This window comes from Lycorma delicatula, chromosome 1 (assembly GCF_047948215.1).
Source record: "Lycorma delicatula isolate Av1 chromosome 1, ASM4794821v1, whole genome shotgun sequence".
Taxonomy (NCBI): Eukaryota; Metazoa; Arthropoda; class Insecta; order Hemiptera; family Fulgoridae; genus Lycorma; species Lycorma delicatula.
The window spans coordinates 286876953-287004481 of NC_134455.1; the positions used below are offsets into that span (position 1 = coordinate 286876953).

At 33.9% G+C, this 127529-nt stretch overlaps 2 protein-coding genes across 5 annotated transcripts; one reads left to right on the plus strand and one right to left on the minus strand.

The window, feature by feature from the left end:
• Positions 1 to 239: 239 nt before the first annotated feature.
• On the minus strand, positions 240 to 53598 carry HtrA2 (HTRA2-related serine protease). 3 transcript variants are annotated; one of them, XM_075378931.1, is made up of 8 exons: positions 53023 to 53598; positions 39946 to 40069; positions 35375 to 35464; positions 30024 to 30218; positions 21421 to 21562; positions 19527 to 19695; positions 4283 to 4376; positions 240 to 2951 (listed from the first exon to the last, which is right to left on the minus strand). In XM_075378931.1, the coding sequence occupies exons 1-8, from the start codon at positions 53415 to 53417 to the stop codon at positions 2937 to 2939; spliced, it is 1224 nt and encodes a 407-aa protein (XP_075235046.1). In that variant the 5' UTR covers positions 53418 to 53598; the 3' UTR covers positions 240 to 2936. The 3 variants fall into 3 exon arrangements, with proteins under 3 accessions (XP_075235046.1, XP_075235038.1, XP_075235032.1); XM_075378923.1 differs by having other exon boundaries at positions 246 to 2951; positions 4160 to 4376; XM_075378917.1 differs by lacking the exon at positions 240 to 2951 and having other exon boundaries at positions 4037 to 4376; positions 53023 to 53597.
• Positions 53599 to 65262: 11664 nt separating this feature from the next.
• On the plus strand, positions 65263 to 95992 carry LOC142332488 (uncharacterized). 2 transcript variants are annotated; one of them, XM_075378941.1, is made up of 5 exons: positions 65263 to 65715; positions 68393 to 68501; positions 78980 to 79100; positions 85241 to 85487; positions 95472 to 95992. In XM_075378941.1, exons 1-5 carry the CDS (start codon positions 65486 to 65488, stop codon positions 95632 to 95634), a joined length of 870 nt encoding a protein of 289 aa, XP_075235056.1. In that variant the 5' UTR covers positions 65263 to 65485; the 3' UTR covers positions 95635 to 95992. The 2 variants fall into 2 exon arrangements, with proteins under 2 accessions (XP_075235056.1, XP_075235061.1); XM_075378946.1 differs by having other exon boundaries at positions 65287 to 65715; positions 85241 to 85463.
• Positions 95993 to 127529: the final 31537 nt, after the last annotated feature.

Here is a 127529-nt window from a genome sequence, read left to right on the forward strand (position 1 = left end):
CATTTTGTGATATGATTATCATTCTAAATATTAACTATCTTTTCCATGGAATTATGCTGTGCTACATTATTTATTGAATAAAGCTAATGTCATTCCTTATGATTTAGATTTAACCATTATCAATAATAATATTCAAGAGCTTATGAGTTTTTATTTAAAGAAAATGCTCAACCTTTCATTTTTTTAATTGTGAAATCACCAACAATAATCTTTGCATACAATAAATGACATTACAAAAATTACTCTCTATTTGTAAACAGTAAAGGTAAAATATACATAAAGTACCTTATGTTACACAAATAATTGACTATTAAGATATATCCTGTGATAGAGTGGATAATTGATTTTCTATTGTCTAAAGAAAAAGGAAATTGCAGAGATGGGCATAAAATCACGTTAAAATGCACTAACCATTTACAAAACATCAATGCATATCTTTATTATCCAGTTAAATTATTATATAATCTGTGTTAATAAGTTATGATGGCTGTTCAAAAAGAATCATTTGTTTTACATTTTCACATTTAGCTCTTGGCCCCTATTGTTATTCAACCATGAATTTTTTCCAACATTGATAAATTATTAATAAAATAAGTTTTCTAACTCTTAATTACTATTTATTTTAGACATTTTTAAAACATTGGTTTTTAATAAACTAAATTTGTGACCAGTTTCATTAGTTGCAGGTGATGTTTAGCTTCTAGCCCAAAATCTATGACTTAAACTCTGCACCTAGGAAAACCATATGTATATTTAAAAATATTTCACAGCTGTAAGTTTCAGTCTAAACTTACTTGGATTCAAAAGACGTAGAGATTCATAAATATCACAAGAAGAGACGTGAAATAACTCTCAACACGAAAAATGGTTTTAATTCAATGAAAAATTGGTTCACATCTATCTGTTATAAATTTCAATAAAATAATATATTTACAATGAGATTTACAAACTGAAGGTTTGAAGTTTAGCTTAACCAATTTTAAGACATGCTTCAGGGAACTTGGGTGGGTATTAAAACCACTTGATACTCCTTAACACATATGAAACATAAAAGGCTGGAGTCAAACGGTTATAAAATCTGAAGTAAAATAAACTTGTATTTTAAACTAAACCACAAGAATTGAAAAAATGAAGTAATTACTGAACTAAAGAGAAATATATATCTTATTTAATAGCTGATAAGACAAATGATATAATAATTAGTTATGATTTTGGATAAAATTGATTAGAATTACAGGGTTCACAAAATTGACAGAGATAGGAGAGTATGTTTTAAAGTTAAAATTAAAATACCAATCATTTTCAGAATAAATGCTCCAATCTACCACTTAGCAGAATAGCTATTAAAAGAATTTAATAAATTACATTAAACACTAATTTTTAACATCAATTGCAACCAACCTAATAATAATTCAAAAAGGTGAGCTTTTATAGTTTGGTGACATTTTTTTTGTGATTACTGTATTAACTTGAAATTGTAATCAAGGAAATGATAAGAGATTTTGAAACATTGGTTGATCATCTAACCTGTTGATCCATGTAAAAAAGTGTAGAGTATATAATGTTAACATAACAGGTTTGTACATTTAATAAACTGCTTTACAACTCATTAAAAATTTTTATAAATAAATTGGTAGAACATTATTTTACATGGGTTTGGTTGGGAAAACTAGATAATTTTGCTGCTGTTCATATTTCTCATCAAATTCACAATTTAAAAAAAAATTGACCAAATCATAAAACTTTCAGATTAATTGTTAAAGATAATAAAATCACTTTTATTAAACATATATCACAAATGATTCATTAAATCCTATGTATTTAGTTTCAATAAAATAATTTTCAGAGGAAACAGTGTAGTTGGAAGCTTTACAAGGAAAAATTAATTTTTACTACAAACACTACTAAGGATAAAAATATCTTTAAAATCTTATGTTAACTTTACTAGAACTAAATGTAGGAAATTGGTCTCTAGATCTTCAATAATGCTAAACAAAGCCAAACCTAAGGACATAATTGATTTATAAGGCCAATAATTGCAATATAGGATTCATAGGACTAACTAAAAAGAACTAATTAAACTGTAATAAAAGAACATTTTCCTGTTATAAATTTAGAAGTTCTGAAAAATTGACTGTAGCTTAATTTAGAAAGTGGTTACAGAATTAGTTAATTTGAAAAAAAAAGTTTTAAAACATTTTGTGTTAAACAGAAATTACAGAGTTTATAAACTTACTTTAATATCAATAAAAGAGAATCTGATTGTTGCTTTGAAACAATGGTTTTTGAAATTATCAGATGGTAAAGGGAAGCAGTTTACCATCTTACTCTTGACTATGGTAAATATAATTATTACAAACTGTTGCATATATTCTCTAGATTTGTCATTTATTTTATAAAATTTCTAATGAAAAATTCATTCCTTCACACTACTTATTGATGAAAAATGAGGATGCATATGTTGATGATGTCTTACAAATGCTGATCTATCTTAAATCTACACACCAACTAAAATTAGTGAAATCGTATATTGTCTCCATTAGACAAGATATAAGTAGTTACATGAAAAAAGGGTGGCAACTTCAGACAAAGGCCTGAAAGAAAAGATAAACTAGTTTTAATGAAACCAAAGAGCCATGCTTGTTCTTGTGGTTTATTTCTGAAAATAAGGAATATTACTAAAGAATAAATCATATGTAATAATTTAAGTAAGGAGTAATTGATACAGAAATCTATTTACAAGAAACTAATACCATCCTCTTATCTTCTTTTACGGTTTACTGATCTATTTGTTAAAATCAACTTAAGTAAAATTTTTCATTTAGAAAACAGAGGTTAATTTAGACATCAACATCTGCAGACCAATTTAAGTTTTTGCGAATCATGATACCCAAAAATTTAGTGTGCTCAACTTCCTCTAACAATGAAACAGAAGGTTATCCTGTAGGAATCTGTAACAATTTCAAATTAGTGTTTAGATGAAGTTCAAGAGAGAAAGAATTATATAAATTATTTTAAGTTCATAAAGAAATCATTTTCAAGTAACAGCATAACATAATATATATAATTCATAATCATACAATAAACATGGCATACTAATATAATTAAACTGATAATACTTCAGTTTTTATTTCTTACATTTCAGTTTCTTTTCATACATTTGGGGTATTATATTAGTTCCAAATTACCTAATTAAATTTTTAACAAAAATAAGTTTATTATTATCATATCTATTTATTTTAATTCTTGTAGTTTATTTTTTTATAAAAGATAAAGTAAATTGATTACATTTTTATTAAGTGTGATTAATACACAAAGTTCACTTCAGTTTGGTTAAATGTTCAAGGTTTCATGTTATCTCAAGGTTCAATTCAAACACCAGCATGCAATAAAGTGAAATGACCAAACATTTACATCTGAATTAAACTTTTATCTATCATTTATTTAGAAAAAACTAACACAATTCCACCTACCATTTCTTATAAGAGACCCGAACGATTTTAGAAAAAAAAAAGAAAAAAGTAGATTATGAACATCATGAATCAAAACAAACATTTTCTTTTTTTCTTAACTGGTCAAATGAGTTAGGAGGTATGAAATATGGATAGATCATCTGTACTTCAATTGAATATAATCAATATTTATTTAATATAACTAGAAATAAAATAATGTATTGAATACAGTACATCTTCATAAGTCTTTCAAAAAATAATTAAGTAAAGTTAATATATTATACCAAATTTATTGAAATAATGAAATATCTGCAACAAACTTCTATAATGAAAAGTCATGAGAGAATCATAAATAAACTTAGCATGAAACCCAATTAAATGACTGCAATAACATAATTACTAAAAATTACTAACACTTACTGGAATGAATTGCTAACAAATTTTATGAAATTAATATGGGGAAGCTACATAAACAGCAAATGAAGGCTTTACAATGAAAATCAAAGAACTGAATATATATAATTCAAGAATAAATTGAAAAAATAAAATTACTCAGTGAAGTGTAATTCATTATTTGTGGGTACTAACACCATGAACTAATAAATAAATAAATAAATAACAAAACAGATTTTTGAGTATTACATATAATTATGTTCTTTTTTTTGTTTTTGACAGCTTATATCAAGTTATAACAAACAACAACAGACCTGCATCTTCTAAAAAAATAACTCAAACAAAAAGATATTTGATTTTTAATTTATTTCTTCAGGTGTTATTGATAAATGTAATCGTTTATATCCTCGAACTACAGTCATGTTCAGAACACTCACAGAATTATTTTCCAATAACTGATAAACTGAATTTGCATTTTGAATAGGTGTATCATTAATATGTGTCACAATGTCACCTGGTTGTAAACCTCCTCTGAAAAAAAAAAAATTAAAATCATGCATACAGTTTCAAAGGGTATAAATTTAATAGTGACTAAAATAAAAAAATATTCAAATTATAAATAATTTTTAACAATCTTTGATTACACTGGACAACAAAATTTCATTTGTTGTTTGTTATAAGTGTTAATAGCTGAGTCTAATAATATTTTTTGATGCTGATTTCAAAGATGTCAGTGATTTCTATCTATCAGACACAGTTTTTTTTGTTGTTGTAATTAGCATTTTTTATTGTAAGAAAAATGCATTGTGGCAGTAGTATAACAATATTATGTGTGCAATTTCTACAAGCCTAAAATCTGCTTCTTTTTGATTTTTTGATGAAGTTTGCTGTAAGTACATCAGTCTTGAGATTCCAGCAGTAATCAGCCAGCATTTTTGGATTCTATTTTCCATAGTAGCATGTTTCCACGGTGGATATTTCTAGGTGAAAGCGCTCTCCACGTTTGAAATTCACAGTTCCTAGGTTGGTAAGGAAAAACACCAGATGAGATTCTAAGAAGTAGATCTTTAGTAACATATTACAGAAAAGAGCTTTATAGATTTTAAGAAGCTTAGTTATAACTTCTTAGTAGTTATCTGCCCTATGATTTCCAAGGATGTTATTTCCAACCTTTTTAATTCTTTGTAGTTATTACGTTATGATTTCTAGGGAAATTATTTACAATATTTTTAAAAGATTTCTAGCAGCAACATCACTGTCTTTAAATTTTACATCATTCATTACTTTTCTTATTTGTGGGCCAACACATATACTTTCCTTTATCTTATCATCTTATATTAAGGAACTTGTGTTTTAGAAAGTGAAATCCAGTCCCATTATGATCCATTGCTTTAATGACATTTTTCATTAAATCTAGCTTAATGTGTGTGTAGTGGCAGAAGGTAAAGTTTTTCAGGATTTACTACTGCTAGATTCACAATGTTCTTTTATCCCATAATATTTTTTTTATTTTTGGACACTCTTTTTTAACATAATGATTTTTCCTATCTCACTGTTGCACTTGCACAAGAAGCAAAATTTAGTAAAGTTGAGTTGAAAAACCAAGTACCAGTGCTGTCACTTTCAGGTCCACAAATATGTTACAAATGTTTTTAATACTGATGAGCTACAGGAACTGATTGGATATTATATCCCACGTGAAGGACTGCTTTCAAACTATGCTTTGAAGAGTCTATAAAACAATGCCATTCATCCAGATGTGTATATGTCCCAAAGCTTCTAGTAAAAATTTAACATCTTTACTGTAAATTAAGTTCTCATACTGGAAGAAGAAGCATTCAAATTCACACAACCTGTCACATAAAGTACTTATTTTAATACTGTGTTATAAAAGATTCCATCCTTTTAAGACATGATGCAAAAATGTCTGCTTGATTCTTGGATAAATTTAGATCATGTACGAGATCATCACCTAATTTACATCCAAGATATATATATATATATATATATAAATCATATAATTTTTTTTTTTATAAATGTAGTTATATTTCTCCACTGAGACATTAATGTTGTTATCTCACCGCAAGTGTAACAGAAATTGTTGCAACAATTTCTGTTACACTGATGGTTGATGCAACTGCATTGCATTCTTATTAAAAGGTTCACTGTAATACATTCATAAACACATACTACAAAATTTTAAATATATTAATACACACTGACTTTACAGGGAAAAATCAAACCACAAATTCATAGAAAAAGTAGCTGAACCACTAAATGTTACACACACTTGACTGTTGTTAAGAGTCTTTTAGCCAGCACAGTACACTATTTACTGTTTACAGTATTACATCCAGCCACCACCAAAACAAAACTCATACAAAAACTGTTTTGTGAACTGTTTTCATCAAAACAAAAATCATATAAGCTGCATAATGGGTGAATGTGATAACATTTTATAAAAATATGATGAATCACGTGTGTATCATTTGAAATTGTTTTAATTACTATGTAAATTATAATAATACTTATTTTTCATGGCTATTTATCAACTTAAATAAATTATAGTTTATTTTGCAACTTAATAGCTACAATAAAAAATATGTTGTACTTGCATTCTTCATGCAGATGTACTTGCTGGAAAATAGGAAAGGCAGATACAAAAAAAATCTGAGGCCAACAGGGAAATTCTGACTTTATATTCAGAATCAGAATCAAAAAATACAAAATATTCAGCGAATATTGACCATGTAACAAAATCATTGTTGATCAGTGTTACAAATAATAACAGTCTTCAAACTCGTTGAAGACTTTTTTTAATTTAATAAATTAAATAATAAATTAATAATTTTTAATTTAATAAATTGCAATATACTTGGGTACAGTCTTATTTGAAGTATGTATTTCAAATTGAAGTAGTAAGTTTAAATTGCAATAACAACTAAAATTCAGTTCAAACAAATTTTGATTACTCAATAACTCTAGGATATTTTCATATAGTATTACAAATAGAATTCTGTTCTCTTTTTGGTTTGTATTATATTAGCTTTAATTCTCATTTGAAAATAAAAAGGCACATTTTAATCAGAAAAATTTTTACATGCAGATGCATATCTTAATGTTACATTTTTACTTCCTTGTACGAAGTAAAGGAAGTATTGTAATTGTGAGAAATTTCGGTTTTCAGATTTCAAGGAAATATCCATTTTGACCATCCCTGAATCCATTTTGACTAGTTTCTGTGTGATGTCTGTACATACGTACGTATATACATATGTATCTTGCATAACTTAAAAAATGATTACCCATAGGATGTTGAAATTTTGGATTAGGACCATTGTAACATCTAGTTGTGCACCATCCCTTTTGATTGCTATCAATATAACCAAAAGTGTCCAAAAAAGCCCAAAATCCAAAAAAAAAATTGATTTTGGACTTTTTCTTAACTGCAGTAATAAGCCCTCATTGATAGCTTTACAACGATATATGGTGGTTCTTATTTTCACTGGTTCCAAAGTTACAGTCAAGTAAAATCTTAATGAAATATTTGTATCTTAGGGGAAGGGGTACATCGGTTTGAATCAGATTTCATCTACTTTTTTTTTTTTTTAATTTAAGTATATTGATTTATTAATAATTATTAACCTCTCATTGTAAAAAGCTTTTTACGATGAATAATAATTCAATAATAACAACAAAAAAAATATGAGAAGTTTTTAATGAAAAAAATTTTATATACTTTTCATTTTTTTTAAATGTGTAAATGTAATTTAATAGGCATACAAGAAAGTCATGTTGTCCAAATTAGATTTTTTCATATGTAATATATACATAGAATGTGATAACCAAAGCATTTCAAAATATGACACTATAATAGTAGCTGAAAATTAAACACAAATATGGACAAGGTAATATGGACAAAACAATTAGACTAAAGAATGTTCAATGGCTTTAATGAGAATGGAAAGTTGCTTATAGAATAAAATCATGATTTAAAAATAATATAATAAATATTGTCAAAAAGCAGCAATTGCATTAGAGAATAGTATCTAAGGGATGAAATTCAAGGTTGAAATTTTATTGAAAAAATCAGAATTCTTTGTCTTTATTGTTTGTACAAACTAGGAGCTACTATAGCTAGGGCTAAACAGTTGAAATAAATTGGAAAACAAGAAATATTCAAAACTCATTCAGTAAAATTTACTCAAAATCTAAAATTATATATCTATTTTGATGTCTAAACAATCATCACACTAAGGAAGTAGAATATTTAAGAAAAAAAGTTATATAAATAAATGAGAAAAATAAAAAATAGTATATAAAACATTGTAATTGACAAACAGTAGTAATAAAAGAATATAAAACTACTACTTTTAAAAATATTTTTAGAATAAGAGAATAAAAAATATAAATAACTGCTATCATTTTGGAAATAAACATTTTGCTTAAAACATCTAAATCCAGAAACCACTTGTATAGACTACAACAATCTTTATACAAACACCTCAAAGACTTAACACATGCTTCTTACATAGAATGAATATAAGTAAAATACACGTAATATCTGAAGGATAGAGATAGCATCATGAACCTTAAACCAATCAAAAAAATATTCCTCCCATAATCAAAATTTAAATTTAAGTTTGAAAACTGATTTCTCTAATACCCTATATTTATAACAAGCCAGATGCTCCTTTATTCTAAATCAACCTTTTTATTTAGTTAGTCTTACATATACTAAATTGCAATTATTGTCTACAAATCAATTTTTAAATGCCTGTTCTTCAGATGAATTTTTATCTTTAGCATTTCTCAAGTCAACGGGAAATTTCTTAGATACAGCTGTAATATCAAAGTTGTGCTTTTTAATATATTTTTTTGATGTGGATGCTGATGATTGGCATTTATTTATAGTCTCATTAAAACAAACATTAAAGGCAGCATTGTTGTATAATTCAAGTAAACTTTCATTCATATTGGTAGCTCAGGCAATAAGAATGAAGGAAATATAGGAAATCCATTAATTTTGAAAGATACTAAGTAAGATGAACAATTATGGCAAATCTATAGTGACCCATATATTATTGTGCTTCTTCTTGGTCAATGGGGTGGTTTTAAAAAATACTGTTGTTTTACGCTAATGGGACAGTCATATAAATATTTATTATATATACTATTATATAAAGAGGAAGAGGGTTTTTGTTTGTTCAGGATAAACAAAAAACTACTTGAATAATTGCTATCAAATTTTTATCCACGTTTCTTGACATAATTGAGGTTTTTAAATATTTCATCTCGAAAAAAAAATTTAGTAGTACAGATTTGCAGGTTGAAGCACAAACTTTAATGAATTGTGAGCTACGAGTGTCTATCATTGTGTGAACTGGGTTTGAACTGTGCTGTGAATATCTAAAAACCAATTTCTAGATTGTTTTGAAATTCTGAGTTTCAATCTCGGCTATAATAAATGAGATATTCAGTAGATCTGGGCTTGCCACAGTTAGTGTATGTGTGACTGGCTGCACCTGCCTCCGGTTACTTGACTTAAAAACATAAAATAAAAAGATTAACTGCTACAGGAAATTAAGTAACCATATAGCACAGGCAAAGCTGCTACAGAGAGCTAGTATATTATAAAAGAAATTAAATCCTACAAAACTAACAGCATCAAAAAAATTCAAAGACATTGTTCAAAGTTTTCTTGAAAACAAATAAATTGAAAATAGTGATGTTAATAGAGAAACTCACAAAAATTTAGGCTGAAGAATATCAATGAAAATTCATTTTTACATTCTCAGTTTTTTATTTCTTGACTTCTTTACTTCAAGGGAAGATGTTTTGTAACTCAAAAACTAAGCATTAATTCTATACATACCTGCTTTGTTATAAATCTTTTGTAATAATTTTATTATTATTAATTACTGTATTTAATTTTTTTACTATTTGCTCATGCTACTATTTTATAAGATGAATGTTCGATGTGATGAAAGTGTGAGAACTCAAAAACTTCCTGTATTTATACAAAGTTTTTTTATTATTTTAATCTGAGGAATGTGCTGTAAATTTAAGGAGGCATCTCCTGAACACTTAGCATATTTATTTATTTTATTTATGTATTACAGGTTACAGAGTAACTTGATGTTGGCATGATGTTTACAGTACTCTGCAGAAATGCCAAGGCATCAATGCAGTCTTGAGTGTAATTGTATATGTACCGGTAATGTGCAGTCTGGAACAGATTCAGGCCAACCAGTCCTGAAATGTGTGGTTAATTGAAATCCAACCACCAAAGAACAATGGTATCCACAGTCTAGCATTCAAATCCATATAAAAGCTACTGCCTTTACAAGGACTGAAACCTTAGAACTTATAACTTCAAAAATCAGCTGATTTTGTGATTGAGTTTAACCATATTACCAACCCAGCAGGTTATACACTAGGGTTATTTTTTTTCAAGGTTCGTTGGTTGCGAAATAAAAACCTGCGCAAAAATCATAAGAACCTTTGCGCATATGTGTTGTGCAGCGTCTCTAGTTTGGCCTTCAATCACGTCACGTCACCTCATTTAGTTCTGAACACGCAGCTAGCAAGTAAACACGTCTACAAACAATAGCATCTCCTGCCAAGTGTGAAGTGCGTGTGGTAATTCAATTTCTTCAGGCTGAGGGTGTAATGCAGCTGAAATTCATCGATGAATAAGTAATGTGTACGGTGAAACTTCAATGAGTGACAGCAAAATGCGACAATGGTGCAGGAACTTTAAAGCAGGACGTACAAATGTTCATGATGCAGGCGGTCAAGGCATGAAGCGAGTGTCAACTCCGGAATGGAGTTCTCTTGGTGGAATTCATGGTACGTGGCACAACCATCACTGCAGCCTCATTCTGTGTGACTCTTCAACGTCTATGAAGGGCAATTCAGAATAAGCGTAGAGGAATGTTGTCATCAGGCATTGTCTTTCTCCATCACAATGCTTGGCCGCACACTGCAGCTGTAACAAAGAAGCTCCTGCAGCGTTTTCGTTGGGAAGTGTTTGATCACCCACCATACAACCTGGACTTGGCTCCATCTGATTTTCACCTCTTTGCTCACATGAAACGCTGGCTAGGAGGGCAACATTTTGGCACACCGAGCTGCAGACCAGCATAGAAACATGGCTGAAAACACAGGTGGCTCCGTTCTATGACGAGGGTATTGGAAAATTGGTACCATGCTACGACAAATGTCTAAATCAGAGTGGCGACTATGTAGGGAAATAGCGTAACTATGTAAGTACTAGTTACAAATAGAAAATTTTTTATTTTCACTGTGGTTTTAATTTCATAACTGATCGGACCTTGAAAAAAAATAACCCTCGCATATTGAAGATCATGATATCCCAAAACACTTAGAGCATAGTGTTGTAATTTTTAAAACAATTTATGAGAATGACAACAGGTAATATGAACATAATTAAGAGCTAAATTCAGAAAATTAATTAAAAACTGTTACCACATATATGCCTAACCTTATATTGGCAAACGGCAATGGTAGCTGCTCAGATGTCAGCAGGAACACAGTATACATACACACTGGTACAAGCAAAACTCCTGCCTCGCACATGGCTGGATGACCGTGCAGTTCTTTCACCATAGCAGTGCTGTGGCCTCCACCACTCTCAGGCTCCAATAAAAGAGCGCGCACAAGAGTGAATTTTTAATTCATCGTCGATCACCACTTGGAGAAGACCAAAAAAAAGAAGAAGATGGAAGAAGACAGGCTCTCCTACAAGCTCAATTGTTTTAGAAACTTTGATACTCTCTTAATTTAAACATTCATTCCATCATACTTTGGACAGATTCAACTATAGTACTATATTGGTTAAATTCACCGGCAATACTTGGCAGACATTTGTTAGCAACAGGGTAGCTCAAATTCACGAGCTAATTAATGAGTGTTTGGAAACATGTGCGCTCTAATCCTGCGGATTTAATATCAAGGTCTACAAAGCCAGAAATACTTATCACTTCTTCACTGTGATGGCATGGACCACACTGATTGACCGAAACGAAAGATGACTGGCCAGAGGCTCTTCAGACAATTTCAATCAATCCAGAATTAGAAGAACGAAAAAAGAATGTTCTTGCAACAGTAACAACTATGCAAACTCCCAATTTATTTGAAAAATTTTTATCTTGGTCTAAACTTTTACACATCACTGCTTTATGTCACCACTTTATACACAATTGCAAAAATTCTAAATTCAGAATAATTGGCCATCTCAATGCTAAGGATTTAAGAAAAGCTGAATTAGTGTGGATTAAACATGCACAAAGGGCATTTGCTGAAGATTTTAAGAATATTCAAAGTGGCAACGTAGTGACCAATAAAATCAAATCTTTAAATCCATTCATTGATATTATGATATTCTGCGTGTAGGAGGAACATTAAAATATGCTCTAATTGACTCGAATTACAAAAATCCCATTCTACTTCCTTATGATCATATTGTCACTAAACTAATATTTATTGAAACACACATCAAATACCTTACATGCTGGACCACAAGCTCTTCTTTTGACAATAAGAACTAAATACTGGCCTCTTTAACAGAAAAATCTTAGCACGTTCGACCGTGAGACACAGTTTTAAATGCTTTCGAGTTTCTCCAGAGCCAATTCAACATTTTATGGGAGACTTACGACAGAGTTCAACCATCACATCCATTTCAAAACTGCAGAGTTGATTTTTGTGAACCATTTTATTACCGAAAAATGTCACTACACCAATGCCACGGCTTACGCAGCATTATTTATATGCACGACAAGTAAAGCTATACATATTGAATTAGTTTCTGATTTAACAACGAAGAAGTTTTTAGAAGCTCTTCAACATTTGCTTGCATGCCATGGTGCCGTAAGAAACATTTTTTCTGACAATGCTATGAATTTCATTGGTGCCAAAAATGAACTGTTAGAACTCAAAAATCTTTTATTATCTGACAATCATCAATAGCAATTTCACAAACACTGCGCTTCAGCCGAATTACTTGATATTTCATATCTCTGAGGTCACCACATTTTGGTGGTCTTTGGGAGGCCAGGGTAAAATCGGTTAAAAATCACCTTCAGCGAGTGTTAGGAAAACAAATTATAATGTATGATGAATTAGAAACACTTTTTTGTAAAAACTGAAGTCTGTGTAAACTCACTGAAAGCCCTATCCACAGATCCCAATGATCTCAACCCACTCACTCTTGCTCACTTTATCACTGGTCAACAACTCACTTCATTTCCTGTTCCTGACATGACTAACATAAATATTAATAGACTAGACTACTGGCAAAGATTCAAAAACCTAATCAAAACTTTTGGCGATGCTTTTAACAAATACTTATCTACATTACAAGAGTGTAAAAAATGGCAGAAGAATTTTAAACCTCCGAAGGTTTAAAATTCTTAACAATTATTGGTCATTAACGATTATTGGTCATTATGATCATCAAGGAAGATTTCAGGCCTCCACTGCACTGGATTATGGGACGTATAGAAGAAATTCACTGCGATGCTGATGGTATACCTCAAGTAGCCACCATATGAACTTCCAAGGGACTGTGCAAAACTTTGCTGAAAGTCTGTTTTCTACCTGAGGATTGAAGTCTATGTCTTCAAGGGAGGCCCAGTAGTGCAAGCATGCAGTTGTTCTCCGTAGCTTAAATGTTATGAACCCAGACTTTATACACTAAACTTATATACAATGATTTTAATAAGTCTTTTTGTGTTAATTAAATCTTTATTAAACTTAAATGCTTAATTATTTACTTCAACTAAATTTTTCGTGTGAGTCTTATCTCACCTTGCAATATCTACAACACAAGGGGTTCTTAATTTACTCCCTGATCACTTTTCCATTTATTTGTTCCATTTTATTTCATTACTGAATTTTTTTATGGTATTGCTACTGTTGATAAGTAAACAGATTCAATTTATGGTATTTTACTGAGATTTTTCTAATAACAATTACAATATCTATATAATTTTATTTTAATGCATATTTGTGTTGAGATATGAAATCTATCATCTAAAGTAAAAACTACAAATTAAAATGTTGAGCTGAAAAATTAGGGGTCATTGACCTCTTAATTTCTATAAAATAAACCTAATTTCTAATATAATGCATTTTCAAATTAATTTATTTTTATTTATTTAATTAATTTTTATGAGATACGCCTTTGGAAACTGCTTCCTTTTTTCACTCACCCTTAATGACAAAGTATGTAAAATACTTACAATTTTATTACGTGTGTCAAAGTTTCTTTGGACAGGTTGTACTCTGCGCTTTTCCTTCTATGTTCTCTATAGGGTTCATCTCAGTGTAACATCCAGCAATATTCTGCCATCATCATAGTAGTCCATTTTCCTTGATTTATTTCCTGTCCTGATGAAATCTCTCACTCATCTATTCGCTAACAGCACCCTGATTTTCAGGAAAATAGTCCACATGTGAATTTAAGGAGTGAACCTTCAAGCTCATAGAACAGCCTAAATTTTTGTACTTCTACAGCATGTTCTCAATGATTGATTTGAAGTTCGGATCCTTCTTATTCTTATTCGTACCTTGGTTACTATGATCCTTGGTTACTACATCTTTAAATTCTCCCCAAGAGACTTCCATTTCCATTCTTTTCTGCAATTTTCATTTGTTTCTCAAACTTACAATCTTTGAGAAGATTTCTAATGTCAAGACCAGTAAAGACATCCTTTTTTATTTTGGCAGTTGATAAGATTGGAAATTTGTCACTTAAGTATTTAAAACATTTATTTTCTTTTGATAAGGCTTTGACAAACTGCTTCATCAAGCCTAACTTGACATGCATAGGTGGAAGAAGAACTTTATTTGGATCTATGAGAGCTTTTCGGAACACATTTTTGGTTACAGGTTCTATTTAAGGTCTTTTTGGCCAATCTTTATCAATTGATTTTCTCTTTCTCTGCTATACCATTCACACAAAAAATAAGAAAACTTTGGGTATATTCCTTGCTGTCCTAGGAGCATCAATATTATTTTGAAATCGCCACACATAATCCACTTATGATTGTCATATTTAATTTTATTAAGAATGAATTCCAAATTATCATAACCCTCTTTTAAGTGGACAGAATGTCCGACGAATATTGATGAATACGTATTTCCATTGTGAAGAAGGACACCTTTATGGCTTCTTTTGGAGTCTATGAACTTTGGAGTCTCCAATCAGTACTTTCATACAGAATGTAAAATCGAGCCAAAAGTCCACATACATCAGTGCAGAAGACTAATTCTCCATTACCTGAAGAATATGAAAGAAAATCCTTTTCTCTGTACTTGAACCAGGAAAATGAGATGCCAGCTGCTAGCAGGTTCTTCTCTTTAAGAGTCAAACCAAGCAATTCTGAATTTTCTTTGGTCAGATGTAAGTCTCAAATCAAATCATTTAGTTCAGATTATGAATAAAGTTCTGGTGCACAGCTATCTCCCTGTTCATACTCCTCTATGTTATCTTCATTTAAATCACTTATGGAACCGTCTATTTCAAGTAAATTTTCTGGTGGAATCGGTACTGGTATGTCTGAACCATAAGAAACTAGGCATAAAGCAGATGGCATAATTGGATAGATGATTCTTTTTTTATTCTTCAAATTGAAACTGTGAACCAGTCAACAAGAGTAACAATCATTGGTGTGATTTCATGGCTCTCACCATACCAATGGAACTCCAAATCTGAATGCTTCTTGTTCACCCTTTGACCACCGTCTAAGTCCTTCAACACATGTGTAGCAAACATAGTGGAGTGCCCAAGTTTTGTCTTGATCTCCAATTTTCACTCCGAAATACATGAGGTACACTTGTTGAATGAAACTTATTGTATTTCTTTTTTCCCTTTCCACCATTAACTCATCACAAATATAGCAAAAAAAATCTGCAGAATTTTTCCAGCTTCTTGAAGCCATTTTGATAAGAGAAGGTTTGCTTTATGGCCTGAAAATATATTTTCCATGGACAAAAACACATTTGATCATGGATGACAGAAAACAACTCAATTTACACAAGCTTGAAACATCCCAACCTCATAGGGGGAAGACACTTTGCGACGTTACCAGTCGCCACACCCCCCTCCGTTCTGAGCCCTGTGAGGCTTTACCGAAAGTCATCTTTAGACTCTCCGGTAATTGCATGCTGTGTGATTACATCTCACAGCACTCTTGAAACAGCACTGATAGTAACTGCATAGTGCATGAGTGGCGTGGATAGTTGCCAATAAACATTTACATCTTGTTTCTTGTAACAACCTGTCGGCCAAGCTCTCCCACCGTCTCTCTTCAACCCAACCCCCCTTCCATCCAATTCAGATCACTCAACTATTTAGCAATAAGAATGTATGGTATAAGCCAAAAAAGTGAGTATATTATATTAATTTTTATAAAAAAAAAAAACAATTTATGTCTATTTAATAGTATCACATTTTCACAATTTTTCAACTTTTTGCAAATTTTGAAGTTTGCAATTTGTGAAAAATCCTGACATGATAGAAAAAAACGAAGGTTATGTTCGGATTCAGCGCTAAAAAATACATATGAATCAATTATCAAAAGTTAACAAAACATTCCACAACCCAAATTTTGCAGGCTTGTGTTAAGAAATTTTTATAAGCAAGCTATTAAATATATTTAACACAAGTGTGGCTTAGCATAGTATCTCACTCCAATAATAAAAAGGGAGCAATTTCTGTAAATAAGATCAAGAACCTATTATTCAGTTTACCATTATAAACATACTTATTCTCTCCAAATTCAGATTAGCTACAAACAGACGTCTAAACACACTTTTCAGAACTTTTGTTAAAAATTTAATAAACAAATTAGCTCGTAATTTTTTTTATTTTCCCTAACTACTTTAAAATTGTCAGGGAATAAGCTCAAGACATTTAAGTATTGTATGTACATGGTTTAATCAATACCAGTGCTGGGAGCAGAAACGCCAATGTATTTCATTCAAACACTTTTAAATCATCTTGTACTACAATACAAAAAAAATAAAAATTTGCTATATAACAGAAATCTTGGTCACAAAACCACTTATTACACACCTTAATCACGAACATTAGTCATTCTACCATTTACTGATGTAAGCACTCATAATTACAAATGCTGACAAAATTATAAGAACTGTTAACATTTGTAAAATGTTCAATGCTAAATAATATAATTTCAGCAACCACTATCATACAGACTGTCAAAAAACACAAAATCATTATAAAGCTCTTAAATTTTAATTTTTTTATACGCTTCTTTAGTAATTTTGACAAATATATTTACAAAATGCCTTATTTTTATAATAGTCTTCAAAGTAGTATTAGTCAGGTTTTTCCTCCAACATGCTTGGGGAATCTCTACTATGAGTAAAACTGATCATTTCTTGGCCTACTTAAGCTTTTAACTTAATCAAATTATAATCGTATTTTAAAAATTTCTTTGAGTTAATTTACAATTTTAATTTTTATAATTAACTTAATATGTGATAAATGAAGTAATCCGACTCTGTCATCTGCACCATTGACTTCTACATTTTTAAGAAAAATATGATTAATATGTTGTCAGATTGATGTCATCACTCTAGTAAGAATTTTAATTTTACAAATGAAGTCCATCTCCATTATTAAGAGGGTGGGTACTACAACAATTCTTCACAGATGAATATGCAGTACTCCATTGGTCAGGTGTTATGAGCCACTGAGCCTGATACACAACACGTTTCATAAGCATCTACTCACTCACAATATTGTGAGCACTGCTTACTGATATGTGTAGAGTTCTCCTTACTGCCACATACCAATATGATGATCTTCTTGAATGATGAACACATTGTGTTCACAATAACATTGTTAATCAACGTGCTCCTTGGTCAACCTATAGACTAATAGACTAACATTCATGACAAGAAAAATTCAGGTACCACATTTTAGTCTTTTTTGATCAACAAGAGCTATTTTTTATTTTTAAGTAAGGTCCGATTGACTGTAGCTATGTAAATTTTGTGCAGCTGTCAAAACACACATGTGCCCTGGTTCCTGGTATGCCTCGTACAAATGCACATGACATTTGTAGTCATAGCATCATTATGTAGATTTTTACTGTTTAGCTGAAATGTTTCAAATAATTGAGCAGCTCGCTGATTGTGAAATACGGCTTGTGATTTGATTTTTGGCTGACCTTCTGTAAACACAATTTGGTGTGCAAAGTTGTCACAAAACTTTGTGAATACTGGCATTTCATGATTTTCACTTTGTCACTGATATTCCCACAAGTTTCAAGGTCAGTGCTATACAAAAAACTGTGCTTACAATGGGTTCCTAAGCAGCTTTCTGGAGTACACCAAAAAAGGAGAATGGCTATGTTTTCAGTGAGGAAGGAGATGAATGTTTGTCACATTGTCACAGGGGATAAGATATGGGTTTCTTAAATCAAGCATCAAAGTGGCAGTCAATGGAATGGCGACATACATCTCCAGTCAAAGTGAAAACCAAACAATGTCAACAAGTTAAGATTATGGCAACTGTATTTTGGGATATATATGATATCTTATTAGTCAATTTTATGCCCAAAGGGAAAACAATAAACTCAGCTGCGTATTGTGAGACCTTGATGAAAATTCAGTGTGCTATACTGAATAAACGACATGGCCTAATGTCATCTGGAATTTTGTTGCTGCATAACAATGCACAACCACATTCTGCAGCTAAAACTCTAGAGTTAATCAGATCTAGGATGGGAGCAAAAAGACCATCCACTGTATAGCTCGGACCTTGCGCCAAGTGATTACCAATTGTTCTACTACCTGAAGGAGTTTCTTAGCAGTCAGGGGCTTGACACCGATGAAGAAGTGAAAACAATGGTTGATGACTGGTTGTCTTCATAGGCAGCTGATTTCTATGAGGTGGGCATAAACAATTTAGTAAAACGCTAGGATAAATGTTTAAACAAACAAGGTAACTATGTAGAAAAGTAGCATAAAATGTAAAGAGTGAAATAAAAAAACTTAAACACAAACAATCTGAATGTAGTGCATCTTTTCAAAAAATTTGTGTTATATTATTCCTTCCCTAAAAGTATCACAATTTCATTAAAGCTTATAATAAAATCACATATGAGTACTGGACAAGTCAATGAACTGCATTCCTTACACCTGATGAATCTACAATCCTAAAAATGAGTGTGAAGTAGCAACTGCTGAAGCCTCATATAATAGGAACAAAACTAAATATTGCTGGGTATAGCTTTCTTTGGATTACTGGACAAGTAACATGCTGTTTTATTAAGTGATGGCTAATGATCACAGAAGGTGATGTCAATTTGCAGTCTGTGAGTGAACACAGCATTAATGAATTGGCTATTTTCACGTAAAATTCACTCTGTGCACTAAATAAGTCCACATAATTCTAATTAATACTATTAGTGTTTTTATATAAAACAATTAGTTTCTTCATCCAATTGCCTGAACTGCAGATCACTTTTAAATAAGAAGTAACAAAGTATATTTAAGCATTTATTCTTAAAACTTCCAAGCCATCTATTCTTTCAATTCGCAAATGTTACTTCAAGTACTTAAATTTTTAATTAACAAAGTATCTTTCTCTGACAAGAAGAGCAAACAAAAAATACTTACAAATGAGCTGGTGATCCAAGAGCAACTTTCCAGACAAGTACTCCAAAAGTAACATCACTTGGGATGGTCCTGTTTCGCATTTGAAGTTCTCTAATAATATCAGAATTTAATGACAACATAGTTATGCCCATGTATTTCTTCGGTGCCCCTTGAGGTTGTATCATTTTATCTGTACCAAGTAAACAAGCAAATAGATCAGTTGTTGAAACAACACACTACATCAGGATTAAACATTTGCAACTCTAACACTTTTTTAACAATTAAAAAAAAACTATTTTAGTAGTTATGATTCAATCCCATAAAAATAAATAATTAACTCTAAATATATATTTCAAATAATTCTAAAAACATTAATACTAAAGCAAACATATATAATTTGGACAATTAGATTAACATTTATGACAAAAAAAAAATCAAGAAGGCACATTTTAGTATTTTTTGAACTTTTTTGATCTAGAATGATGCTAACAAATAAAAACCAAAATCAAAACGATTATTACATTTTGTTTACAGCATTAAAATAAAAGTTAAGAATAAAAAACAAAAATTAAATTTTCAACAAAAAGAAATTAAAACATAAAATACTTTGCTTCAGAAAATTATCAAAATAGTTTCATGAAATCAAACACACAAATATTACAAGATCCATTTAGAAACAGCGAAGTGACTAAACATTTTTGCTGTGGTTATTCAAGTATGTTTACCAATTTAAATCAGAAAGCAACAGATGGTATCAGAATACCACTGGTATATATTATCCTGTGCTTTTAAAATCATTTAAAGCAATTTTACTGTCTACCAAATGCTAAAATAAATTGTAATTTTTTTTTTTTTAGATATGAGGAAAAATGTGGTTCTGACTTACACTCATTACCAGATACATTATTAAATCTATAGTGACAATGGTTTTTTATTTTATTTATAACAACCTTTGATGTGCTAAAATGTATTTTAACAAGGAAAATGACAAATAAGAATAATTTTCAATGTTAAATGAAATAATTGCAGAACCATGCCAGAAATAAAAATTGGGCTGATATACAAGCTAGCATGGCTGGGAAATTTAAGAGACATAACTGTTTGTAATAATGACCATTTGATATGTACTATCAACTTAAAAGTTCTTAGACGATTTGCAATTTCACCATTTTATTTAGATTTGTTAACAGATTTCAAGAGTTATTCTCTTATGATATTGTGACAATAATATTCTACAATTTTTTTCTATTCAAGTTGCACCTCTTATGAAATTAGTGTCCAATTATTAACATCCATGAGTATCCATTAATAAATTATTATATGAATATTGTAATTATTTCTTGGTCAGATCCTACTTTTCCTAGTGATGCTCATTTTCCTAAAATAAAAAAAAACATTTTTATGTAATGTAATATTTTTAATGACAACCAGAAATATCAAGACAAGGGTTTTTAGATTTTCATTGGTTCACACAAGTTAGAAAGTTAACATCATTTCACAGAGTACATGTGAATACAGAGTACATAGTGAACATAGTGGGGGGCTAGTATTGTCATAAATTAACACAATACTCTCAGTAAACAAGCACTGTCACTTGTTCTGGACTGCACCGGTGCTACTTTTTCTGCATTTTGCAATAATCACTTGATTGTGCACCCTCGAGAATAAAGGTTGACAAGTAAAACTTCTCTTTTGTTCCAAAACACTGTGCACATGATACTCCAAGTAGAAAAATCTGGCTTGCATTTTGTCTTTGTGGGCATCTAAGTGTAATCCATTCCAGATTGTTACATTTTCATTTCATTTCAATACATTTTGTTTTCATATATTTTTTATAAGTATTTCATTTATTGGTAACTATAAGAAAAGTTATTTCATATTTTAAGAAAACTTACCTAGAAAATATACTACCCACCTGATAAAGAAGATGTTCTTTTGAGGAAATCCTTAGCATAATCAATAGGAATTGCAAATGAGATTCCGGCAGTTACTTTCATTGAATTGATACCAATTGCTTCTCCATCTAGATTAACTAATGGTCCTCCAGAGTTACCAAACTGGACAATTTAATCAACATTGACAAAATGTGAGTAAATAACTTCAACATGATGAGAAATACACTCAACTGGAGCATGTTCTACACTCCAGATGAGTGTTTGAAATTAGAATTGAAAGTATCAGAATTTATAATCCTTCACAACATTATCTGCTTTTGATCTTAGAATTTTTATTTAATTTATTTTTAAATAATTTAGGGGGAAATCCTTGAAATTCTCATGTATAATAATTTTTACAAAGTTAATTAAAAAATAAATGAACAAAGTAATGGATAAAATTGCCAAGACACACCAACAAATAAAAACCCGGGAGCCAAGTATGTCAGCCACAACTCTACAAGCAGGAAAATAATTAATTTTTTATTTATATTAATCTACTTCATATCATTGCAAATGTTACTATGAAAACTTGTGTCTAAACAAGACTTCAAACATAATATATTTTCAGTTTTACTAAAAAAAATTATTTTGTAATTAATAAATCTCTTAGCTCTAAGTTTTAGTTTATAAAAAATTAATCAAGTACCTGTTATCAGTTTCAAAATGAAATAAATAGAATTTCTAAATAGGTATTTTTACTATTTTTTGTTTCAAATAGTTTAAAAATTATGCACACTTTTCAAAAATGTTAATAATAAATAAGATGTATATTCAAAAAGTATATGACCAATTTTTTTCTCAAAAAGTGTTTGAATGTGAGGTAAAACTTGTAGAGCACAATACTAATATCTAATGCACATGTTTGCATTTTTTTTTTTTTTGTAACCTCATAGATCAGTTAAGTCCAACAGCGACAGTGTCCATTAATGTAATAGGTGGTTAATGCATTTTTATTTTACGCATAACGATGGAATATATAGAACAACATTACTGCATGAAGTTCTTCCAAAAGCTTGGTGACATATAAAGTGAAACAATTCATATGATTAACAGGCTTTTGGGAACAAAGCTATGAAGCTACACCAAATAAAAAGTGAAAAGTGTACACTTCCCCATCCTCCTGAGTGACGAGCCCAGGCTTGCAGCGATTTCAAGTCATTGTTTAAGAAAGGCGACAGGAATATTTGCTCTAACTACCTGGGAATATGCTTACTGAGTAGTGTTTATAAGGTATACCAGGATAATTAATAGCAGATTGACTAAAATTAGTGGCACTATTTTGTTAGATGAGCAGCAGGGTTTTTGGAAAAGGCAGTCATACATTGATGCTGTCCTTATCCTTAAACAAGTTATTGTAAAGAGATTGGAATTTAATTGCGACACACACACATAGCTTTCTTCAATCTAGAGAAAGCATTTGATAGGAGATCGCCTTGAAGTATATTGGAGAGGTTTCTCTTTTCATCTACTGAGTAATTAAAAATTTATATTAAAAAATAAAGATAGAGAATCTTGGAGAGCTGCATCAAACCACTCAAATGACTAAACACAAAAAGAAAATACTAGTATCTATATTGACACAAGTAGGAAATTAATTCCCAAGATTAACAGTTAGACAAGGGTATAATATGTTGCTGACACTTTTTAATATATACATCAATGATCTAGTGAGAAGTTGAAAACAATGTGTAGATTCAGGAATTCAAATGGAAATGGATAGGTATATAAATATTTTAATGTTTGCTGATGATCAAGTAATAATTCAATGTTCAGAAGATCAGATGCTAATGTCAGTTTATGAATATAACAATCTGGCTAAAGCATACAATCTTAAAATCTTAACAAATAAAACTAACATTTTAGTTCATAGAGGAAAACATATATGTTCTTAGATTGAACTGGAGAGTACAATTTTTTAATAACTTAGTCACTTTAACTATTTGGGCTGTGAAATTACAATAGTTGGGGACCCCGATATAGAAAAGAAGTTAAATATCTATCAAGGCACATGCGGTATAATTAGATGGTATTTTAAAAAGCGAATGCAAGTGTTTATATAATGTTATGGCACGTCCAGTTTTGTTAAATGGAAGTGACGTATGGGTCAAAACTAAGCAAGAAAAAAGCTGTATAAAAACGGTAGAAATGAAATTTTTTAAAGCAGTGAACAGTGTAAACCATTTGGATCATATTTTAAATAGCAACATTAGGGCAAAGTTCCAAGTGGATGGAATGACAGAAACAGTGAGGAAATATAAACAGAACTGGTTAGAGCATACCAAGAGGTTGGAAGACAATAGGCTCCCCTGAAGAGCACTGAACTATCGTCGAGAGGCTAGATGAGATTAGAACTGGCCCAGAAAAGGATGAGTAGAAAACATTGTTGATGCAAGAACCAGATTTGAATCTGAATACATGATAGCTGAAAAAGAAGAAGAATGAGATTCATTTTGAGGTTGCACAGAACATGCTGGAGTGAGCCAATAATGATCCAAACTTCTTAAAGGCCATGAACTTGTGATGAATCATTTTTTTTTGCTACTAACAGCAATACACACCAGAGGGCAAAACTACTATCTGGAGGTTCTGTATCATTTTCATGTACAGTTCAACAAAAGAGGCCAGACATGTGGAAATCAGGTAAATGGCAGTGGTATCACAATAATGCATCCACTCATTTATCATGGACAATCTACATTTCTTAGTTAAGAACAGAATTTCTTAGTTACACCATGCTCTTGCTCACCAGACATGATTCCTACTGATTTCTAATTGTTTCCCGAGCTGAAGTTGCCACTAAAATCAGGCTGATGTGACAGTTGGGAGGTCATAACAACAAATGCTACAGCACAGTTGCTATCCATTCCAAAACAGGATTATGAAATATGTTTCCAGCAATGTAAAGACTGCTGGAAACATAAGGGAAATACAACGAAAACCACAACGGAATCACATGGGGAAACCACTAGTAGTAAGCTATTTTTTTATTTATTGTTTTTTTTTATTGCCTATGGTGAGAAATAGAACCTTTTAAATCTTTTAAATAGACCTCACACATAAATTTTTTTTAATAATTTTCCAATGCCTAATGACAAATACAGATGACTGTAAAAGAACAACAGTTCTTGGTAAAATCATTCATGAACACTTAAGTTACAAAGATTTATGTATGCCCAGTACCATCTGCAGTAATCAAAGATAGTAAAAAATGTAAATGAGATCATGGTGGAATTTTTAGATGCTATGTATGAAGGGTGACAAATTCCTTGTTTTAACAGCTACTGTTGCTGAAGCATGGGTCTTGTAGACCACTGTAAAAAAAAGCATAAGAAACATGAGTGGCAGCCTAATCCACAGACAATAAAACCGGCTGACATGAAGGTGATAGGTAGGTAGGCCCAAATTTTGAACTTTTTCTTAACTGTAGTAATAAGCCCTCATTGAGATATTTTCAAAATATATCATAAGTGGTACTTATTTTCATTGGTTCCAGAGTTATAGACAAATAAAATTTTAATAAATGAAATATTTGGATCTTACAAGGGGAAGGCACATTGGTTCAAATCGAACTTCATTTCTGTTTTTTTTTTTTTTTAATTTAAACATATTGATTTATTAATAATTATTAACCTCTGATTGTAAAAAAAATTACAATAAATAATAATTCAATAAAAAAAAAAAAATGAAAAATATCATAAGTTATTAATGAAAAAAAAAAATGTTATGTTCTTTTCATTTAAAAAAAAAAAAATGGGCATAAGTAATTCAATAGGGATACAAGCAAGTCATGTGGTGTCCACATCAGATTTTCCTTTTTAAATTTTATTATGCAGTAACTGAATTATTTCAATTATGATTAAGGATGTGGGTTCCCGTAAAAGTACTTTCATGGTAAAATTAACGTAAGAAATGTTTTTACTAAGTGGTTTGATTTAATAGAATTTAAATATAATTTAACAGTACAAAGGAATAATATCAATTTCAAAAGGATTAATTTCAGTAAAATTACATACATATTAAAAGTTAGAGTGGGAATTTGTAAATTTTACAAATAAATTATAGTGGGAATATCATAACACTGTATCCTACCTTGAATATTCCAACTACCTAGAAAAAATATCCTTAACATTTTCATTACTTTTACTAAAACTAAAAACATAAATCACTAAAACTAAAAATATAATAAGAGAACTGAAACTAGTAAAGCATGGATCTGACTGATCTTCCTGAATAAGGAGAGGGCAAGGTTATTTCTTGCAATAAGGATTTGGTTATCAGGAGGGAATTTCTAGAGGCTTCCAAAAACTGCTGGTAGCCTCAGATGATACGAACAACTGCAGATGGACTTAAATGCTAGTCAGAAGATATAGAAAGAATGGTGTAAGAGACCTTTTAAGGATCATCAAGAAGAGAGAGATGGCCTAATGTATCACCTACAGATCATCAAGAAGAGAATCATTACAAACAAGTCAGATGAGTCTCTAAATGAGCAAGATGCTGTGCAAGTCAATTGATGAATTTTATTTTTTTCAAGTCACTTGCAACCTTTATGTCTTTCACTCAGTTTCTTTTATTATAGTTTTGTTTATGTGGTTTTGATTTCAAATCTAGATACAGCTTTTTATGGCATACCTAACTATAAACAAGACTGATTCATGTAGTATTACAGACATTTTCTGAGCACATTCTACAGGCGAAAATAATGAAAAAATATCATGTAAACATGGATTTGGAAATGCTCTGTTAGCGACTTGGTGGCCAGGAGTATGGTCCACCATGGCCAATCCACTGCTCTGGAAATTTTTCATTTAAGTATGTTGATAAGGCACACCATCATGCTGAAAGTACATATGGTATCTTGACGCTAGTGCAACTTCTTCTCATAGCAGCTGCAACTGCTCCTTAAGAAATTCCAAGTAAATGTCGGAATTTAGATGTCCTGGGAGAATGAATGGTTCAATTAGCTGATTATAAACTAGATCACACCACATATTGACTAAATTGGCTAAACACATATTGGCTAAATTGATGCTGGAAATTTGTTCAACTGTCATGTGTGGATTGACTTCTAGCAAGTGCGTTTGTTACAAAGGCTGTTATCCTGAGTAAACTGAGCCTTGTCAGTAAATAAAATGAAACTGTACAATCAGTAGTTCATATTCAACCAATTGCGATATTGAAAAATCAAGAGGAAGATCTCTTGGTTGAAGATTTTAAACTTGTTAATTATGGTAAGAATACAGCTTGTTGTTACAAAGTGTCTTCCACACCATAGAATGGGAAATTCCAAACCGCCAGGAAATATGTCATGTAATAACACCCAAACTAGGCTGAAGAGCTTCAATAATGGTTTAATCAATATTGGCATCATGAGCAAAATGATCATGACAAGTAAAAATGCTGGAATGTGTACTTGTTTCTTGTAGCATATGGAACTTTTCACTAACTGTTTTAAAATTTATAACTCTGCGGTTAGGAAAATGTTTGATACTCTGCAGCAGCAGAAGCTGCATTTCCATCACATATCCCAAACATACCATGTCAGCGTATTCCTCAGTTAAATAACACAGGTATTGTTACAGTATGACCCCAATTTAAACAAACACACACACTTAATTAATTATTTAATTACACTTCACTGTACTGGTAACAATTCACAGCAGTAACCCAGAACATGTAATGCACTGATGACACAACATAAAATAAATTGTAGGCTAGCTGATTTCTGTTACTAATTTATGAGATCATAATTTGTAAAATTTTTCAATTTGACAATGAATTCGAGGAAGATACAAAAACTTTATTGTCTGAATAACATGACCATCGGCTAATAGTTTTTGAATTGGAAGGTGAGCTGCACAGTGTCTATAGGGGGAATGTCCCTGTTCAGCAGGGGTGCCTCCTGCTCAGGCGAATGGATTGGCCTAGGTTTTCAAATAATCTTGCGGCCAGGATCTGATTTTTGCTGAGTCTGAACGAGTCCCTGTTAGACGACCTAGCAGAGAATATTTCTTCTGCAGTAGTTGAAGATGCTGAGCATTCGGTCCCCAGAGGCATGGGTCGAGAGAGAGTAGCTGGTTGGTGGACTTGGAACTTGACCGCGATGAAGTGGACAGTGGGCTGGCTCAGAAGAGCCGGAACATGAGGATGATCCCGATCAGCATGCAGCAGACTATTGTTGGAACAGGACAGAGTATTTACATATGGTTAGGTCTTCTTTCCTGGCGCTCTTTTTGTGAAAGAGCAGGGAAACAAAGACCCATGGTGTGATGTTTATTGAGTACTTGGTCATAACAGGAAAAGACATTCTGTTGGCTCTCTCGACCCAGGATGAAGTTTTTTTAGACAAAGATTGTGTCCTCACTCTTCTGATGAACGATCTGCTTCCAGATGATACAGAGGTCGGTGAAACCTCTTATCATTGATATGTAGGTTTTCGTTCTGAGAATTTGTCTTCTGAGATTACTGAGGCGGAAGTCCGCCAAAGTAATTTTTAGTCTGGCAAGGAATAAAGGCCCTGAATATGATACTATCACAGTGAAGCTCCTAGTTTGCATGTTGCCAGTGATTCTTGATCCCCTGACTAGGGTTTTTAATAGGTTATTTTGCTGGACATTTGCTTTTTGATGTACGTTTTTCAGCATGTTCAAAACGTGGCGAGTTGAAATTGTTCTTTAAAGGAGCTGCGAGCAATTTGGTGGGTTTCCCCCAATCTGCACACAACTCAATTCCTCTCAGGACATTGCATTTTCAGGAATAGTTTGGCTAGGTTTGGTTTGGTTGATTTGGGCTTGTACCCGGATTGTAGAGTTGATGATACTGTGGACCATGTCCTTTATGTTTGTTCCTGGTACAAGGCTGAACGTACCAGAGTTGTTAGGGAACTCAAGAGTGTGGATTTCTTTTTTGATCTGCGAGTCAACTGGAAGACTCGCAGAGAATGGACTATTGTGGCTCGCTTCCTCCATTTCCTCGCTCTGAGCAGGATGGCTGAAGGGGTATAGTAGTGTAACACCTTGAGTGGCTAGGGACCGCCTGAGCAGTTGATTGGCTGAAGGTAGGTGTGTTGGCATCGAGCCACGGTTAGATTGAATTTGTGGTGGTTATTTGTTGACTGTTTGCTGTCGGCAGAACGGCAAATGCACTGTTGAGGTATGGGTTACCATGCAGCCGTGAGGTGTAGTGCCATTTTCACGAGGGCAGTTTTGGATGAGCAAACATCATTGTCAGTGGGATGGTGACTGTGTTGCCAAGGGTATGGACCCCATGCATCCATGAGGTGTAGCAGCATCTTGACGATGATAGAAAGCAAGTAAATGTCACACAAAACTCTGCGATGGAGCTGAGTGGAAGTAGGAGGTCTGTCCACCTCTCCCTTGTAGACCAGACCAAAGTCCGCAAATTAACATAAGTCTGGGGTGTGAACTAAGTATGTAGTTCAATAAGGGAATTAGGACTAAATTTCGTCTTTGCAAACAACATCTTTGGTGGTATGTTGTTTTTAACAAACAACATGTCTCGAATCTATGAGACATTTACAATAAAGTGGCTCACTGAAAGTAGAACTATGCGTGGGGTTTGTGCTTCCATGAACTTGGTTAGCTAGTTCAGAGGACAACAAAGTAGGACATTCAAGATGTTCAGACGAGGCCTACAACAAAGACAAAAGCTGAGTTTAAGAATCACCAATGTAAATGTCTACCAAGGCATTAACATTGGTGGCATCCCAACAAGGCCTGGCTTATTATTGTGAGATGTAAAAAATTAGAGGCGAAAGACGACTCCTGTTGAAGCCCATCAGGGCTAGCAATAGTGGGGGGGGGGTGACTTGGTGTTCACAAGGTGGATCTTCCCCTATGAGGTTGGGATGTATGAATAACATTAGGACTATTTTTCCTATTTTATTTTTATCTTTAATACAACACTAGTTTTTGTATCATTGCACTTTGTAAGAAAACAAACATGTTTTGTATGTGTAATCACTTTGTTTTTTTTTTGGTAAGAGTTAGAAATAAAATCAAATTTCTTGAACTTGTATTTGTTTTCTTATTAAGCAATTTTATATTAATATTCTCAGAATTACATTTTCTACAAGTTTTGATAATAAATTTTATGCATTTATTAATCATTTAACTAGGTTTTTGTATTACAATCGTAGAAAAACATGTTTTTTAGACAATAAACTTCTCTATTTTACACAGGATATTATGAAAACTACAGCATATATGGTCTTGGAACCTTTTTTATTCATTTTTTCAGGTCAAAAATATCAAAGTTACTCTTTTTATGTTCTAAGAATTACCATATAAATTCATTTACCCTTAGTAAACAAATCAGGAAAAAATTCTACTCCAGGTATAACTAAAGAATAAAAGAATTTCCAGACCCATGTTTAAACGAACTTTTCATTTTCACTTGTAAAACCATATCCTGAAATCCTTTCCTTTCTTCATAAGGCACTCAGAATTTATTGATTGCACAAACAAGAATTTCTAAAAATGAATATTTTTATTGTTATACAAAACTGTAATCGGTACTCTGTAACTTACAGTAATCTGCCTATATAGAAGTAGTTACATACGGTAATAGCAGCATCAGTCTGGATATAATCCATGGTTGATCCACGAAGACCGAGTTCTGGTGCTGTACGATGAACTGTGCTTACAACTCCTGTTGTAACAGTATTAGCAAGTGTAAGTGGGCTACCAATAGCTATGACCCACTCACCAGGACGAAGTGCTTGTGAAGAACCTAACTTCATGACAGGAAGCCTAGACTGAAATTTTTTTAATATTAATTCTAATGCAAAAAAATGATCAATTTCATTGAAAACAATAGTTAATATCTAAAACTAATGTGTGATAAAAAAAATCTAAAAAAAAATAATTCCATTACATAATTTTATACTCAGAAAATAAGAAACAACACCACACTGTAAAAATTTGTTAGAAAAAAATTATGTTTTTTATTTATTTCGTTTATTTATTCTATAAAGAGTCAACCATACCTTAATGAATAGATACACCTTGATTTTTCAAAAATAGCAATGACAGATCTCTTCTGGAAAATCATTTACCTATATATAAAGATGTAATAAAAATCAGGATAAAAGCACATCATTCTTCCATTTTTTTGTTTCTGAGAAACACATACTTACCCATGAATAAAAGAATTTTAATGATAGCATATAAAGCATATAGAATTATCTGATAAACTCTGATGTCTTATTAGAAAAAAGTAATAGTCCTATTAATGAATAGTTGAGCTTACTTTTTAACAGGCAATTCATAAAGTTTCCCTTGGCAAACACTAAATAGTGGTGTGATTGCGTTCATAACTGTCAACTGCCATGAATCCACAGACAAAAGCTCAATGTGTGTGAGTGGTTTGTTGAAAAAAAAGCAGATACACAAGTTCAATGCAATTTTAGAACTCAGAATTTTATAACTTAGAGCCACCCTCTAGAACAACTAATTCATTCATAGTATGATAAGTTTAAAGAAACTGGCAAAGTTGAACATACGAAGGGGGTGGAGGCAGGCCTAGAGTATCAGACAAAACAATGAAGATCATTTGTCAGTCTTTTTGTTGCAGCTCTAGGAAGTCAACTTAGAGTGTAGTGTGCGAATTCAAATTTCTGCCATCTAGGCTATCATTCACAATGTTTTGAAGAAATGAATAAAATTGTGTCCTTATAAATTACAAATATTGCAGCACATTATACCATAAGATCACACTGCTAGAAAGGAATTTGTTGTGGAAGTAATTGAAAGAATCTAAGTAATTGAAAGTAATCTCAATTTGGTGCCTTGAATAATTTTATGTTATGATAACAACCATTGCCAATTAACAAAATTGAATGAGGTAGAAGGCTTAGTATTTTTGTTTCTTACATTTTTGTAAATCTAGGCACCATGTTCTTCTCTTATTCTCCTTGCTTGTGAAAAAAATTAAAAATCATAAGTGCATTTGAAAATCACTACAGTACTCCTGGTATGCACCAATAACAGTTTCGATTCTTTGGGTACAGGTTTTTTTATAGCCATTAATATCATCAGTCCAACCATAACATTTCATATGTATTACATGAATGAATGACTCATCTGAAAAAAACAATTAGTCTTCCTTCTTGTCTGTAAACTTTCATTTTTTTTTTTTTTTAAATAATGTACTTGATTGAAATGTATATTGTGTTTTTCTACTAATGCATTTCTATTGTTTTCAGTCTTCTTTCATCTAAAGCCTTTGCTCAGAATTTTCTACAAAGTTTCATGTATGCAATTTATCTGCAGATTTGGGTATTCTGTTTATACAACCATTAATAATTTATTTAATATTGGCAATGTTCCTTGTCATATATAAAAATTGTATACAATATTTCTCAACGGACATATTTGAAAGTTATTAACGTTAACTTTTGTCTTCATTTTTTTTTAGATTTTCCAGGCATACTGATATTTTTGTTTTCTTCCAGTTTATTTGATTCTTTTATAGCAGATCAAGTGGGCAGACATGCTGCAAAGGTCAACTATACAAGCTTAAATTCTAAACATAACATTTCTGGATTTGGTGTAATAACTTTATTATAAACATTTATTATTTATTTATTATACATTTCTTTAATTCCTTAAATCCATTCCTCATTCTAATCTGCGGTTAGATCTTGGCTGAGGTAATACGAAAATAGATATGAATGAGAAGGTAGTATAAAAAATCACCAACTGCTTTTTCATCACTGACGAGCATTGAAAAGTATTGTTTATAAGATGTAGAAATGAACAATGTAAATTACACTTCTTGCAATCTATGATGTCATGTAGCGTTACACTATTCTCTCCACTGAATTATCAGCTATGCCAATGCTACTTCAGGTACACAGATAAAACTATGCACAAATATGTTAATGAGTAGTACTTAATGGCAATGCCAAAAACTTAATTAAAAAAAAGGATTGTATCATTGTTATTACTATTATTTAATGCACAAAATAATAATAACAATAATTTATTCATTTATGTTTCATTGTGCAGTTTTCTAATTCTAGCATGATATACCAGATTGCAGAGAACACTTTAAATGAGGCATTTTCTTTTTATAATGTTGACATTTTATTTGGGAGCCAAGAGTTTTCCACATACCATGCTTAAGTAATGAAATTAAGTAAAAATTAACAAACAGTATTGGTTTACAAAGCCATATTCTAAAGGTTGATTTATTCTAAAAACACATGAAAAAATGTGAATAAAAACAATCTCAAAGCTATCTTTGAGAAAGCTATTTTGAACACACCCGAACTTAAACAAGTGTTAATACAGCTCTTACATAGCGGCCTTAATTGCTATAGGTGCTCTAAGAAAATATACTGTCTGTTGTAATGGGTTGAGCTTTCTGCTGATTCAGATTCTCTCAACAATCCAATTCAACTTTTTTAATGGATCTTCCTTTAATCCACTAAAATGTCCTTCAAAAATAAATTTGACTGATATTCCACGAATAATGGTACATACTTTAATGGTATAGCTCTTCATTCTTCTTCCTTTTTATTTAGTGTGATGATGTCTTTTTACATAAAATAGTCTCCATTCAGTTTCTGAATAGCAACTACTTCAGAGGATTCACAAAAATACATGATTCATGTCATTCCTCAAATAAGAGTATGGAATCATAAAAAATTTAAACATAATAGATTAAATAAATTAAAATAAGAAATTTAGATTCAGTAGATATTTGTCAGCTAAGGTGGAAAGAAAATCAGGACTTTGACCAGAAAGAAGTAGTGAACAGAAAATCAGATAATGGAAATGCAGGCAACGGAATAAGACCGAAAATATTAATAAGAATATAAGACAAAAGGTGTGCTAATGCAAACACCAAAGTGAGAGAATTATTCTTCTCACAACAGTTTCAGTACTTAAACAATTGAGAGTACTTCAACAAAAGAACAAGAAAAAGAGTGTCCTAGCTCTTCAAGAGCTGGAAATTATACACAAACAAAGATCAACTAATCAAACATGTAAAAGGTGATGAAAATTTAACAACGATGAGATTGTAATACTCGAATTGAGGAAGGATAGAAAAAGTGTAGTTGAGAGATTCTGATTTTAATCAAACAAATGAAAGGCTATTTAATGGTTTGGCAGATATTTTGAAACAAAATTTTACAATGTAAAAATTTTCAAAGTTAAAATTTTAAGAAACCATATCTACAAGTTTACATTGATGATTCAGTATAAAATGAATCAATAAATCTGAATGAGTATTAATTATGGTGGGAGAGAAGACCAACAGTCTTCATTTACAAAGATAATATTCTGAAATGTATAAAAAGAAAAACACAGATAAGCATTTAAAAAATACATGACTCAAAAATCGAAACTAAATGTTCTAGAAAATGTACATAAGCTTTTTTGACAACATACTTATAAAAAAATTGATGTCTAATTAAGTATTACATTGCATAGGTGTGCAATGAATCTTGAAGCTTAACTATGACAGTTAGTATGGTGCCTGTTATCCAAGATGAAAACATTCAGTTTAGTTTTCACGCAAAGAAGCAAATTGTTTTCATGTAAATACACTTATTGTTTTATGTTACTTGATGGAAATATGAATTACTTTTAAATATTTTCTAATTCTGCTATTTATATTTCATAAATGATTATGAAAGTACTTTGTCATAAAAAGAGATGTTATGGTATATTTTTAAATGTTATAAAAATGTAGGCCCATTTATTATAATTTACAGAAAAACTCTAAACAATAAATTAACTAACATTATAATTGTCTGACATATAAAATATTTTGTAATCTATTGTGATGTTATTCATCATAAAAATAAACAGGGACAAATTAGGTATTATAACTCAGGAAATACGTCACCTTTCTTAGAATCATATCAAGAAACAATATTGTAGTGTTTTTTATGTGCTCATAGTTTTCAAATACACAGGCCAATGTAAAAAAAATAATTACTCATAAGCCTACATTATTGAATGTTTGAGTATAATCCAATTAAATAGTTGTCGTGTATTTGCTGATCTGTATTCTATTAAATATAAATATTACACTCCTATGCTTCGACAATAATTTTCCCATTTTAAATTCCTTCTATCGGATTTCATATCAATACTTTCTACAACAGCAGCATAGATACTGATGTTGCTATCAAGTACTACCTATAATAAAAACAAATAAAAAAATAAAACAAACCACTGACACCTCTGTGACTGACATAAACATTCCAAATTATTTACAACATCTCTACTCAATAAATATTCAATCTCTTCCAAAATAAATCCTGTAACAATTTCAAAATATTGGCAGTATGCACTTTTGATAATATGGTTTTGTCAGTTTATAAATTATAATAAGCTTTCTTAATATTTTTCTTCAGAACTTTTTAATATTATTCTTTTAAATGAAGTACATCTAGATGAGAAAAACTAGTTATTTTTTATATATTATGCAATTAAATATTAACAAAACAACCACATCCAAGTAAGTTCTGTATATTTACATTCCCATTATTACATGAATATATAATTTGTGATTTACAAAAAACAAAAAAATGCCCAAACTCAATAATTATAATCAATTTTTATATAAATAATTTATCAAGCATTATGAAGTAATGAACATAATAATATTGTTAACACTATAAATATTGTTAACATGATGACTTAAAAAAAAAATATACTAAAAGATATCTACTATTTCTGAGTAGGCTTAGTAGCCTGTCACAATTAGTAAACAACTAATAAAAAGAGAAACTGAAATAAATCAGTCATTTAAAAGCTTCACTAATACCAGCACTGTCATGCAAGGTGGAATACTCTACTCGGTGAAATGAAATCAATGACCTTTGAAGGAAAAATAATAAGAGCAATATTACAAACTATAAATACATCTACATACATAAAAGTAAAACTTTACCTTAGTTTTAATCCTAATAGTTGCAAGATCAGATTTCATATCAATGCTTTCTACAACAGCAGGATAGATAGAGCCATCATACAGTTTTACCTATAACAAAAATTTGAAAAAATCAAACAAATCATAGTGATCATAACATAACCATTCCAAAGATGGTCTTACATTTATTTCTATTGTGATATTTTGAATTAGTCTATTTGATAAGCATCATAAAATGCTATTTAAACTTAATGAAAAATAATTTTAAAAAGATTTTATACATAAAGTAAAAATGCTTCCAGAAAATTGTTTTCAGACCTATGATGCAGTTTTACAATCGTCTTCCATTGCTGGAAGCACGCACGTCATCAACGATAATCCCTGTTAAGGGGTGACACTGGTATCTTCTCTTAGCAGATCTAATCTTGCGCGCAGCACACTAAGGTTAGAGCAACACCACTTTTCCCAGGTTTCCGCCTGCGTTTAACAGATGGCTCCCTGTAAGCATTATGACGCTTATGACGCCTCCAAGCACTCTCTGATTAGTGGACTGGCCACTACCTAAGGGTCCATCCATTAGCCGAGGCTGTCATAGGACCCTATTGCAGCCAGTCTTGATGGCCCGGTCGAAGTGTTCAGCTATCAATTCCACCTCTTCCCTGTGCTCCATACGCCATTCCAACCCTTGCAAGGCAGCTGCGCACTCGCGCGGCAGCCGTCCTCATCCAGGCTCCTTAGGTTATAGCAACCCAAATCTGGAGCTCTTAGACCACCTCTGCAAACGATCTCATAGGTTATAAGCCTATGATCACTCACACTGGACTCAAGCCAGACAGTCCAACTACTTGTATTTCGTAGCAAGTCACCCATCACCAAAGTGATGTCGATGTAACTTTCTCCCAGTTCAGAAGAGAAAGTTGGCGGTTGTTCTGCATCATTAATCAAGCAGAGATTCCTGGCTTAAATGAACTGTTCGAGACCAGCGCCTCTGAGTCAGTGAGTGGTGAATCCCAGGCAGGAGACTTGGCGTTAGCGTCCAGAGCAACCACTCTGATACCCAGGAGACCGTCCAGAATCCTGCCCAACTTCGCCAGCCAGTCAACAATATTCCATCCCAGCTGGAAGTATCCAAACACCAGTAAGACATCGAGCATACCCCTCGTGATTCGCACAACGGTGAATTGCTCATCAGACCAATGGGACATCCAGAAGACACCCAATGAATCTGATCCAACCATGATCATGGAGCAGCCGTCCCCCACGAGAATGAATAACATCCACCCCACGGAAGTTGACCACCCTATCCCTGACTGTGTACGGATCCCGGACCAAGAGGACCTCGAGGTTGTACTCCTCAAGGAGCCTCATGGCTTCACTGGTGGCCGCCCACAAATGATGCAGGTTTAACTGCCCCAGGTGCAAGAGTTCGACATGGTGGAGTCTGTCCTCAGCTTGTCCCAATTCAGGCATTTGTCCCATAACCTGTATTTTTTATACCTCTTGCCTGAGCAATCTCATATGCCCTATACCGCCTACCCCCAACCCAGTGTCCATCATTGCTGCCTTTTATCACAAGACAGGCGGCGCAGACTTGGCAGGGTAACTGGCTGCCCTGTGCATGGGAAGAGCACAGTGACCACACATCTCCGACTGCTCTCTGCATCGAAGAGAGGTATGACCAAAGCCCTGAAACTTGAAGCATCAGGCGACTTCTATATGGTTGACAACCCTACATGAGATCCACCCGAAAAATATTTGCAAAAAAAGACCATGTTATTTCTTTCCCCCGTTCCCAACATTATAAATACACAAACTAACAATCCAGAATCCTAATATATTAGTAAAACTACACAAGTCAAAAACGGCAATGGTTCCCCAATTATTTCCTTGCTTTAACTATGTTATATAATCTGTAAGTTACTGTAAAGTTACTTACTTCAGGATGAACGATATACTCTACTACCATTTTCTGAATGTGTTCTACCAGACATGGCGTAATGTTTAATATTCCTAATTGAAAGGTACAGTAAGCTCTCAAACTGCCTACTACCATTTTATAAGCAAAGCTTAACCATATATTGACTTAAATAATCATGTAACTTGCTAACTGAAATGATACTTTGTAGTGTGGTACTGTACTTGGTCCACTCTGGCAATTGTTGGCCATGGCTTCAATATTTTATTAATAGTTAGATTTCATAGTTTATTGTTCCCAACAAATTTACAGTATAGTACTACACTGTAACTGTATTATGATATACTGATTACTATTACTATTACTTTTATAAATTTAATTCTTAAATTTGTTTTCACAATTATTTTTTGTTCATCACTAGTAATTTTTTACGGGAAATATATTTTATTTCAATAAATATCCCATGTAGAATCATAAATGTGGATCCGTAGTAACACAGTATTAAATGAGACATGTACAAAAAATTTCAACCTTGGTTGCTTGTACATGGAATTGAAATTGTAAAACAGAAGAATTTACCTATGCTGCAGTCTTATGTAGCTACACATTAGAAACCTATTGGTTTGTTGGCACAATTTTCTTCAGCTACTTCGAAGGTCAGTTTTCTTTTTTTCTCAATGATCTGGCTAATTTCATCATTTCTTTTGCAGCTACATCTGCTTTTGTGATGCACTACTTATCAATATATTTTAACGTATTGAAAGTGCTCCAGCCAATTTTTATTCCTAAATGTTCAAGCACTTTTATTTGATCAATATTTTAACATTGCATGTAACAGCAGCATCATGAACACTTAACTGCAAAGTTTCAAAACCAACAAACATATTTTTAGGGATTCTTGACTAAAGTACAAAATTAAATGACTTGTTTGTTTACATTCTGTGATATTCCATGTAAATTCTTTGCTAGTAACTCAGGACTGGTGAAATCCTGATGAATTGGTTTGATGGCATCTCTGCATCATTGCTTCTGGAATAGAGGTTTTTGTTTAAATTTCTCTACAGTACCTTCTTTTGTGCTTTTCGATACTTGCACCAGTTATCAGACAAAGACCGTGCACAGGTTTTTCGTCCCTTAATACTCTATGAAAATAAGTAGCCCACACTGCCTTTTTCATAGGCTGTAGGTGATGTGTCATAACGCTGATTGCTTTTACATAGTAGTTGTGTAGCTGATCTATTACTTACTGTCTTTGTCAACCGCCCTCTACTTTTTATTGTTTTATCATCTGAAAGTTTTTTGTTTCCAAGAACTTGTTTTAAATTTCAAAGGCACATACCCAGGGTATGGTTTAAACATTCCAGTATAGCAATTTCAAACCCACCGGGTTGGTCTAGTGGTGAACGCGTCTTCCCAAATCAGCTGATTTGGAAGTCGAGAGTTCCAGCGTTCAAGTCCTAGTAAAGCCAGTTATTTTTACATGGATTTGAATACTAGATCGCGGATACCGATGTTCTTTGGTGGTTGGGTTTCAATTAACCACACATCTCAGGAACGGTCGAACTGAGAATGTACAAGACTACACTTCATTTACACTCATACATATCATCCTCATTCATCCTCTGAAGTATTACCTGAACGGTAGTTACCGGAGGCTAAACAGGAAAGAAAGAAAAGTATAGCAATTTCAAAAAACCCATCGAGTTGGTCTAGTGGTGAACGCGTCTTCCCAAATCAACTGATTTGGAAGTCGAGAGTTCCAGCGTTTAAGTCCTAGTAAGGCCAGTTATTTTTACACGGATTTGAATACTAGATCGTGGATACCAGTGCTCTTTGTTGGTTGGGTTTCAATTTTACCACACATCTCAGCAATGGTCGAACTGAGAATATGTGGTTGATTGAAACCCAACAACCAAAGAACACTGGCATCCACAATCTAGTACTCAAATCAGCTGATTTGGGAAGATGTGTTCACCACTAGACCAACCTGGTGGGTTAACTACTAAATACTAATTACTCATAACAGCACCAATATGTACAACATATAACCACTACCTAGTTCAGAGTGTTCTGTTCCCTAGGATGTATTTCCAACTAGTTCTAGATGAACTAGTTAGTGAGAAAATTGAAATTTACAAAGTTGAAAAATATCAAAATAAATAATCAGACAGAACATTTTTAAATTTAACAAAAATAGTTCTAAAAATCATATGGATGTGAAAAATACATCAAATTAAAAAGGAAATTTCAAATTTTAATTAACGCTAAAAAAACAAAAAAATGCATGTCTGATAAATCTTTTTGGTCTAATCTCTCATTATGGTGCATCACTAACACAGTTATCTTATACATCTATATATATAAAAATTCAATGACACTACAGTATTCCCTACTAGCATAAGCAAGATTTTGTTATTAGCCCTTATGGTAAACATACAGCAAATTCCCTACTTAAATCAAGCTGAACAATTTGTTTTTACTTCATAAAAAGACAGCAAGTAATAATTATGTCAAATTTGCAGCAACATTTAAGTGCAGTACCATAAAAAAAAAAATATTTAAATCAGTAACATAGTAAGTAAATTAATAAGTTCATAATTTACCACTTCTAGTAAATGAATAAAATCTAAACACACACACACACACACACATACTAACAATATTAATTTCAACATACCATTACATTTGAAGAACGTCGTGTCTCAACTACATGTGCATTTGTCAGAATTAACCCATCAGCACTGACTATAAAACCAGAACCATTAGATAAAGTAACCGGTTTTCCAGTAAAGAAATCTGTTCTGAAAATTAATGTTAATGAAATACCAAAATAATTTTTAAATAATCTACTTTACTACAAGAAATAGAAATTAAATTATTTGATAATATTAAATTATCTACCACACATTATTTTCTGAAAGTAACAAAAGCACATATGAAGTGTCCACATAGAAAACAATTTTTTTAATTAGTTGCCATTATTGCTCTGTTAGATTGGTAGCATTATAATTTCCTATTTGTCATCTGTTTATGTTAAGGTTGTGTGATACTCCATGTTTAATTATCCAAAAAACTACACAGTGTTATTGAGAAAATGCAATACAAGTTTTGCAAATTGGAGGTTACATGGAAAGTAGTTCACAAAGTACGAAGGTACATCAATTATCTGCAATTTAGGTATATTTTTGTTTATGTTGGTAGTACTGTTGTGTTGCATAGTTGACACATGCATGGTTTAATTGTTGTTATGTCTATGCAGGTTTGATGCTGCTAGGTTAGTTCCAATATCGCTGCCTTGCTGTTAACCACGACTGCTCTGATTTCTGTTTGCACCAAAGAAGAGCAATGTTCAGTGATCTGTTTTTTGTGGTCGGATGGTGTATCAGGGGCTGAAATTCATCGAAGACTTTCGTTACAGTACAGGAACAGTCTGTTGCCGCAACAGAGTGTCTACGAATGGATTCAAAAATTAAAAAATGGTCGCACAAGTATTAGGCACGACGAAGGAGTCTGACGACCATTTACTGCCCACAAATGAGGAAAATATTGAGCATGCACATGACATGGTTTTCTTAGACAGACGAGTAATTATTGATGAAGTGGCACATTTTCTGCAAATTAGTCACGATTCTGCCTACGAAATCATCCATAACAGACTTGGGTTTCAAAAAGTCTGTGCAAGATGGGTCCCATAAGTCCCATAACAAATCACACAGTTGCATAAGCAAATACAATTGGACATCTGCCAAAAACATTTGGATCGCTATGGTAACGAACAGGACATCTTCTTAGACAGAATCATCACTGGTGACGAAACATGGACCATCATTATGAACCGGAGTGTAAACGGCAAAGTATGGAATGGAAACATCCAAATTTGCCCTGCAAAAAAAAGTTCTCAAGATCCAACCATCCGCAGGAAAGCTGATGCTTACGGTTTTTTGGGACTCACAAGGCCCAGGCACTGGAATATTATGAGGAAAGGGGCACAACAATAAACAGTACGCAAACGCAAGCAAACGCCAAGGACTGCTGTCAAAAGGTATTGTGTTGTTGCATGACAATGCCCGTCCACATACTGCTGACCACACTTCTGAAACGCTACAGAAATTCAATTTTGAAGTACTGGCTCATCCTCCATATAGTCCTAATCTTGCTCCTTCTGACTACCACTTGTTTGGTTCACTCAAAGAGGCATTAAGGGGCTATCGATTTACCTCAGACAAAACGGTGAAAGAAGCTGTGCATTACTGGCTTGCAGCTCAACTGAAAACCTTCTATGAGGGCATCAGGAAGCTTGTGCAACGACGGACCAAGTGCGTTGAAATGCAAGGGGATTATGTTGAAAAATGATGTACATGGAAGTTTCCTATTTGTATTGTAATAAAATTTATAACTACATTGCAGATAATAATTGAATTACCATCATACATGACATTTTTAAACGCAAAGTTCACTAAATCAGTCAACTATTCAGAGACTAAAGTAAATAAACTTAATCAAAGACATTAAAGTAACTAAGGAATCACTGTAGGAGAAAGTGTCAATGTAAGTCCAAGGAAATCGATTCAGTGTGGTTCACAACAACTGGTTGTACCAAACAGCAAACTCTTAAACACCTGTCATCTGAATGCCTCTACAGAATTCAACTGATGCAAGAATTTAAGTCAACATTCTATTTGAAGAGCTGAAAATTTATCAACTGGATGCTAAAAACTAAGAAGTGAACAGCAATTTTTAGAAGAAACCCATTTTTAGTGATGAGGTACACTTTTAACAAATATCTTTTAAATAGGTTTGTTTACATTGTTTATTTGGGAAATTGTTGATTTGTGGTACAGTGAACCCTGGAGTGATTAATGAGAAGCCTCACTATCATCCTCAATGAGCTACTGTCTGGTGTGAATCCTAGGTAGGCAAAGAGATGGGCCAAATATTTTTTTTGGAAATTCAGGCCAGATATGAACGAAAAATAAATGGTGAGCTAACATGTCAATGAAAATTTAATAATAGTTGGAGATTGGAATGCAAGCATTGGAAAAGGCAAGGAAGGAAATATAGTGGGTGAATACGGGCTGGGCAAAAGGAATGAAAGAGGGGACCGACTTACAGAGTTTTGCACGAAGTATAATTTAGTAATTGCCAACACCCAATTTAAAAATCATAATAGAAGAATATACACTTGGAAAAAGCCAGGCGATACTGCAAGGTATCAGATAGATTATATCATGGTTAAGCAAAGATTTAGAAATCAACTCGTTGACTGCAAAACTTACCCTGGAGCAGACATTGATAGCGACCATAATTTGGTGATAATGAAATGTAGATTAGGGTTTAAAAACCTGAAGAAAAGGTGTCAGATGAATCGGTGGAATTTAGAGAAGCTTGTGGAAGAGGAGGTAAAGAAGATTTTTGAGGAGGGCATCGCAAGAGGTCTGAGTAAAAAAGATAAGGTAGAAAATGTAGAAGAAGAATGGGAGAATGTTAAAAAGGAAATTATTAAATCAGCAGAAGCTAACTTAGGCGGAACAAAGAGAACTAGTAGAAAACCTTGGGTTTCAGACGATATATTGCAGCTGATGGATGAACGTAGAAAATATAAGAATGCTAGTGATGAAGAAAGTAAAAGGAAATACCGACAATTAAGAAATGCTATAAACAGGAAAGTGTTCAAAAGTGGAAAGAGAAATGAACATTGGTAAAATAGACGGAACATACAGGAAAGTTAAGGAAAATTTTGGGGTACATAAATTAAAATCTAATAATGTGTTAAACAAAGATGGTACACCAATATATAAAACGAAAGGTAAAGTCAATAGAACAAAGCATTTTGGAGATTTCAGGATCCCTGATTATCCCGTCTACTGGAGTTTCACTAGGTGCTATTATTGACGTGCTACAGAGAAGAGTCACTGATATGAAAGGCAAGAAGAGAGTTCTTCAGGTGTCTTCCTTGGAGGAGGAAAGAATCACAGCTGTGGGGCTAAAGGAACTAACAAATTAGCTGGGATTAACGCTGTTAGCATTGAAACAAAACATAGGCCCGGGGTTGGCCAGTTTGTAATACAGCATGAGAAGGAGCTAGATGAAATATATAAGGGGCTGAAGCTTTTAACTGAGTGTTTCTCGCCGTTGGAACTTATAGCAAAGGCTACGCAAACTGAACCATGCAAAGAGCCAGACATCAGTGGGGTCTTAGCGGGTGAACTGTCAGATGCTAGGCTGTTGGACCATCTTCCGCTCAGGTGGCCAACTGAGCGGAAATTCTAAACTCTTATTGCAGTGAAGGGCAAGACAGAAGTGAGTAAGGATACCTGTCATTTCATCGAATTAGCCAGCAGGCAGAGGGCTGATGGAGACAAATACCCAACAACAAAGTTTAGACCGGGAGACGTTGTACGTGATGTCTCGTTACTAATGGACGATGAAATTGATACACTACAGAAGAGTAAATTCAAGATTTATTATAATACGGTTGATGATGATCGTGAGGCACTGAACAAGATTTTGAAGGCAGTGAGGCGCGTCTTGCGAAGTTCCCGAACTCAGTATTTTTGTTGCCAGGAGGTGCGTTTGGCGTACTAGTGAGGAAGATTCTGGTGTATCTCTTTATGAAGAACGCAGAGCCGGTATCTGTCGTTGTCCCTGTCGAGGTGCGTGGCAGGTCAAGGCCGAGGTCCGCATCGGCCAGGAGAGCGACATCTCCGGTCGAAGACAGTCGTGTTGTTGTCAGAGCTCAGGGTAGACCGTACGCGGATCTGCTCAAGACTATGAAGTCCGCGGTTTCGAGGGAAGAAGCCGGAGAGGTGTTTTCGCTGAGAAAGGGAAGTAACGAGGAACTTCAGGTGCGGAAAAGGCTGAACAATTTACCACCACCCTTTGCGACAAAGCAGCAGATCTCCAAGTCGATTTGTGATCTCGTGGAGGTAAACGGGTGGTGGTCCACATAAGGGACACCACTGAACAAGAGGTGAACGAGGCCATAGTAAACGTTGTCGGCAAGCATGAACAATTCTGAATAACATATTTCAGACAGGCGCATGGAGATACTCGAAACGTGACTTCAAATAGGGCAGCTAACAAGTTGGTTAAGGACAGAATAAGGATCGGGTGGGTTCATTGTCGGGCTTATATAAGAGAAGACAACGACCGGTGTTACAGATGCTGGGGCTCTGGACACAGAAGCTCAGTCTCGTGGACCCAATAGACTAGACTTACGCTACAACTGTGGCGGAGAAGAACATATCAGGAAGTGCAGGGAGTCCAAACTGTTTGGACGGTGGAAAAGATGATCACCGCACCGGAGGCACAATGTGTGGATCCGTTGGCAATATTTACGCTCCTCTTAGCAAATACCAACCGAAGTATACTTTCCCGTGATTTAGTGGGAGAGAGAGCGACATGTGTGCCGACGTGTCAGGAGATGTAGCCATGTTAAACATAAGCGACAGACTGGGTTGACAATTGTTCCACAGAAGGCGCGGGATGATTGCTGCTGAGTTGACGAGTACTGTGCTGATTGGGACGTACATCAGCACCAATTGTGATCTGGAGTACGAGAACTACATTGGACGACTACAAGATATAAAAGTTAGACCTCCAAAAAAATGAAATTAGTAGGCGATCTTAATTGTAAAGCCGTGATAGCTAGTAGTAATTACACTAATCGCAGGAGTGAAATGCTAACCGAACTTATGCAAGCTACTGCTCTCTATTGTTTGAATAACAACATCCCGACATATGAGGCCAGGGCTCATACATCGGTATTGGACCTCACTATCTTAGATGGAAGATGTGATCAAAACAGGTGCAGATAGAGAGTCCTTACTGAAGAGACCGCGAGCGATAACCAAGCTACACTGCTGGAAGTGACAACTCGTTTAGTACAGTAGGAAGACAGAGGCCACAACGTATTAAGCATGGAAAGATCGTGACAGTCGTTGCTAATGTCGCTAATAAGATCGAGATGGGAAGCAGTTTAACGCCTGAGGTTCTTCAAGATTTAATTATATGAGAAATCTCACAACTTCTAAAGGATAACAGAGCAAAAAAACAGGTATATTGGTGGGCGGATAAAATCGCTGAATTGCGACAGAACCTACAGCGGTTACGAAGCCGGAAGTAACGCTTACGAACGGAGGCAAAACTTGAAGCGACGGAGATTTCAGCCTTAGAGATTATTTATGACTGGATGCAAGAGAACGGACTGGAGCTGTCGCCACAAAAAATGTGTATATACGACGCTTACGGGACGGAGAATAATAAATCCAATAGATTTTAGAGTGGATGGGCAACCGCTTCAATTTAAACTGAATATCAAATATATGGATATAAATACAGATCACGCTTGTAAATTTAGTCAGATTTAGTCCAAATCTGCAGAAGAGCTGAAAATTGAAGGCCCTAAATTTGCTGGCTACAACACAGAGAGCTCTGCGATGATAGCGAGATGTAATCAGTTAGAGGGTCTAAAGACGACCTTCGGTAAAGCCCCTCAGGGCTCGGAACGGAGGGGGTGGTGTAGCGAACGATAACGTCACAAGGTGGTGTCTTCCTCCTACTGGATTGGGAGAGCTCCGCGAGCATCAAAGTCTACGGTCATGACCCGGATATATTCTATCATCTGCTTGCCTGTCAAAACAGAGCCGCTTGGCAGGCTGTTCTCAGGGTTTGCTTCCGACTTGTTGGAAGTTAGCTTTGGTGAGGGTGCTCTTAAACTCAGGAAAGGATTCGAGTGAGGTCAGCAGTTATCGATCTATCAGTCTCTTGCCGGTAATTGGTAAGTTTCTTGAAAGGCTGGTTGTGAAACAGCTCTGGGAAAACATTGAGGTGAACTGTTTTCTAAATCGAAGCCAGTATGGCTTCACGAAAGGGGGTTGGCACCGAGGATTGCATCTTAAATGCACTTGCCGAGGTGGAAAGCGCCGACTGTAAATATATTTTTTCAATTTTTATAGACATGGAAGCAGCATTTCCTTCCTTGTGTTGGAGTTCTGTCCTCTACGAGTTGGAACGGAGCAATGTTCCTGTAGCCTTGCAGGCCGTAATACGTGACTATTTGTCTAACCGTACGGCTCTGTTTAAGGTTGCGCAACTAATTGTGGAAAAATACATCACCACGGGAAGCCCGCAGGGTTCCGTTCTCGGTCCCTTACTTTGGAAGTTGCTGGTATTCAGCGGACTTCTGGGACTGACATTTCCAGAAGGGGTGTCACAGCCCAGGCTTTCGCCGATGACTGTCTCCTGTTAGTTCGTGGTAATTCACGACCACAACTAGAAGACCCTCACAGGGCTGGATGGAGATGCAAAATTTAAAGATTTCTGCAGCCAAAACGAAGTGTACGCTTCTCAAGGGTAAAGACAAATTATCGTACAGTCGTAACCCCCATATTAAGCATAAAGACTGTATAATTAGCCGAGTTAAAGTGCATAAGTACTTAGGTATTTTGTTTGATGAGAAGTTGCTGTTTTAGCAACCACATTAGGCAAGTAGCAGCGGACGCCGTCTCTGTGATGCACAAGCTTAGGAGGATTGCTCGGAAGGATTACGGGCTGTTCATTTGTATATGGTGTACTAAAGTGTCTTCGAAAGTCACTTATGCTCCTCTTACACTGCGTCTCTTTGGGCGCATGGATTGAAAATAAATCGAGCACTTATTCAAAATTTAAGGAGTGCCCAGCGCAGAGCCTTAATCGTATGCACTGGTGTGTTTAAAACATCCTCCTACGAGGCTACCACCGCATTAGAAAGGCTCTCCTAATCGATTTAGTGGTGAAAGTTCGGGCGGCCATATGGATATTGCGATGAGGCAGGGAGGCCGAGGTATTTGGAATGCGGTTTCGATCTGGGCTTGTACCAGAGCGGAACAGTGATCGCAAAACACCGGTTCTAAATTTCGAACAGTTGCCCAACTCCCGCCTGCGGAGGAGGCTTTACAGCTTCGCGATGGAAGCATGGCAGCAAGAATGGCACGCCACGACTAAGTGTAGATCCTTGTATAAATTTATACAGAATTTGGAGGGATGGTACGCCTCTAGTTCGTTTTTAAGGGCAACGGGAACCCAAGTGCTCTCCAACCACGCGAATTTGAACCAATATTTGTTTCAGTTCCGCCTGGCAGCTGATGAGCTGTGCGTCTGAAGATAGGTTCAGTTGAACGAACACATGATGTTCGACTGCCCAGCTCTTGGGGAGCCAGAACTCAGGCCATCCTGAAACCTAGAGATCAAGGAGAAAATTGACCACTTATAGGCAGAGAGTCAATCTGGCGTGAGCCACATTGTCGGGCCGTGTGGGAGCTCCTTGATGCCATTGCTTTGTTCAACCGGCATTCGTAGTTTAAGAGATATAAGACTCCTGCCGCTTGCTGTAGGAAGCTACCCTCGAGAAATGGCTGGACATCGCTGAAATACAGCTCCAAGCGCTATAATATGATGGACGGGTACTTTCTGGCATTCAGCGATCTAGGCGTGACAGCAAAGTCCTGTCCTTGACGGTATAAATTTTAATTTATTGACATGTCATATATTTTAGTATGTAGACGGGGTGCGCCTACCCATTTTAGTAATATGTGACAATTGAGCGGTAGGACACGCAAGCGAATGGTGTAGGCCACTACGCTTATTCCGCTCACGCAGTTAGGTAAGCTCTAGGAGCTAATTAAGTTGTTGGTTGCTAAACCGATTTGAGGCAAAGTAGCCGTTTGTGGCACGGGCAATCGGTCTTATGCTTTAGAGCGACCGAATGGGGGGTGGTGGTGGGAGAAATGCCAGACAAACCAATGTTTGCTGTCATATCGACCCTGTTATATGCTGCGGTTAGAGTCAGGAGGGATCTGAATAGATTACAAAGCGTACATAGGCGAATACTTCTAGGAGTCATATCCAGCTATAGAACCATTTCTTACAATTCCGCATGTGTCATTGCATCAGTACTTCCTGTGGATTTACAGGTTCAGGAACGCACACTTAGGTATGAAGGAATGGACAAGGCAGAAGCTGAGGCTAGAACCCACCGGCTTGGTCTAGTGGTGAACGCGTCTTCCCAAATCAACTGATTTGGAAGCCGAGAGTTCCAGAGTTCAAGTCCTAGTAAAGTCAGTTATTTTTTTACGGATTTGAATTCTAGATCGTGGATACCAGTTTTCTTTGGTGATTGGGTTTCAATTAACCACACATCTCAGGAATGGTCAAACTGAGACTGTACAACACTACACTTCATATACAATCATACTATCATCCTCATTCATCCTCTGAAGTAACAACCCGAACGGTGATTCCCGGAGGCTAAACAGGAGAAAGTAAGAAGCTAAGGCTAGAATCTGGGACATTTGAAGTGAAAGGTGGAGGACAGGCAGCTGTTCTGTAAGGAGTAGAAGGTTGGTTCCAGATTTGGATGCATGGATGAGAAGGACGACTGGTGAGGTTAACTTTTACATTACGCAGACACTCACTGGTCATGGTTCCTTTGAACATTACCTTTAAACAACATGTAAGCGGAGTTCTCCCTGTTGTATGTATTGCAGCGGGGAGGACACAGTAGAACACACGTTGTTCTTGTGTGCGGAATGGGATGAACAAAATCGGCTTTGGATGGAGTGTAACCGGAGAGTTTGGCAGAGCATATTATAACTTCCGACGACAACTGGAGAGCGTGAAATGTATTTTTAACATCTGTCCTACGAGCCAATGATGCAGAAGGCCGAAGAAGGGGTCATTAGATTAGGGCTGGGCGGATAGCCCTAAGGGTTGAAATGAGGGCTGGATGTTGAGGTGTGCCGGTTCCAATGATTGGTCGGAGAGTCCTGGGGAGTTATAGGCCAGGAAAAAGCAGGACCGAGACCCGGCCGCCGGGTGAGACCCGGGAACGGCATAGAGTCGGCCCCGGTTACCTTTCTCCCGGTTCCTAAGGGGAGGGAGCCCGGGAACAACATAGTAGGGCTCGGTTAACCTCTGGGAATTTGAAGCAGGCGCAAGAAAAGATCTAACCGGGAGGCCGACCTGCCATGCCGGACTTACTGCCGGTAGGTGGGAAGGCCCCTTAGACGGAAAAAGGGCCCGGGTTCGAATTCCGATCAGGCACGGCATTTTCACACGCTACAAAAATTATCATTCATCTCATCCTCTGAAGCAATATTTACTTTATTTTTTACCCGGAGTTAAAAAATAAAGTTATGCATAGATTTTCCATTACTGCTGATAATGTAACATTGTCTTCTTCAATACTGCCGTGTAATGGTTTATATTACATTTTTATTCACTATACATACTACGCTGCACACTGCTGTAAAAATTCAAACTAACGCAAATTCTAGGTTACGAAATGACTGAAATTAGTAAATTGTTTAAATTATTAAAAGGTGTTCGATTATTGTCAGAATTTTAGTACACTCATACAATTACTTATTCTTTTTAATAAGGTAGAATCTTTTTACACTCCCCTTTGATTTATTATTTTTTTATATTTCTTTTCTTGAAAATTTTGTGTTCTTTTTTTAATTCTACCGCCGTTTCTACAACAGATGAAAAACTGCGTTTTTTTTTGTTTTTTTTTTTTTGTGGGAAAATAAAAAAACAAACCTTAATGTTAGGTTTTTCCTTTGGTATGCAGGTGATTTGAAAATTATCAATAGCAATGATATTTGTTTTCTAAATAATTAAATGTAAATTTTCTGTAGTATTTATTAAGGTTACTGATTCTTACTTCTCCATTTACAAGAGAAAAATATTGAATATTTTCATCTTATGAGACTAACAATGAATTTGTGAAGTTATAATAATAATAATTCGATCATAAACATTTCTTCGTATTTTTAACTTTTATTATTTTTCTTATTCATTTTATACATGTCATCATAATTGCGCAATTTTAATATAAAATCCTCCAGATCCTGAAGGATAAATAAAAGGACAGGTGGAGTTAAAAATCAATACCTTCAAATTATTGACAGGAAAATTAACAAAGAAATAACCACTGAATGGCAGAAAGATGACATAAAGTACAGAAAAACTATCCTATGAAGCCAAAATAGATTTTAGATGAAAAGAACTTAGACTGAATTTTGAGCTTACAAAATATGTTGTTAACTGGGGTAATGATAATGATGAAAGTTGATCAAGAAAAAACAGAAGACCTTTGAAAATTAAGGTTTGATTTTTTTTTAAATGCAGTTATTAATTGTCATTTATATTCATTTAATTTTACTGATAACTCGTTTGTGACCTTCATGTTGGAATCTTTTTTCAGTACTACACATGAACTAGAACTCCAAATTCATTTATATTCATTTAAGTGATTAAGGTTATTGTAATGAATGTTATTAATTATGCAAATGATAATACTTACTGTTTTATTTGATATTTTGGTGTAGGATTAGACTTTAATTATAGAATATACTGATTTTAATTAAGTACTTTCTATTAATATAATCTGTTTATGTAATATCGTTATAAGAATTATTGTTAGGTATGACAGAGTATGGAGAGGATGAATTTCGCAGTATTTGTATATGAACGTAGCTGTCAGAACTGGTTTTCTGTATCATACTTTTAGTAATACGGATAAGTTTTCTGTGTATTCTGTTGCTCTCAGGATATTTAAAAATTAAAATCAAATCAAAACAAAACAGCCAACAAACAACATTAAGATAATGCATCAAACTAGCGAAACGTACTGTCGCAGTTATTAACAAATTAAACTGCAATGATTGCACTAAGTACTACACTAGAAAAATAAAAGTTTAGAAGCAGATAATACAGACAAAAAGAAATAGTGGCTACCCACAACAGAATCAGATTTTGCAAATCACCTCTTATAAACAGAGCACAAGTATAAAAATATTAAAACTATAACATGCAAATTTTCACAAAGTACACAAAAGCCAAGCCCTCAAATAACTGAGGAATATGAAATTACACACTTAATTTGACAGAAGTAATTTCAATTATTAAATAATCAAAGTAGTTAACTTTGTTTTTTTTTAGTAGTTAATGATTACTCAACTACAAACTAAATGATAAGGACCTAACCATTTTAAGGTAGTTGACATTAAAACCAGCCCCATTATAACTGTTAAAATTCAATGAAGAAGCTTCCATGTATTTTGAAAGTGAGTAAATAATAATTTTTGGCACTTTAACAAATTAAAACGCTAATTAACATTTATTAAGTGTTTATTTTAACACTTTACAATTGTAAAGTGTATTAACACTTCACAAGTGTCAATACATGCAATAATGCTTACCAAATTTTTTTTTTTAATTTATAAAAAAAATGGAAAATGTATACTAATTAGAATAGCTTAATTGTTTCAATTCTTAACATTCAAGTTTTCTACACATATTTTTATTTTTAAAATTCTAATCAAAGATTTTTTAGGAAGTTGTAAACTGGTTAAACATTATGTGTTTGAAATTTTTTCTAGGTGTATAGCACTTATGTTTTACGGTTTAAAAATTTGTACATTATTGTTTTCAGAAATCAAGACGTACATTTACAAGGTTATATATATAAGACATTTATAAATTAAACCAGTTAATTTATAAATGTACGTCTTGATTTCTGAAAACAATAATGTACAAATTTTTAAACCGTAAAACATAAGTGCTATACACCTAGAAAAAATTTCAAACACATAAGGTTTAGTTTGCTTTTAGGTGAACTTGAAAAAATTAAGTGACTGCATTAGTAATGTCATTAAACAGAATAGAAGAGAAAGTGATCACTTAACTATGTTAGGAATGGATAATACTATCCTGATTTAACCAAGTTTAACAAAGATCTTGATCATGAACATCATAGTTTAAAAAAATATCAATCAAACCTGACAACTGAGATTTCTAAGTTTTTAGAAACTTTAACAGTGTTTGGTTGAAGGCCCTTAGTCTACTTTGCTTCCATTATTTATAAATGAATGAACCATTTAAAAGATCTTACCACCAATTTAGTTGAAATAAAACTAAAAGATTTTTTTTTACAGAAACAATATTAATATTTTTAAACTCTGAATTTTCTGCATCTCTTTTAAAGGTATAAATAAAATATGTGCTCAAATAATTTTCATAAATGCATTCTGAATTATGACGTATTTTATTTTAAAATCTTTATGTATTTACTTTAGCATTAATTTATATGTTTATAATCTGAATTATTAATATTTACTTTAACCAAACATAATTTTTTATTTTATAATTGTGTACTTTGTAAAGCTTTTCAGATCAATTTTTTTGCATGGTTACTCACACTGAACCCGAAAATACAATGACAGTTCTTTTTTTCCTAATCTGTTGTAGCATACCTAACCATTCCTGATGTGATCTATATAATTTAATGGATACTCATCAAAATAAAAAATTTATTTATATGCAACCTTATTTTCTGATGTATGAGAAAATTAGCAATATCTATTTCTTTGATTGAACTATTAGAATTACTTATAAATCATCAAGTAAAAATCTAAATATTTATTGAAACAGTAAATGCAACAAAATAAAATTATTAATTACTATGGCTAGGTAATTAAATCTTACTGCATCAGCAGTCTGCAGAAGAACTTAAGCACATCAGCTACTTTTATTTTCATTTATATTACGTACAATCCGTTGCTAATAATAAACAATATTTTTATTTTCCTGTAACTATGTTTTAAACAGAGGTCAATAAAACTTTAAAGAACTAAAATCAAAAGACCTAAAAAAATTCTCTAAAAATTTCAGACTGTATTAACAGAAAAATGTTTCAAATATATCATCTCACCTTCTGTTGTCTACTATCGCGATATAAACAACGGATGCAGCGGTCTTCTCAACAACATCAGCAATAAAATTATACTTTTTTCTATTTCCACTTACTAAAATATCCGTTATATCCACTGGAACTGACGCATGAACAGAAGGTAGCAAATTTTGCTTGAATCTCTTTAAATTAACAACAGTCACAGAGAAACACACTAAACCTAACCCTAAATATACCAAATTTTGTTCATTATAACATCGTCGATGCGAAGAGTTGCGATATCGTTTTTCTTTGAAATCAAAGTTTATAAATTGAAGAGTACTAAACTTATCAAAATCTTTTAACGCCGATGAATTAAATTTTAATAATTTATTTAGATCCCGAAACACTTCCGAACAAAATTTTAAAAACGCCATGTTCGTGTACGAAACCTAAGCTGTCACATGATATTCTTAAGTATTTCTTTCGTTTACCTATATTTTTAAATTGTTGGAACTAGACATTTCTAATCAATCACTTTTATAATATTATAGTAATTTTATAATAAAGAAGTCAAAACCAAATTAGTACTTTTTCGGAAAATGGCCACCACAAAAAATATTTTTTTTTTTAATCTATACAAAATAGCATACTATAATTATTAGGTAAAATTAAGCAGGAGAAATGATTGTAAAATGATAAAAGTCAAGGAGGATGAGGTCAGTTTCTTATCAGCTGATGGCATTTGTTTATTTTTGTCTGTTGATAATTATGTTTGTAATAGAATTATAAATTTGTAATAAATAAAATTATAAATGTAATCATAACCTACACTTAACGAGTGTAGGTTATGTTTAGTTAAACTATATTTACAATTTTAGTTATTTATTTTCTTATATCCTGTAGCGTTTCAGTGGCGCTGTATAAGAATTAACTAATTACGGAAGCTATTGGGTTATTTTTTTCTTACAAATGAGTCCAGTACCAAACCTTTGCTTAGGTATGTATAAAACTAACGTTGTGTACTTAGATGTGCAAAAAACATAATTTTTCTGTTTGATATATAACATACATTTTTCTGTTTTTGGCAGATTCAGCAGTTATGGAGCCACAAACTTTTTCGAACACTTGTTCGAATTATTGGTAGTAAAGAAAAGGCAGTTGAGTTTTTGCAAGCAAAGAATGTTTTGCATGATACAAGAGTTTGCAAAAAAAAACATAATATGAAATTACAATTTAATGCGATCAGGATTCGATGAGTGTGTAATAAATGAAGCTGCTGTCAGGAAATCCCTTTTTAAAAGATACATGGCTAGAAGATATTCACTTGTCTTTGGAAAAAGTAATATTGCTTATTTATTGTTGGGTTAATGAGTATACAGCTACGAAATTTTGTTTGAAAGAACTGCAAATGGAAACTGAGAGTATAACTATCTGGAAGAATTACTTGCGTGAAGTTTGCGCTGATAATTTGTTAAAAGACCCATAAATAAAAGGAGGAGAGGGCATGACTGCCGAAATAGATGAATCCACTTTTTCCAAGCGAAAGTATAATCGAGAAAGAGTTCTGCTGAATCAATGGATTTTCAGAGGTATATACAGAGACAAGATTATGCTGTACGGGATCGTAAAAAAGATATTTTGCTTGATATTATTAAGACTTGCATTGTAGAAGGTTTTTTAATTATATCCGACAAGTGGAAATCTTATGAAGATATTCCCAAATTAGATGGCTATAACTTTCAAACAACTAACAGTAAATCATTCGGAGAATTTCGTGAATCCCGAGACCGGAGCACACACACAAAATATAAAAACTTTATGGACATGTTCCAAATAACGTAACAACAAAGAAAAGGGTACCTCAAGACAACTAATGGATTCTCTTATATTTCTGAATTCTTATGGTGCTACAGACATAGGAACAAAGATTTATTTAAATTAATACTGCAACATATCAGTGAAATACACACACATCAGAAAGTGTTTAATAATTATTCCAATTTTATCCTACATCTTCATTATATTGTATTTTATATGATTAATAATAAATATTGTATTGAGAAGTATCTTTTATGTATTTATAATTTTACCATCACTTATCCTACTTAATTTTACCTAATAATTATAGGTGTGTTATTATTGTATTGATTAAAAAAAATATCTTATTTTTGGTGGCGGGCGTTTATCGAAAAAGTACACCATCAAATTTCTCAGAAGACCAAGAGTGACTATTAAAATTATTAATAAATTTAAATTTCTAAGTTTAATGTTCATTGGTTACGTAAGAAGAGATTTGTATTAGAAGAAAGCTTTTCAGAACTATTATACAGGTTTTTCAAAAAGGACGCACCCTTTTGTTTGATGACGTGAATTTATTACAAAAAGTATTATGTTAATAAAATATCTGTACAACAATATTCAAATTATCTTTAAGAACTTTATTACAGTTGTTCAAAATGATTTAAATGATCGCGAAGCAGCTTCGTACACGTTTCATAACATTTGTAGCCACTTTTCGTAATGTTTACTCAATAATGTTTGAAATCTCACTTTCAGTATTAGCATACAATTTGTCAAGTGTATGAAGATTGATTTTAAAAAATACACTTTTTAAATACCCCAAAGGAAAAAAAATACATCCAGCATTTTATTAGCAGTGTGACTAGGATGACCATCCATTCCGGTTTACCCGGGACTGTTTCGAGTTTTCTGTACCCGGGCATTCTTTTACCGGGACTCTTAAAGTCCCAATTTTCATCGATAAGTGTATAGCGTGTCTCATCCTTAAATGACAGTATAGCTCTTAGGAGCGCACTGTTGCCACTTGCAATCTATGTATACGCTCGCAACTAAAGTGTGCAGTTGCGATCGTCTACTAATTTAATGTCATGTTTTGAATGACACATCACCAAACAGTGAAATATCTACACTGCTATTAAAGGCTAATGTAGTACATCACGATTTCCACATGCATTGTCACTCTCTCGGATAGCGTGCACAGAACTAAAAATTGTAATGAGTGTATATTCCCACCTCCTATTTAACGATTTGGCTACGCTGCCCGAATAAAAAGGACAGAGCTAATGGAAACAATCATGCGTTAGAAAGAGACAGAGATAGCATACTGTCTTTTAAGGTTAAGACTTTTTTTTTGTTTTCAGTCATTTGACTGGTTTGATGCAGCTGTCCAAGATTCCCTATCTAGTGCTAGTCGTTTCATTTCAGTATACCCCCTACATCCTACATCCCTAACAATTTGTTTTACATATTCCAAATGTGGCCTGCCTACACAATTTTTTCCTTCTACCTGTTCTTCCAATATCAAAGCGACTATTCCAGGATGCCTTAATATGTGGCCTATAAGTCTGTCTCTTCTTTTAACTATATTTTTCCAAATGCTTCTTTCTTCATCTATTTGCCGCAATACCTCTTCATTTGTCACTTTATCCACCCATCTGATTTTTAACATTCTCCTATAGCACCACATTTCAAAAGCTTCTAATCTTTTCTTCTCAGATACTTCGATTGTCCAAGTTTCACTTCCATATAAAGCGACACTCCAAACATACACTTTCAAAAATTTTTTCCTGACTTTTAAATTAATTTTTGATGTTAACAAATTATATTTCTGACTGAAGGCTCGTTTCGCTTGTGCTATTCGGCATTTTATATCGCTCCTGCTTCGTCCATCTTTAGTAATTCTACTTCCCAAATAACAAAATTCTTCTACCTCCATAATCTTTTCTCCTCCTATTTTCACATTCATTGGTCCATCTTTGTTATTTCTAATACATTTCATTACTTCTGTTTTGTAATTTGTTTATTTTCATGCGATAGTTCTTGCGTACGAATTCATCTATGCCATTCATTGTTTCTTCTAAATCCTTTTTACTCTCGGCTAGAATTACTATATCATCAGCAAATCGTAGCATCTTTATCTTTTCACCTTGTACTGTTACTCCGAATCTAAATTGTTCTTTAACATCATTAACTGCTAGTTCCATGTAAAGATTAAAAAGTAACGGGGATAGGGAACATCCTTGTCGGACTCCCTTTCTTATTACGGCTTCTTTCTTATGTTCTTCGATTATTACTGTTGCTGTTTGGTTCCTGTACATGTCAGCAAATGTTCTTCTATCTCTGTATTTGAACCCTAATTTTTTTAAAATGCTGAACATTTTATTCCAGTCTACGTTATCGAATGCCTTTTCTAGGTCTATAAACGCCAAGTATGTTGGTTTGTTTTTCTTTAATCTTCCTTCTACTATTAATCTGAGGCCTAAAATTGCTTCCCTTGTCCCTATACTTTTCCTGAAACCAAATTGGTCTTCTCCTAACACTTCTTCCGCTCTCCTCTCAATTCTTCTGTATAGAATTCTAGTTAAGATTTTTGATGCATGACTAGTTAAACTAATTGTTTTGTATTCTTCACATTTATCTGCCCCTGCTTTCTTTGGTATCATGACTATAACACTTTTTTTGAAGCTATATCCATCACCTTTAGTTTGGCATCTTCAGTGCTCTTGTCCGTTCGGAAACCATACTGGTTATCCATTAGCAAATGATCAGTGGCCAATCTAACATTAATACGCAAATATAGGACCTTCTCAAAAACCTTGGTAATCGCAGGCAAGAGCGTTAGTAGACGGTAAGAGGAACTAACAGTAGGATCTTTGTCGCCACCTTTGAACAACAACACCATGCTCCACGCTTCCAACACGCCGGAAAGTGACCGGTGAAGAGCAAGCTATTATATATTCTAGTTAGAGGACCAAGAACGACTGGAAGCGCTCGGACGAGGAGCTCCACTGTGATACAATCATATCCGGGGGGCTCGTGCTGTGCTATACTACATCACTTGACGCACCTCCGCCTCAGTGGTCTCAGAGAATTTTAAGTTGGTCTCGAAAATTGCTCCTTCCCACCTGACACGCCGGTATTATGAAACCTCACCAACTATAGTGTCATTCGGAAGCATATCATTCACAAAATGTTAAGTATATGGTCCTTATCAATTACAACCCCCTCGCGAGTCGACAAAGTTGACAAGAAGACGTCTTTCCTGAGCTTATGTCCAAGGGCTTTATAAAAAACGTCCGAAGGGTCTCTATTCCCTTGCTCGTGAACGAAGGGACGCCAGGAATTACGCTTGGAGGACCTAATGCTATGAAAGTACCTAGCCCTCCTTCTGCGATAATCTGCAATTAGGGCTGCACGCCGATCGGGATCACCCTCTGGTTGCGCAGCCCTCCTGGGTGGATTCACAGACTGTTTCATTGCTGTCAGATTCCGAGACCACCAACCAGATATACGTACCCGGCCAGTGCCTCTCAGAATGGCGGCTTCAGCCGCCGCCACCACTGCAGAAGTGAATTTTTCACTTCTTACATCTAATAGACATTAAGGATATCTACTGGCAGGCCGTCAAGGTCTCGAGAAAAAATCTCCATTCTGGACTCCAACAAAGAGGAGAATTTCAGTCAGTCCGCCTTCCCATGCAGGAAGCGCTCCCGGTAAACTGAAAGTGTCCCTCATGGCTATCGCGCATCTCATCTGCTCTTTCAAAAAGTATCAACCCACGATCGCTAGAACAGTGATCGACCACAGACCAGTCAAGGATCCTGCCAGGGACGTCTCTACCAATCGTAATATCAATATTTGTACCTGAAAAGGCGCTTTCCTTGTTAATCATACCAACGTAGGTGGCCAACTGATCTGCAACAATAAAATTATGCTGCGCGATTAAACTATCAATTAAGCCACCGCCATGATCACTGATCCCACTGTGCCAGAAAAGCGACTTCGCATTAACATCGACACCAATGAGGATTGGACCATTACCCACATACGAAGAATTTTATCCCATCTTGCTAGATGTTCCTCAGTGGGCTTCCTGTAATGAAAATATGAACTAACAACTGTAAGTTTCTGTCCGCGAATGGCAAGTCTAACCACAACGTGATGTGCGTCAGAAACCTGCTCTATAAAGACACTATCTAGCGACTTCCTGCTCAGAATAGCAGACATACAGGTATGCCCTACACAAAACCTTTTCCAGCTGTGGAAATGTGATGGAGAACATCGAGGCTCCGTCTCGCTACAACCTCACCTAACTCAACTTGGACTACATAAGCACCCTGGGCATTTAGTTAACCAAACCTAACCATATAAGAAATTAAAGTACAGCGCAACGGCCCTTACGTAACATCCACACTCCTTAGTAACAACTGGTTGCACATGATTCTTGTGCAATCGCTTACAGTTAGCACAGGCGAGAGTCTCGGACGTGTGTGAACAATCATCATGCTTATGCCCTCCTCACCACAATGGGCACACCCCAAGGCAAACTTACAAAATTTAGCCCTGTGACCATATCTGCAGTACTTGAAACATCTTAGGACATCCACGTACTCTTTTACTCGGCAGGATCCTAAATCAATAAACAGTCTTCCTGCAAACGTAAAATTTTGAAAGAAAAAAAGCCCACTTCAAAAGATCAGCCTGCAGTTCCGCCGGAAGGCGGCTTCATCCAAATCAGTGTTCTGCGCCCTAATGAGGGACAAGACATCCTCGTTGGTAAGGCTACGGTCAATATCATAGTCTATAATGCGGGACCTACGCGTTCTCTTCGGGTCTATTTTACATTCAATCGCTTAACCGCAGTGGGATCTCTGCTTCCCTGAATGGTCTCTGTATCATTCGCTACTACAACTAATCTCTTGCTGGTCTCTTTAATGTTTTTGATTTTAAGACTCTTCCGGTCATACCAAGGTCAACTTGAAGGTCTTTCTTCAGCAGCCTGCTGGACACAGTCAAGCCCTCCGCCCTGCTGGCAAATGCAACCTCAGATTTCTTCGACTGGCTGGCTGCACGTGCGCCCATAACCACCTCAGCATACCTACGCGGCTGCATTGGGGCCGGGTCCGGTTTATGAGCTGCAGTTACTTCCTTAGGCTTTGAGGTAAGATTTTCAAAGCCCTCAACGAGAGCTGTGAAAACCGCTCGGAAGAATTCTGGACGAGGCAATAATCTCCGCTTGGTAACTGCATTGGTACACTTGGGGTTTTGCTAGATAGGAAAACAAGTCATCTAGTTCCTCCAAAACATCATGGACCAACGGGGCAGAGCTGCAAGACCTGCCCCGGATTGTGAAAACTCTTCAATCAGTGCGTTCATACTCTCCCGGGTGGTCACGTCTACATCCACTTCCAAACCATCATTGTCAGAACCAGTGTTCGAAGAGGTCGAAGGAAAAAGCTCCGGCTAGCCTTCTTACCTATCTTTAAAATCGGCCATGGTCGGAGATTTCCTGACCTAACAGTATACCAACAAAATGGTCACTTTTTTCTATACAGAGATATTGGGCACAAGCATGACGACCACTCGCAGCGAGCCATTGGGCACCTTTTGTATTTTCCTTTCACTCTTTGCAACTCTTCGCCGCTACTGGATCAAATGTATGAAATCTAAGATCAACACACAGTTACTGATTACGGCCTCTGCTCTAAAGAACGCGAGCAGGACTAAGGGTAAAGGCCTCTTTGCTCGAAACAGGGATTTGCGACTGGAAGTCGTTGCCATTCTTTTCGCCGCGATGGGGCGGATGCTCGAACAAATCGTGTGGTAAAACACTCAGAATCCCCGTGAAATGGAGATGAATCGTCTAAATAATAAAGCCGCAAAACCGTTGTAACAGTTGTCAGACAGCAATATTGTGAAATTTGGGAAGGTCCACTCGACCACCAGCTCAAAAATTTCACTCAAAAAGACTTTATACAACACAAACCTCTGCTCGTGAATAGAGACCAGAAGTTTTCCTCAGCGGCAGTTTGGTCCCCACTACAGTGTTGTAGTGGTGGCTCCCAGAGCCCCGCATTGTCGGGTCGGCGTCGGTCGTCCTTCGCTGGCGCCGCCGAGGCGGTTCTCGCCGAGCGATCCCACGCTGAGCCAGCTTCTGCTGCTAAGTCCGCCGGCCAGGGCGATTGAAGCCTGGCGAGCTGGAGCGGGAAGGTAGCGCCCGCGTCAAGCGGGTGCTACCTTCCCGTATTGGTTCGAGGGAGCCAATACGGCTCCCCCGGCGGGTCGGCCAGGCTTGCTGCTTCGGCGGGAATGTTGGCATCCGCCGGGATGTCCCACGTTGAGGCGGCCGGGGAATTTCTTCATCTTCTTCCATCTTCTTTTTCTTCTTCTTGGTCTTCTCCAGGTGGTAGTCGACGATGAATTGAAAATTCACTTTCGTGCACGCTCTTTTATTGGAGCTTTAGAGTGGTGGGGCTGCAGCGCTACTATCATGGGAAAACTCCATGGTCATCTGCGTGGTGGGTGTGATGCTGTACCAGTGCGTATGTATACTGTGCATCAGCTCACGTCTAAGTTGCTTCCGTGTTTGTCCGCCGATAATAAATTAGGCATATATGTGGTAACATTATATTGCAATCTGTTCAACTAGTGAACAATAAGCAATCCTCCATGGTCCAATGAGAGGAGAATGACATTCATGCCATGTAAATAAGGTGTAATCTTTACAGATTCAGGCTGACCATTCCTGAGACATGTGATTAATTGAACTCCAACCACTAAAGTGCATTGGTATCAAGTCTCTAGTATTTAAATCCATATAAAAGCAACTAATGTTTACTTGGATTTCAACCTCAGAACCTTTGACTTCAAAAATCAGCTGTTAAACAAGTGATTTGCAACAAAGAGTTAACCACTAGACCAGCCGAGTGGGTTAAATAAACAGTATAAAATTAAATTTAATACCCGTACTGTACACAAATACTAATAATAAAAAAAATTATTATATCTATTAGTAATAATAATGCAATGCACAGTACAATGCATTAACAAATGTAATAGACACTTGCACATCTATTGTTACATGTTAACAATTGAGTCTTGAACCAACTGACTGTATAGAAGTTTTTAATTCACATTTTTCTGCATGTGATGTTAACTGCAGTAAATTTGAAAGCTCCTCACTTGAACTCTACAATCCACATCATCTTAAGATTGTCATTAATACAGTGGACAAATCCATTTGATCTGCTATTAATTGACCATAATTGGGTTTAGTCTGTTGTAGTAACTATGATTACAACAAAATTTTGTTCAGACAAGATTTAAATTGTGACTTTAAATAAATAATTTAACCATTTTATTTAATGGAGGACAAGAGTCTTCTCAGAGTATCCTTACAGATTCTCCTAAGGGAAAATGAACAGAAACATATATCCAGAGTTGATTTACATTTTAGCAAATTTTACAAAATATTTGTGGCTAAACATCAGAGGTGAGAGCAATATTTTTATAGGGAAAGAAGGGTTGTGTATATTGCCCAAAATCTAAAACCAATTAAATGTCGCTGTAAATATACTATAAACTAACAACATGATTTTTTTCTGAAAAAATAATCTTGGTTGGACTTATGAGATCACTATCTAAGTTTTGTAAATAGACTATATATCAGTAGAAAACATAATGTAGGGTTGTAAAGGGACAACTGCAAACACAAGACAAGCTTAAAACAAGTTGAGTAAAAATTCATCCATCATATAAATAAACTAAAAGATGTGTAGTCACATTATCTTTATTATAAACTAAGTCACACTTTTATGCTATCAAATCTCTTTATTATGTAATTTCTGCATTATTCCTATGGAAGATCCAGTTGTTCTCCTTTATCCTCCCACAATTTATCTTGTGCGTATTTCTGGCATAAAACTGGCTCTGACTTTTTAAAAAAAATGTAAAAGAGATAAAAAGAGATTAATGTAAAAGACATTAAAAAGAGTAAAAATGAGAAAACTGTAATTTTTTTTTAAAAAGATTTTTCAAACTGAGTTGATTACAAGTTAATGAAAGCTGAAACTGAGATAATAATATTTGAAACAATTAAAACTTACAGATGAACACAAATATTTATTGCTTAGGCCAAAAAGCAGTAATATCTAACAGAATTGTTGAAACACATTGCGATCATCCATTTTCACATTTTTCTGCCATAAGAATTTACATAAGTAGCTGTACAGACATTTTTTTGCTGTGCCTGATTTATGACATGTTTTGTTTTTGGCAGCCTCCCGTAGTTGTTCTATTTTTTGAATATGTGCCTCTGTTGGATCCATGAAATTCTGTGAATAGTTCACAGTACTGTGCATATAATTCCTGTACAAATTACTATTACCTTCTGTAGAGGAGGTACAATTACCTCCTAGATACAATTACAGTTACCTTGTGTAGAGGTTATACAATTACATGCTGCTCACTGATCAAATTGTTATTGAACCCGTGCAATGCGCTCTATTATAATCAGCAAAAACATAACTGCAGAATGATTATCTACTGCAAACATGAAATATTCCATGTTTCCCGGCATAACTCTCTGAAGATTATTTGTTCCTGAAGGACTCTGCCTATATTTTTCTTCATCCTTATGAAGACTTGTCGACCTCTAGAGGTCATGATTACATGATTTGTTTTTAAAAGCTTCTCAGCGCATAGTTCCTGATCATAATTTTTCCATTTAACAGCTGTGTTTGGGTTCATAATTAATTAGCTTCACAGAAGGCCTCGGTTGTCATTTCATAGCGCTATGAATAAATAAATAGTAAAATTTTATGGCATTAGTATATTGACTCGATATTGTCTTTCCTTGCCCATCGCTGTTTTCAATCATTTGAAATTCTTAATGCCATGTTGTGCCTCTGAAAACACAGTTTATGTTCTGGTAAAATCCCAAGGCATTAAAATAAATGAATATTTTATTTCTTGATAAAACAAACAATTCAAACACATTCGCAGGAAGATCCATAATGATGCTGAATTGTAATTACTAAAATGGTGACAATAACAGTACAACACTACTCAAATAATTACTATGTAATTTTAAAGGTAGATATCAAACAATCCAAATAACAGTATTCGCAGTACAATGATTTAATCAGACAAGCAGGAATATGAATGCTAAATTCTAACTTAATAATAATGCTACCAACTTCTTGGTGGGGATTACCTAAAACTTATACAGACAGGAATGATCATGAACTTGAGTGATAAATTTTGTTAATACAGTATTTACACGTGCAGCAATAGCTGCAATATAAATCATGGCGTTATGACGTTTGACATACTAGGGAAATGATAATGGAGGACAATAACGAAGATACTTCAAGAGTTGTATTATTTTTTCATTTTCCAAGATAAAAATAAGTTTCTGTATGTTTGATATCTCATGGCGTTATGTTGGCATTAAATTTACTTCAGTAATGTAACCCTTTCCAGAATTACACAAAGGATTTATACGGATTTGAATACTAGTGAATACTAGATCATGGGTACCGGTGTTCTATGGTGTTTTTTTTTTTTTTTTACCTCCGGGACCACCGTTAGGTATTACTTCAGAGGATGAGATGAATGACAATTTTTGTAGCGTGTGAAAATGACATACCTGACCCGGGACCTCCGGATGAAAGGCCGAGACGCTACCACTCGCGCCACGGATGCCGGCTCTTTGGTGGTTGGGTTTCAGTTAACCGCACATCTCAGGAATGGTCGACCTGAGACTGTACAAGACTACACTTCATTTACATTCATACATATCATCCTCATTAATCCTCTGAAGTAATACCTTACGGTGGTTTCAGAGGCTAAACAGAAAAAGAAAGAAAGAACTATGACACAAAAGAAGAATCTGAGTCTTGGTTACTTAGAAAGTAAACCAATTTGAAGATAAAATAGGTTTTAGTTCATTGAGAACTTTATTTTTTCCTGTTTATCCTCTGGGAATCACTATTAGATATTACTTCAGAGGATGAATGAGGATGATATGTATGAATGTAAATGAAGTGTAGTCTTGTACAGTCTAAGGTCGACCATTTGGGAGATGTGTGGTTAATTGAAACCCAACCACCAAAGAACACCGGTATCCGCGATCTAGTATTAAAATCCATATAAATGTTACTCTTTTACTAGAATTTGAAGGTTGGAACTCTGGACTTTAAAATCAGCTGATTGGGAAGACGCGTTCACCACTAGAACAACTCGGTGGTTTAGTTCATTTAGAACTGAAACGAGTTTTTGGTGTTATGTTGTAGAGTGAACAAAACTAATACATTTTACTCATAAATCGTTATTGGAAACAGAGAAAGAAGTCTTTTAATATTGATTGTAATTTTCTGACCTTATTTATTATGTATTTTAAATTACTCAGTTTTACAGTGTGAGAAATTTATTATAGAAACACGATTAATTTTTCACCTGAAATGTAGCATTCATTTGTAACTGGCTATCATGATTACGCAATCGTCCGCTATGAGTGTTACTTATTAGTGTTTAGAGAATTGACAGTGATGCATGATTGTTTGTCGTAGAGGTTAGTATTTTGATAAAGATTTTATAGCTGATTTATTTTATCAGGAACCTTTAGAATCTTAAATTATTATTTGTTTCATGTGAAAAATATAGTAATTGGTTTTAAACGTTGCGTTACTTGAATAAAAAAATGTCCAGTACAATAGTGAAAAAGAGAAGTTCATCAAATGGATATAGTGATAAATTTGTAAAACCATTTGATAGAGCTGCTAGTAGCAGACGTGATGATCGAAGGAGAGAGTATAGAGAGAGGCCCTCTCATGAAGATGACTTTATGGATCATAGAAGAAAGGAAAGAGAAAGAATAACGCTTACTGGAGTAGAACAGGTGTGGGGAAAATCTCCTCTACATGCAGAAAAGTAAGTGCTCTGTATATTTTAAAGTAGGCATAAGATAGTTTAAGATTAAAATATGTATTTTGTTGCTTGATTCTAGCACAAATTGAGTAGCTAAGTATTCTGAAAACGTCTTTGCAAAAACACAAAAGAATTAAATGTTATTTGAGCAGCAACATCAAAATTAATATTTATTATAAAAACTTATCTTTATCTTTTTCCATTAATGAATTCCCATTATAAGTTGTGTTTGATCCCTTCCTGATCTTAAATGATAACAGGCAGGTGGTTCAAACAATGTCAAATTTGAAAAGTGCTAAATAATATATTATTCAAATCTGTACGTAATTATACATAATAAGATAATTATGGGTAGATGTGTTACTCCTTTGATGTAATAAAAGGGCACCACAACCTGTCTGAAAGGAATCATTTTCTTCAGAGCAGCATGATTGAATACAAAAATTGATAATTTAATAATTTTTATTTTTTTAAAGGCTAATTGAATAAAGTTTGTATTAATAATAAATGCTTTTAATAAGTATCTTCAAAATGTTTTCAGTTGTCTTTGAAACTTTCGTTAGACTGGTGTTGCTACTCTCACTGTTGTCAGCTGATATAGATGTTAGTGTTTTTGAATTAGACAGACATGTATTTAGAATGCAGCTAAAAGTGTGCTGGATGTGAATTGTGCCTATTAATTTTTATTATATTGTTTTGTTTTTTTATTTTATAATTTCCTAGTGCTTATTATGTGGTCCTTTTGTATACATATATCGAATATCAAAGTTGTCAGTGATAGCAAATTAATGATTTGTGAGTAAGAGATAGTTGGTAAATATAAATTTCCGTATTGTTGTAGAGGACCTTTATGTGTCATTGCATTTTTGTTTGAAGTTATGTACTGTTTGATCAGTGTAAAAAAAATTTAATAAAATAAATAACCAGCAGTTGTGGGATATTGATTTGTCAACAATTTTTTCACCTATTCATTTTATTCGTCTCAGAAATCAAACAGTCTAACCATTACAGTACTAGCACAGCTACTCTGACACCATCATATTGTACCACGATAATACATGACATTGTGAATAACTATTAAAACCCACAAACAAAAAACATCATAAATTACACTTTATAGTTGAATATGAATACAATAGGTAAATAAATTACATGATCTCACAATCATAGAAACCATTCAACAACTCGGAAAAACAGTAATTATAGATACTGTTACAAACAACATTTCAAACCATCTAACCTCACATAAACCACCTGTTTTCATAAGATTAATCCACCAAATGATGCAAACACCCCCCCCCCACACACACACACACAGAGAGAGAGAGAGAGAGAGAGAGAGAGAGACACACACACATTCCATCTAAAAACTACCTAAAAGTACTCAGTAATATAAAATACCTAGTACACACAATCGGCTAACACAGCTCTGCACTGGTTCACCCTCTCAAAAAAAAAACAAATAAAAATAATAACAAAGATAATAGACTAAACAAGCTATGAATCACATTATCATATACAAAAAAAAGACTCTGAAAGTAACTCATAAATTGGATAAAATGGATACCATGTAACCATCTGAGCAACAAACAAAACACATCATGACATAAAGAACACACCCTATTATATGAACCCCTAATATAAGGTCATCAGCAAATTCAACATTTTTATTTCTTCTTTGTGAAGTACTTCTCAGTTCTTAAGTTTTCTTAAAGTTCCTTTATTGTTTTTATTTGTGAACAAGTTAATAGCCAAATAGGTGGCTAGATAAGACACCACATTTGTCTTATCTATTGCACAGCTACAAGATTTTTGCTAATTGTGTAAATTATTATATATATATATATATATATATTCTTTTAACAACTGATTTCAGCTTTTAGTTTCATTTAAAAAAATTTTTTTTTCTGATTTCACTTGTATTTTTAGACCAAATTAATTTTTCACAAAAATATTTTTAATAATTAGAAAAATTATAATTTTTCTATTAGGTTAACCAGTATATTTAATTTTTATTTTTGTATTGTTTAAATTGATTACAATTTATAATTGTAATTACAATTATAATTAATTGATAAATTACAACAAAATTAATGGGCATTTTAATAAATATTGGATTTATACCTAGAAAAAAATTTTGGAGGAGGGAAGTAGGGAAGGGGTATGATTCTAGTTTATATTGCGATATAACTACTTAAAATTTCATTGTAACTAAATTTAGCATGGTTAGAAACTTGCAGTTGGGTGATTAACATCTAGTTATTCATGAGATGTATTTCATATGATTTAGTAAACAAAATTTTGAGTTACTGTGGGTTGCAATGCAAAGTTATGTTTTTCAAAATGAAAGTTTTAGTATTTTTCTTTGCACATAGTTTTATGAATTTTATGTTTTATTTAGCTCTAAGTGCTGTTAGATTTAGATGCTTTATTATGAAAACTGTAACCTTACTCTGTTTTTATTAAAATGGCAGTCGCCTTAGCTGAAATTGTTAAGAACTTTATTATATTAATTCAGAGGAAGAATATGATCATTAAAAAAATTAAGATTTGTAAGAAATTTACTTATATCAGTATTATAAGAATAATACTGATTTTTCCCTATATTGTTTATCCATTATAAACAACGTTATAATTACCAAATCTTGTTTTAACCCAAAGTTATTATTATAATTTTTAGTTCTGATGAAGAAGAATCAGGGAAAGAAGAGTTGATAAAGCATAACCACTCAAATTCAAGCTCAGATAGTGAAAAGAAAAAGAAGAAAAAAAGAAAAAGGGAGAAAAAGGTATTATGATGATTTATATGTTATAATACTAACTCTTATTATTAATATTGTTGTGGGTATGTAAACCCTATTATTTCAACGTTCTTTGTAAACCCACTTTGTCTTTCAGTTTGTTAAATAGTGAGCTGCCTTAAATGTCTAAAATTATTTAATAACTGCAACTTATGATCTGAATGATATTGTAAATAAAGCTTGCCAAGATGATAAAGAATGAGTGGCCTACGATCTTCAGTCAAAATTCCAACCCCATCTAAGAACAATTTATTCACCATTTTAATTATGAAAAAAATTGAGCGTTGTGAAATTGTTTAATAACAATGTTAGTACAAAATTAAAATTTCTTTTTACAATTTAAAATTTTCTTAAAGAATTAATTTAAAATTTAAATTAACTTAGCTGTATTACTGTACTCTATAAACCATTTTTTCCTTCAGATATTAAAAAATCAGTTTATTTTAGTTTAAATTGATTGTTTCCTTCAGCCATACTATTTTCATTCTGACTTTAAAAATTAATTATGAAAAATGTATTGTTAGAAAAGACTCCTGTAAATTTAATATGGAATGTTGATTATTGCAACACTATAGGATTTTATTTTTATATAAGTTATTACTAATTTCATTAGTAGCATAAGTTATTATCATCCTGGATTTCACAGCACTTTTATATTGGATTTATAGTCACCGCCATCTTTTTCATTTTAGTATGATAGTGGAAGATCATATGCAAGGTATGTTTAGATATTTAGTGTTTATGTTTAGTATATTTAATGTCAATGTATGGTACGGTCTTCTTCACAATTAGCTATCTGTACCATTCATATTTCCTGGCTGCTTAAATTCTGAGGTCTATTTGCAAGTGATTTGGGCAAGTAAAGTGAATTTGTATATCTGTGTGATTATTTAGTAGAGTTATTCTGAAATAAGAGTGAAAAAGGATAATCATAGATAATTAATAATTAATAGATAGATAATTAATAATTATAGTTCATAGATAAATCATAGATACTATATTAAGGATATTTTTAACATATTAAGAAGAAAATAAATATTCACCACCAGTGTAAACTACATAATTCTGTGAAAAGGTACTGCAGGATTTCCTTTTATACCATCATTAAGAAGATGGAACTGGAAAAAATTATATTTTTTTTTATTTTTAATTTATCTATTTTATCTAATTATCTATTTATATTTATCTAATTAACTCAGCGTCAAATAATGGGCAGGCAGGAGTAGGTTTCGTGATGAACAAGAAGATAGGGAGGAGAGTGGAGTATTTCAAGACGCATAGCGATAGAATCATTGTAATAAGGATAAAATCAAAACCTAAACCGACAACGATTGTTAACGTCTATATGCCTACAAGCGCCCATGATGATGATGAGGTAGAATGTGTATACCAAGAGATTGATGAAGCAATTAAACACGTAACAGGAGATGAAAATTTAATAATAGTTGAGATTGGAATGCAAGCATTGGAAAAGGCAAGGAAGGAAATATAGTGGGTGAATACGGGCTGGGCAAATGGAATGAAAGAGGGGACCGACTTATAGAGTTTTGCACGAAGTATAATTTAGTAATTGCCAACACCCAATTTAAAAATCATAATAGAAGAATATACACTTGGATAAAGCCAGGCAATACTGCAAGGTATCAGATAGATTATATCATAGTTAAGCAAAGATTTAGGAATCAACTCGTTGACTGCAAAACTTACCCTGGAGCAGACATTGATAGCGACCATAATTTGGTGATAATGAAATGTAAATTGGGATTTAAAAAGCTGAAGAAAATGTGTCAGATGAACCGGTGGAATTTAGAGAAGCTTGAGGAAGAGGAGGTAAAGAAGATTTTTGAGGAGGACATCGCAAGAGGTCTGAGTAAAAAAGATAACGTAGAAAATGTAGAAGAAGAATGGGAGAATGTTAAAAAGTAAATTCTTAAATCAGCAGAAGCAAACTTAGGAGGAATAAAGAGAACTGGTAGAAAACCTTGGGTTTCAGACGATATATTGCAGGTTATGGATGAACGTAGAAAATATAAGAATGCTAGTGATGAAGAAAGTAAAAGGAACTATCGGCAATTAAGAAATGCTATAAATAGGAAGTGCAAACTGGCGAAAGAAGAGTGGATTAAAGAAAAATGTTCAGAAGTGGAAAGAGAAATGAACATTGGTAAAATAGACGGAGCATACAGGAAAGTTAAGGAAAATTTTTGGGTACATAAATTAAAATCTAATAATGTGTTAAACAAAGATGGTTTACCAATATATAATACGAAAGGTAAAGTCGATAGATGGATGGAATATATTGATGAGTTATACGGAGTAAATGAATTAGAAAATGGTGTTGTAGAGGAAGAAGAGGAAGTTGAGGAGGATGAAATGGGAGAAACAATACTGAGATGTGAATTTAAGAGAGCATTAAAAGATTTAAATGGCAGAAAGGCTCCTGGAATAGACGGAATACTTGTAGAATTACTGCGCAGTGCAGGTGAGGAAGCGATTGATAGATTATACAAGCTGGTGTGTAATATTTATGAAAAAGGGGAAGTTCCGTCAGACTTCAGAAAAAGTGTTATAGTCATGATACCAAAGAAAGCAGGGGCAGATAAATGTGAAGAATACAGAACAATTAGTTTAACTAGTCATGCATCAAAAATCTTAACTAGAATTCTATACAGAAGAATTGAGAGGAGAGCGGAAGAAGTGTTAGGAGAAGACCAATTTGGTTTCAGGAAAAGTATAGGGACAAGGGAAGCAATTTTAGGCCTCAGATTAATAGTAGAAGGAAGATTAAAGAAAACCAAACCAACATACTTGGCGTTTATAGACCTAGAAAAGGCATTCGATAACGTAGACTGGAATAAAATGTTCAGCATTTTAAAAAATTAGGGTTCAAATACGGAGATAGAAGAACAATTGCTAACATGTACAGGAGCCAAACAGCAACAGTAACAACTGAAGAATATAAGAAAGAAGCCGTAATAAGAAAGGGAGTCCGACAAGGATGTTCCCTATCTCTGTTACTTTTTAATCTTTACATGGAACTAGCAGTTAATGATGTAAAAGAACAATTTAGATTCGGAGTAACAGTACAAGGTGAAAAGATAAAGATGATACGATTTGCTGATGATATAGTAATTCTAGCCGAGAGTAAAAAGGATTTAGAAGAAACAATGAACGGCATAGATGAAGTCCTACGCAAGAACTATCGCATGAAAATAAACAAGAACAAAACAAAAGTAATGAAATGTAGTAGAAATAACAAAGATGGACCACTGAATGTGAAAATAGTAGGAGAAAAGATTATGGAGGTAGAAGAATTTTGTTATTTGGGAAGTAGAATTACTAAAGATGGATGAAGTAGAAGCGATATAAAATGCTGAATAGCACAAGCTAAACGAGCCTTCAGTAAGAAATATAATTTGTTTACATCAAAAATTAATTTAAATGTCAGGAAAAGATTTTTGAAAGTGTATGTTTGGAGTAGCGCTTTATATGGAAGTGAAACTTGGACAATCGGAGTATCTGAGAAGAAAAGATTAGAAGCTTTTGAAATGTGGTGCTATAGGAGAATGTTAAAAATCGGATGGGTGGATAAAGTGACAAATGAAGAGGTATTGCGGCAAATAGATGAAGAAAGAAGCATTTGGAAAAATATAGTTAAAAGAAGAGACAGACTCATAGGCCACATACTAAGGCATCCTGGAATAGTCGCTTTAATATTGGAAGGACAGGTAGAAGGGAAAAATTGTGTAGGCAGGCCACGTTTGGAATATGTAAAACAAATTGTTAGGGATGTAGGATGTAGAGGTTATACTGAAATGAAACGACTAGCACTAGATAGGGAATCTTGGAGAGCTGCATCAAACCAGTCAAATGATTGAAGACAAAAAAAAAAATTATCTATTTTCTGAAATTGCTGGTAACAAAAAATAATAGCATTATGTGAAACAGAGTCCTGAACATTAGGGTGTCTTATATACATTCAGTTCATGGATCAAAGTTTAAATTGACTTGATTATAGCAATTGCATATTGGTTTGCCAGTATAAAATCATTTGTTTTACTTGAAATTGCAAAAAAACTAAACTGGGGTACACAGTAGTTTAGTGACATTTTGAATTACAGATATTTTGGCTAGTCATGATTTTTACTATTGTATATATTTCAAGCAGGTTCCTGTCATTTTTTCTGACTACGTACATCTAAGAAATATCCAAAATAAAAAAAATGCATGTAGAAGTGCTTTATTTTTCTAGTTTTGGCCAAACATTTTTTATTTTTTTAATATTAAAGGTCAAACAGTGCAACACTGCACTTATTTGTTATAATATAAATTTAATTAAACAGATTAAAAAAATAGATCACTTAAATTTTGTGATGAGATAAAGTTGACACTTCATGAAAATTCATCAGAAAAATGGCCAAAGAAGGTAATTTACTACATATTTGTGCAAAAATATTATTAATTGCTGAAATAAGTAAAGTGTTTGTTGTGAACCTTGTTGATCAAAAATAAAAATAAAAATTGTTAATACATCATATTAATGTCCGAAAAAGTGGGAAAATAGGTCAGCAGTGAAATAACTACAAATACTATTTTTTGTTAGGGAGATGAAATGCAGAATCATGTGCTAAATCAATTAATAGATCCAGTTATTGCCCTTTTATGATGTTATTAGTACAGGCATATGTAGCTGAAATTAAAACAGAGATTACCATAAAGAGAGGGGCAGTACTCCAACCAAAAATTTCATCTACTGTTCTAACAACCAATTATTTGATTAACATTATTGTGCAGCACCTGTTTTAATTGTTTAACTATGAATTATTAAAATCATAATTATTTTTAATCTGATTTGACTGCCTGTATCCTTTTGTTGTTGAGCTATTGGCTCAAAAAAGCTTGGGTTCATTTGAAAAAAAAAGTAAATTTTTTTTGGGTTTAAATTTTTTTAAAAATGTTTATGTGAATAAATAAAAGATTCCTTCCTGTTTAATTGTGCATTCATCTTTTGGTGTTCTTTTGTATTTATAAATAACATTTGTTTACTTAAATTTTAATTTTTTTGTTACTAGTTTTTATTATAAAATAATCTGAATTTTTTCCCCAGAAAAAAATTAATACAATTCATACTATTTTGTAAAACTTATTCTTATTCAACCCTACTTTTCCCTGAATGTACTGATATTAGATTGCAATAAATAACTTATTGTAATTCAGATGGTATTTTTTAATGTAAAAGGCCTAAAAGTTTTTATAGACAAATTCTTATAGAGTTTTCTCTAAAATCACAGATTTTTCTTTAATTTTTTGTTTACCTCATAACTCTCTTTACAGTTTTATGTATTACTTCCCCCACTAGTACTCTTTCTCTCAGTAGCAAGGTTTTCCATCTGAACCTCAGATACCTAATACATTTTGGGTTTATTTTCCCAAGTTCTCCCGTTTTTCTATTTGTTACAGCTACCTTTCTAGTAATCATAGTTTTCTTTACCTCCTTATATACCTCTTTCAACCACTCTTTTTTCTATTAATCTCATTATTTATATGTTAAAATTTTCTCCTTCATCATCTTTGGTTTTCTTAAATATTTTGCATTCATCCATTAGTTCTTATGTATTTTCTCATTATTCATAGTTTTTTATCTAACTTCATTCCATTCTTGAATTTGTCATTTATAAAAATAAAAAAAAAATTTTTTTCAAGTGAATCATCTTTTGTGTTAATTTCCAGGCCCCTATGATTCGTTCAAGCTTTTAACTTTATATCACTTATATTTGTACTCCATCTCTTTGTTTCATTTTTCTGTTTATTTCTTGAACTTGAACAGATTTATCACTACTAAATTGTGGCTGGCATTAATGTTTGTTTCAGGATATATTTTGCAGTTTTATAATTCAGTTTTAAACTCTCTGCTGGATCATAATTTAATGTAGCTTATATCCTCTTGTACTTCCTGATCTCAATCTTGTGACTTTCTTTTAAGTTTTTGAAAAAGGAGTTTCGCAATCACCAGTTTATATACTTAGTGTAAAATTCTAAAAGCCTAGTTTCTTTTTCATTTCTTAAACCTAGTTGCACTCTCCTGCTACTTTTCCTTTTTGTTTTTCTCTACTGTAGCATTCTAGTCTCCTACTAGTATAACATTTTCATCTCAATGAAAATTAGATATTTCATCTCCTCTTTTGTATTTGATATGATCACTTCTTTTTTATATGTATTTTCTATGTTTTCATATTTTGCTGAAGAGGTGGCATGTAAGTCTGTCTGCTTTCACTTTAAATCTATCCAGTCTACTAAAACAATTCATTTCATCTTAATTATAATTTCACTTAAGTTCTTATTTATTATTTTTCCCATTACTGCTTTTCCATTTTTTATTGTGTTAACAAGTAATTTATTGTCCAAAAATCTTAGTTCAATTTTAATTTCATGTCAATAATTTCTACTACATCTGATAAAGATAATTTTTGTTTCCTATCATGCGATACATGATTTTAATCTGTTTTTTATGGTGAAAATGAATATGAACTCAGAATCTTTCTATCATACATCATTTTTGAAAAATTTTTTAATTTTAATTAAAGGGTTTTTTTCATTTTTCTGTATACAGTTAGCATTTTAAGCTCCTATATTGTATTTTGTTAGCTCATTTTTTATTGTTTAACTTTGTTAATATAATTTGTAAGCTATAAATAAACAATACTAGACAAAGAATTAAATCATATTATGACATTATATCTAATACTGAAGAGTGGGGCTTCATGGACAAGATTAAACATATCTGTGCAGATCAAAACATGCCGCTGAAAATACAGCTGTGTTGTTTGTATTAAGCACTGGATTTAGGAATGAATTAATTTTGTTCAGTCTTATTGCTGTCTTAAGTTTGTTAACAGTATAGTGTCATAATGCCTCGAAATTGTGTAAATGATGTGGATGCCTTTTGTTATGTATGTGGTGTGAGTTTACCGTAAAATCAAATAGAAAAACATTACACCTTTAATTAAAAAAGCATATCATTTGTACTTTCAGTGTAAAATTGGTGATCAGGATAAGACGTGGGCTCCTCATATTGTATGCACTAATTGTTTTGTACTTTTAAAAGGATGGCTGTAAGGTACACAGAAGGCTTTGTCATTTGGTGTACCTATGGGTTTGATGTGAACCAAAGGATTGTGTAACAGATTGTTACTTTTGCTTAACAAGTGTTTCTGGAATTTCTAAAAAATCTAAACATACTGTAAACTGTCCTTCATTGCAATCTGCAATTGGGTCTGTACCTCAGAGTGAAATTATGAGCCACCTGTGAATGTATGTTTAGAAAGCAGCGATGAAGAATCTGGCAGTACTGAAGAAGAAAACAATGATTTTGATTTTGAATTATCTTCCAATAAGCCACATCTGATATCACAAGGTGAATTAAATGACTTGGTTAGGGATTTAAATTTTTTTTAAATCAAGCTGAACTGTTAGGACCAAGACTGCAAGATTGGAATATACTTCAAAAAAATACAGAAATTTTGGGCTTTTGAAGCCAACAAAAAGAACTTTCTCAGCACTTTGTTGATGAAAATAATGTGGTTTATTGCACAAATATTGATGAGCTTATATTGCACTTAGGATGAGTTCATAAATCTGAGGACTAATGCCTTTAATAGATTCATCCAAGTATTTAAAAGTGATTGTAGTACACAACAGTAAGAAATATCCTTTGATACCAATTGCTTATGGTATTAATTTGAAAGAGACATACAATGTGATGAAAGACGGTCTTGAAAAAATAAATTATAAAAAACATAGCTGGAACATAAGTGGTGATTTGAAAGTTATAGCTGTGTTGTTAGGCATGCAGTTAGGCTGTACTAAGTACATGTGTTTTTTTTTGCGAATGGGACAGCCGAGCTAGGGATAAACATTATGTTACCAAAAAGTGGAAGAAGACAACTTAACTCCAGATGGGAAAAATATTATTCATAAGCCCGTAGTTGAAACCAAAAAAATATTTTTACCCCCTCTCCATATCAAGCTAGGATTAATGAAAAATTTTTCTAAAAGCAATGAAAAAGGACAGTCCTGGATTTTTGTACATCAGGCAGAAATTTCCGAATGTAAGTGAAGGAAAAATTAAAGAAGGAATATTTGTTGGTCCTCAAATAAGAGAATTGGTCAAAGATGATGTATTTAACTCAATGTTAAATAATGTAGAAAGTGCAGCTTGGGCTTCATTTAAAGACATTTGCAAAAAATTTTCTCGGCAAACAAATATCCAACAATTACCATGGGATTTTTGTTGTGCTATGGGATTTAATAATTATTTGGAAATGCATTTCCTCTATTCGCATCTGGATTTTTTCCTGAACAACCTCAGAGACGTGACAAACATGGTGAATATTTACACCAAGACATTTCGGTGATGGAAAGCTGCTATAAAGGGAAATGGAATATTAACATGCTAGCCGATTACTGTTGGAAATTAATTCGAGATGTGCCTGAGGCTATTTATAAAAGAAAAGCATCACGAAATCATTCTAACACAGGTATGGCCATGCAAAATTATAAATTTTACAGATTTTAACTATATTTTCCCTTAATTTTTTTTGAAGCGTAATTTATTTAAAACTAAGGATGATAGAAAAATTGTATTTACAGATTTGTAATATATGGAAAAAAGCAATTCAAGAAATGGTATCACACTTAGAAAAACATTAAACATTTTTTTTTTTTGTCTATCAGTGTTGTTACCTTCTTATATAGTCACCTCCATCTGGTGATCTGACTGGATAATTATTTTACAGTATGAAAATTTTATGTAGGTGGAAGCCATCCTATTGGTTTAGTAAAAAAGAGACTATATAATATTCGGACTAGCTTTCAATCACACAGTATCCATGGAGCAAAATAGATATGCTTTAATTTTGTGGTTCATACTATGTAAATCATCAGTTAGTGTGTGTACCCTTTACAGCTAGTTTTCAGTATTAACTTAAGAAATCATCTCTTTGTCTTTTCCACTGATACATACTCAATAATGGTAACAGCTATGATATGGTGTCAACTTTGCAAATGCACACACGTTTTCTGCTTATGTAGCAATGGCTGACTTGCCTGTGGGGCAGTGTTTTTATTGGGTTTGGAGCATTTTAAATAATTGTTGCTTCCTTAAATAATCGTCGTATCATTGCTTCCTTAAATAATATCCCATCATATATCAGATACTGCTACTGGAAATTCTTAACTACTTTTTGGATTCCTCCATATTCATAGCTAACCATATTGATGCTCTTTCCCGAATTTGCTACTCTGGGATTAACCTGTTACCAGCAGCTAGACATCTTAATTCATACAATAGGGAATGTTCATTTTTAAAGTGTTTCATAATGATATTTATTTTGTTTGAATATTTGTTTTATTTGATTTAATTATTTGTTAATGTTTTTTTCTTATTGACTTTCTTACCTTTAGTTATAGTGTGTTAAATGTATGTGTAATGACTATTCCCGTATTTTTGACATATCTGTAGGGGTTTGCTGTATCTACTGGCTATATTTTTGGTCTTTTAATTCTATATTTACATCCTAAAAGTTTCTAATGCTTCATGAATGAATTCCATGTTACTCAACATTTTTAAATGTATACATTTTTATAAAAATATTATTATAGATATATAGTTTATTTTGAATGTAAAGTATTTTGTTTTTATGAATGTATTATACAGCATTAAAATTGTCGTGTATATCTTCTACCCAAGTGAAGCGTTATGTTTCTGTTGAACAAAATAAGGCATTTAAAAAAAAAAAACATCTTGCATATAATTATATAAATTTGTGGTTATTCATAGGCATTACAAAAAAACCTATGAGAGAGGATTTATGTATTACTAATATAGCATGCCATGGAGTTACCATGGACTTAGCTAAATGTTCCCTCATTACCTGATGTTCTTAATATTATAATTATCATTAGTAATCGTATGAATAAGCATAAGCATATGAATTAGTAATCATATGAATTTTAGTGTTTAAAAAAAGTGTTTACTTAAACACTTCACACAAAATAAACAGAACACATAAAACATCATACAACATAAAACACAATACATAAAAGGTTAGTTTTTCAGTATTGATAAAAAAAAATTTCTCTTATCATAGATGTTACAGTTTGGTATGAGAAGTGTCTCTCTGAAATGTTAGGTTTAAGTTTATGTTAAGTTTTATTTTAATGGAGTTTTTCCAAGCCTTATGTTTGTTAAATTGAAAATAATTTTTTGTATGCTTGCATGTGAGTACACATATGTATTCTTGGACTAAAATTAAGAATAAACAAGCTGTGAAGAGATTAATAAACGTTTTTTCACAAAATTGTATATTTTTATAAAGAAGTCTATAAAGAACAAGGTAATTAAATATTTTATTATCATTTTTGTGCCTAAAATAAGCTTATAAATTTATGTTGTGTTTGTCCTTAAGAGTAAGAAAAGCAAAAAAGAAAAGAAACATAAGCTTAAGAAGAAAAAGAAAAAAAAGAAGCATGTCAGCTCTAGTAGTTCTTCAGGGTCAGAAGTTGAAGAAGAATGGGTGGAAAAGACAAGTGAGAATCATTTCATTGGATTATTATATATTTTCTTTTCATAAAACTAGTAAATTTATTTTTAATAACAAATTAAAATTTTTTGCTTGAATTTTTTTGAAAAATTAAATTTAAAACATTTTTTTGTATGTAATGGTTTTATTGTATTCTTTTTTTTTATAACCAGTAATTTTTATTTTCTGAATGGCTAAATTTATATTTTGTCAGTTTAGTGGTATTTGAGCAGTATCAACTGTTTGAGAGATATTGATCGATTATTGTGTAATGAAGGAGGTAAAAACTGGATGGAATGATTTTGTTATTGGAGAATAGAATTGCACTTAACATTTTTCATTATAACTTGGCTGTTCATGGTCTGATTTCAAAACACAAGGTATCATTTTGTTCATAATGTAATGATTAAATTTTGAGCTTATAAGCAGTTGTTTCATAATGCTAATACTTCTTGAGCTAGTACAGAATCAGAAATTAAGATAGCAGGCACTTTGAAATTTACAAACAAAAAGTTTCATATTTATTTATTTGATGAGAGTATTCTCTAAGATGTCCACAAATATAATTAAAATATGTGAATTCATTCCAGGAATATAGATTTCTAACTATAAAACAAAATGATTGAGAAATTGATAGAAAAATGTTTTTGAACCTATAAACATAAGTAAATAGGAACTTTTTCTTGTTATTCTGATTGGGAACATCCTTCTGAAATATTGGACTGTCATCTGTATGACACTTTGTTTATGCTAATGTCAAAATAATGTATAGTTCATTAATATTGTATGTGCTATTTACAACATAGAAATTGACCTGAGAAGTTGTAGGAGTTTGTCCTTTTTTCAGATCAGTATTGTAGGTTTGAAAGGTAAGTGCCATCTGTATAATTTTTTAAACTCTTATCAAAAATTACAATGTGTTTTGTGTGTTAGAAGCATATGAGATATGATTGGAACGTTTTAAGACTGGGCTTGTAATTTCTAAACGGTAATACTTAAAGCTATTGTGGTCGATCTTCAAGAGAAGTCTCTTGTCTGTTTCGTTGGTGAAACACTCTGACTCCAATGATGTTTCCACTTTTGGAAGCATTCCTGAAAATTTTCTTTCTTAAGGATCTAAGAACCTTCTCCATATTTGCCTGAATGTCTTCAGTTGAGTCAAATCGAAAATATCAAAATCAAAAATTTTGATAAAAAATTTTAATTTAGGAAACAGGTAGAAGTCGACAGGGGTTAAATCAGGGCAATACGGGGTTGTGGAAGCACAGGAATTTGGTAAAAAATTCCGCGATTAAGAATGCATGATGAGCTGGTGCATTGTGGTGGAGGACCCAGTTCTTATCTCGGCAAAACTCAGGCCTTTTTTCTGCACATTTTTGTGCAAACTCTAAAGGACACTTTCATAGTATTCCTGGTTAACTGTCTGCTCCCTAGGATAAAATTTGTGATGGACAATACTTGTAGAATCGATGAAAGCCATTAATACTGTCTTCAGTTCAACTGACTTTGTCTTGCCTTTTTCAGTTGTGAACTTGTACCTGGATCCTTCACTGTGATTGTGCCTTTGTTTCCGGATCATACCCATAAACATATGATTCATCACCTGTAATAATTGTATTTAACAAATCTGGGTCAGTTTTGGCCTGATTAATCAGTTCTTCAGACACTTCAAGTTGGTTTGTTTTTCCTGTCCTGACAACAATTTTAGAATGAATTTTGCAGACACTTGACACATGTTCAAATCTTCTGTTAAAATTGACTGAACTGAGTAGGTACTTAAATTCACTTCATCAGCCATCTCCCTAATTATAAGTCTATGGTCAGAGTGTACTATATATTGAACTTTCAGTACGTTTTCATTGGTTTAAGTGGAAGGCCGGCTGGACTAGGAGTCATCTTTGACTGATTTGCAGCCATCTTTGATTCTGTTGAACCTTATAAAACCATTTGATCAGCTAAGATATTTATCCCCAAAAGCTATTTTTTTAAAAGAATTCATAAGTCTCCAAAGCTGATTTCCCAGTTTACAAACAATATTTGACTCAAGTTATTCCATTTTATCATCCATTTAGTGAAATCAATAATCTGCCAAGAATCAAAAACACGTCTTCACTCATCAGAATGTTACTCTGTGATGTAAAAGTTATTGCTCTGATGTAAAATTTGTTATATTAACAAAGATATTTCAGTGATCTTTTCAAGGATGTTTCAAAGACAAAACAAGCTTTCCTTTCCACACACATGGGCGAACCTACTCCTGCATGTTGAGCAGTGGTGACAACTGTCACATTTCATATCTTGGGAAATGTGATGAGCAAGTATTTATTAATTGTTTTCTTCATATGATTTGAATAGTGTGTCAGTAGTTAGGATGTTCTCATCTAGAAGAGCTAAAGAGGGCATTTCATTGGGATACAAAAGTAGTACAATTGCTAAGGGAAGTAAATTCATTAAATTAGACCATGGGGAGATTTTATTGCTAAAACTAAACTAAAAGATCATACTTTTATTTCCAGTACATGTATCTAAAGGGGACAATTCCTGGTAAATTGATGGGACCTGGGTGAATTAAATGATGTGAGATTTTCTAAGGACAAGGTTTTGAATGAGGAAATTGTTGGAATGTATGAAAGATTTGGATTTGATTGTGATGAATATGAAGTTTAAATCTGATAATGATGGTGAATGAATGATTATTGAAATTTGTTAACGTGGAATTTGGTAATAGGTTTTTGCTGTGTGGCTTTGGACATGTTACAGATTTTAAGGCACTATCTGCATATTACTCAGACTACTTGCAAATAGAAGTCAAAATGCTTAGTTTAATGCAGCTGGCTTGGAGGGTTTATTGTCCTATCATTAATTATTATGGTATGGATCTTGTGCAGTCTTTTCCAATGGAAGTGAAGCACTCCTGTAGGCAGTTTTTAATAGGTTTGGATGACTGTGAAAATTGAATGATTGTACTGCTGGACATATTGTATGAATGCATGGGATGAAATTATGTTAGAAAAAAGAAGCAGTAAGTATGGTAAAAATGGTATAATTGGGAGTGCAATAGAGTGAAAAATTTTGTGGAAAAGTTCTGCAATGCTAAATTTATTTAGGAAAGTAAAAATACAGCTTGATTAAGGGAGTTGTATTTGCAGATGAATAAATCTTATAAAATATGTAAGTGGTAAAAGCATGCATTATATAAATAAATGGAGGAAAATTTAAACAAGGTTAGAATTCCAGGGATTTTTGGATATTGGTGATTATTTTTTAGAAAAAAAGTTTAAATGTTGTCAGTTACTAAAACAAATGAACAAAGTGTTTTAAATGCTCATTAAACACATCCCATTGGGTAGAAATAATTCATAATAATGTATTCGCTTTATATAATGTTAAAGATTGGTTGGGGTTATAGTATTAGAAAAATTAAAAGTTTGTGCAGAAATACATGAGAAGGTAAATAAAGCACCAGGTTTAGATTCAGATATTTAGGAAGTGGAATGTTGAAAACTATAGAGGGGCTTAATGTTAATAAACTCATTAACATTGCATGTTAATAAAAAAACAATTATTAATTTCACAGGAAAGCGTTTTTGTAGTATGTTGTTGAAATGGTAGAAAGTTGGTTAGAACTTGTGCTAAAGATTTGTGATAAATTTTGGCAACAGACAAATATTTGTTTGGCATTGAGACTGTTTACATTTATTTATTTACAGGCTTCTTGTTTCACTCGTAAGTGCATACAAAGGATGGTCAACAGTCTGACTAGATATTGCAAAATATCTAGTCTAAATATTGCAAAATATGGATAAGTCTAAAATGATGGTATTTAGGAGGAGAAGCAAACTGAATAAAAGTGAAAGATGAAATACATTGGTAGAGATATTGAATTCATCAATAGCTGAAAGTATATTTGAGTTGATTTTTTGACTAGGATGTTATTTAGGAAGCACTTGAAAGAGAAGGCCTCTGTTGCCAAGTTATAAGCGCAGCTTTTTGAAAAATTTAATATCTACAAATTATATACCAATCTCTGTAAATGAAATGTATTTTTTAACACAGTACTCAAGGTGGTAGTAAGGGTAATGAATGGTCTGCAAATTTGGGTTTTCAAATTATTTAAGAAGTTGAGGAAGTGCAGAAATTTTTTTTCTTAAAAAACTTCAGCACCTGTGAGGGGTGTGCCTAACAACATTTTGTACATGAAGACAGGATTGCCATTACTGCATATTTGTATGTATGAGTAATAAATATACAAGGCATATTCATAAAGTAAGGGCCATCGGCTTATATTTAAATATTAATAGATCTGAACACAGGTTCATGTATGCAAGGCTATCTATCGTCTATTTATGAAGCCACTGCAGTTGTTTTGATTAAATAGATGTTTGTCTACTGGTGAATGCAGATCGCAAGGTCCGCGACAATCATTTCACCTGCCAGTTGTGAAGTGCGCACTGTGATTCAATTTTTGAGTGCAAAAGGATCTTCAGTTGCTGAAATTAACTGGTAGTTGTGCCTAATGTATGGACCCTACAGTAATGAGTGAAGAAAAGGTTAGACAATGGTGTTGAGACTAAAAATGACTGTACAAATGTGCATGATGAAGAGTGGAATGGCAAGCTCAGTATTCAGATCGATGAAATTGTTGAACAAGTTAACTGAAAACTGCGATGTGATGATTGGTAATTGACAATTATTGCTCTAACTGATGAATTAACATGTTGGACGCACCTCTATCTACACGATTGTCACAGAAAAGCTCAGATATCATAAATTGTTTGCAAGGTGGGCACTGAAAATGCTCACTGATCAACAGAAAGAGTGAGGAATGTGCAGTGGATGACCGTTTTTGGACCGCTATTGACAAGATGGAGATGACTTGTTTTCCCACATTGTTATGGGTGACGAGATGTAAATATTTTACACCAACGCAGAATTAAAACAACAGTCAATGCAGTGGCACCATTCAAGTTCCCCAAAACAAAAAAAAGTTTAAGCAATCTTGAATACGGACTCGGGTAAAAAATATTGGTTACTGTTTTTTGGGACAAAAAGGGCATCATTTTGGTTGATTTCATGGAACGTTAATCAACAATTATAGCTGATGTGTACTTCGAAATGCTCACCAAACTGAGATGTGATCCAAAATTGATGATACTGGAAACTCGTCCAGCTTAATCCTCCTTCACAACAACGCACATCCTCACACCACTGCCTTAACCAAGAAGAAGATTCAAGATTTTCGTTGGGAATATTTGACCACCCTCCATATAGTCCTGACCTTGCACCTAGCGACTACTACCTCTTCTTGTATTTAAAAAAAGTGGGCAGTGTTTTGAAAATGACAAGGAACTCAAGACTGCTATTGTCAACTGGTTCAATTCCCAGGCAGTGAACTTCTATGCAGAGGGGTTAAAGAAACTGGTGCAGTGTTACAAAAAGTGCTTTAAACTGAATGGCGATTATGTGGAAAATTGAAGTAGATATGTAGTAAACTAAAACTGTAAGTAAAAACTTTATCTCGTGAGTTATTTTTTTTTTAATGACCAAACGGCCCCTACTTTATGAATATGGCTTGTACATTTTTAAAATCTTATTTTTGCTTGGATGTGGTTTAGTGAGTGTTAAGTGGAAAAGTGATTGAGAGTGATTAGCTGGTCAGCTAGTGGTTGGCTGAGAGTGGGTATGTAGTAAGGAGAGGTAATGAAACAAATGGAAGGGTCAGTTAGGCTTGTTGAAGTGTATGCTGTACAATTTTTAGACATATTTTGAATAATCAATTTTTAATATTGGTGTACACATTAATATACACAGGATTAATATATATATATAGCTTTATCATTATTGTGCCATATAAATAAAATACAGGATCTTAAATAGTTAGTATAACCCTATAGCTGCTTGCTTGACTAGTAACAGTTAACATTAATATCCAAATGTTTGTTCAGCTACCAAATTTGTAGCAGTGACTGAACTTTTACATCCCTTTAATGCATAACAAAAGGTTTTATTGTTAAGAAATTACTATCACCGGGTGTATAACCTTTTATTCTATATTTTGTCTTTTAATCAAGAGCTTTTCCTTTGTTAAATGTAGATTTTTTTTTAATAAGAATTGTGGACATTTTTGTAATGTATTATTATTTTCAGATATAGGATCAGGATCTGAGGATGAAATGATTGGTCCATTACAGAAAACCCAGGTAACACTTACTTCAAAGGATTATGGTAAGGCTTTGTTACCTGGAGAAGGTGCTGCTATGGCAGCATATGTTGCGGAAGGGAAACGTATTCCACGCCGAGGAGAAATTGGTCTTACATCTGATCAAATAGCTTCATATGAATCTGTTGGTTATGTCATGAGTGGGAGTCGGTATGTGACTATTCTTCTGATAATGTAATTATTGATAATTATGATTGATTTTGTTTTTTATTTATTTTTAGTTAAGTAATATGAACTGGTAAGAATGTGCAAGTCATGTAGAAAGTATTTCTTGTTATTGTTTTTCTAGTCATTTCAAGGTCATCCAGCCTCAGTAAATTTGTGTGTTTGTTTCACTCTTTTAAATATTTTTGTTGTGTATAAGCCTTTTTAAAATTTTGTTATTTGACTTGTTATTTTGCTCAGACTTGAGCCTTGGCTTCGTGCATAATCTAGCTTCAGCCGATCTATCCCCTCAGCTGAAAACCTCCAACTCTTACTCTCTATATCCCATTCTTTGCACCTTATTCATTCATCTGTTTCTAGGTTGACCTTCCTAAATCTTTCCTAATGTAATTAATATTTTGATATTTATGATGTCTGTTGTTATTACATGCTCAACCAATTAATCCTTTGTATTTTGATATACCTTACAGCAGTGATTCTTGATGTTTTTAGCTCCATGAAAGTAAAGAAAAAAAATATATACATAAAGAATATTTTGCGACTTTTACAACCCCTAACCCAATGAAACCTAGTTTAAACTATTTAGCTGCATTGGTAGAAACAGGTAAGAATATGCATGTATAAAGTTTACAAACATGAGCAATTTACAGGTTCAATCTTTATATATACATGCTCCCTGTAATTTGGTCTGCTTGCATAATATTTGCTGTGAGAGCGCCATGCTCGAACATGCATATGATATGTTTGAACATGTGCTCTCAGCAGTATAAAAGAGGCATAAGAGATTACAGAAAGTCAGATTAATTTTGGATGCAAAGCTTGCGCCTGGTGCTTTTATTTAAGTTTTTAAAAGCAAAGTTTCATGGAAAATAATAATTGAGGTTTTGCTTTTTAATGTGCTTTGGTTTAGTTTTTTAATGTGGTTATTTGGTGAAATTTTTTTTTCAATTAGATTCTTATGCATAATGAATAAATCTGTGAGAAAATGAAGTGAGCCATCTACATCCAGTGAATTGATTGGTAAAAAGACAAGATTGTACTACAATGTTAGTTATTTAAATTATGGTTTAACCCCATCGGATAGAAAGCGATAGTGCATTGTTTGCTGTCAAGACCCCTCCATTGAAAGCATGAAGCCATTAGAATTAATTTGATACTTGAAAACTCAACACCTGGTTCATAAAACCAAACCCTTGGAATTTTTCAACAGAAGATTACATACTTTGAGAAATCAATAAGCTTCTTTTTGTAAATCAAGCCATGCTGATAAAACTACACTTGTTGCATCTTATTTCATTTTTTTTTTGTCTTCAGTCATTTGACTGGTTTGATGTAGTTCTCCAAGATTTCCTATCTAGTGCTAGTCGTTTCATTTCAGTATAACCTCTACATCCTACATCCCTAACAATTTGTTTTACATATTCCAAACGTGGCCTGCCTACACAATTTTTCCCTTCTACCTGTCCTTCCAATATTAAAGCGACTATTCCAGGATGCCTTAGTATGTGGCCTATGAGTCTGTCTCTTCTTTTAACTATATTTTTCCAAATGCTTCTTTCTTCATCTATTTGCCGCAATACCTCTTCATTTGTCACTTTATCCACCCATCCGATTTTTAACATTCTCCTATAGCACCACATTTCAAAAGCTTCTAATCTTTTCTTCTCAGATACTCCGATTGTCCAAGTTTCACTTCCATATAAAGCGCTACTCCAAACATACACTTTCAAAAATCTTTTCCTGACATTTAAATTAATTTTTGATGTAAACAAATTATATTTCTTACTGAAGGCTCGTTTAGCTTGTGCTATTCAGCATTTTATATCGCTTCTACTTCGTCCATCTTTAGTAATTCTACTTCCCAAATAACAAAATTCTTCTACCTCCATAATCTTTTCTCCTACTATTTTCACATTCAGTGGTCCATCTTTGTTATTTCTACTACATCTCATTACTTTTGTTTTGTTCTTGTTTATTTTCATGCGATAGTTCTTGCGTAGGACTTCATCTATGCCGTTCATTGTTTCTTCTAAATCCTTTTTACTCTCGGCTAGAATTACTATATCATCAGCAAATCGTATCATCTTTATCTTTTCACCTTGTACTGTTACTCCGAATCTAAATTGTTCTTTTACATCATTAACTGCTAGTTCCATGTAAAGATTAAAAAGTAACAGAGATAGGGAACATCCTTGTCGGACTCCCTTTCTTATTACGGCTTCTTTCTTATATTCTTCAGTTGTTACTGTTGCTGTTTGGCTCCTGTACATGTTAGCAATTGTTCTTCTATCTCCGTATTTGAACCCTAATTTTTTAAAATGCTGAACATTTTATTCCAGTCTACGTTATCGAATGCCTTTTCTAGGTCTATAAACGCCAAGTATGTTGGTTTGGTTTTCTTTAATCTTCCTTCTACTATTAATCTGAGGCCTAAAATTGCTTCCCTTGTCCCTATACTTTTCCTGAAACCAAATTGGTCTTCTCCTAACACTTCCTCCACTCTCCTCTCAATTCTTCTGTATAGAATTCTAGTTAAGATTTTTGATGCATGACTAGTTAAACTAATTGTTCTGTATTCTTCACATTTATCTGCCCCTGTTTTTTGGTATCATTACTATAACACTTTTTTTGAAGTCTGATGAAATTCCCCATTTTCATAAATATTACACACCAGTTTGTATAATCTATCAATCGCTTCCTCACCTGCACTGCGCACTACAGGTATTCCGTCTATTGCAGGAGCCTTTCTGCCATTTAAATCTTTTAATGCTCTCTTAAATTCACATCTCAGTATTGTTTCTCCCATTTCATCCTCTTCAACTTCCTCTTCTTCCTCTATAACACCATTTTCTAATTCATTTCCTCCGTATAACTCTTCAATATATTCCACCCATCTATCGACTTTACCTTTCGTATTATATATTGGTGTACAATCTTTGTTTAACACATTATTAGATTTTAATTTATGTACCCCAAAATTTTCCTTAACTTTACTGTACGCTCCGTCTATTTTACCAATGTTCATTTCCCTTTGCACTTCTGAACACTTTTCTTTAATCCACTCTTCTTTCGCCATAATGCTTATTTCATAGCATTAAGATTAGCTAAGATGTCCAAACCCCCATACAATCACAGAAAACCTCATATTTCCTGCTGCAATTGATATGATCAGTGTTCTAATAGGCATAGAAGAATTAAAAAGATTGAAAAAAAATTCTGCTTTCTAACGACATATCAAGGCAAATCGATGACATGGCTGCTGATGTTTATCATCAGATAATTCAGCAAGTGAGTTTAAGTGCATTTTTTACTATTGAATTTGATGAATCAACAGATGTGACAAACATTTCTCAGTTCTTATGTTTAGTGAAATATTGTGATCAGTCAAAGAAAATATGTTGTTTACAAATCAATACATGGTCATGCAAGAGGACAATGTCTATTTAATATTTTTATGAAACTACTAAAAAAAAAATTACAAATAGATTGAACAAAATGTATTGCAGTATGTAGTGATGGTGGAAAGTACAGGAAAGAACAGTGGATTCTACAAACATTAAAAGATCGTCTTATATCAAGGGTGGAATGGATTTACTGCCTCCTTAACAGACATGCTCTTGTCACAAAAAAATATGCTGGAAAATTTCAAACAGATTCTTTGTAAAGTTGTAAAAATGGTTATTTTTATTAAAAGTCAGTCATTACAGAATAGTCTGATTGTTAAACTACGTGAAAATGGGCAAAAAGAAAAAATCTCTTCTCTACAGAAGTCAGATGATTATCAGGGGGGAAAGTGTTAATCGGGTTATTGGAATGCGAGATGATTTAATATTTTTTTTCTAGGATAAATAAATGTAATTCTCAGTGTTTTTATAGAATAATATAGAATAAATTTATGTTGCTATTAGATTACAAAGCTGATGTATTTTCTCTTTTTAACATCTTGAATGAGAATTTAGAAGGATGTGATAAAAACACTTTATTAATGATAGACATAGTTCATGCTTTCATTAAGAAGCTTTATATTTTGATTATTCACCTTCAAAGCAGAATGTTTTATATGTTTCCACTCACTTCCAATTATATTGAGAAAAATTTAGATGAAGACACTATTACTCACTGCAGTTTGAATAGCACGAAGATGCATTTGCATGAGTTAAAAATTCAGTTGGCAGAATATTTCCTGGAAGATAAAAATAGTTTCTTGCAGAGATTGATACTGAATCCATTTAGTGAAAACATTGTTGCAGCTGTTAAGTTACCAGTTGAGATTCACAACTAGCTCATCGAAATGTCTGCTGATAAAATGTTACAGCTACATTCACATCTGCTGATTTGGGTTGCTCATTGATGTGAATATGGAAATTTAGTCACAAAAGTATTGAAAATATTAATCCCTTCTTACTTCTGTCATCTTATTTCTGTGAAGAGGGTTTTTGTGTATGGTTGTGATAAAAATTAAATGTAGGAATCATCTTTTATCATTTGAAAACAATTTGCTTTTGTGTGTTTCTAACATAGAGCCACATATGAAGAAACATTTAAATGAAAAACAAGCGCAACCATCCCATTAATTTATTTCCTTTTCACGTGTACATTTTAATGTAAGTAAAATGTTTATCATAAATGACTTTTTTCTCTTAAAACGATTTCATTATTGTTTATGGGTAAAGTTGTAAGCTAATTTTACGACCCCACTTTTATATCACTGTGACCCGTATGGGGGGGTCGCAACCCTCAGGTTGAGGAACACTCCCTCAATGTATTCCATTCTGTAATAAATATAACTGATGAAAGTTTCTGCACAGCCTGTTGTTGGCTAAACAGAGAGATTTTGTTAACATGAAAACCAAGCCATAATAGATTGTCATCTTCAGTTAAAGTTCATCCTTTCGTTGTGTGTGGAGTAACTATGGATCAAGAATTTAAATTTCAAATCTCAATAGAGATTTGGACTTCTCTAAAAATATAATGAAATTAAAAAATTTTAAAATGTCAGAATTTTATGAATTTAAACATTTTTAATGACAATTATTTAGGTCGTAGCTGAATTTAAAAAGTGAATTTTAATTTGCTGAGAATTACTGTCTATGAAAACTTTGATAATCTAACAGCATTTTCTTTATTTTCTTTGCTCTTGATCGGTAAAGGTCAGTGATTGGTCAGTTTATCATTTACTGTCTTTGGAAGGTTTATCAGCTTCTAAAAACTCGCTGAAGAGGTTGATGGTCTATGACTGTAACTGAAGTAAACTTACCAATAAATTAATTGATGGAATCCGTACCAAAAATGATAGCTAGTGCTTCCCAATCAATAATAATTAAATTCACATTTATTAAATAGTCTTCTGTGTACACAGAACAATTATATTTTCATAATACTGTATTGAACTCAAAAATGATATGTTTCACATTGGCTGAAGTGAGTTTTTGTTTTCTTTGACTTTTGTCTGCTGTTGGATATACGTTGTGTTCATCAATATTACACCTAAATATCTGTTTTTTATGGAAAAATTATATATTTTTACTTGAGCTTTAAGGCCAGCCCTGTCATTCTTTCCTTAACTTCTTTCAGGTTATTAATTTTTTTTAATTTCTACCTTTCTGTAATAATTATTACCTTTATTAATACTAAATACTTGATAATCATCATCAAAAGGTTTTCCATATACATTGGAAAATGTATATCCTTGATGTGTGCAAATTTGACTATTTCAATGTGTACTGATTGAGAACAATTGTACTAAACAAAACACACCTCAGTATGTTTATAGTGGTGTAATTATAGTACTGAGGCCTGCAAAGAGCCAAAAAGAAATTATTTATGTAAAGGTGTCATCACATTAATTTAACTTCATTTGTTTTTTAGTCAACTGGATTCTTTTTTTTGCATCTTAGCATTTTGGAAATTTATGTATAGCACAACACTTATTAACACATTTTTTATTCCATCGTAAAATTCAAATTCTACTATTTATTTTAGCGTGAAGGAGGTTGAATAACAACTTTTCATGTACATTGGACTTTTCAAGAATATTTTACTGGTGATTAGAGAAATTATATTCATATCCAGTCTTTTTATTTGTATACTGGTGCATAAAAATAATTGTTCTAAAAGTTTACGACAGTGGCAATAGTTGTGTATGTGAAATCATTTCCCTAAGACGACCAGTCCTGGTTCCAGATGATTTTGAGATGTCGCCTTAGAGAACATGACTGTTTGTGTGGCCAAAATAATTTTCGTTAAAGGTTTAGAGACGTGAATGTTTTTAATAAAAACATGTAATTGGAAGTACAGAAGAAATTCCTTTTAGTAAAATTACACAGATTTAGTCAGACAATATATGTATTACTGTAACAATACAAATAATTTGGTTGATGACAATAATAGAAACGAAAAAAAAAATATTATAAAAAGATAAACAGGTTCTCAGAACACATTAATAAATTTTGTAAAACGAAAATAAATGTTGAACATGAAAGTAAATACTGTAAATGAGGGGTAATGATTTGTATTTTAAACAAATGAAGTGTGCACTGAAAACTGCTGAACACAGATTTTGTTTACTAACCTCTAGAAACGCTTAATACTTGAAGTATTCATTCAGCGAAATCTTCTATGTGACTTTGTCTTTTGCTTAATCACTTCCTTTTCTAAAATAATTTGAACTTACTGAAGTTGACAATTTTATTATTGCCAAAACTACGACCTAATTGTTGACACAATTTAAAGCATCATTTAAAGAAATAGTTGTGATTTATTCATTTTCTTCCATTGCACTCTCTTCTGCATCTTTCAAAGCAGAAGTATTAGTTTACTTACTCAGAATTTCTTTCTCCTAATCATTTTCATCTTCAACTTCTTCATCTTCATTAAATTGAACATCAGTGTCAATGCCAATCTGCTGAACTAGTTCTACAACTTTTTTTTTCAGTTTGAATTGCACTTTTCTCATTTATATTTTCTTCCTCAGGTAACTGAAACTCAATACAATATTTCTTAAAACACTTTTTTACCTTGTTTTCCTCCACATTAATGCATACTTCCTTTACATGTTTCTCTACATCCATCAAAGAAATTTTTTGAATTAAGTCTTCTGTACTTTGAACTGAGTCGATAACTGCTGCAAGAGTAGTCATTATTTAGTGGTGATAATGAAGTTTAAACAGCTGGATTACTTCAAGATCTAGTGGTTATGATTTATTTGTAAATCACAACTCAGTCAGTTACATACATTGCTTTGTGAGTACTTATTGAGGTGATTAAAAAAGAATTCACGATCAAATCAGGTTGCTCACTATGCAAGTTGCTGCTAAGACAATGGTCACAAGTCTAGCAAAACGTCGTTTGCCGACCTCTGTAGGTCAGTTAAACAGAGGTACCTGTCAAGGTGGCGAAGGACATCCTGTCAGCCTGTAAGGGGAAAAACAAAGTACAAATCTGCATTAAAGGTGCAGGCAACAGTGCTGAGTCCCTGTGGGAGTCTATTAAGAAGAGAGTTGTAGGGGTGGATATGACCTTCCAAGGAAAGTCTGAAAGTGAAGGACCTCGATGCTGAGTGCTAGCAGGTAAAAACAATAAATAAATGTTACTCAATGACAATTTTGAGTGGCATGAGGCATTATCAAAAATTAGCAACACTTTTTTGTCTTGTTTTTTCATTTTTTCAATGAATTTTTCAATCCAATTAGTGAAAATCAAGCCTGTCATCTAAGCCTTTTGATTTGCCTACCATTCTAATTTTATTTGGGACATACTGACATTTTTGAAATGTCTTGGCTGTAGTGAATTGTTTATTATTAGTGGAGGTTTTTCTCCTACAGCATTGACACACAACATCACTGTTATTGTTTTGTTTTACATTTTAGTATCAAATGCATTAATACCTTTGAACATCAATGACTTAGTTGTTAAAGCTTGATAAGTCCTGTTTCGTCAACATTGTACATGTTCTTGAGATTATAGTCCTTTTATTAACAGTGGCAACTATTGCAGCCATTCTGCCACTATGTTTTCACTGACGGATTCACTTTCATCTCACAGATTTTTTAAAACAATATTATTTCAGTGGGAGAATTTTTCCAACCATCCACTGCTTTTAATAGATGTCTTGATTTGAAGTTGTGCTTAATTTGTTGCTTTTTCTTGAGAAGTTTACCGCTGAAAGGTAATTTTCATGCATAAGCATCTACAAACCAAGCCAGAGTTAAATCATTCACTTCTTTCTACAGTTGAAAGGTTTCCATTTTTGAATTGTTATTATTATTTTTAAAACATTTTTCTTTTAAACTTTCTTTTTTTTAACATTTTTTATTTTTACGTTTTACCACAATCATATTTTTCTGCTAATTTTCTTTCTGACAGTCCTTAGCCAGTATTGTCAATAACCTTTAATTGCATTTCTAAATTTAATGTTTTAATTTTATTTTTTTCTGACATATCACAAACAATTTAAAAAAAAAAAATTATAAAAGAAAACATGTGAAAACACTATCGTTAAACTGAGATGTACGATTACAAATATAATAACTCATCAGAATGTAGTAGTGACAAAATCAGTCGCTGTCTGGATCATTTCTGCCTGCCACCGACTAGTTGGCGGCAGTCAACAATGTTTATTTGCCTATTACATAGGCAAATAAAAACATTGTAATGTTAGAAGTGTGCGTTGTATAAAGTAGGCTATGATAAATATCTATGATATTCATGATTATAAAAATGAATGAAGAAGCAGTGTTTCTTTGAACAGACTTAAATCTAAATTTTCTGTCTTATTTTTTAAAATTAAATTTATTTTTGTAAATGATTGAAAAGTTCTTCTACTAGAATTAAAATTTTCTCCTAATCTGCTTTTTAATTTGTGACCAGTGTTTAGTTTTAAACCAAAAAGAGGCAATAAATTGACAGTCACCTTCAATGAATATTTGATGATCTGAGTCAGGTTGGGGAATGGTCATCTTAGAGAACAATAACATTGTCAGTACTGCAATATATTTATGTTCTGAGAAATAATGGTCTTTAACAGAGGTGGTTGTCTTTTATTGGTGGTCACTGTGAAAGATTTCACTATGTTTAATTTTTTTATGGCTTCTCTTAAATCTTCTACTTCAGCGTAAATCTTAAATCTTGATACTTTTCATAACTTGAATTATTTTTTACATCTTGGCATAATTTCTTAATATAATTCTGTAACGTATAAGATAACTTATAGATAACATAACATATAGATAATTTAATATAATTCTGTAATATATTCTGTAAGATATTTTTTTTAATGAGTACTAATTTAGGTGCCATTCTCATTTTGAAGTGAGCTTTATTCACATAAAATTTGTTTGCATTGGATTTATAATTAAAAAGTGATTTATTTTTAGTTAAAAAATGTTGCTATAACATTTTAGTTGCACTACACAGCCTATAACCAAACTGCATAAACGAGACTTGTATTAATTCTGGTTATAATGAGCCTAAATGTCATATTTTTAAACATTGCAAAATACCAGTGAAAAGATGAAAAGAAAGGGTCCCTCTTTTGTCATTATCTAGGGAATCCCAAAAGAACTTGACCTTCCAGGCCCAAGGGAACACAGATTGCATGACTGCAGATATCTCACTTGAGGGGGCTAGAAAAAATTATGGGTGCAGAGTAAGGCCTAATGTTGTAATTCAGTAAGTTTTGACATTTAACTCTAAAGTCTAACTGGTTATCAAGGAATAGTATGGGTCGGTTACAGTTTGAACAGTATTTATTGAACCATGGTTGTGAATAGAAGATAGGAAATACAGTCCATTTCTTATTAAACAATTTGAAGTGTTAAATTGTTTGTTATTATTATTGAAATATGTTGTATTTTATATTGATGTTTTCATTTGTTGTTTATAAGTGTTGGTCTGGTTAGTTTAAAATTCATACTTTAATGAAAGGTTTTTGTATATATTTTCATTTTTGTATGTTTATATTTATTAGATTATTAATAGATTATTATTTTACAGACATCGGAGAATGGAAGCTGTACGTATTCGTAAAGAAAACCAGATTTATTCTGCAGATGAAAAAAGAGCATTGGCTATGTTCAGTAAGGAGGAAAGGCAGAAGCGTGAAAACAGAATTCTCACACAGTTTCGTGAAATGGTCAATAGAGTACATACTGAATAATGCTACTCATAATATAATTTTGTACATAAATTTAAACTGTCTTTTCTAAGTGAAATAGGATTATAGTATGTGTTCTTAGCACCATATTTGTGATGAAGATTGTAAATATATTTAATTTTTTTACTTAATGAAAATTTCACTTAAGTTTTTGTTACTTCATAAAAATTAATTAAATTGTTTCTTTCTGTGAGGGTTAGATCCAGAAAACATATAAAACTTTTGCTGGAGTTATTTTATGCTACTATAGTTTCCTGTGTGCTTATAAGATCTAGTTTTAATGTTAATGTTTGAATTGCATATTGTAAATAATAAGACGAAGGTAAGTGTTTTTGAAATAAAAGAATAATGTTTTGTTAAATAGTAGTCATTTAAATATTGTGTAATTCCAGATTGTTGTTCGAGTCAGGAAGTTACACTGAGCAGATGTGCTTTCTGTGGTACTGCCGATTTGATATGTTTTTGCCATTTTTTCAGGTTTTTTTTTATCAGGGTATTTATTAGGGTGTGTTTTATTCATCCAGTATGGCTAGACTGGGTGTCAGTGTCCTGACGAGACCAGGTTCTGTGCCCATTGTCTTGTGAGTACTTAGTGAGACAATTAGAATGGAATTCATGGTCAAATCAGGTGCCCTCACTATGCAAGATGGTTCTATGACAGTAATCATCAAGCCTAGCAAAAAGTCCTTTGCTGACCTCCTTAGGTCAGTTAAACAAGAGGTACCTGTCAAGAAGGCGAAGAACATCCTGTCAGAAACAAAGAAGTGCAAATCTGCATTAAAGGTGCAGGCAACACTGCTGAGTCTCTGCAAAAATCTATTAGAAGAATGTTGTAGCGGTGGATGTGATCTTATGAGGGAAGTTTGGAAGGAATTTCTTTATTCATGTGAAGGCCTAAATGCTGAAGATAACATCTTGTGACATGCTTGAAGGCATCACTTGCTCTTAGCATCAAGACCCCTGTGATGGTTACATCCCTCAAGTCAGCATTAGGCAATTCCCAGAAAGTGACTTAGTGCTTCTGTAAGCTTCATAACAATGGTAGGATTGTATCAGGTGAGTCAGGTGCCAGGTTGCCAGACGGGAGGAGGAAGCAAACTGCTTTCAGTACTAGAATTTGGGCTACTTTCCTTAAATTGCAACGGCCTGACCACATGATGCTTTGCTTTAATTCTGGTAAGGTTACCAGTCAAAGAATAAAGAATGAGACTTGTGCAAATTAATTCAAACAGGATTCAAAAGGTTCATGGAGGTCACACAATTGAAAAAGGTCGATTTAATACTGTGCATCAAGCCAAATCTGCACTATCCACTAAGAGTCAGTGGATCTGCAATGCTGACAGTAGCACTGCTGGTTATTGTGGTCTCTGGTGCCTTGCTGATAATTTGCTCTAGCAGCAGGCCAGGCTATGCCTGGCTATTGGCTAGAAAATTTGACAACGCTGTTGTTTAGTTGCTATATCTCAGTCAACTCTCCATTTGTTGCTTTCAAGCATTGTCTGGATGGTTTAATGGTAGAGATAGGCAGACAGTCAGCAAAAACCATCTTGGTAGGAGGCAATTTCAATGTTAAAAACCTGTTTTGGGGTGAATTGGTGAGTAAGTACTGTGGCTGTGCGCTCTAAGAGGCAATGGCTGATGTGGGATTCATCTGCCTTGCTCCCACTTATAGCAAGGACAAGTTTACCTCCTATATTGAAATAACATTCTTGAGACCCAGCAGACCAAATGTTGATCATGAATGGTAAGTGCTGGAAGACAACATTGTCAGATCACAGTACAATTTGTTTGTTGTCAGTCCTTCCAAGAATGGGGAGCAGTCTGGTAGTCGGCTAGAAAGGTTTGTGCTTCCTTTTGGGCCAATTTCCTGGCTTGCCTTGGTGATATCAGCCTTATGGATGTGGAAGGTCTCAGCCCCTGAGAGTCTGAGAGACCCTACAGACCAGTTGGGAGATGGACTTATAAGAGGACTACCAAGGTCAGTAAGTTAAGATCATACATGAATGCCAGGCAAAGATTAAAGAGAGCCACCGAAGGAATGATATTCAGCTCTGTACCTGGCAGGATAAGTTCAGAAGAACTGGACAGAATCTGAAGTATGAGATCATCAGGACCAAACAGTAGAAGTGGAGGGAACTTTGTGATACCCTTGACAAGGACATCCAGAGAGTTGGCTACAAGATTGTTAACAAAAAGTTTGGTAAACATCTTCCTGTTCTCGACAGGGTACTCTGTTGAGTTGTGCAGGACCCTATTTCCTTGATATGGTGATGAACTGCAAGGAAATAGCTGGTGCTGATATCCAACTAATAACTACAGAACTTGTGATGACCATTTGTAATATTAAATGTCCCAGCTTGGATGACATGTCATTGGAGTTAATTGAGCTTATTATAAAACTAGTTCCATAGTGTGTGTTTGGTGTTTTCAACTACATCATCACTTGGAAATAGAATCCAGAGTCCTGGAAGGGTGGGGTGGGCAGGCAAAGCAGTGACCAAGCATTTTTAAGGCTGATCTGCTTTGATTTTGAGAGGATGCTGGTTAACAAGTTTAACTGAGAGCTGGAGATAGTAGGTAATCTTAGCGACCTCCAGTTCAGCTTTCATAAGGGCAGATCAACTGTAGATGTCATATCAAGAGTTATGACTGCCTCCAGGAGTCTTAAGATTGGGCTCAAGGCACATGCGTTTGATATTTGATACAGGTTGTGATCAACTTGTTTGGTCTGAAAAATACATTTTACAGTGTACCAAGGGGCTTGATATCCCAGGCACTGAAGAGTCATGGTGTCAGCCCATACTTAAGGAGGATAATCCAGTGTTACCTCTCTGAAAGGTAGGAGATGGGTAGTTCTGCTGAGGGAGAGTTGTGGATAAGATTGAGTTGTGGAGTTACACAGGGCTCAGTGTTGGGGCAAACTCTGTGGAATGTTGTGTATTATGAAGTACTGTCTGTTGTGCCTCCTACTGGGGCAGCTGTGACCAGGTTTGCGAATGGCTTGGCACTAGTTGTGTCAGCCAAGTCAGAACAGGTGGTCAAAGGCACTAGGAACAAAGCAATATTATTGTCTTATACCTGCAGGAGATTAGGCTTCAGCTTTTGCCGGAGAAGGTCCTGTGGTGAAGTCTTGAACAGGCATAAGCTGGGTCTGATTTCATTTAGGATTAGTATCACGGTAGTCTGCTCTATTCCTGCATCCCAACCCTGTAGGGAGAAGAGACCCACCTTGTGATGTTACCGGTCGCCACATCACCTCCTCTGTTCCAAGCCATAAGGGGCTTTGCCGGAAGTTGTCTTTAAATGGTCTAACTGATTATATCTCACAGTCATCAGCCAGGTCTCGGTCAGGATGCCACGATGTAAATGCCTTGGCAGACATTTGCATCAGTAAAATACAAATCAGATTTTGCATTTACGTCGGCCTCAAACGAAAATCTTCATATCCAATCTAACTTGTTTCCCCCAAACTAACTAACCAAGACTACGGAAGCACGGACCCTGTACCTAGTCTAAATTTGACAGCACCATTAGTGACTGTGAATGCCTCAGAAAACACGTGAGTTGTAAGTTAAATCATTGCTTCACTCATACGAATCAAAATTATGTTTTATGCAACATAGAAATTCAGATCTACACCCAAATAAGTAGACCAAATTACCTAACAAGGTGAACGCAACATTATTCTGGTCCGCACAGGAACCGGGGACAAACCCCGCACTCCAGCCTGTTCCCATCATGGAGTCTCATGCGGCATTACGAAGTCACAATCAAGGACCGCCACCAGTGGAATGAAGCCATGACCCCGGTTGCACGGCATCCCGGCACCATGGCCATCCTGTCAGTGGGAGCCCCAAATTGAATCGCAAACAATACCAATAAAACCATGGCATGATGCACCAGTCACTATGAAGGGCAACCTGGAGGTCTTTCTTCACCTGACTGGACACAGTCGAGCCCTCCGCACTGTTGACAAATGCAATCTCAGATTTCTTAGAGGACTGGCTGGTTTCATGTCTGCTCCTAACTACCTTAGCATACCTACGCGGCTGCATCGGGGCCAGTTTCTGAATTGCAGTTACTTCTTTAGGTTTTGAGGCAAGATTTTCAAAACCCTCCACGAGAATTGTGAAAGCTGCCTGGAAGAATTCTAGACAAGGCAATAATCTCCCCTTGGTAGCTGCACTGGTACTCTTGGGGTTTGCTAAATAGGAAAACAAGCCATCTGGTTCATGGGCCAATAGGAAAACATCATGGGCCAATGGGGCAGAGCTACCAGGTCTGTTCCCGGTTTGTGAAAACTCTTTAACGACTGGGTTCATATCCTCTCGAGTAGTCACCCCTACATTCATTTCTGAACCGTCATTGTCAACCAGTGTTTGAGGAGGTCGAAGGAAAAAGCTCTTTATCTATTATCAAGGTTAAGCTTGATTAGCCTTGATAATCAAGGCTAGGCTTTTTATCTTCCTCTCTAAAATCGTTCATGTCAGAGATTCCCTGACCTAACAATATATGAACAAAATGCTCTATCAGTGCAGTGAAGTGTATCAGGATGTGGATAGATAAGAACACCACATTTCATAGACAAAAGATCAGTGTTGGTCAAGACTGCAAAAAATGGCCGTGGCCATTTCTCACTTAATGTTCCACACTGAAGTGGAAGGAAATAATAACATTTAACAAAGTTATTTTATGCGAAATTTTGTTTGACCCCAGTTTTTTGTCTTTTATAATTTTATATTATATTTCTTGAAAAATACCAAAAATATTGTTTTGGGACATATTGTTTTCAATTTTTCAGGTCAGATTTCATATAAAACTACTACACTTACTCCTTAATTTGGGTTCCAAGAATTACATGGCTTAATTTTACCAAAAGGAGAAATACTTCACGAGGCAACACTTTGTAGTGAAGTGTTTCTAAACCTTGGTTTATATGAATTTTCTTCTTTATTTTCACCAGTAATACATAACATGCCTTGAACATTTGTTACATTCTTCTTAATCATGCTGTATATATATATATATATTGTATGTATATATACATATTATTATTGTTAACAAATATATCTTACTAGTATACCTGGCAATGCTTCGCTATTGTTAAATTTGAGAATACAAATTAAATAAATTTTGTTTTGTATTTGACAAATTATATTTCAAAAATAATAAAATGTACAATATTAATTGTATTTCAATTAAATAAATCAAAATCATTGCAATGCTCTGGGATATAAAATGTTTTTGGTCATTCCATTTAGTGCCTGTATAAACAAATTGCTAGGTTTTCCTACGTGGGAACATACAATGTATAATTGACCTGAAAAAACTTGGATTTTCCAAATTAGGGCATATACAAAACAAAGATTTTCTTTTATTTATATAGATTAACAACCATAATAATTGATACTACTTTATAATTTTTAAGATATTTATCATAGTCATTTCTATACATAACAAACATCTCATGCCAGGCCAACAAGTATATGAAAATTTAGTTAGTGTTTACCTGTAAACACTAACAAATAATAAATAAATTGTGAAATTTTCAGAAAAATCTTTAGTTATTAAGGCACACACAAAACGAAGATTGTCTTTTATTTATATAGATTCATGCCCTTGAAACAGAGAAAACTAAACTTTGATACCACACTGTGCATTATTTTTACTGTTTGTAAATTCATAGCAAAAAATAAAAATTCAGTTTTCCCATGTAACGAGACAGTATTTTCCAGTACTTCAGTGACATTATTCATGAGAAAATGCTATAAATGTTGGAACTATAAGAATTAGGAAAACCTAGCAGAAGATCTCAAACTCCATACAAAATCTCTTCAAAAAGAATATACACTGTTTTATAAAAATCAATATACGAAAAAAATTACAATTTTTTTTTTTTTTTAAATTTACTACTACAAAAAATTACAAAATATTAAAAGTTTCTCAGGTTTTGAAAATTAATTATAGCTTAGATAATAAATTAATTATAACAAAAGGTTTTAGTAGTATACATCCAAGAGAATTATACTCTAGCAGCAGAATATAATTATGAAAATTTAATTTTCTGCTTACTGCTTTTTTTAATTCCTTGTATGAAGTAAAGGAAGTATTGTGATTGCGAAAAATTTCGGTTTTCAGATTTCAACGGAAATATCCATTTTGATCATCCCTGAATCCATTTTGATTAGTTTCAGCGGGACGTCTGTATGTACATATGTATGTATCTCGCATAACTCTAAAATGATTAGCCTTAGTGTGTTGAAATTTTGGATTTAGGACTGTTGTTAACATCTAGTTGTGCACCTCCCCTTTTGGTTGCAATCAACAGAACCAAAAGTGTCTAAAAAAAGCCCAGAATCCCCAAAAAATTCGATTTTGGACTTTTTCTTAACAGCAGTAATAAGCCCTCATTGAGACCTTTTCAATGATATTTCATAAGTGTAACTTATTTTCATTGGTTCCAGAGTTATAGCCAAATAAAATTTTAATTAATGAAATATTTGGATCTTACAAGGGAAGACACATCGATTCGAATCAGACTTCATCTCCTTTTTACATTTTTTAATTTTTTTTTTTAATTTATTGATAATTATTGACCAACCCACGATTGTAAGAAAATTTTTACAATAAATAATTATTCAATAAAAAAAAAGTTTTTAGTGAAATAAGATTTTATGTATATTTAAAAATGTGTATATGTAAATTAATAGGCATACAAGGAAGTCATGTGGTGTCCACATCAGATTTTTTCTTTTTGATTTTGGCCTCTGAAATACCACGTTCCAATCTTCACCTTCTTTGCAGTTTTCTCCTTGCCCAATATTCTCATTCTTTGAGCTAGCTGTTTTTTCTTCAGACTATTCTTTACTTTCTACGGAATCGGGTAAGTATACGAAGAAGAAGAACCAATTTAAAATCGGTGACGGAATTAGGATAAGTAAGTATAAATCCGTTTGCTAAAGGGTATTTACTGAACTGGTTTAATGAAGTGTTTTCATGTCATGTTGTGAAAGATATGTTCCGGTCACATCTGTAACAGATGGGAAAGGTGAAATTATAAAATGCACATTCTATACTGATGAATTAAGTAAAACAAAATTCGGTCATGTGTTTCTGATTAAAAAAGTTGTAAAGCGTAAGGGAAATAAACCATTTGTTCGATGGTAGGGAGAGGGGTACAAATTTATCATTTTTTTAAAATGAAGTTTAATTAAGGAGCAGCTAGACAGATTGACTATTTTTAATATCGATAATTTTATTGCCGATGGAATCCAGGTCAAAAGAAACAAAAACTTACTTCCGAGTAAAATCATGGTGTTTGATTTTAGGCCTTTCTAATTGCGGGAAGACGAACGCCATTTTTAATTTGCTGTTCGATCCTAACGGTTTGCGTTTCAGTAACGTTTATCTATTTTCAAAATCGTTTCGACGTAAGTATAACTCTTTAAAAGAAGTATCAAACATAGAAGGCATTGATATTTTCCTTTCGATAACGAAGAAGTTGTTCCTTCTGAACAGACCAAGCCAAATTCGGTAATGATATTTGTGAAAAGCATAACGACATTAAAGATTATTTCTCAGTGGGACGACATAATAACACTGACATGTTCTATTTGTCAGATATACAGTAATATTCCTAAACAACTATTAAATTAAAACAATGCGAATTTTCTATTGATATTTCGTCAAGACCAAAGGAATCCAAAACACAGCGATCATGTAGCACCGGATATCAGTTTGATGGATTTAATCATTTATGTGAATGCGCGTGGAATTGCAGAAAAAACGGCTTCTAGTCATTGACAAAGAAAGTGCAAAGACAAATTTAATTTGACGTCTTTGTTACAGAATTTGATACTAAGTAAAACGGACTTTAAAGCGTATCAGCTACGGTTCGCTAGCGCTAGCAGGTCCACTGATAGGTACGTTGCTGACAGCGTGTTTATGTTAAAACGCTCAATGATTTTACCCCATATATATGCGAGTTAATGAATTATTCTTGTATTTATCATTGTGTTCACAATGACGGATCACGATCGGTTCATCGAGGAAATGGTAGAGATCCCAAAGAGAAAAAATGCTGCTATGCAGCTCGGTTTGAGCGAAAAGAAACAGATGCACGCAAAAATTTTTAACATATTTCTGAACCGATCACCAAACTGGTTGAGAAAATATCTACAAGTGAAATAATCTAACCAGACAGTGGAACGGCTCTGGGAATGCATCGATATGAACTGTTTTTTTAATCGAGGGCAGTATGGCTTCATGAAAGGGGTTGGCACTGAGGATTGCATCTTAAATGCTCTTGCTGAGGTGGAAAGCGCCAATTGTAAATATGTTTTGGCAACCTGTTGATATAGAAGTAACATTTCCTTTCTTGTGTTGGAGTTCTGTCCTGTATGAGTTGGAACGCCGCAATGTTCCCGTAGCCCTACAGGCCATAGTACGTGACTACTTGTCTAACCGCACGGCTGTATTTAAGAATGCGCTCCTAGTTGTGGAAAAATTAGTCACCAGGGGAAGCCCGCAGGGTTCCGTTCTCGGTCCCTTGCTGTGGAACTTGGTTTTTGACGGATTTTTGGGATGACATTCCCAGAAGGGGTCATGGTCCAGGCTTTCGCCGATGACTGTTTTCTGCTAGTTCGTAGTAACTCACGACGGCAGCTAGAAGATCAAGCGCAGGCGGCTTTGCCAACCGCAGAGGGCTGGATGGACAAGCAAAATTTTAAGATTTCTGTGTCCAAGACGAAGTACATGCTTCTCAAGGGTGCAGAAATTATCGTACAGTCGGAACCCCCACATTAAGTATAAAGGCTGTGTAATCAGACGAATTAGAGTTCACAAGTACGTAGGTGTTTTGTTTGATGAGAAGCAACCACATTAAGGAGGTAGCGGCGGACGCCGTCTTAGTGATGCACAAACTTAGGAGGATTGCTCGGAAAGACTATGCGTTGTCGGACCGTTAAATGTACATGGAGTACCAAGGTGTCTTCGAAAGTATGGCCTCTTATGCTGCGTCCGTTTGGGCGCATAGGTTGGACAGAAATAGAGCACTTAATCAGAATATAAGGAATGCCCAGCACAGAGCCTTAATTATACGCACGTGTTTTTAGAACAACCTCCTACGAGCCTGCCATCGTATTGGGGAAGACTCTCCCAATCGATTTGATGGTGAGAGTTCGGGCAGCCATGTGAAAGTTGCGAAGAGGCAGGGAGGCCGAGGTATTTGGAATGCGGTTTCGGGCCGGGCCTGTACCGGAGCGGAACGGTGATCTCAACGCACAGGTTCTAAATTTCGAACAGTTATCCATCTCCCGCCTGCGTAGGAGGCTTTACAGCCTCGGCATGGATGAATGGCAACAAGAATGGCACGCCACGACTATGTTCTTGTATAGATTTATACAGGATTTGGGGGGATGGTATGCCTCTCCTTTGTTTTTAAGGGCAACGGGTGCCCAGATGCTCTTCAATCACGCTAACCTGAACCAATATTTGTTTCGGTTCCGCCTGGCAGCTGATGAGCTGAGCGTCTGCGGAGAGATCCAGTCGAACGAACACATGATGTTCGACTGACCAGTTCTTGGGGGGGGGGGGGGGTAAATGACTCCTATCGTGCTGCTGTCGGAAGCTACCTGAGAGTGATTGCTGGCCCCAACCAATAAAGCTCCAAGCGCTTTAATATGTATGGTGGACAGATACTTAGTGGCATTCAGCGACCTAGGCATGGCAGCGAATTGCTGTCTAGACGATGTAAATTAATTTATTGAGTGTTTTATATTTTTTATTAGTTGACGGGGTGCGCCTACCCATTTTTATTTTAGTAATATATGACACGTGAACGGTGGGACACAAAGCGAGTGGTGTGTAGCAAGCACCACGCTTAGTTCGCTCATGCAATTAGGTAAGCTCCAGGGGCTAGTTAGGACTGGTCGCCTAACTATTTCGAGCCTCAGTAGCCGTTTGTGGCACAGACATTCGATCTTATGCTTTAGAGCGACCAAATGGGGTGGTGGCGGGAGAAATGCCATGCAAACCAATCTAACCGGGCAAGCCTAAAAATGAAGTCGAATATGCACTTTCGATGGATCATCCGTGTAACGCGATGAAAGATAACGATATGTTTTATGAACACAATGATTATGTACGTATGGATAATTATCGAGCTAGAATGGCGAGGAGAGAAAAAAAGAAGAAAACAGACGATTGAACCCGCCAAAGAAGTTAACGCGCGCAGTCGGAGTTAGTTGAACGGATGTAAATTGAAGCGACTGTTCCACCAGAGTTTACTTCACCTGCCGATTTAAGGAGGTGGAGATGTTGGAGCTCAGGTGGATTGTAATTACGTCTAAAAACCATTTATCATCACTAGAAGAGTATAGTTCACCTGTTACAGTAGAAAAGACTTGTATTACCGACAGGAAAGCTACGGGTCGTATTTACGGAATTCACTTTCAAGGCGATGATTTGAAAATCGGAGACAAATCGTTTCATTTCGATCAAGACAATGGAATTTTTATAGGAGACACAAGATTCCAACGCACATGCGGATTATATGAATTTCTATTTAAGAAAGAACCGAGTCCGAACATATATACCGACGAAAAGTACAAAGAAATTCTTTTGCTTACTAATGCTCATAGAACACAGAATTCAAGATACGGCACTATAAAATTGAAATATATGAAGATAAGAAGGAAGTTGTTTCCAGCACAAATAAAAACTGGTTGACGGATAAAGATGCCAATGGTTAATGAGACCACGAAAACTGATTACGTTTATTTTTTTTAATTACCTGAACGAATTGTGCGAGAGGTTGAAATTTTTGATAAATTCAAAAGGTCGTCAGACTGAAATAAATTCGATTTTTTTTTTTTGGCTTGGTGATATCACCACATACGTTTGAAGCTTGTGCATGGGATATGGAGTGGAATTTTGAAGCGTGTGAAAAATGCTATGTTTGACCGGGATTCGAACCCGGAACCTCCAGATGAAAAGCGAAGACGTAACCACCGCCACGAAGATCGACAAATTGTTAATCAGATCAGATTGTCAAAGAGCTGCGAGATTTGAAAATTATAAAAAGAAAATTCCGTTTATCTTAGTATTTATTGTTCATGAATGACTCTGAACAGAGCGGGACAATATATGCTTCGTCAGAGATGGATGCCCTTTGACAAAACCGTAAAGGATGATATCGGTGTTAAATAGCATCGCATCTGTAATTTAGGCAGTGCTGAAAACAGAGATGCCACTTTTGAACTGAAAGATTGTAAAAAAATTGATAAATGAACGTAAAGTGTACGATTTCGAAAAATATATGATGGAGAAAAAGTACAGGAACAACCGTGATCGGTAGGAACAGTCTCTGCAGTATGTCACCGATATTTATAATTTTATAGTTGTTATGTTCATGAACATATTGCTGAGATTGTTGCTGCTGATCAGGGTGTTCCTACACTTTTCTGCCCGTCATATATTTTTCGAAACTTCATGACAAAGTGATGCAATTAATAAAGCTCAGATGATGAATTATGTCTATAATTTGCACTGTCAGATAACTTTTAAAAATTATGACGAATGGGAAAATAATTTCAAGAGTACACCGAGGAAGGAATTGAAAGCCGAAATCGACAAAATAAAAAAAAAAAATAATCGAATTGCAGTCACTGTTGCTTATTATCTCGAACAAGAAGGTTGCATAAAATGTCTTTGTTTACCAAGAAGGTAACAGTAGTAAGCGAGGCCATAATTTGATGTGGTCTAGCCAAAAGAGCTGTTGGTGCGTTTGGAAAGAAAGCAGTCTGTAGGTAATAAATAAAGCTTTGAATTACAGATACCACCAGGCTATCAGAACTGTGGACCGGGAACTAAACTACAAGAAGGTTTGAGTAGAGGCGATCCGGGAATAAATCCGTTAGATCCCGCGTGTAAACCAACGATATCGAATATTTTGCTTGTAAAACCTCGGAAAATAGATCTGAAGCGGACAGAATATTAGCAGAAAGAGTTTGGGAAAGGGTTAAAGTATCTGACGCTAGTGTTGCTGAAAAGGCGCAGCTTGGGGGGTATCATGAAAGCAAAGAGTAGATTCAGTGGAAGAATTCGTAAACGTAAGGGTTTTATTTAAATCCCTATCATGTGTACAGGTTGTGGTATAAAGAAGAAAAGACATCAGAAAACGTCTACTAATAAAAAGCCATCGACCAAAAAATTTGTCACTGTAAAAGATCTTTTCCGAAGACTCTGACAGATGGCGATTTGTGGAAATTTGTATTAATTCTGGTATCGTTGATTTTAGCGGTGTGTTCTGAGAGACGCGTTAACGGAAAAAATAAATTCAATCGAATCTGTTACCGTTAACTTGGAAGAAAAATAAAGTCTGGGACCCACTTGGTGTGTTACCGTAAATAACAAAATAAGATTGAATTCTTTGACGGTATCGGACATTTCTCCGACGGAACTGGTAAGGTATTTTAAGACTTCCGACTAACTACTACTTAATATCTTCTACAATTACGAACCCAAAGAGAAACTGGACTCATTTAATTGCGTTTACTTGTGCTTAGCTTTTCTTTTGGAAAAATAATGTTTTACTTATCGAGAAAGACTTCATCGTTTAGTATCAACTTTTTTCCTCACATCGAAGTCGAAGAAGGCGAGTGGGAAATAAGCCTGATTGTTTTCATAACTTATTATAATAATATACCTAATTTGAAAAAAGACAAGAATACTCGGTACCCACTGCCAGTGTTTCTTGCTGTCACACTTTTCTTGCACTTGTAGTTTCTTGTTTATGTTGTTTCTCTGCAATTTTGGGAATTTTATCAAAGATGATTTCTTCCCTTTTCCGTTCCTTTCGAACGAGCTTTTTCAAATATGACAAGCCATGTTGTATGTTGCTCTAGTCCGCATGTTGCACTCCACACGGAACAAGTAGGCACATACACATTTTAAATTAAAAAAAGGAAAGAAGTCTAAAAAAGTAATTAAACGACTTCAAGAAAACCAGTCCTAAAAAGTAAAATTTAATATTGGTTCAATTCTTCTTTAAATTTCAACTTCTTGAAGTCTGTGCCGAATTTTAAGGGTTGGCAGTTGTTTTAAATTTGGCGCTGATATCAAATAGTCGAAATTTAAAAAGAATTGAAACGGTATTCGTTTTAAAGCGGTCATGCTAAAATCGGTTTTAAAAAAGAAAGACTTTTTTCATATCTCCATCAGATTTCACTGAACATTTACTGTTTAGCGCTAACAGTAAATACATTATTTACACATTATATGTAATCATATCATTTCTCCACTTGATTATTGAAAGTACTAATTGCTAACTAAATAGACCATGTAACAAAGTGTAAAATATGTACACATTTTAAAAATATTTCTGTTATGACTCTGAAATTTTACAGCAAAAATTAGCAATGAAAAAATATATAAGAATTACAATTTCTGATAAAAACCATTTCAAAATTTTTCCCGTTAAAATATAATTTGAAAGATTAGGTAGGGTCTTATAAAAATAGTTCTACATCATAAAAATTGACTTAAACAGAAAACAACATTTTTTTTCGTTTTTATGATAGATTAACTATGCAAAAAGGATACTACCATATCGAGGACGTCATAAGATTTGTAAAGTTCAGTAATAATATAGAAGTTATAATGCAAATAATGAAGATTAGGAAGTGCATAAATGATTTTTTTCTCTTTTATTATAGGAGACATGATAAGAAACTAAAGAAGGTAATTTTAAAAATGAGCACCAAGCGTCGAAGGTTCCGAAGGTCCCAAAAAACTCTGCTTTTAATATTGAAATTCACTGAAATCACTCAGACTCGGAAAGATTTCTCGCTCGGAAGATATATGTTAAGATTTGTTTTATAATGACATTTAAACAAAAAAAATTACTTCAAACACATGCTGATTGCTGAAAAGAATCAATACAAATGTTATTATTCAAATGGAATTTTAAGTTTATGTTTGCAAATAAACATATTTTTTCACCATATTATACAACTTACTTATCTCTAAATTAACTATGAATTTATTATCAAAAAGATTTACAATACGGCGTGTTTTCAAACAATGTATATTTATATTTTACTTATTTTACACTTACACACGATGTTATATTTAGCAGGATCAAATGTAAAAAAATTATTTAAAAAAAAATCGTTTATTTAACTAATATTACTATTAACATTAATAAAAAAAGGAAACAAATGAGAAAACCCCTCTAAAAAGTAAAAAATAAGAATTAAATCAAATTGAGAATTTTAAACAAAAAAATATAATATATTAACAAATATAAAAATGCACTGAAAAGTAAAAAAAATAAATTATATAAATATCTAATAAATAACCAATAAATAAATGTAATAATTATTAAATTTTAAAATTGAAAGTAATGAAAATATTTAGTTAAATAAAACCGTGGCGCAGCTTTTATAATTTATTTAAAACAACACAACATTTATTTTTACAATTAATCTTCATTTTCATTTTAAATAACGACGCGAGGAGGCGGAAAGGTCTGCTGGAACCTCTCCAGTTGAGACTGACTAGCTACAAGTAACAATCTGGGAAAATGCATCCACTCGCTTTCTTTGTACGTGTTCTCACATAGTTGAAGTTCATCTTCGAATTCTGCTTGTAATCTAAGCCAAATTGAACGTATTCTTTCCGCTAAAAGCTTCATTTAAATTAATTATGATTTTTTATTTAATGAACTCATAATTACGATTACAATTATAATAATGATAATGATTAATAATTTTTCAGATTACCGTCAAAATGTTATAACTTTGTGCAAGATTTCTAAATTTAATTTTTATTTTTAATCTTATTAACCCTTAAACGTCATCTCGGTGCAAATTTCAACCATCAAATAATTAAAACTTGAGTATCATATCAAATTCCGACACTGTAGTGCTGTATTGTCATCGAAGTTACATACGTGTACCAAATTTCATTGATTTTTATACGATAGATCAAAAGATATAGCAGTTGCAAGATTTGATTATAACTTAAACTTATTTTGATTATAAGTTAAATAAATTCTCGTAAAATTTATTTAATCTTTTTTTTTTAAATTAGTTCTTTTGTTAAGTTTACAGCTATAATTGATTTGTAATTTGGATTTCGGATTAAAATAGAAATTCTACAAATAGCCTAATTAATCTACATAATATTATGGGGACATTTTTCAGACTGATAGACAATTAAAAGATTAAAGGAAAATTCTGAGTAAAGACCTGTAAGTCTTTTCTGTATATATACAATGGGACAAATACTAATTTGATCATTTTGGGGCGTGAATCCCGGAAAAACCAAACGCTGTATTTTTTATTAATTATTTTTCAAGCATTTTATGAAAGTAATAGATTCAGTTTATATTTTGTATTTTTGACATTTACAGTTTTTTTCACCATTTTTCCAATTTAAATCATGTCAATAGTGTGAAACGATTGATACCAGTATTCTAGAAATCAATATGAAAATTTTGGGGTTACAGTCATTCACAACACCTTAATTCTGCCATCAGGTAAAATCCACGCTTATTAGAACTTCTTACTGCTTACTAGACTTCGGTCCGTAACCTGGTGCACGCTGAAATTCATTACCATAATACGGCAAGTATGAGTAGATGTAGTAAGAGTGTCAACCGGATGTCCAATCGGTACCTGGAATAGTAAAACTCGATTATTTGCCTACAACGATAGGTCACAGGTCATCCAGGGTTTCTTGTTAATTAGACGGTCCGCTTAACCAAAATTCTGAAGAATTCTCGAACAAGCATCAGTTAAATTATATGCTGATAGTTAATGTTCATTAACTACCAGCTTTCTCTCTGGAGTCATGTCGCATTTTGAACGTTTACTCGCTATTGAGAATTATGGTGAGTCACATGCGTTCTACTGTCACCATTTTCTAAAGCAGTCTTTTCTGCAAATCCTCTACTTGTTGGCATACCTAGTTAGCATTGCAGGCATCGACCACATAACTTGTATGAAGAATAATTATCACTTCTCATCTTCCCCAATCGATGATTAAGTTTCTCACGATCCTGTAACAATTGTGACAATGGATGAAACGATGCAACTTCTCATTGTAAGTACGTATAAGTGAGTTAATCTGTAAATTTATTGGGGCGCATCCAAATAAAAGACTACCGCAAAGGCAGATTATGTGAGGTAGAGAAAAACCGAAATTAGCATTAGTCCTTTGCAGATAAATAAAATCCTACTACAGCTAATTGAAATTTAGCATATCATCGAAAAATAGATACACAATTCAGTAATGCTGGTTCGCAAAATCTATAGCACAGTGTTCGTCCTGGAAATAGGGTAAAGAGTTTATTCTCCATTCCTATCTACTGTTCTAACAACTCAACAACTTTACGAAACGAATTTCAGCATCCTTGTGGAAACTTTCAGCAATAAGGTTTTATTCAATTTTAGTTTTTCATCCGAAATATACCCAAAAACCTCTTTTTTGAATATCTGATGCTAAAAAAAGAAATCGCTGTGGTAAACGGCTGTTGAAATTAATTGGAAAAGAAGAAAATGCTAAAAAAACTATCGGTATCAATTGAAGTTTAACTACCGAAATAGCTATTTAGTTTTAGATTTTAAATTAATTTTTTAATCGGTTTTTGAACGTTTTATAATTTTTTCTAGCTAAATTCGGGTTCCAATCGTTTAATTTAATCGATGTTTCGCTTGGGCAAAACACTTTTTAACGGCTAGCAAATTCTTCTGGTACTCAGCTTCAGTTTTTATATTTTTTTACAATCTCGCCGGTTTTCTTTACGTAAAAACTCCACTTATTGGTAAATCATTGTCAACGCTTGATGCCTAGTTTTTTCTTAGTTTAATGGCGGATATACGCTTATTACTTGAAAATAATTACAACATTATTATATATTTTCAGTTTTGATTTGCCTGTCGTATTGATATCATTGAAGAAGCCGGACTTAGCATTCTAAGTATGTTAGAAATTGCAGTATATAATTTCTGGGTTGCAATAAAATAAAGTCTGATCATAGGTTGCATGATTAGATCAGCAACTGTTTTTTTTTTCATTGTGTTAGTGTATCATTTTGAACAAGTGTGCAAATGACTGCAACATATGTTAAAACGATATATCTTTTTATTAAATAAAATTTTTATTTTGTTATTTTTAATTGTACTTTTATTATCATCATTAATAATATTCTTTTAAACTTTTTAAAAACTTTTCGTTTTCCTTTTACATAATTTCAAGAAAGTATTAAATGGTTACCTCGACTGTGGGCCAGCTAAATATTCCGAATATGATTTATTTGTATTTTAATATTATCTATGTCACAGCATACGATTTTGGTAGAATAGGTCCAGAATGTAAAAATGGACAATTAATTTTCAGGAGGTCCCTTAGGCATCCTCAGTACTTTGTCTCCAGATGTGTAAGACATTTTTCAGAAAGTTACATTAACTTTTTGAATGCTTTTAGACCGTAGGTAAGTGTGACCCCCGTAATTTTAAAGATCTACGGTCCTCGTGTATAAAAAATATGCATTATTTACCTATTACGGCTACAGAATGCAAGAATTATCTTTTATGTAATTATCTACAGAGTTAAGATATAAAGTTTTTTTTTTAAATTCTCTGTAACAGAAATTAAGAAGGTAATAAATTTTTATCCTCGGTTAGGAATTGGTCACGTTCTTTTCGGAAGTAACGAACACGGTACTTAATACTAACAATAGACCCGAAATAAGGCAGACTTTTTATAATCGAACGTTCATACGATATGCGTTCGGCCGAAGAACCGGCTATTACAAATATAGATACCTGCAGGCTTGGAAATATCTACAAAAAGCACTATCTCTTTTCAGCCCACGAGATTATGTTTTTACTGTATCTTACTAATTTTTATTAGTATTAAAATTACAATGATATTATTAATATTCCAAGGTGAATAATTTAATTTAATATACCGCCTGAAAGTTCTCTGCGCTGAATAATTTTTCAACACAAGAATTAAAAAATCTGATGTGGACATCACATCACTTCCTTGTACGCCTATTAAATTACATGTATATATTAAAAAAAAAAAGAAAAGTACATAAAATTTTATTTCATTGATAACTTCTGATATTTTTTCATATATTTATTTTTTTTATTGTTATTAATGAATTATTATTTATCGTAAAAATATTTTTATAATCAGAAGTTAATAACTATTAATAAATCAATATTAAAATATTATACGTTAAAAAAATATTAAACAATTATTAATATTAAAATATCAATTATATAATATAATATAAATGATTAATTATCAATGTTAAAAAAAAAATATAAAAAGGAGATGAAGTCTGATTCGAACCGATGTGCCTTGTAATCCAAATATTTCATTAATTTAAGTTTTTTTGTCTATAACTCTGGAACCAATGAAACTAAGTACCACTTATGATATATCTTTGAAAAGCTCTCAATGACGGCTTATTACTGCAGTTAAGAAAAAATCCAAAATCCAGATATTTTTTGATTTTGGGCTTTTTTGGACACTTTTGGTTCAGTGGACTGCATCCAAAAGGGGAGGTTCGCAACAAGATGTTACAACTGTCCTAAATCCAAAATTTGAACATCCTACGGCTAATAATTTTTGAGTTATGCGAGATATATACGTACGTACATACGTCATGCCGAAACTAGTCAAAATGGATTCAGGGATGGTCATTTCCTGAATTATTAGCATTATTTATTACTAGCAGACCCGGCAATTCTTTGCTATTGATATATTTGAGTATATATATATATAGATTAAATGAACATAATTGAAACTTTGATAAAACATTAACAAAATGAACATTACGGAACTTCGCAAAATTTAACCTTTCCTTATTTCCTTTTACCCTTTCTCCCTTTTTTTCTACCCCTTTTATTTTTCCCTTTTAATTTTCCTTCCATTCCCCATGTTCCTTTCCCATTTTTATTTTTACCATTTACCTTTCCCTTCCCCATTTCCCTTTCCTCTCGCGTTCCCTTTCAACCGCCATTTCTCTTTCCCTTATTTCCCTTTTCGCCTTTTCTTTTTTCTCATTTCCCCTTTCCATTCCTTTTCCCGTTTTCCCCTTTTTTCTTTTTTCAATTTTTCCCTTCTTCCCTTTTACATTTTTCGATTTTTCCCTATTTCCCTTTTCAATTTTTCTCTTTCTCTCATTTTCCCCGCGCGTAAATCTGTGAAGTAGATTTTTAGTCCATAACGGACTCATATATCGGAAATGAAATGGAATCGTAAAATATTTAGTATAGCGTGTGTTGTTTTTACGTCCAACAGATAGCGCTGTTTTTTTTTAAAAAGCATGTTTTTACCTGTTATAGCTGACATCTTAGGTATATAAATAGTAAGGTTTATAAAAACGCGCGTATTCGAATGCAAGGTTGTGTCAAAATTTCAAAGAAAATCTGTGAAGAAGTTTCGGAGATTTCAGATTTTGAACAAATGTTTACATTTTTATTTATAAAGATAAATTATCAAAAATAGAATCTTAACTCCTTATCTGTGCTGTTTTTTCTCGACACAATAATTTGAAAAAGTTTCACCCGTACAAAAAATAAAGATTTATATTCATATAGACATATATATGTATAAAAAATATAATATCCCGTTCTAAAGTCTCCAGCTAATCCCTGGAGTCACTGGTAAGGTAACTCCATTCTACCATGTTGAAGAGATTTAAACTCCAGTTTCCCTTTAGTCTCTGAAAAGACAAGTAATTTATGCTCTATTCAGTTGTTTCTTTGTACCATTCACTGATCCTTCTAGTAGTACAGAAATAGAAGTTCAAGCGCCAAATCCAATATGGCGGCTGTCGGCCATCTTGGATTACATCACGAACCCAAGATGGCAGTATTCGGCCATGTTGGATTAGTGAGGTCAGTGGCGCTTATAGCTCCAAGTGTTGCCAACGTGATTGTATTGTTTGGATTAAATATTAAAGTAATATTTGAAAGATTGATTGTAGTGTTGAACAGCTGTTGTTGTTTTGTGACGTTGTTTTTGAGCGGTAGAATTGAATAAATGAATATTATTTAAATTGAAAAAATGTGGATCGTCTAAGATTTGAACGGGCGACGGTTGGTTGTGAGTTAATGTTGTTGACTGACGCCTTAGACCGTACGGCTACAACGGCTGACCGACAGACGGAGTTAATTTGTTCTACATAAGTCGCTGTAAATAATTTTAATATTTTATTGTTAGTACCTATAACCGTTGCCGCAGTTACTGACGTCATGTTTTAACGTCACACTAATCTGTGTGTGTGTGAATAAAAATTTAAACGTATCTCGAAAATGTTCCTGGTTGTCGTGGCGGGCACCGGGAGGCGTTACAGCGAGGTTCTCCTCGTAGATCGTGTACCGGGAGGTGGCTGCGCGTGCGTGCGGAGCGACGCAGGATGTTCACCGTGCGAGATACGACGCTCGAATGAAGAATCGACCGATCGACACAGTCTAAAGTCGATGCGGTGACTGGAACCAATATCAGATCATGTCTTGGGCCTTGGAACCACTACATATAGTAACTGTAAAAAACATTATTTTTTAATAAAACAGTAGTAAATACATTACTGTATGGGAATTTAAAGTGTTTTTGTTTTGTGTGTGTGTGTGAATTTTTGTGTTTGTGTATTGTATTATAGTCCGTAAAAGGACTTAAAAAATTCGAATCGATGGATGGATTTTTCTTCGTCTTCTTTGTGTTTCGTATTATAATTCTTATAAAGTATAAAATAAAGAGAAGTGATATGACGCCCTCATATATCGATTCGTTTTAGCGTAATCAATGTCTGAATTTTCGTCCGTGTCGTACGCGATCAACAGCGGTTGTGTATCAGCGTCACCTTTAGTGCAACAATCGGTCTCATTGCACGTCCTAAAGAAAAGTCCTCCGTCAGTCGCTACATGAGAGGGTATTCTTTTTTCGTTTGCTACATACACGTTTACAGCAAGTAAGTTATTTTTCTGACAAGATTTATTAACATTTTTTAACATCGATGCGTCCAGCGTCATATTCGGAGAATGGTTTCTTTTGAACGCCTTCACGTTACCGTCGTTACCGTACAACTCAGAAAATCGTACCTCTTTACCGTCTATAAGAGCGATAGCGTTTTCACCGCATTCAAATTCGCAATAATATTTTGGCCCACTTCCGTCATCACTGTAAACCAACTTTACGATCAGATTATTACTGTTTTTATCGAATTCGTGTTCGGATAAACCGACAATATATACGTAACTTTGTTTCAATTTAAAACGTAGGCGACAGTTATCGGCTACCATCGCGTACGCGAACATTGTTTTCACTAAATAGATCCATATCGTTTACACCTCGAAAGTTTCTCAAAGAATAAACTACTTCGAATAGAATGGAATGCAAAGTTGACGGGAGTTTTGCAGATTCTCCCTACTAATCGCAGAACCTGGACAGTGTCCCTTGCTGCTGGATGATTCTATCGTGCGTGTTTTTAAGGGTTTATTTTTAATGTCGGGTCTAAATTTTTCAAGTTTTGTGTTATTTATATTTTAAATAAACTACTTCACTCAGTTACATCATATTTATAGACTCCCCCTCACCACAACCAGTCTCCGCTCCACAACTCAGTCAATTTAAAATTCATCTGATAGGTATCCTATGCAAATATCCTGACAAATGCATTTTGTATGATTTGAAGCTACAATTTTTCTATGTTTTTTAAACTGTTCTGTGATGTGAATTTCTACCGTCACCTCTTCGACACAATCTAAGTCTGGTTGGCATACGAATTCAGTGTTCTGATGACAACAACCCGAACCTCAGCGATGTAGAACGACATAAACCGGTCTGAAAGTAAATCTTTGAGAACTAAAATCTTTCGAGACTGATTACCGGTATGGAACTTTGTTGTGGTATTTTACAACGAAAACTTAACGTTTGTCTATACGTTTCGTAGAATGACGAACAGTGGCACTGTACAATAATTATAAAATTTGTTGTAACACAAAAGCCGTACAGACTTTGTTATTAAAATATTCATTGTTTTCCTTTTTTAAGTTAAGTCCTGTGGTGTTCAACCGTTCACGTTGAATGCAGAAGCAAAAATGAATTCATTATTGACTAGCAATCAGACGACTAAGACATCTGTGAGAAGTTTTGAATACGAAAACTATCGGACTAATAGCGGTGTAGCTAACGTTCTAAAAATAGGACAATGTGCTACACCCAATTTAAATTTTGTTCAACACTTTTCACCATTTGTAACACAATTGATATTGGATAAATTCAATATCATATCGTGGCTTTGGAACCACTGCATTCAATAAATGTAAATAAATATTTTTTTAAAACAATAGTTAGTTACATCATTGTATGGGGGTTTAAAGTATTTTTGTTTTGTGTATGTGTGTAATTTTGTGTTGTTTGTGTAATGTGATGTAGTTCTGAAAAGGACTATTTTTCATATATTTTATAGTTTATTCAAATACGACATCGTCTACTTATCCAATTCGGCCCTTGAAGACTAGGTTCAGCTTCATTTCGACATTACGGTTGAGGTCATCTTCGGTCATCGCTTCTACGAATCTCCTCGGAAGAAAAATGTTAAATTTTTCATCGACAGCCTCGATCAAACAGATTACACTGTTACCGTACCGTCATGGAGGAAGTTGACACCTTCCTCCCTGACTTTATTTCGTATTGTTTTCCAACAACGAGATCACCCACGCTCTTGGTGAAAGCTAATTGCGAAGTCTTCTTGTTCAAAAATACAGTAAATTCGTTTTTCGACGGAACAGATATGATGCGTCTTCTTCAACGGGCGGCTGTAGAACGATTCTAACACTTTTAGGAGCAACCAATTTATACCCGTTCCTATAAAAAACACACACACACACACAAACAAACAATCTTATCTATTAAATAAAACGAACATGTTTCGACCTGCTTATCAAAAATCACGTCCTATATTCTACGAATTCATACTACCTTATCTACCACATACATCCACTCGACTCCGATAAGAACAAAAACTAGTCATTATTTTTAAAACAGGAAATGCTTACCAACCGCACGAACATATTCGACCTCTTATCAATTATATTTATTCATTTTAAATAATGTTATAGCTTTCTTTACCACCACAAAAAAATACATTTGTGTGAGTTGCATTTCCACACCACCGTAAAGATAGCAACCACGGTGCGTTGAGATTTTTTTAATGTGAAATCTCTCCATAATAGGCCTACAAACACTCGTCGACTGGAAGATTTTACAAACTTACTTTTATTTTTCATTGAAATCGTTGTCTTTGTTTTTCTTTCCATAATAAGTTAATTTCATCGAACGATTTCTTACAACGGTGATTTCGTCATCGGTAAATCTATTTGTATATGTCTTTTGTAATAAGGTTTGAAAGCAACTCAGTTCATTCGCTTCGCTGTCGTACAATATTACGCAAATACGGAACTCACTGTATTGAGTAAATATTTTTCTCATATGCAACAGGATGTATCCTACACCGATATGAAGATCGGTCAACCTCTTGAACGGTAGCTTCTTTGGAAAACAATTTCATCTCTGAAAGCGTTCATAAATGTTAGGCGTCCATCTTTACACTCGCAGAGGTCACACTCGAATGATTCCGTGTGTGATAGCGTCGCCATAAAGATAGCGTTTTTCTCTTTTCCTTGGTAGATTGTAACCCGTATTACATAACCTTTTTCACTATTCGTGTTAGCGGAGTGTACGTGATGATAGTATGGTGAATAATGAAACAATAGCGGCCGTTTGTGGTGGAAATTGTTTTTGGTCTCAAAATCGATACGCACGTCTACGGTTCCTGTTTTAAGCGATTCTTTTGTCTGAAACAATCGATGATTATCAACGGTACGTTTTCTTTGAAATCTGCAATACTGTAAGTGGGACACTCGTCTTCCGATTTGTTGTAATAACAGGAGCGAAACCTGGCAAACATACCGTACATCATATTCACATGACCTTGTAGATTTTCTTACGTATAATACTGCGAATTCAAATACAGACGAACGTTTACCAACTTGCATATATCGAAATTGGTTAGTTTCTTTGTCGCTATATCCTTTCTATCGGTCTGTAAACTGAATACCACGTATCTTGATTTTTCCGTTTGGGCACATGTGTTTACGATCCAACAATGTATGTTTGTTTGCGGTAGAGCCGGATATACGTGGATCTGCCACGTTCGAAAAGCGATCGCCAACGATCGATCTCGTTCTACTACTTTTAACAATTGCAATCGCATTGTATCTGTGATGTGAACATATGGAATTTTCCACGCCAACTTAGTCACCTTCAACTTGGAATCAAGCGCCTCTTTCGAAGAAAGAAGCCCGTTTATGTCGCTGGAAGATCTAAGCAAAACCGACTTCTGTTTTACGTTCAATATTATATGTTTATAGTCTTCGGTGAATGCCATCAACATACACAGAGGCATGTAGAAGAAAAACCTTCCCCGTCTTTTTGTCTACATTGAATTTATCCGATGTGTTAAACTTCCATCCGTAGTTCTCCAAAATATTCTCTTCGTTTTTACGCAAAGATAGGACTTTTTATCGTTGTTGTTATTCCGAACGTTTGTACACGACACATTTCCGTTTCATTTATCTCGTATTGTATTTCCTGAAATAGAAACGGTACCGCGTTGTTCGACAATGACGATTTCACGTCCTTTATATCACCGGCTTTCGTAGTTAATGTCCCTTCAACCATCAAAAATCTTTTATGCGGTAACGTGTATACGTTCTGTTGTGAATCGGTATCCAGATTTCATCGTTGTTGTTATACTCGCACCACGTTCGACGATGCGTACGGTAGATGGATATGATATTCAAACTGAGTGATCGTGTTGTCGTAGGAAACACTTTCACCAACGTCCAACATTTCTCCTGCTGCCATTACGATCCACCACTGTAAAACCGAGTTTGCGAAGAAATAACACGTTCTGGGATGTTAACACTCTGGTGTTTAAACGTCAACTGATCGGTTTGCGTACCGTACCGCTACTAATGTTATTGTATATTAACCCCATCTTCTAATCTTCGTCTTAAATTTAATCTCACAGTTATGGTTTCTCCGCGGAAATTTATCAATTTTCCGCTCTGATCGGTAAACTTCAAAGTGATTTCGTTTATACTCTTTGTATTAACCGGTAAGTATATTATATTCTTTGGTAATTCCATTATTTTGAAACCGGGTGGTACGCTTAGTGTAAATTCACGCTACACGTAACCTCAACCGTTCGTATAGGAGCCTCGTATACGATTGCATTCGACACTACGGTGTTCACGTTGTTAATGACAACCGGTTTCGATGATGCGTGCCATATATTCACTGCTAACCTCACATTCTTAAATCCCAACAGCGATACAAAGCTATCTTCGGACGTTAGGTCAATTATGACGTCGCTTTTAACTTCACATTTTAAGGTATTGTTATTCGGTCGCATAAATAAGGTTATTTCGTGTTTTTCCTTTAATTCGTCGCTTAATGTTTTCGCTATATCATCCACTTCGTAGGAACCGGTCGGCAGTTGTAGTGTCAGCCGAAAATTTTTCTTTTTAACCGGTAAAACTGTAAACGAGTTGTTAATCCCTTCTTCCACATTCGGTATCGAGTTGTATGTAGTCAAATTTATCAACGCCAATTCCCAATCACCATTGGTTAAATCTAATGCCGGGAAGAAGGTTGTGTGTAATAATGATATATTTCCTCTTATGTAGAACATAATGATGTTTACTGTTATGCGGACGATCCATGACTGAGGAATTGAAGACATAATTGACCACAGATAACTGTGTTTATACGCTGTCTAGTTTGATAATTGTAGTTTATAATCGAGTTGGCTGGAAAATAACTCATCAATTCGTTCGGTGGACGCAAATTACCGAAACTTTCAAAATAGTCTACCATTCGCCCTCACTTTCGGTAACATACCCAATGTGTTCCATGACCAATACTGTGATGAAGATTAATTATCGCCGACTCTTTAGTTTTGGCTTTTTGGGGGTAATGCATCGAACATGAAGACTCCTCGAAAATCAGTTATTTTTAGTATTTTTTCGCGTACCACATCAATTCAATATTCGATAACGGTCGCACTGGTATTCACTTTATCGTAGACGACGTTGACGGCGTTTTTTTTTTCTTATCGCCTACTCCCAATCCTGTTAAAGGATAAGGTTTAAGGTATAATTCCCTCCCACCGCTTTTCTTTTCATCATCTCTACAAGATGTTTTATATTATTCCTTTTTATTCATCCTTCTTCTTCTTGTTGTTCTTCCACATCCACCACCGAACTTTGCTTTCAGTTTCATCGCGTTCGTAACGGCGTATGCAGCAGCCTTTTCTGCAATATTCGAGTCTTTGGCTTTCACTCGTTCTCAAACGCAATCGCCTAATTTACGATCTGCTGCCGCTCTGATTTCGTTATCACTTTACTGATGGTATGCGATGCCGTGTTCTTTAAAAGCGGCGTCCAACTTGTTTATACCGAGATCGTCTCTCTTCAAGCGCTTTCTTAATTTTGTTACTTGTCCGCAGTATTAACAGCCTGGAATATATAATTCTACCGGCAATAGATCGATACCTTTGCTTATCACCTTACCGACTACCTTTTTAGCGTCTTTTAATACCTTTTCACCAATGTACGGTCCTAACGTTCCTGCAGCACCTGCAGTTAGAGTTGTTAACAGTCCGCCGCCTCATTTAAGACTTGCGATTCGTTTAGACTTCCTCACCTTACCCTCAGGGATTCGGTTACTGATAATAAGTTTTGACCTCCTCACCCTTCCCATGATGGAGAGAGAACTATTTATGATCGTTCACCGACGTTCCTCGGATCCATATTCGACTGTTGAGGAAAGTGAGGAAAGACTGTTTGGAACCGTGATCGGAGGAGTTAATTTATTTTTAGATGGATTTGTTTTTGGTAAACTTACCACCTCATTATTGGTCAGATCGTCTAGCTGATTTTTCAGCTAGAAATCGGTAAGATCGGTAAGCTTTCTTCTTTCTTCTTTATTAGACTGTTTTTTGACACCATAGAAATGTCTAAAAGTTGCATAAACGCGACTGGATCAATTTCTTCAAAATTTGAGTCCTCTAAATATTGAATTATATGTGTGTAAAATCTAAATAGATATTCCACGTAACCCTTTTTAGTTAGATCTGATAAATCTACCGGTATCCTAATGTTGGTAATAACACTTTCTTTAACATCTACCGTTCCATAATTGTTAATAAAACATTTTTCATCGATACTTTGTTTAATACGATGCTCTCTAAGATCAACATACCACCTTGTGACAAGATTCTTTCCTCTTATCGCCTCTCCGGAATTCATCAAAACGCTTCCTTTCATATCAATGTTATTCTTTTCACCAAACATGTTGTGTAAATAATTGAGGTTAACGGCATCGGTCTTGTCGACAGGTTCACCGACATCACATAATCACTTGTTTAAAAATTATAGACCGTTGTTGTCCGATGGTAAAACCGTTGGTATGTATCGATTAATCAAATCGCTTTGCTTTACGTAAATCTTGTTCGCAAAACCGAAAGTGATAGCATCATCGTTTTCAACGGGACTTCCCACGTTGCACAACCTTCATTTTTTGATATTGAAATTCCAATCGGTGGTTTTGTCAAATGTTTCAATAATTCGCTTGAGCGGTGGTCTATTACCGTACGCTCTACCACCGCGAAACTGTCCGAACTTGTCGATGTTTATCTTTAAACTGATTAAAATAAAATGCTACCTCTACCGTCCTTTATGTAGTTGTTCTACGATGAAAACTATTTCGTTATTATGACCAGTATGGTCCGCACGCCTCGAAGCCACTAAAAACCGAATTCTATCTCAAACTACGTTCGGATCGTCCCAGTACACGTAATACGGTCTAACCGTTTTCTTTGCCCTCATAAGCAGGCCTGATCCAGTTATTGTGCTTTCGTCGTCGTTTTCGCTTCCGAGGAAACAGTTCTTTAATAATAGTATTGTACTTTTTAGATTTACTGGAAATTATGCGGTCGGTACTTCGACTCTTATGCGCTTCTGTATATTCTAAGATTTTCTTATAGTCGCGTAAATCGTTTTTTGTATAACTGTGGGGTTCATTAAAAAATATCAACTGATATAAGCCGTCGGTTCTTTTATAACCTTTTTTATCGATAACAATTCTATTTCCTTTGAACGCAACCTTCTTTTTTCCAATCCACCGATCGTTAACGTTTTTAATATCATCCACGTCGTCGATTCTCTTACTTTTATCCGTTACGGCTAGGTTCAACATCACAGAACTTTTTACATTGCCTACTTGTAACGGAATATCTGCGACTGTTTGTCAAGTATAGTTCGAAAAGTCGTCTAATTGGATGACGTTCGCCTTGTGAATGTAAATGCAACAGATAGCTGTTCAACAACCAAAATTCGTTAGGTTTTGCGCTGGAATACTCGCACCACGTTCGCAGTAAATCTTCGTTTTCGATTTCAAACAGTTCACGTCGGTCGTTGTATTTCAATCCGAATACTTCGGCGTGTGTTTGCAACGTAGGCAGCGCCTGGTTAAGAAACTCGCGAGAAAAGAGGACCTAAGCTCTGTTGTTAACACTGTCGAACGGTAATCCTCCCCGTCTGATCCGTAAAGTTTTCGGCACATCATCTAAATTGCACTCCGTAGGTGATGTCCACAAAATATTTTCGTCTGTACGATAACGCTAAGCGGTATATAACTTTGTAAACGATCTTATCGGAATAGTACGTTCTGTTATCACTATATAACATCTCGCTCCTTCCAACCGATTACCGTACTCCAACATGTGCATGTAAACGTTTGTATAATCGATAGACGCATGTCGGTTTCGAAGTTCCAACAATGGTTTTTTATACACGCGCGGCGAGTGTCTAAATCTCGAGATAAAGTATCATCCATGTCGTACCGTCGTGTTGGTCATGTTTTTATCGTAAATCACTAGTTCGATAGGAAACTCGTATTTGTCGCATTCTTCTAGAAACTTTATCCGTAACCGTTTGTTGAAAATCTTTCCTTCGCTGGTGATCATCAACAGGACCACTATCAGATTCGTTTCACGTATCACCGACATCAGCGGTCTTTGTTTTCGCAGTAGTTGACTACGACAAACGTAATTGCCGCAAAAATGTTTGCGATCGCTCAAGTATTTGGAACACAAGTTGTTTTGCGGTTTTTGTTTAAAGTGTATTGCATTCGCGTACGGTATTCCGTCCTCGTAGGAGTGTATGGTTGCCATCACTTCTGTAAATCAACTGATCTCTTTTATAAAGGATATTGAAGTCTACTCGATACCATCCATCGTCGATGTCACTCTCCTTATCCACAACCGGCTACACCGCATAGGCTTTTAAACCGATCGAATTTAATATTGGTGTTTACGTGATCTTGATGTATATGACGTAGATAGAGATCGTCCTGTTTGAATACGAGAAGAAGATTGGCGTTGTCCCGTGCTGATGTTGTTATGACGTCCCATCGAAAACTACTTGCGACTGTTATTTCGCTTATAGCAAGTTACGTCATCGAAGATCAGTATAGAATTCGAAATCCCTCAGTAAAAAAGAATTCCAGTAAAGAAATCGAAAGAAAGAAATTCCAAGAAATATAGAAATCGAATTTGCCTAGTTAGGGGTCATGGTCGTTTTCAGAGTAGGCAAAATAACCGATCTCCGGTATACCGGTCGACTCGTTCTAAAAATGTGTATTTCGGTTGGTGTTTTTTTTTTTTTTTTTTTGTCTTCAGTCATTTGACTGGTTTGATGCAGCTCTCCAAGATTCCCTATCTAGTGCTAGTCGTTTCATTTCAGTATACCCTCTACATCCTACATCCCCAACAATATGTTTTACATACTCCAAACGTGGCCTGCCTACACAATTTCTCCCTTCTACCTGTCCTTCCAATATTAAAGCGACTATTCCAGGATGCCTTAGTATGTGGCCTATAAGTCTGTCTCTTCTTTTAACTATATTTTTCCAAATGCTTCTTTCTTCATCTATTTGCCGCAATACCTCTTCATTTGTCACTTTATCCACCCATCTGATTTTTAACATTCTCCTATAGCACCACATTTCAAAAGCTTCTAATCTTTTCTTCTCAGATACTCCGATTGTCCAAGTTTCACTTCCATATAAAGCGACACTCCAAACATACACTTTCAAAAATCTTTTCCTGACATTTAAATTAATTTTTGATGTAAACAAATTATATTTCTTACTGAAGGCTCGTTTAGCTTGTGCTATTCGGCATTTTATATCGCTCCTGCTTCGTCCATCTTTAGTAATTTTACTTCCCAAATAACAAAATTCTTCTACCTCCATAATCTTTTCTCCTCCTATTTTCACATTCAGCGGTCCATCTTTGTTATTTCTACTACATTTCATTACTTTTGTTTTGTTCTTGTTTATTTTCATGCGATAGTTCTTGCGTAGGACTTCATCTATGCAGTTCATTGTTTCTTCTAAATCCTTTTTACTCTCGGCTAGAATTACTATATCATCAGCAAATCGTAGCATCTTTATCTTTTCACCTTGTACTGTTATTCCGAATCTAAATTGTTCTTTAACATCATTAACTGCTAGTTCCATGTAAAGATTAAAAAGTAACGGAGATAGGGAACATCCTTGTCGGACTCCCTTTCTTATTAGGGCTTCTTTCTTATGTTCTTCAATTGTTATTGTTGCTGTTTGGTTCCTGTACATGTTAGCAATTGTTCTTCTATCTCTGTATTTGAATCCTAATTTTTTTAAAATGCTGAACATTTTATTCCAGTCTACGTTATCAAAAGCCTTTTCTAGGTCTATAAACGCCAAGTATGTTGGTTTGTTTTTCTTTAATCTTCCTTCTACTATTAATCTGAGGCCTAAAATTGCTTCCCTTGTCCCTATACTTTTCCTGAAACCAAATTGGTCTTCTCCTAACACTTCTTCCACTCTCCTCTCAATTCTTCTGTATAAAATTCTAGTTAAGATTTTTGATGCATGACTAGTTAAACTAATTGTTCTGTATTCTTCACATTTATCTGCCCCTGCTTTCTTTGGTATCATAACTATAACACTTTTTTTGAAGTCTGATGGAAATTCCCCATTTTCATAAATATTACACACCAGTTTGTATAATCTATCAATCGCTTCCTCACCTGCACTGCGCACTACAGGTATTCCGTCTATTGCAGGAGCCTTTCTGCCATTTAAATCTTTTAATGCTCTCTTAAATTCACATCTCAGTATTGTTTCTCCCATTTCATCCTCTTCAACTTCCTCTTCTTCCTCTATAACACCATTTTCTAATTCATTTCCTCCGTATAACTCTTCAATATATTCCACCCATCTATCGACTTTACCTTTCGTATTATATATTGGTGTACAATCTTTGTTTAACACATTATTAGATTTTAATTTATGTACCCCAAAATTTTCCTTAACTTTCCTGTATGCTCCATCTATTTTACCAATGTTCATTTCTCTTTCCACTTCTGAACACTTTTCTTTAATCCACTCTTCTTTCACCAGTTTGCACTTCCTGTTTATAGCATTTCATAATTTCCGATAGTTCCTTTTACTTTCTTCATCACTAGCATTCTTATATTTTCTACGTTCATCCATCAGCTGCAATATATCGTCTGAAACCCAAGGTTTTCTACCGTTCTCTTTATTCCGCCTAAGTTTGCTTCTGCTGATTTAAGAATTTCCTTTTTAACATTCTCCCATTCTTCTTCTACATTTTCTACCTTATCTTTTTTACTCAGACCTCTTGCAATGTCCTCCTCAAAAATCTTCTTTACCTCCTCTTCCTCAAGCTTCTCTAAATT

Coding starts and splice junctions, on each gene's coding strand:
- HtrA2 (XM_075378923.1), bottom strand. CDS start 53,417: ATGGCGTTTTTAAAATTTTGTTCGGAAGTGTTTCGGGATCTAAATAAA. Junction 35,465..39,945: donor GACGTTCTTCAAATGTAATG/GTATGTTGAAAT, acceptor TTTTTGTTATAG/GTAAAACTGTATGATGGCTC. Junction 30,219..35,374: donor CTATTAGGATTAAAACTAAG/GTAAAGTTTTAC, acceptor AAAAAATTTCAG/TCTAGGCTTCCTGTCATGAA.
- LOC142332488 (XM_075378941.1), top strand. CDS start 65,486: ATGTCCAGTACAATAGTGAAAAAGAGAAGTTCATCAAATGGATATAGT. Junction 68,502..78,979: donor AAAGAAAAAGGGAGAAAAAG/GTATTATGATGA, acceptor TTTGTCCTTAAG/AGTAAGAAAAGCAAAAAAGA. Junction 79,101..85,240: donor AGAATGGGTGGAAAAGACAA/GTGAGAATCATT, acceptor TATTATTTTCAG/ATATAGGATCAGGATCTGAG.